General features: G+C 50.9%; 1 protein-coding gene across 1 annotated transcript; it reads left to right on the top strand.

Moving 5' to 3' along the window:
• Positions 1 to 37,264: 37,264 nt before the first annotated feature.
• On the top strand, positions 37,265 to 124,146 carry LOC134983041 (immunoglobulin superfamily member 3-like). Its single transcript, XM_063948742.1, has 11 exons — positions 37,265 to 37,351; positions 38,866 to 39,018; positions 71,703 to 72,080; positions 77,753 to 78,160; positions 79,291 to 79,680; positions 81,311 to 81,712; positions 110,296 to 110,700; positions 120,289 to 120,690; positions 121,649 to 122,065; positions 122,170 to 122,568; positions 122,792 to 124,146. Exons 2-11 carry the CDS (start codon positions 38,970 to 38,972, stop codon positions 123,040 to 123,042), a joined length of 3,501 nt encoding a protein of 1,166 aa, XP_063804812.1. The 5' UTR covers positions 37,265 to 37,351; positions 38,866 to 38,969; the 3' UTR covers positions 123,043 to 124,146.
• Positions 124,147 to 144,179: the final 20,033 nt, after the last annotated feature.

Genomic DNA, 144,179 nt, shown 5'->3' with positions numbered 1-144,179 from the left:
TTCTAAGCAGCTCAGGAGAGCCACCTAGCCTGCACCCTTCTCGTTCGGGCACAAAAATCTAACTGAGGCTTGGAGGAGTGTCATAGGGGGAGGAGCCAGTGCACACCACCTGATCCTAAAGCTTTTATTCTTGTGCCCTGTCTCCTGCGGAGCCGCTATTCCCCATGGTCCTTACGGAGTCCCAGCATCCACTAGGACGTCAGAGAAATTATTATTAGTGTACGGAGGTGTCACTGCCCGGCTGTGTGTGTAATATTATTATTAGTGTACGGAGGTGTCACTACCCGGCTGTGTGTGTAATATTATTATTAGTGTACGGAGATGTCACTGCCCGGCTGTGTGTGTAATATTATTATTAGTGTACGGAGGTGTTACTGCCCGGCTGTGTGTGTGATATTATTATTAGTGTACGGAGGTGTCACTGTCCGGCTGTGTGTGTGATATTATTATTAGTGTATGGAGGTGTCACTGCCCGGCTGTGTGTGTAATATTATTATTAGTGTATGGAGGTGTCACTGCCCGGCTGTGTGTGTAATATTATTATTAGTGTATGGAGGTGTCACTGCCCGGCTGTGTGTGTAATATTATTATTAGTGTATGGAGGTGTCACTGCCCGGCTGTGTGTGTAATATTATTATTAGTGTACGGAGGTGTCACTGCCCGGCTGTGTGTGTGATATTATTATTAGTGTATGGAACTGTCACTGCCCGGCTGTGTGTGTAATATTATTATTAGTGTACGGAGGTGTCACTGCCCGGCTGTGTGTGTAATATTATTATTAGTGTATGGAGGTGTCACTGTCCGGCTGTGTGTGTAATATTATTAGTGTACAGAGGTGTCACTGCCCGGCTGTGTGTGTAATATTATTATTAGTGTATGGAGATGTCACTGCCCGGCTGTGTGTGTAATATTATTATTAGTGTATGGAGGTGTCACTGCCCGGCTGTGTGTGTAATATTATTAGTGTACGGAGGTGTCACTGCCCGCCTGTGTGTGTAATATTATTATTAGTGTACGGAGGTGTCACTGCCCGGCTGTGTGTGTGATATTATTATTAGTGTACGGAGGTGTCACTGCCCGGCTGTGTGTGTAATATTATTATTAGTGTATGGAGGTGTCACTGCCCGGCTGTGTGTGTAATGCTATTATTAGTGTATGGAGTGTCACTGCCCGGCTGTGTGTGTAATATTATTAGTGTATGGAGGTGTCACTGCCCGGCTGTGTGTGTAATATTCCGGCTGTGTGTAATATTATTATTAGTGTACGGAGGTGTCACTGCCCGGCTGTGTGTGTAATATTATTATTAGTGTATGGAGGTGTCACTGCCCGGCTGTGTGTGTAATATTATTATTAGTGTACGGAGGTGTCACTGCCCGGCTGTGTGTGTAATATTATTATTAGTGTATGGAGGTGTCACTGCCCGGCTGTGTGTGTAATATTATTATTAGTGTACGGAGGTGTCACTGCCCGGCTGTGTGTGTAATATTATTATTAGTGTACGGAGGTGTCACTGCCCGGCTGTGTGTGTAATATTATTATTAGTGTACGGAGGTGTCACTGCCCGGCTGTGTGTGTAATATTATTATTAGTGTATGGAGGTGTCACTACCCGGCTGTGTGTGTAATATTATTATTAGTGTACGGAGGTGTCACTGCCCGGCTGTGTGTGTAATATTATTAGTGTATGGAGGTGTCACTGCCCGGCTGTGTGCGTAATATTATTATTAGTGTACGGAGGTGTCACTGCCCGGCTGTGTGTGTAATATTATTATTAGTGTACGGAGGTGTCACTGCCCGGCTGTGTGTGTAATATTATTATTAGTGTATGGAGGTGTCACTGCCCGGCTGTGTGTGTAATATTATTAGTGTATGGAGGTGTCACTGCCCGGCTGTGTGTGTAATATTATTATTAGTGTACGGAGGTGTCACTGCCCGGCTGTGTGTGTAATATTATTAGTGTATGGAGGTGTCACTACCCTGCTGTGTGTGTAATATTATTAGTGTATGGAGGTGTCACTGCCCGGCTGTGTGTGTGTAATATTATTATTAGTGTATGGAGGTGTCACTGCCCCGGCTGTGTGTGTAATATTATTATTAGTGTACGGAGGTGTCACTGCCCGGCTGTGTGTGTAATATTATTAGTGTATGGAGGTGTCACTACCCTGCTGTGTGTGTAATATTATTATTAGTGTACGGAGGTGTCACTGCCCGGCTGTGTGTGTAATATTATTATTAGTGTACGGAGGTGTCACTGCCCGGCTGTGTGTGTGATATTATTATTAGTGTACGGAGGTGTCACTGTCCGGCTGTGTGTGTGATATTATTATTAGTGTATGGAGGTGTCACTGCCCGGCTGTGTGTAATATTATTATTAGTGTACGGAGGTGTCACTGCCCGGCTGTGTGTGTAATATTATTATTAGTGTATGGAGGTGTCACTGCCCGGCTGTGTGTGTAATATTATTATTAGTGTACGGAGGTGTCACTGCCCGGCTGTGTGTGTAATATTATTATTAGTGTATGGAGGTGTCACTGTCCGGCTGTGTGTGTAATATTATTATTAGTGTATGGAGGTGTCACTGCCCGGCTGTGTGTGTGATATTATTATTAGTGTATGGAGGTGTCACTGCCCGGCTGTGTGTGTGATATTATTATTAGTGTATGGAGGTGTCACTGTCCGGCTGTGTGTGTGATATTATTATTAGTGTACGGAGGTGTCACTGCCCGGCTGTGTGTGTAATATTATTATTAGTGTATGGAGGTGTCACTGCCCGGCTGTGTGTGTAATATTATTATTAGTGTATGGAGGTGTCACTGCACGGCTGTGTGTGTAATATTATTATTAGTGTACGGAGGTGTCACTGTCCGGCTGTGTGTGTAATATTATTATTAGTGTACGGAGGTGTCACTGCCCGGCTGTGTGTGTAATATTATTATTAGTGTACGGAGGTGTCACTGCCCGGCTGTGTGTAATATTATTATTAGTGTACGGAGGTGTCACTGCCCGGCTGTGTGTGTAATATTATTATTAGTGTACGGAGGTGTCACTGCCCGGCTGTGTGTGTAATATTATTATTAGTGTACGGAGGTGTCACTGCCCGGCTGTGTGTGTAATATTATTATTAGTGTATGGAGGTGTCACTGCCCGGCTGTGTGTGTAATATTATTATTAGTGTATGGAGATGTCACTGCCCGGCTGTGTGTGTAGTATTATTATTAGTGTATGGAGGTGTCACTGCCCGGCTGTGTGTGTGATATTATTATTAGTGTACGGAGATGTCACTGCCCGGCTGTGTGTGTAATATTATTAGTGTATGGAGGTGTCACTGTCCGGCTGTGTGTGTAATATTATTAGTGTACGGAGGTGTCACTGCCCGGCTGTGTGTAATATTATTATTAGTGTACGGAGCTGTCACTGTCCGGCTGTGTGTGTAATATTATTAGTGTACGGAGGTGTCACTGCCCGGCTGTGTGTAATATTATTATTAGTGTACGGAGCTGTCACTGCCCGGCTGTGTGTGTAATATTATTATTAGTGTATGGAGGTGTCACTGCCCGGCTGTGTGTGTAATATTATTATTATTAGTGTATGGAGGTGTCACTGCCCGGCTGTGTGTGTAATATTATTATTAGTGTATGGAGGTGTCACTGCCCGGCTGTGTGTGTAATATTAATATTAGTGTATGGAGGTGTCACTGCCCGGCTGTGTGTGTAATATTATTATTAGTGTATGGAGGTGTCACTGCCCGGCTGTGTGTGTAATATTATTATTAGTGTATGGAGGTGTCACTACCCGGCTGTGTGTGTAATATTATTATTAGTGTATGGAGGTGTCACTGCCCGGCTGTGTGTGTAATATTATTAGTGTACGGAGGTGTCACTGCCCGGCTGTGTGTGTAATATTATTATTAGTGTACGGAGGTGTCACTGCCCGGCTGTGTGTGTAATATTATTATTAGTGTACGGAGATGTCACTGCCCGGCTGTGTGTGTAATATTATTAGTGTACGGAGGTGTCACTGCCCGGCTGTGTGTGTAATATAATTATTAGTGTACGGAGGTGTCACTGCCCGGCTGTGTGTGTGATATTATTATTAGTGTACGGAGGTGTCACTGCCCGGCTGTGTGTGTAATATTATTATTAGTGTACGGAGGTGTCACAGCCCGGCTGTGTGTAATATTATTATTAGTGTACAGAGGTGTCACTGCCCGGCTGTGTGTGTAATATTATTATTAGTGTATGGAGGTGTCACTGCCCGGCTGTGTGTGTAATATTATTATTAGTGTATGGAGATGTCACTGCCCGGCTGTGTGTGTAATATTATTATTAGTGTACGGAGGTGTCACTGCCCGGCTGTGTGTGTAATATTATTATTAGTGTATGGAGGTGTCACTGCCCGGCTGTGTGTGTAATATTATTATTAGTGTATGGAGGTGTCACTGCCCGGCTGTGTGTGTAATATTATTATTATTAGTGTATGGAGGTGTCACTGCCCGGCTGTTTGTGTAATATTATTATTAGTGTACGGAGGTGTCACTGCCCGGCTGTGTGTGTAATATTATTATTAGTGTATGGAGATGTCACTGCCCGGCTGTGTGTGTAATATTATTATTAGTGTATGGAGCTGTCACTGTCCGGCTGTGTGTGTAATATTATTATTAGTGTACGGAGGTGTCACTGCCCGGCTGTGTGTGTAATATTATTATTAGTGTATGGAGGTGTCACTGCCCGGCTGTGTGTGTAATATTATTATTAGTGTATGGAGGTGTCACTGCCCGGCTGTGTGTGTAATATTATTAGTGTATGGAGGTGTCACTGCCCGGCTGTGTGTGTAATATTATTATTAGTGTACGGAGATGTCACTGCCCGGCTGTGTGTGTAATATTATTAGTGTATGGAGGTGTCACTGCCCGGCTGTGTGTGTAATATTATTATTAGTGTATGGAGGTGTCACTGCACGGCTGTGTGTGTAATATTATTATTAGTGTATGGAGGTGTCGCTGCCCGGCTGTGTGTGTAATAATATTATTAGTGTACGGAGGTGTCACTGCCCGGCTGTGTGTGTAATATTATTATTAGTGTACGGAGGTGTCACTGCCCGGCTGTGTGTAATATTATTATTAGTGTATGGAGGTGTCACTGCCCGGCTGTGTGTGTAATATTATTAGTGTACGGAGGTGTCACTGCCCGGCTGTGTGTGTAATATTATTAGTGTACGGAGGTGTCACTGCCCGGCTGTGTGTGTAATATTATTATTAGTGTATGGAGGTGTCACTGCCCGGCTGTGTGTGTGTAATATTATTATTAGTGTATGGAGGTGTCACTGCCCCGGCTGTGTGTGTAATATTATTATTAGTGTATGGAGGTGTCACTGCCCGGCTGTGTGTGTAATATTATTATTAGTGTATGGAGGTGTCACTGCCCGGCTGTGTGTGTAATATTATTATTAGTGTATGGAGGTGTCACTGCCCGGCTGTGTGTGTAATATTATTATTAGTGTATGGAGGTGTCACTGCCCCGGCTGTGTGTGTAATATTATTATTAGTGTATGGAGGTGTCACTGCCCGGCTGTGTGTGTAATATTATTATTAGTGTATGGAGGTGTCACTGCCCGGCTGTGTGTGTAATATTATTATTAGTGTACGGAGGTGTCACTGCCCGGCTGTGTGTGTAATATTATTATTAGTGTACGGAGGTGTCACTGCCCGGCTGTGTGTGTAATATTATTATTAGTGTATGGAGGTGTCACTACCCGGCTGTGTGTGTAATATTATTATTAGTGTACGGAGGTGTCACTGCCCGGCTGTGTGTGTAATATTATTAGTGTATGGAGGTGTCACTGCCCGGCTGTGTGTGTAATATTATTATTAGTGTACGGAGGTGTCACTGCCCGGCTGTGTGTGTAATATTATTATTAGTGTATGGAGGTGTCACTGCCCGGCTGTGTGTGTAATATTATTATTAGTGTATGGAGGTGTCACTGCCCGGCTGTGTGTGTAATATTATTATTATTAGTGTATGGAGGTGTCACTGCCCGGCTGTTTGTGTAATATTATTATTAGTGTACGGAGGTGTCACTGCCCGGCTGTGTGTGTAATATTATTATTAGTGTATGGAGATGTCACTGCCCGGCTGTGTGTGTAATATTATTATTAGTGTATGGAGCTGTCACTGTCCGGCTGTGTGTGTAATATTATTATTAGTGTACGGAGGTGTCACTGCCCGGCTGTGTGTGTAATATTATTATTAGTGTATGGAGGTGTCACTGCCCGGCTGTGTGTGTAATATTATTATTAGTGTATGGAGGTGTCACTGCCCGGCTGTGTGTGTAATATTATTAGTGTATGGAGGTGTCACTGCCCGGCTGTGTGTGTAATATTATTATTAGTGTACGGAGATGTCACTGCCCGGCTGTGTGTGTAATATTATTAGTGTATGGAGGTGTCACTGCCCGGCTGTGTGTGTAATATTATTATTAGTGTATGGAGGTGTCACTGCACGGCTGTGTGTGTAATATTATTATTAGTGTATGGAGGTGTCGCTGCCCGGCTGTGTGTGTAATAATATTATTAGTGTACGGAGGTGTCACTGCCCGGCTGTGTGTGTAATATTATTATTAGTGTACGGAGGTGTCACTGCCCGGCTGTGTGTAATATTATTATTAGTGTATGGAGGTGTCACTGCCCGGCTGTGTGTGTAATATTATTAGTGTACGGAGGTGTCACTGCCCGGCTGTGTGTGTAATATTATTAGTGTACGGAGGTGTCACTGCCCGGCTGTGTGTGTAATATTATTATTAGTGTATGGAGGTGTCACTGCCCGGCTGTGTGTGTGTAATATTATTATTAGTGTATGGAGGTGTCACTGCCCCGGCTGTGTGTGTAATATTATTATTAGTGTATGGAGGTGTCACTGCCCGGCTGTGTGTGTAATATTATTATTAGTGTATGGAGGTGTCACTGCCCGGCTGTGTGTGTAATATTATTATTAGTGTATGGAGGTGTCACTGCCCGGCTGTGTGTGTAATATTATTATTAGTGTATGGAGGTGTCACTGCCCCGGCTGTGTGTGTAATATTATTATTAGTGTATGGAGGTGTCACTGCCCGGCTGTGTGTGTAATATTATTATTAGTGTATGGAGGTGTCACTGCCCGGCTGTGTGTGTAATATTATTATTAGTGTACGGAGGTGTCACTGCCCGGCTGTGTGTGTAATATTATTATTAGTGTACGGAGGTGTCACTGCCCGGCTGTGTGTGTAATATTATTATTAGTGTATGGAGGTGTCACTACCCGGCTGTGTGTGTAATATTATTATTAGTGTACGGAGGTGTCACTGCCCGGCTGTGTGTGTAATATTATTAGTGTATGGAGGTGTCACTGCCCGGCTGTGTGTGTAATATTATTATTAGTGTACGGAGGTGTCACTGCCCGGCTGTGTGTGTAATATTATTATTAGTGTACGGAGGTGTCACTGCCCGGCTGTGTGTGTAATATTATTAGTGTATGGAGGTGTCACTGCCCGGCTGTGTGTGTAATATTATTAGTGTATGGAGGTGTCACTGCCCGGCTGTGTGTGTAATATTATTATTAGTGTACGGAGGTGTCACTGCCCGGCTGTGTGTGTAATATTATTAGTGTATGGAGGTGTCACTACCCTGCTGTGTGTGTAATATTATTAGTGTATGGAGGTGTCACTGCCCGGCTGTGTGTGTGTAATATTATTATTAGTGTATGGAGGTGTCACTGCCCCGGCTGTGTGTGTAATATTATTATTAGTGTACGGAGGTGTCACTGCCCGGCTGTGTGTGTAATATTATTAGTGTATGGAGGTGTCACTACCCTGCTGTGTGTGTAATATTATTATTAGTGTACGGAGGTGTCACTGCCCGGCTGTGTGTGTAATATTATTATTAGTGTACGGAGGTGTCACTGCCCGGCTGTGTATGTGATATTATTATTAGTGTACGGAGGTGTCACTGTCCGGCTGTGTGTGTGATATTATTATTAGTGTACGGAGATGTCACTGCCCGGCTGTGTGTGTGTAATATTATTATTAGTGTATGGAGGTGTCACTGCCCCGGCTGTGTGTGTAATATTATTATTAGTGTACGGAGGTGTCACTGCCCGGCTGTGTGTGTAATATTATTAGTGTATGGAGGTGTCACTACCCTGCTGTGTGTGTAATATTATTATTAGTGTACGGAGGTGTCACTGCCCGGCTGTGTGTGTAATATTATTATTAGTGTACGGAGGTGTCACTGCCCGGCTGTGTGTGTGATATTATTATTAGTGTACGGAGGTGTCACTGTCCGGCTGTGTGTGTGATATTATTATTAGTGTATGGAGGTGTCACTGCCCGGCTGTGTGTGTAATATTATTATTAGTGTACGGAGGTGTCACTGCCCGGCTGTGTGTGTAATATTATTATTAGTGTATGGAGGTGTCACTGCCCGGCTGTGTGTGTAATATTATTATTAGTGTACGGAGGTGTCACTGCCCGGCTGTGTGTGTAATAATAAGATTTTACTTACCGATAAATCTATTTCTCGGAGTCCGTAGTGGATGCTGGGGTTCCTGAAAGGACCATGGGGAATAGCGGCTCCGCAGGAGACAGGGCACAAAAAGTAAAGCTTTTTCCGATCAGGTGGTGTGCACTGGCTCCTCCCCCTATGACCCTCCTCCAGACTCCAGTTAGGTACTGTGCCCGGACGAGCGTACACAATAAGGGAGGATTTTGAATCCCGGGTAAGACTCATACCAGCCACACCAATCACACCGTACAACTTGTGATCTAAACCCAGTTAACAGTATGATAACAGCGGAGCCTCTGAAAGATGGCTTCCTTCAACAATAACCCGAATTAGTTAACAATAACTATGTACAATTTATGCAGATAATCCGCACTTGGGATGGGCGCCCAGCATCCACTACGGACTCCGAGAAATAGATTTATCGGTAAGTAAAATCTTATTTTCTCTATCGTCCTAGTGGATGCTGGGGTTCCTGAAAGGACCATGGGGATTATACCAAAGCTCCCAAACGGGCGGGAGAGTGCGGATGACTCTGCAGCACCGAATGAGAGAACTCCAGGTCCTCCTTAGCCAGAGTATCAAATTTGTAAAATTTTACAAACGTGTTCTCCCCTGACCACGTAGCTGCTCGGCAAAGTTGTAATGCCGAGACCCCTCGGGCAGCCGCCCAAGATGAGCCCACCTTCCTTGTGGAGTGGGCCTTTACAGATTTAGGCTGTGGCAGGCCTGCCACAGAATGTGCAAGTTGGATTGTGCTACAGATCCAACGAGCAATCGTCTGCTTAGACGCCGGAGCACCCATCTTGTTGGGTGCATACAATATAAACAACGAGTCAGATTTATATATATATATATATTTTTAATGCTCTGACAACGTCCAGTAACTTGGAGTCCTCCAAGTCACTTGTAGCCGCAGGCACTACAATAGGCTGGTTCAGATGAAATGCTGACACCACCTTAGGGAGAAAATGCGGACGAGTCCGCAGTTCTGCCCTGTCCGAATGGAAAATCAGATATGGGCTTTTGTAAGATAAAGCTGCCAGTTCTGACACTCTCCTGGCCGAAGCCAGGGCTAGTAACATGGTCACTTTCCATGTGAGATATTTCAAATCCACCTTTTTTAGTGGTTCAAACCAATGAGATTTTAGGAAATCCAAAACCACATTGAGATCCCACGGTGCCACTGGAGGCACCACAGGAGGCTGTATATGCAGCACTCCCTTAACAAAGGTCTGGACTTCAGGGACTGAAGCCAATTCTTTTTGAAAGAAAATCGACAGGGTCGAAATTTGAACCTTAATAGATCCCAATTTGAGACCCATTGACAATCCTGATTGCAGGAAATGTAGGAATCGACCCAGTTGAAATTCCTCCGTCGGAGCCCTCCGATCTTCGTACCACGCAACATATTTTCGCCAAATTCGGTGATAATGTTGCACGGTTACTTCCTTCCTTGCTTTAATCAAAGTAGGAATGACTTCTTCCGGCATGCCTTTTTCCTTTAGGATCCGGCGTTCAACCGCCATGCCGTCAAACGCAGCCGCGGTAAGTCTTGAAACAGACAGGGACCCTGCTGAAGCAAGTCCCTCCTTAGAGGTAGAGGCCACGGATCTTCCGTGATCATCTCTTGAAGTTCCGGGTACCAAGTCCTTCTTGGCCAATCCGGAACCACTAGTATCGTTCTTACGCCTCTTTGCCGTATAATTCTCAATACTTTTGGTATGAGAGGCAGAGGAGGAAACACATACACCGACTGGTACACCCAAGGCGTTACCAGCGCGTCCACAGCTATTGCCTGCGGATCTCTTGACCTGGCGCAATACCTGTCCAGTTTTTTGTTGAGGCGAGACGCCATCATGTCCACCATTGGTCTTTCCCAACGGGTTACCAGCATGTGGAAGACTTCTGGATGAAGTCCCCACTCTCCCGGGTGAAGATCGTGTCTGCTGAGGAAGTCTGCTTCCCAGTTGTCCACTCCCGGGATGAACACTGCTGACAGTGCTATCACATGATTCTCTGCCCAGCGAAGAATCCTTGCAGCTTCTGCCATTGCACTCCCGCTTCTTGTGCCGCCCTGTCTGTTCACATGGGCGACTGCCGTGATGTTGTCCGACTGGATCAACACCGGTTTTCCCTGAAGCAGAGGTTCTGCCTGGCTTAGAGCATTGTATATTGCTCTTAGTTCCAGAATGTTTATGTGAAGAGACGTTTCCAGGCTCGTCCATACTCCCTGGAAGTTTCTTCCTTGTGTGACTGCTCCCCAGCCTCTCAGGCTGGCGTCCGTGGTCACCAGGATCCAATCCTGTATGCCGAATCTGCGGCCCTCCAATAGATGAGCACTCTGCAACCACCACAGAAGAGACACCCTTGTCCTTGGAGACAGGGTTATCCGCAGGTGCATCTGAAGATGCGACCCTGACCATTTGTTCAACAGATCCCTTTGGAAAATTCTTGCGTGGAATCTGCCGAATGGAATTGCTTCGTAAGAAGCCACCATTTTTCCCAGGACTCTTGTGCATTGATGTACAGACACCTTTCCTGGTTTTAGGAGGTTCCTGACAAGCTCGGATAACTCCTTGGCTTTTTCCTCCGGGAGAAAAACCTTTTTCTGAACCGTGTCCAGAATCATCCCTAGGAACAGCAGACGAGTTGTCGGCATTAACTGGGATTTTGGAATATTCAGAATCCACCCGTGCTGTTTTAGCACTTCTTGAGACAGTGCTAATCCCATCTCTAGCTGTTCTCTGGACCTCGCCCTTATTAGGAGATCGTCCAAGTATGGGATAATTAATACGCCTTTTCTTCGAAGAAGAATCATCATCTCGGCCATTACCTTTGTAAAGATCCGAGGTGCCGTGGACAATCCGAACGGCAGCGTCTGAAACTGATAGTGACAGTTTTGTACAACGAACCTGAGGTACCCCTGGTGTGAGGGGTAAATTGGAACGTGGAGATACGCATCCTTGATGTCCAAGGATACCATAAAGTCCCCCTCTTTTAGAATAGGCCTTACCGAGCCATCCGGCTTCGGTACCACAAAAAGAGTGGAATAATACCCCTTCCCTTGTTGCAGAAGAGGTACCTTGACTATCACCTGCTGAGAGTACAGCTTGTGAATGGCTTCCAAAACCGTCTCCCTTTCGGAGGGGGACGTTGGTAAAGCAGACTTCAGGAAACGGCGAGGTGGATCTGTCTCTAATTCCAACCTGTATCCCTGAGATATTATCTGCAGGATCCAGGGATCTACTTGCGAGTGAGCCCACTGCGCGCTGTAATTTTTGAGACGACCCCCCACCGTCCCCGAGTCCGCTTGAGAAGCCCCAGCGTCATGCTGAGGCTTTTGTAGAAGCCGGGGAGGGCTTCTGATCCTGGGAAGGAGCTGCGTGTTGCTGTCTCTTCCCTCGACCTTTGCCTCGTGGCAGATATGAATAGCCCTTTGCTCTCTTATTTTTAAAGGAACGAAAGGGCTGCGGTTGAAAAGTCGGTGCCTTTTTCTGTTGGGGAGTGACTTGAGGTAGAAAGGTGGATTTCCCGGCTGTAGCCGTGGCCACCAAATCTGATAGACCGACTCCAAATAACTCCTCCCCTTTATACGGCAAAACTTCCATATGCCGTTTTGAATCCGCATCGCCTGTCCACTGTCGCGTCCATAAAGCTCTTCTGGCCGAAATGGACATAGCACTTACCCGTGATGCCAGTGTGCATATATCCCTCTGTGCATCACGCATATAAAGAAATGCATCCTTTATTTGTTCTAACGACAGTAAAATATTGTCCCTGTCCAGGGTATCAATATTTTCAATCAGGGATTCTGACCAAACTACCCCCGCACTGCCCATCCAGGCAGTCGCTACAGCTGGTCGTAGTATAACACCTGCATGTGTGTATATACTTTTTTGGATATTTTCCATCCTCCTATCTGATGGATCTTTAAGTGCGGCCGTCTCATGAGAGGGTAACGCCACTTGTTTAGATAAGCGTGTTAGCGCCTTGTCCACCCTAGGAGGTGTTTCCCAGCGCTCCCTAACCTCTGGCGGGAAAGGGTATAATGCCAATAATTTCTTTGAAATTATCAGCTTTTTATCAGGGGCAACCCACGCTTCATTACACACGTCATTTAGTTCTTCTGATTCAGGAAAAACTATAGGTAGTTTTTTCATACCCCACATAATACCCTGTTTAGTGGTACCTGTAGTATCAGCTAAATGTAACGCCTCCTTCATTGCCAAAATCATATAACGTGTGGCCCTACTGGAAAATACGGTTAATTCGTCACCGTCACCACTGGAGTCATCGCCTGTGTCTGGGTCTGTGTCGACCGACTGAGGCAAAGGGCGTTTCACAGCCCCTGACGGTGTTTGAGTCGCCTGGACAGGCACTAATTGATTGTCCGGCCGTCTCATGTCGACAAACGACTGCTTTAGCGTGTTGACACTATCCCGTAGTTCCATAAATAAAGGCATCCATTCTGGTGTCGACTCCCTAGGGGGTGACATCCTCATATTTGGCAATTGCTCCGCCTCCACACCAATATCGTCCTCATACATGTCGACACACACGTACCGACACACAGCAGACACACAGGGAATGCTCCTAACGAAGACAGGACCCACTAGCCCTTTGGGGAGACAGAGGGAGAGTTTGCCAGCACACACCAAAAGCGCTATATATATATCAGGGATAGCCTTATAATAAGTGCTCCCTTATAGCTGCTTTGTTATATCAAAATATCGCCATAAATGTGCCCCCCCCTCTCTGTTTTACCCTGTTTCTGTAGTGCAGTGCAGGGGAGAGACCTGGGAGCCGTCCTGACCAGCGGAGCTGTGAGAGGAAATGGCGCCGTGTGCTGAGGAGATAGGCCCCGCCCCTTTTCCGGCGGGCTCGTCTCCCGCTATTTAGAAAAATTAGGCAGGGGTTAAATATCTCCATATAGCCTCTAGGGCTATATGTGAGGTATTTTTAGCCTTTATAGGTACTCATTTGCCTCCCAGGGCGCCCCCCTCCCAGCGCCCTGCACCCTCAGTGACTGCCGTGTGAAGTGTGCTGAGAGGAAAATGGCGCACAGCTGCAGTGCTGTGCGCTACCTTTAGAAGACTGCAGGAGTCTTCAGCCGCCGATTCTGGACCTCTTCTGATTTCAGCATCTGCAAGGGGGCCGGCGGCGTGGCTCCGGTGACCATCCAGGCTGTACCTGTGATCGTCCCTCTGGAGCTTGATGTCCAGTAGCCAAGAAACCAATCCATCCTGCACGCAGGTGAGTTGACTCCTTCTCCCCTCAGTCCCTCGCTGCAGTGATCCTGTTGCCAGCAGGAATCACTGTAAAATAAAAAACCTAGCTAAACTTTCTCTAAGCAGCTCTTTAGGAGAGCCACCTAGATTGCACCCTTCTCGGCCGGGCACAAAAATCTAACTGGAGTCTGGAGGAGGGTCATAGGGGGAGGAGCCAGTGCACACCACCTGATCGGAAAAAGCTTTACTTTTTGTGCCCTGTCTCCTGCGGAGCCGCTATTCCCCATGGTCCTTTCAGGAACCCCAGCATCCACTAGGACGATAGAGAAATTATTATTAGTGTATGGAGGTGTCACTGTCCGGCTGTGTGTGTAATATTATTATTAGTGTATGGAGGTGTCACTGCCCGGCTGTGTGTGTGATATTATTATTAGTGTATGGAGGTGTCACTGCCCGGCTGTGTGTGTGATATTATTATTAGTGTATGGAGGTGTCACTGTCCGGCTGTGTGTGTGATATTATTATTAGTGTACGGAGGTGTCACTGCCCGGCTGTGTGTGTAATATTATTATTAGTGTATGGAGGTGTCACTGCCCGGCTGTGTGTGTAATATTATTATTAGTGTATGGAGGTGTCACTGCACGGCTGTGTGTGTAATATTATTATTAGTGTACGGAGGTGTCACTGCCCGGCTGTGTGTGTAATATTATTATTAGTGTATGGAGGTGTCACTGCACGGCTGTGTGTGTAATATTATTATTAGTGTACGGAGGTGTCACTGCCCGGCTGTGTGTGTGATATTATTATTAGTGTATGGAGGTGTCACTGCCCGGCTGTGTGTGTAATATTATTATTAGTGTACGGAGGTGTCACTGCCCGGCTGTGTGTAATATTATTATTAGTGTACGGAGGTGTCACTGCCCGGCTGTGTGTGTAATATTATTATTAGTGTACGGAGGTGTCACTGCCCGGCTGTGTGTGTAATATTATTATTAGTGTACGGAGGTGTCACTGCCCGGCTGTGTGTGTAATATTATTATTAGTGTACGGAGGTGTCACTGCCCGGCTGTGTGTGTAATATTATTATTAGTGTACGGAGGTGTCACTGCCCGGCTGTGTGTGTAATATTATTATTATTAGTGTACGGAGGTGTCACTGCCCGGCTGTGTGTGTGATATTATTATTAGTGTACGGAGGTGTCACTACCCGGCTGTGTGTGTAATATTATTATTAGTGTACGGAGGTGTCACTGCCCGGCTGTGTGTGTAATATTATTATTAGTGTACGGAGGTGTCACTGCCCGGCTGTGTGTGTAATATTATTATTAGTGTATGGAGGTGTCACTGCCCGGCTGTGTGTGATATTATTATTAGTGTATGGAGGTGTCACTGTCCGGCTGTGTGTGTAATATTATTATTAGTGTACAGAGGTGTCACTGCCCGGCTGTGTGTGTAATATTATTATTAGTGTATGGAGGTGTCACTGCCCGGCTGTGTGTGTAATATTACTATTAGTGTACGGAGGTGTCACTGCCCGGCTGTGTGTGTAATATTACTATTAGTGTACGGAGGTGTCACTGCCCGGCTGTGTGTGTAATATTATTATTAGTGTACGGAGGTGTCACTGCACGGCTGTGTGTGATATTATTATTAGTGTATGGAGGTGTCACTGCCCGGCTGTGTGTGTAATATTATTATTAGTGTATGGAGATGTCACTGCCCGGCTGTGTGTGTAATATTATTATTAGTGTACGGAGAAGTCACTGCCCGGCTGTGTGTGTAATATTATTATTAGTGTACGGAGGTGTCACTGTCCGGCTGTGTGTGTAATATTATTATTAGTGTACGGAGGTGTCACTGCCCGGCTGTGTGTGTAATATTATTATTAGTGTATGGAGGTGTCACTGCCCGGCTGTGTGTGTAATATTATTATTAGTGTATGGAGGTGTCACTGTCCGGCTGTGTGTGTAATATTATTATTAGTGTACGGAGGTGTCACTGCCCGGCTGTGTGTGTAATATTATTATTAGTGTGCGGAGGTGTCACTGCCCGGCTGTGTGTAATATTATTATTAGTGTACGGAGGTGTCACTGTCCGGCTGTGTGTGTAATATTATTATTAGTGTATGGAGGTGTCACTGCCCGGCTGTGTGTGTAATATTATTATTATTAGTGTACGGAGGTGTCACTGCCCGGCTGTGTGTGTAATATTATTATTAGTGTATGGAGGTGTCACTGTCCGGCTGTGTGTGTAATATTATTATTAGTGTACGGAGGTGTCACTGCCCGGCTGTGTGTGTAATATTATTATTAGTGTATGGAGGTGTCACTGCCCGGCTGTGTGTGTAATATTATTATTATTAGTGTACGGAGGTGTCACTGCCCGGCTGTGTGTGTAATATTATTATTAGTGTATGGAGGTGTCACTGCCCGGCTGTGTGTGTAATATTATTATTATTAGTGTACGGAGGTGTCACTGCCCGGCTGTGTGTAATATTATTATTATTAGTGTACGGAGGTGTCACTGCCCGGCTGTGTGTGTAATATTATTATTAGTGTATGGGGTGTCACTGCCCGGCTGTGTGTGTAATATTATTATTAGTGTACGGAGGTGTCACTGCCCGGCTGTGTGTGTAATATTATTATTAGTGTATGGAGGTGTCACTGCCCGGCTGTGTGTGTAATATTATTATTAGTGTACGGAGGTGTCACTGCCCGGCTGTGTGTGTAATATTATTATTAGTGTACAGAGGTGTCACTGCCCGGCTGTGTGTGTGATATTATTATTAGTGTACAGAGGTGTCACTGCCCGGCTGTGTGTGTAATATTATTATTAGTGTACGGAGGTGTCACTGCCCGGCTGTGTGTGTGATATTATTATTAGTGTATGGAGGTGTCACTGCCCGGCTGTGTGTGTGATATTATTATTAGTGTACGGAGGTGTCACTGCCCGGCTGTGTGTGTGATATTATTATTAGTGTACGGAGGTGTCACTACCCGGCTGTGTGTGTAATATTATTATTAGTGTACGGAGGTGTCACTGCCTGGCTGTGTGTGTGATATTATTATTAGTGTACAGAGGTGTCACTGCCCGGCTGTGTGTGTAATATTATTATTAGTGTACGGAGGTGTCACTGCCCGGCTGTGTGTGTGATATTATTATTAGTGTATGGAGGTGTCACTGCCCGGCTGTGTGTGTGATATTATTATTAGTGTACGGAGGTGTCACTGCCCGGCTGTGTGTGTAATATTATTATTAGTGTATGGAGGTGTCACTGCCCGGTAGTGTGTGTAATATTATTATTAGTGTATGGAGGTGTCACTGCCCGGCTGTGTGTGTAATATTATTATTAGTGTACGGAGGTGTCACTGCCCGGCTGTGTGTGTAATATTATTATTATTAGTGTACGGAGGTGTCACTGCCCGGCTGTGTGTGTAATATTATTATTAGTGTACGGAGGTGTCACTGCCCGGCTGTGTGTGTAATATTATTATTAGTGTACAGAGGTGTCACTGCCCGGCTGTGTGTGTGATATTATTATTAGTGTACAGAGGTGTCACTGCCCGGCTGTGTGTGTAATATTATTATTAGTGTACGGAGGTGTCACTGCCCGGCTGTGTGTGTAATATTATTATTAGTGTACGGAGGTGTCACTGCCCGGCTGTGTGTGTAATATTATTATTAGTGTATGGAGGTGTCACTACCCGGCTGTGTGTGTAATATTATTATTAGTGTACGGAGGTGTCACTGCCCGGCTGTGTGTGTAATATTATTATTAGTGTACGGAGGTGTCACTGCCCTGCTGTGTGTGTAATATTATTATTAGTGTATGGAGGTGTCACTGCCCGGCTGTGTGTGTAATATTATTATTAGTGTACGGAGGTGTCACTGCCCGGCTGTGTGTGTAATATTATTATTAGTGTACGGAGGTGTCACTGCCCGGCTGTGTGTGTAATATTATTATTAGTGTATGGAGGTGTCACTGCCCGGCTGTGTGTGTAATATTATTATTAGTGTATGGAGGTGTTACTGCCCGGCTGTGTGTGTAATATTATTATTAGTGTATGGAGGTGTCACTGCCCGGCTGTGTGTGTAATATTATTATTAGTGTATGGAGGTGTCACTACCCGGCTGTGTGTGTAATATTCCGGCTGTGTGTAATATTATTATTAGTGTACGGAGGTGTCACTGCCCGGCTGTGTGTGTAATATTATTATTAGTGTACGGAGGTGTCACTGCCCGGCTGTGTGTGTAATATTATTATTAGTGTATGGGGTGTCACTGCCCGGCTGTGTGTGTAATATTCCGGCTGTGTGTAATATTATTATTAGTGTATGGAGGTGTCACTGCCCGGCTGTGTGTGTAATATTATTATTATTAGTGTATGGAGGTGTCACTGCCCGGCTGTGTGTGTAATATTATTATTAGTGTACGGAGGTGTCACTGCCCGGCTGTGTGTGTGATATTATTATTAGTGTACGGAGGTGTCACTGCCCGGCTGTGTGTGTAATATTATTATTAGTGTACGGAGGTGTCACTGCCCGGCTGTGTGTGTAATATTAATATTAGTGTATGGAGGTGTCACTACCCGGCTGTGTGTGTAATATTCCGGCTGTGTGTAATATTATTATTAGTGTATGGAGGTGTCACTGCCCGGCTGTGTGTGTAATATTATTATTATTAGTGTATGGAGGTGTCACTGCCCGGCTGTGTGTGTAATATTATTATTAGTGTATGGAGGTGTCACTGCCCGGCTGTGTGTGTAATATTATTATTATTAGTGTACGGAGGTGTCACTGCACGGCTGTGTGTGTAATATTATTAGTGTATGGAGGTGTCACTGCCCGGCTGTGTGTGTAATATTATTATTAGTGTACGGAGGTGTCACTGCCCGGCTGTGTGTGTAATATTATTATTAGTGTATGGAGGTGTCACTGCCCGGCTGTGTGTGTAATATTATTATTAGTGTACGGAGGTGTCACTGCCCGGCTGTGTGTGTAATATTACTATTAGTGTATGGAGGTGTCACTGCCCGGCTGTGTGTGTAATATTATTATTAGTGTATGGAGGTGTCACTGTCCGGCTGTGTGTGTAATATTATTATTAGTGTCTGTGTGTGTAATATTATTATTAGTGTACGGAGGTGTCACTGCCCGGCTGTGTGTGTAATATTATTATTAGTGTATGGAGGTGTCACTGCCCGGCTGTGTGTGTAATATTATTATTAGTGTACGGAGGTGTCACTGCCCGGCTGTGTGTGTAATATTATTATTAGTGTACGGAGGTGTCACTGCCCGGCTGTGTGTGTAATATTATTATTAGTGTATGGAGGTGTCACTGCCCGGCTGTGTGTAATATTATTATTAGTGTACGGAGGTGTCACTGCCCGGCTGTGTGTGTAATATTATTATTAGTGTACGGAGGTGTCACTGCCCAGCTGTGTGTGTAATATTATTATTAGTGTATGGAGGTGTCACTGCCCGGCTGTGTGTGTGATATTATTATTAGTGTACGGAGGTGTCACTGCCCGGCTGTGTGTGTAATATTATTATTAGTGTACGGAGGTGTCACTGCCCGGCTGTGTGTGTAATATTATTATTAGTGTACGGAGGTGTCACTGCCCGGCTGTGTGTGTAATATTATTATTAGTGTATGGAGGTGTCACTGCCCGGCTGTGTGTGTAATATTATTATTAGTGTACGGAGGTGTCACTGCCCGGCTGTGTGTGTAATATTATTATTAGTGTACGGAGGTGTCACTGCCCGGCTGTGTGTGTAATATTATTATTAGTGTACGGAGGTGTCACTGCCCGGCTGTGTGTGTAATATTATTAGTGTACGGAGGTGTCACTGCCCGGCTGTGTGTAATATTATTATTAGTGTATGGAGGTGTCACTGCCCGGCTGTGTGTGTAATATTATTAGTGTATGGAGGTGTCACTGCCCGGCTGTGTGTGTAATATTATTATTAGTGTACGGAGATGTCACTGCCCGGCTGTGTGTGTAATATTATTAGTGTATGGAGGTGTCACTGCCCGGCTGTGTGTGTAATATTATTATTAGTGTACGGAGATGTCACTGCCCGGCTGTGTGTGTAATATTATTAGTGTATGGAGGTGTCACTGCCCGGCTGTGTGTGTAATATTATTATTAGTGTATGGAGGTGTCACTGCACGGCTGTGTGTGTAATATTATTATTAGTGTATGGAGGTGTCGCTGCCCGGCTGTGTGTGTAATAATATTATTAGTGTACGGAGGTGTCACTGCCCGGCTGTGTGTGTAATATTATTATTAGTGTACGGAGGTGTCACTGCCCGGCTGTGTGTGTGATATTATTATTAGTGTATGGAGGTGTCGCTGCCCGGCTGTGTGTGTAATAATATTATTAGTGTACGGAGGTGTCACTGCCCGGCTGTGTGTGTAATATTATTATTAGTGTACGGAGGTGTCACTGCCCGGCTGTGTGTGTAATATTATTATTAGTGTATGGAGGTGTCACTGCCCGGCTGTGTGTGTAATATTATTAGTGTATGGAGGTGTCACTGCCCGGCTGTGTGTGTAATATTATTATTAGTGTACGGAGATGTCACTGCCCGGCTGTGTGTGTAATATTATTAGTGTATGGAGGTGTCACTGCCCGGCTGTGTGTGTAATATTATTATTAGTGTATGGAGGTGTCACTGCACGGCTGTGTGTGTAATATTATTATTAGTGTATGGAGGTGTCGCTGCCCGGCTGTGTGTGTAATAATATTATTAGTGTACGGAGGTGTCACTGCCCGGCTGTGTGTGTAATATTATTATTAGTGTACGGAGGTGTCACTGCCCGGCTGTGTGTGTGATATTATTATTAGTGTATGGAGGTGTCGCTGCCCGGCTGTGTGTGTAATAATATTATTAGTGTACGGAGGTGTCACTGCCCGGCTGTGTGTGTAATATTATTATTAGTGTATGGAGGTGTCACTGTCCGGCTGTGTGTGTAATATTATTATTAGTGTACGGAGGTGTCACTGCCCGGCTGTGTGTGTAATATTATTATTAGTGTATGGAGGTGTCACTGCCCGGCTGTGTGTGTAATATTATTATTAGTGTATGGAGGTGTCACTGCCCGGCTGTGTGTGTAATATTATTAGTGTATGGAGGTGTCACTGCCCGGCTGTGTGTGTAATATTATTATTAGTGTACGGAGATGTCACTGCCTGGCTGTGTGTGTAATATTATTAGTGTATGGAGGTGTCACTGCCCGGCTGTGTGTGTAATATTATTATTAGTGTATGGAGGTGTCACTGCACGGCTGTGTGTGTAATATTATTATTAGTGTATGGAGGTGTCGCTGCCCGGCTGTGTGTGTAATAATATTATTAGTGTACGGAGGTGTCACTGCCCGGCTGTGTGTGTAATATTATTATTAGTGTACGGAGGTGTCACTGCCCGGCTGTGTGTAATATTATTATTAGTGTATGGAGGTGTCACTGCCCGGCTGTGTGTGTAATATTATTAGTGTACGGAGGTGTCACTGCCCGGCTGTGTGTGTAATATTATTAGTGTACGGAGGTGTCACTGCCCGGCTGTGTGTGTAATATTATTATTAGTGTACGGAGGTGTCACTGCCCGGCTGTGTGTGTGTAATATTATTATTAGTGTATGGAGGTGTCACTGCCCCGGCTGTGTGTGTAATATTATTATTAGTGTATGGAGGTGTCACTGCCCGGCTGTGTGTGTAATATTATTATTAGTGTATGGAGGTGTCACTGCCCGGCTGTGTGTGTAATATTATTATTAGTGTATGGAGGTGTCACTGCCCGGCTGTGTGTGTAATATTATTATTAGTGTATGGAGGTGTCACTGCCCCGGCTGTGTGTGTAATATTATTATTAGTGTATGGAGGTGTCACTGCCCGGCTGTGTGTGTAATATTATTATTAGTGTATGGAGGTGTCACTGCCCGGCTGTGTGTGTAATATTATTATTAGTGTATGGAGGTGTCACTGCCCGGCTGTGTGTGTAATATTATTATTAGTGTATGGAGGTGTCACTGCCCGGCTGTGTGTGTAATATTATTATTAGTGTACGGAGGTGTCACTGCCCGGCTGTGTGTGTAATATTATTATTAGTGTACGGAGGTGTCACTGCCCGGCTGTGTGTGTAATATTATTATTAGTGTATGGAGGTGTCACTACCCGGCTGTGTGTGTAATATTATTATTAGTGTACGGAGGTGTCACTGCCCGGCTGTGTGTGTAATATTATTAGTGTATGGAGGTGTCACTGCCCGGCTGTGTGTGTAATATTATTATTAGTGTACGGAGGTGTCACTGCCCGGCTGTGTGTGTAATATTATTATTAGTGTACGGAGGTGTCACTGCCCGGCTGTGTGTGTAATATTATTAGTGTATGGAGGTGTCACTGCCCGGCTGTGTGTGTAATATTATTAGTGTATGGAGGTGTCACTGCCCGGCTGTGTGTGTAATATTATTATTAGTGTACGGAGGTGTCACTGCCCGGCTGTGTGTGTAATATTATTAGTGTATGGAGGTGTCACTACCCTGCTGTGTGTGTAATATTATTAGTGTATGGAGGTGTCACTGCCCGGCTGTGTGTGTGTAATATTATTATTAGTGTATGGAGGTGTCACTGCCCCGGCTGTGTGTGTAATATTATTATTAGTGTACGGAGGTGTCACTGCCCGGCTGTGTGTGTAATATTATTAGTGTATGGAGGTGTCACTACCCTGCTGTGTGTGTAATATTATTATTAGTGTACGGAGGTGTCACTGCCCGGCTGTGTGTGTAATATTATTATTAGTGTACGGAGGTGTCACTGCCCGGCTGTGTGTGTGATATTATTATTAGTGTACGGAGGTGTCACTGTCCGGCTGTGTGTGTGATATTATTATTAGTGTATGGAGGTGTCACTGCCCGGCTGTGTGTGTAATATTATTATTAGTGTACGGAGGTGTCACTGCCCGGCTGTGTGTGTAATATTATTATTAGTGTATGGAGGTGTCACTGCCCGGCTGTGTGTGTAATATTATTATTAGTGTACGGAGGTGTCACTGCCCGGCTGTGTGTGTAATATTATTATTAGTGTATGGAGGTGTCACTGTCCGGCTGTGTGTGTAATATTATTATTAGTGTATGGAGGTGTCACTGCCCGGCTGTGTGTGTGATATTATTATTAGTGTATGGAGGTGTCACTGCCCGGCTGTGTGTGTGATATTATTATTAGTGTATGGAGGTGTCACTGTCCGGCTGTGTGTGTGATATTATTATTAGTGTACGGAGGTGTCACTGCCCGGCTGTGTGTGTAATATTATTATTAGTGTATGGAGGTGTCACTGCCCGGCTGTGTGTGTAATATTATTATTAGTGTATGGAGGTGTCACTGCACGGCTGTGTGTGTAATATTATTATTAGTGTACGGAGGTGTCACTGCCCGGCTGTGTGTGTAATATTATTATTAGTGTATGGAGGTGTCACTGCACGGCTGTGTGTGTAATATTATTATTAGTGTACGGAGGTGTCACTGCCCGGCTGTGTGTGTGATATTATTATTAGTGTATGGAGGTGTCACTGCCCGGCTGTGTGTGTAATATTATTATTAGTGTACGGAGGTGTCACTGCCCGGCTGTGTGTAATATTATTATTAGTGTACGGAGGTGTCACTGCCCGGCTGTGTGTGTAATATTATTATTAGTGTACGGAGGTGTCACTGCCCGGCTGTGTGTGTAATATTATTATTAGTGTACGGAGGTGTCACTGCCCGGCTGTGTGTGTAATATTATTATTAGTGTACGGAGGTGTCACTGCCCGGCTGTGTGTGTAATATTATTATTAGTGTACGGAGGTGTCACTGCCCGGCTGTGTGTGTAATATTATTATTAGTGTACGGAGGTGTCACTGCCCGGCTGTGTGTGTAATATTATTATTATTAGTGTACGGAGGTGTCACTGCCCGGCTGTGTGTGTGATATTATTATTAGTGTACGGAGGTGTCACTACCCGGCTGTGTGTGTAATATTATTATTAGTGTACGGAGCTGTCACTGCCCGGCTGTGTGTGTAATATTATTATTAGTGTATGGAGGTGTCACTGCCCAGCTGTGTGTGTAATATTATTATTAGTGTATGGAGGTGTCACTGCCCGGCTGTGTGTGTGATATTATTATTAGTGTACAGAGGTGTCACTGCCCGGCTGTGTGTGTAATATTATTATTAGTGTACGGAGGTGTCACTGCCCGGCTGTGTGTGTAATATTATTATTAGTGTACGGAGGTGTCACTGCCCGGCTGTGTGTGTAATATTATTATTAGTGTATGGAGGTGTCACTGTCCGGCTGTGTGTGTAATATTATTATTAGTGTATGGAGGTGTCACTGCCCGGCTGTGTGTGTAATATTATTATTAGTGTATGGAGGTGTCACTGTCCGGCTGTGTGTGTGATATTATTATTAGTGTATGGAGGTGTCACTGCCCGGCTGTGTGTGTAATATTATTATTAGTGTACGGAGGTGTCACTGCCCGGCTGTGTGTGTAATATTATTATTAGTGTATGGAGGTGTCACTGCCCGGCTGTGTGTGTAATATTATTATTAGTGTACGGAGGTGTCACTGCCCGGCTGTGTGTGTAATATTATTATTAGTGTATGGAGGTGTCACTGTCCGGCTGTGTGTGTAATATTATTATTAGTGTATGGAGGTGTCACTGCCCGGCTGTGTGTGTGATATTATTATTAGTGTATGGAGGTGTCACTGCCCGGCTGTGTGTGTGATATTATTATTAGTGTATGGAGGTGTCACTGTCCGGCTGTGTGTGTGATATTATTATTAGTGTACGGAGGTGTCACTGCCCGGCTGTGTGTGTAATATTATTACTAGTGTATGGAGGTGTCACTGCCCGGCTGTGTGTGTAATATTATTATTAGTGTATGGAGGTGTCACTGCACGGCTGTGTGTGTAATATTATTATTAGTGTACGGAGGTGTCACTGCCCGGCTGTGTGTGTAATATTATTATTAGTGTATGGAGGTGTCACTGCACGGCTGTGTGTGTAATATTATTATTAGTGTACGGAGGTGTCACTGCCCGGCTGTGTGTGTGATATTATTATTAGTGTATGGAGGTGTCACTGCCCGGCTGTGTGTGTAATATTATTATTAGTGTACGGAGGTGTCACTGCCCGGCTGTGTGTAATATTATTATTAGTGTACGGAGGTGTCACTGCCCGGCTGTGTGTGTAATATTATTATTAGTGTACGGAGGTGTCACTGCCCGGCTGTGTGTGTAATATTATTATTAGTGTACGGAGGTGTCACTGCCCGGCTGTGTGTGTAATATTATTATTAGTGTACGGAGGTGTCACTGCCCGGCTGTGTGTGTAATATTATTATTAGTGTACGGAGGTGTCACTGCCCGGCTGTGTGTGTAATATTATTATTAGTGTACGGAGGTGTCACTGCCCGGCTGTGTGTGTAATATTATTATTATTAGTGTACGGAGGTGTCACTGCCCGGCTGTGTGTGTGATATTATTATTAGTGTACGGAGGTGTCACTACCCGGCTGTGTGTGTAATATTATTATTAGTGTACGGAGCTGTCACTGCCCGGCTGTGTGTGTAATATTATTATTAGTGTATGGAGGTGTCACTGCCCAGCTGTGTGTGTAATATTATTATTAGTGTATGGAGGTGTCACTGCCCGGCTGTGTGTGTGATATTATTATTAGTGTACGGAGGTGTCACTGCCCGGCTGTGTGTGTAATATTATTATTAGTGTACGGAGGTGTCACTGCCCGGCTGTGTGTGTGATATTATTATTAGTGTATGGAGGTGTCACTGCCCGGCTGTGTGTGTGATATTATTATTAGTGTACGGAGGTGTCACTGCCCGGCTGTGTGTGTGATATTATTATTAGTGTACGGAGGTGTCACTACCCGGCTGTGTGTGTAATATTATTATTAGTGTACGGAGGTGTCACTGCCCGGCTGTGTGTGTGATATTATTATTAGTGTACAGAGGTGTCACTGCCCGGCTGTGTGTGTAATATTATTATTAGTGTACGGAGGTGTCACTGCCCGGCTGTGTGTGTGATATTATTATTAGTGTATGGAGGTGTCACTGCCCGGCTGTGTGTGTGATATTATTATTAGTGTACGGAGGTGTCACTGCCCGGCTGTGTGTGTAATATTATTATTAGTGTATGGAGGTGTCACTGCCCGGCTGTGTGTGTAATATTATTATTATTAGTGTACGGAGGTGTCACTGCCCGGCTGTGTGTGTAATATTATTATTAGTGTACGGAGGTGTCACTGCCCGGCTGTGTGTGTAATATTATTATTAGTGTACAGAGGTGTCACTGCCCGGCTGTGTGTGTGATATTATTATTAGTGTACAGAGGTGTCACTGCCCGGCTGTGTGTGTAATATTATTATTAGTGTACGGAGGTGTCACTGCCCGGCTGTGTGTGTAATATTATTATTAGTGTACGGAGGTGTCACTGCCCGGCTGTGTGTGTAATATTATTATTAGTGTATGGAGGTGTCACTACCCGGCTGTGTGTGTAATATTATTATTAGTGTACGGAGGTGTCACTGCCCGGCTGTGTGTGTAATATTATTATTAGTGTACGGAGGTGTCACTACCCTGCTGTGTGTGTAATATTATTATTAGTGTATGGAGGTGTCACTGCCCGGCTGTGTGTGTAATATTATTATTAGTGTACGGAGGTGTCACTGCCCGGCTGTGTGTGTAATATTATTATTAGTGTACGGAGGTGTCACTGCCCGGCTGTGTGTGTAATATTATTATTAGTGTATGGAGGTGTCACTGCCCGGCTGTGTGTGTAATATTATTATTAGTGTATGGAGGTGTTACTGCCCGGCTGTGTGTGTAATATTATTATTAGTGTATGGAGGTGTCACTGCCCGGCTGTGTGTGTAATATTATTATTAGTGTATGGAGGTGTCACTACCCGGCTGTGTGTGTAATATTCCGGCTGTGTGTAATATTATTATTAGTGTACGGAGGTGTCACTGCCCGGCTGTGTGTGTAATATTATTATTAGTGTACGGAGGTGTCACTGCCCGGCTGTGTGTGTAATATTATTATTAGTGTATGGGGTGTCACTGCCCGGCTGTGTGTGTAATATTCCGGCTGTGTGTAATATTATTATTAGTGTATGGAGGTGTCACTGCCCGGCTGTGTGTGTAATATTATTATTATTAGTGTATGGAGGTGTCACTGCCCGGCTGTGTGTGTAATATTATTATTAGTGTACGGAGGTGTCACTGCCCGGCTGTGTGTGTGATATTATTATTAGTGTACGGAGGTGTCACTGCCCGGCTGTGTGTGTAATATTATTATTAGTGTACGGAGGTGTCACTGCCCGGCTGTGTGTGTAATATTAATATTAGTGTATGGAGGTGTCACTACCCGGCTGTGTGTGTAATATTCCGGCTGTGTGTAATATTATTATTAGTGTATGGAGGTGTCACTGCCCGGCTGTGTGTGTAATATTATTATTATTAGTGTATGGAGGTGTCACTGCCCGGCTGTGTGTGTAATATTATTATTAGTGTATGGAGGTGTCACTGCCCGGCTGTGTGTGTAATATTATTATTAGTGTACGGAGGTGTCACTGCCCGGCTGTGTGTGTAATATTATTATTAGTGTATGGAGGTGTCACTGCCCGGCTGTGTGTGTAATATTATTATTAGTGTACGGAGGTGTCACTGCCCGGCTGTGTGTGTAATATTACTATTAGTGTATGGAGGTGTCACTGCCCGGCTGTGTGTGTAATATTATTATTAGTGTATGGAGGTGTCACTGTCCGGCTGTGTGTGTAATATTATTATTAGTGTATGGAGGTGTCACTGCCCGGCTGTGTGTGTAATATTATTATTAGTGTATGGAGATGTCACTGCCCGGCTGTGTGTGTAATATTATTATTAGTGTACGGAGGTGTCACTGCCCGGCTGTGTGTGTAATATTATTATTAGTGTATGGAGCTGTCACTGCCCGGCTGTGTGTGTAATATTATTATTAGTGTATGGAGGTGTCACTGCCCGGCTGTGTGTAATATTATTATTAGTGTACGGAGGTGTCACTGCCCGGCTTTGTGTGTAATATTATTATTAGTGTACGGAGGTGTCACTGCCCGGCTGTGTGTGTAATATTATTATTAGTGTACGGAGGTGTCACTGCCCGGCTGTGTGTGTAATATTATTATTAGTGTACGGAGGTGTCACTGCCCGGCTGTGTGTGTAATATTATTATTAGTGTACGGAGGTGTCACTGCCCGGCTGTGTGTGTAATATTATTATTAGTGTACGGAGGTGTCACTGCCCGGCTGTGTGTGTAATATTATTATTAGTGTACGGAGGTGTCACTGCCCGGCTGTGTGTGTAATATTATTATTAGTGTATGGAGGTGTCACTGCCCGGCTGTGTGTGTAATATTATTATTAGTGTACGGAGGTGTCACTGCCCGGCTGTGTGTGTAATATTATTATTAGTGTACGGAGGTGTCACTGCCCGGCTGTGTGTGTAATATTATTATTAGTGTACGGAGGTGTCACTGCCCGGCTGTGTGTGTAATATTATTATTAGTGTATGGAGGTGTCACTGCCCGGCTGTGTGTGTAATATTATTATTAGTGTACGGAGGTGTCACTGCCCGGCTGTGTGTGTAATATTATTATTAGTGTACGGAGGTGTCACTGCCCGGCTGTGTGTGTAATATTATTATTAGTGTATGGAGGTGTCACTGCCCGGCTGTGCGTAATATTATTATTAGTGTACGGAGGTGTCACTGCCCGGCTGTGTGTGTAATATTATTATTAGTGTACGGAGGTGTCACTGCCCAGCTGTGTGTGTAATATTATTATTAGTGTATGGAGGTGTCACTGCCCGGCTGTGTGTGTGATATTATTATTAGTGTACGGAGGTGTCACTGCCTGGCTGTGTGTGTAATATTATTATTAGTGTACGGAGGTGTCACTGCCCGGCTGTGTGTGTAATATTATTATTAGTGTACGGAGGTGTCACTGCCCGGCTGTGTGTGTAATATTATTATTAGTGTATGGAGGTGTCACTGCCCGGCTGTGTGTGTAATATTATTATTAGTGTACGGAGGTGTCACTGCCCGGCTGTGTGTGTAATATTATTATTAGTGTACGGAGGTGTCACTGCCCGGCTGTGTGTGTAATATTATTATTAGTGTACGGAGGTGTCACTGCCCGGCTGTGTGTGTAATATTATTAGTGTACGGAGGTGTCACTGCCCGGCTGTGTGTAATATTATTATTAGTGTATGGAGGTGTCACTGCCCGGCTGTGTGTGTGATATTATTATTAGTGTACGGAGGTGTCACTGCCCGGCTGTGTGTGTAATATTATTATTAGTGTATGGAGGTGTTACTGCCCGGCTGTGTGTGTAATATTATTATTAGTGTATGGAGATGTCACTGCCCGGCTGTGTGTGTAATATTATTATTAGTGTACGGAGGTGTCACTGCCCGGCTGTGTGTGTAATATTATTAGTGTACGGAGGTGTCACTGCCCGGCTGTGTGTGTAATATTATTATTAGTGTATGGAGGTGTCACTGTCCGGCTGTGTGTGTGATATTATTATTAGTGTATGGAGGTGTCACTGCCCGGCTGTGTGTGTAATATTATTATTAGTGTATGGAGGTGTCACTGCCCGGCTGTGTGTGTAATATTATTATTAGTGTACGGAGGTGTCACTGCCCGGCTGTGTGTGTAATATTATTATTAGTGTACGGAGGTGTCACTGCCCGGCTGTGTGTGTAATATTATTATTAGTGTACGGAGGTGTCACTGCCCGGCTGTGTGTGTAATATTATTATTAGTGTACGGAGGTGTCACTGCCCGGCTGTGTGTAATATTATTATTAGTGTATGGAGGTGTCACTGCCCGGCTGTGTGTGTGATATTATTATTATTAGTGTATGGAGGTGTCACTGCCCGGCTGTGTAATATTATTATTAGTGTATGGAGGTGTCACTGCCCGGCTGTGTGTGTAATATTATTATTAGTGTATGGAGGTGTCACTGCCCGGCTGTGTGTGTAATATTATTATTAGTGTATGGAGGTGTCACTGCCCGGCTGTGTGTGTGATATTATTATTAGTGAACGGAGGTGTCACTGCCCGGCTGTGTGTGTAATATTATTATTAGTGTACGGAGGTGTCACTGCCCGGCTGTGTGTGTAATATTATTATTAGTGTACGGAGGTGTCACTGTCCGGCTGTGTGTGTAATATTATTATTAGTGTATGGAGATGTCACTGCCCGGCTGTGTGTGTAATATTATTATTAGTGTATGGAGGTGTCACTGCCCGGCTGTGTGTGTAATATTATTATTAGTGTGTGGAGGTGTCACTGTCCGGCTGTGTGTGTAATATTATTATTAGTGTACGGAGGTGTCACTGCCCGCCTGTGTGTGTAATATTATTATTAGTGTATGGAGGTGTCACTGCCCGGCTGTGTGTGTAATATTATTATTAGTGTACGGAGGTGTCACTGCCCGCCTGTGTGTGTAATATTATTATTAGTGTACGGAGGTGTCACTGCCCGGCTGTGTGTGTAATACTATTATTAGTGTATGGAGGTGTCACTGCCCGGCTGTGTGTGTAATATTATTATTAGTGTACGGAGGTGTCACTGCCCGGCTGTGTGTAATATTATTATTAGTGTACGGAGGTGTCACTGCCCGGCTGTGTGTGTAATATTATTAGTGTACGGAGGTGTCACTGCCCGGCTGTGTGTGTGTAATATTATTAGTGTACGGAGGTGTCACTGCCCGGCTGTGTGTGTAATATTATTAGTGTACGGAGGTGTCACTGCCCGGCTGTGTGTGTAATTTTATTATTAGTGTATGGAGTGTCACTGCCCGGCTGTGTGTGTAATATTATTAGTGTACGGAGGTGTCACTGCCCGGCTGTGTGTGTGATATTATTATTAGTGTACGGAGGTGTCACTGCCCGGCTGTGTGTGTAATATTATTATTAGTGTACGGAGGTGTCACTGCCCGGCTGTGTGTGTAATATTATTATTAGTGTATGGAGGTGTCACTGCCCGGCTGTGTGTGTAATATTATTATTAGTGTACGGAGGTGTCACTGCCCGGCTGTGTGTGTAATATTATTAGTGTACGGAGGTGTCACTGCCCGGCTGTGTGTGTAATATTATTATTAGTGTATGGAGGTGTCACTGCCCGGCTGTGTGTGTAATATTATTATTAGTGTACGGAGGTGTCACTGACCGGCTGTGTGTGTAATATTATTAGTGTACGGAGGTGTCACTGCCCGGCTGTGTGTGTAATATTATTATTAGTGTACGGAGGTGTCACTGCCCGGCTGTGTGTGTAATATTATTATTAGTGTACGGAGGTGTCACTGCCCGGCTGTGTGTGTAATATTATTATTAGTGTACGGAGGTGTCACTGCCCGGCTGTGTGTGTAATATTATTAGTGTACGGAGGTGTCACTGCCCGGCTGTGTGTGTAATATTATTATTAGTGTACGGAGGTGTCACTGCCCGGCTGTGTGTGTAATATTATTATTAGTGTACGGAGGTGTCACTGCCCGGCTGTGTGTGTAATATTATTAGTGTATGGAGGTGTCACTACCCGGCTGTGTGTGTAATATTATTATTAGTGTACGGAGGTGTCACTGCCCGGCTGTGTGTGTAATATTATTAGTGTACGGAGGTGTCACTGCCCGGCTGTGTGTGTAATATTATTATTAGTGTACGGAGGTGTCACTGCCCGGCTGTGTGTGTAATATTATTATTAGTGTACGGAGGTGTCACTGCACGGCTGTGTGTGTAATATTACTATTAGTGTATGGAGGTGTCACTGCCCGGCTGTGTGTGTAATATTATTAGTGTACGGAGGTGTCACTGCCCGGCTGTGTGTGTAATATTATTATTAGTGTACGGAGGTGTCACTGCCCGGCTGTGTGTGTAATATTATTATTAGTGTACGGAGGTGTCACTGCCCGGCTGTGTGTGTAATATTATTATTAGTGTACGGAGGTGTCACTGTCCGGCTGTGTGTGTGATATTATTATTAGTGTATGGAGGTGTCACTGCCCGGCTGTGTGTGTAATATTATTATTAGTGTATGGAGGTGTCACTACCCGGCTGTGTGTGTAATATTATTATTAGTGTACGGAGGTGTCACTGTCCGGCTGTGTGTGTAATATTATTATTAGTGTATGGAGGTGTCACTGCCCGGCTGTGTGTGTAATATTATTATTAGTGTATGGAGATGTCACTGCCCGGCTGTGTGTGTAATATTATTATTAGTGTACGGAGGTGTCACTGCCCGGCTGTGTGTGTAATATTATTATTAGTGTATGGAGCTGTCACTGCCCGGCTGTGTGTGTAATATTATTATTAGTGTACGGAGGTGTCACTGCCCGGCTGTGTGTGTAATATTATTATTAGTGTATGGAAGTGTCACTGTCCGGCTGTGTGTGTAATATTACTATTAGTGTATGGAGGTGTCACTGCCCGGCTGTGTGTGTAATATTACTATTAGTGTATGGAGGTGTCACTGCCCGGCTGTGTGTGTAATATTATTATTAGTGTATGGAGGTGTCACTGCCCGGCTGTGTGTGTAATATTATTATTAGTGTACGGAGCTGTCACTGCCCGGCTGTGTGTGTAATATTATTATTAGTGTATGGAGATCTCACAGCCCGGCTGTGTGTGTAATATTATTATTAGTGTATGGAGATCTCACTGCCCGGCTGTGTGTGTAATATTATTATTAGTGTACGGAGGTGTCACTGCCCGGCTGTGTGTGTAATATTATTATTAGTGTACGGAGGTGTCACTGCCCGGCTGTGTGTGTAATATTATTATTAGTGTATGGAGCTGTCACTGCCCGGCTGTGTGTGTAATATTATTATTAGTGTACGGAGGTGTCACTGTCCGGCTGTGTGTGTAATATTATTATTAGTGTATGGAGGTGTCACTGCCCGGCTGTGTGTGTAATATTATTATTAGTGTACGGAGGTGTCACTGCCCGGCTGTGTGTGTAATATTATTATTAGTGTATGGAGGTGTCACTGCCCGGCTGTGTGTGTAATATTATTATTAGTGTATGGAGATCTCACTGCCCGGCTGTGTGTGTAATATTATTATTAGTGTACGGAGGTGTCACTGCCCGGCTGTGTGTGTAATATTATTATTAGTGTACGGAGGTGTCACTGCCCGGCTGTGTGTGTAATATTATTATTAGTGTATGGAGGTGTCACTGCCCGGCTGTGTGTGTAATATTATTATTAGTGTACGGAGGTGTCACTGTCCGGCTGTGTGTGTAATATTATTATTAGTGTATGGAGGTGTCACTGCCCGGCTGTGTGTGTAATATTATTATTAGTGTACGGAGGTGTCACTGCCCGGCTGTGTGTAATATTATTATTGGTGTACGGAGGTGTCACTGCCTAGCTGTGTGTGTAATATTATTATTAGTGTACGGAGGTGTCACTGCCCGGCTGTGTGTGTAATATTATTAGTGTACGGAGGTGTCACTGCCCGGCTGTGTGTGTAATATTATTATTAGTGTATGGAGGTGCCCGGCTGTGTGTGTGATATTATTATTAGTGTACGGAGGTGTCACTGCCTAGCTGTGTGTGTGATATTATTATTAGTGTACGGAGGTGTCACTGCCTAGCTGTGTGTGTAATATTATTATTAGTGTACGGAGGTGTCACTGCCCGGCTGTGTGTAATATTATTATTAGTGTACGGAGGTGTCACTGCCCGGCTGTGTGTAATATTATTATTAGTGTATGGAGGTGTCACTGCCCGCCTGTGTGTGTAATATTATTATTAGTGTACGGAGATCTCACTGCCCGGCTGTGTGTGTAATATTATTATTAGTGTACGGAGGTGTCACTGCCCGGCTGTGTGTAATATTATTATTAGTGTATGGAGGTGTCACTGCCCGGCTGTGTGTGTAATATTATTATTAGTGTATGGAGATCTCACTGCCCGGCTGTGTGTGTAATATTATTATTAGTGTACGGAGGTGTCACTGCCCGGCTGTGTGTGTAATATTATTATTAGTGTACGGAGGTGTCACTGCCCGGCTGTGTGTGTAATATTATTATTAGTGTATGGAGGTGTCACTGCCCGGCTGTGTGTGTAATATTATTATTAGTGTACGGAGGTGTCACTGTCCGGCTGTGTGTGTAATATTATTATTAGTGTATGGAGGTGTCACTGCCCGGCTGTGTGTGTAATATTATTATTAGTGTACGGAGGTGTCACTGCCCGGCTGTGTGTAATATTATTATTAGTGTACGGAGGTGTCACTGCCTAGCTGTGTGTGTAATATTATTATTAGTGTACGGAGGTGTCACTGCCCGGCTGTGTGTGTAATATTATTAGTGTACGGAGGTGTCACTGCCCGGCTGTGTGTGTAATATTATTATTAGTGTATGGAGGTGCCCGGCTGTGTGTGTGATATTATTATTAGTGTACGGAGGTGTCACTGCCTAGCTGTGTGTGTGATATTATTATTAGTGTACGGAGGTGTCACTGCCTAGCTGTGTGTGTAATATTATTATTAGTGTACGGAGGTGTCACTGCCCGGCTGTGTGTAATATTATTATTAGTGTACGGAGGTGTCACTGCCCGGCTGTGTGTGTAATATTATTATTAGTGTACATAGGTGTCACTGCCCGGCTGTGTGTGTAATATTATTATTAGTGTACGGAGGTGTCACTGCCCGGCTGTGTGTGTAATATTATTATTAGTGTATGGAGGTGTCACTGCCCGGCTGTGTGTGTAATATTATTATTAGTGTACATAGGTGTCACTGCCCGGCTGTGTGTGTAATATTATTATTAGTGTACGGAGGTGTCACTGCCCGGCTGTGTGTGTAATATTATTATTAGTGTACGGAGGTGTCACTGCCCGGCTGTGTGTGTAATATTATTATTAGTGTATGGAGGTGTCACTGCCCGGCTGTGTGTGTAATATTATTATTAGTGTACGGAGGTGTCACTGCCCGGCTGTGTGTAATATTATTATTAGTGTACGGAGGTGTCACTGCCCGGCTGTGTGTAATATTATTATTAGTGTATGGAGGTGTCACTGCCCGCCTGTGTGTGTAATATTATTATTAGTGTACGGAGGTGTCACTGCCCGGCTGTGTGTGTGATATTATTATTAGTGTATGGAGGTGTCACTGCCCGGCTGTGTGTGTAATATTATTATTAGTGTACGGAGGTGTCACTGCCCGGCTGTGTGTGTAATATTATTATTAGTGTACGGAGGTGTCACTGCCCGGCTGTGTGTAATATTATTATTAGTGTACGGAGGTGTCACTGCCCGGCTGTGTGTAATATTATTATTAGTGTATGGAGGTGTCACTGCCCGGCTGTGTGTGTAATATTATTATTAGTGTACGGAGGTGTCACTGCCCGGCTGTGTGTGTGATATTATTATTAGTGTACGGAGGTGTCACTGCCCGGCTGTGTGTGTAATATTATTATTAGTGTACGGAGGTGTCACTGCCCGGCTGTGTGTGTAATATTATTATTAGTGTATGGAGGTGTCACTGCCCGGCTGTGTGTGTAATATTATTATTAGTGTATGGAGGTGTCACTGCCCGGCTGTGTGTGTAATATTATTATTAGTGTATGGAGGTGTCACTGCCCGGCTGTGTGTAATATTATTATTAGTGTACGGAGGTGTCACTGCCCGGCTGTGTGTAATATTATTATTAGTGTATGGAGGTGTCACTGCCCGCCTGTGTGTGTAATATTATTATTAGTGTACGGAGGTGTCACTGCCCGGCTGTGTGTGTGATATTATTATTAGTGTACGGAGGTGTCACTGCCCGGCTGTGTGTGTAATATTATTATTAGTGTACGGAGCTGTCACTGTCCGGCTGTGTGTAATATTATTATTAGTGTATGGAGGTGTCACTGCCCGGCTGTGTGTAATATTATTATTAGTGTACGGAGGTGTCACTGCCCGGCTGTGTGTAATATTATTATTAGTGTATGGAGGTGTCACTGCCCGGCTGTGTGTGTAATATTATTATTAGTGTACGGAGGTGTCACTGTCCGGCTGTGTGTGTAATATTATTATTAGTGTACGGAGGTGTCACTGCCCGGCTGTGTGTGTAATATTATTATTAGTGTACGGAGGTGTCACTGCACGGCTGTGTGTGTAATATTATTAGTGTATGGAGGTGTCACTGCCCGGCTGTGTGTGTAATATTATTATTAGTGTACGGAGGTGTCACTGCCCGGCTGTGTGTGTAATATTATTATTAGTGTATGGAGGTGTCACTGCCCGGCTGTGTGTGTAATATTATTATTAGTGTACGGAGGTGTCACTGCCCGGCTGTGTGTGTAATATTACTATTAGTGTATGGAGGTGTCACTGCCCGGCTGTGTGTGTAATATTATTATTAGTGTACGGAGATGTCACTGCCCGGCTGTGTGTGTAATATTATTATTAGTGTATGGAGGTGTCACTGCCCGGCTGTGTGTGTAATATTATTATTAGTGTACGGAGATGTCACTGCCCGGCTGTGTGTGTAATATTATTATTAGTGTATGGAGGTGTCACTGCCCGGCTGTGTGTGTAATATTATTATTAGTGTACGGAGGTGTCACTGTCCGGCTGTGTGTGTAATATTATTATTAGTGTATGGAGATGTCACTGCCCGGCTGTGTGTGTAATATTATTATTAGTGTACGGAGGTGTCACTGCCCGGCTGTGTGTGTAATATTATTATTAGTGTATGGAGGTGTCACTGCCCCGGCTGTGTGTGTAATATTATTATTAGTGTATGGAGGTGTCACTACCCGGCTGTGTGTGTAATATTATTATTAGTGTACGGAGATGTCACTGCCCGGCTGTGTGTGTAATATTATTATTAGTGTATGGAGGTGTCACTGCCCCGGCTGTGTGTGTAATATTATTATTAGTGTATGGAGGTGTCACTGCCCGGCTGTGTGTGTAATATTATTATTAGTGTACGGAGGTGTCACTGTCCGGCTGTGTGTGTAATATTATTATTAGTGTATGGAGATGTCACTGCCCGGCTGTGTGTGTAATATTATTATTAGTGTACGGAGGTGTCACTGCCCGGCTGTGTGTGTAATATTATTAGTGTATTGCCTGTGTGGGTCTCTCTCTGCTGTTCCAGATACTTCAGGTGAGACAGCTGCTGCTAGCAGTGTGCAGTCTCTGTGGCCGCTGTGCTATGGGCTGTCTCCTAGAGGTGGGGCTGTCTCTCTGGGAGTAGTAATGTTCCCAGAGCCTGGGCTGTCTCTGGTTGGAATAAGGGAGCTGCTGTGGGATGTGCCTGGTTGGGGGCTGGGGGTGTCTCTTGTTAGGAATAGGATAACGGAGCTCTGGGCTGTCTCTAGGTGGGGTGAGGGCTGTCTCTGGGTGGGGTGTGGGCTGTCTCTGGGTGGGGTGTGGGCTGTCTCTGGTTGGGGTGTGGGCTGTCTCTGGTTGGGGTGTGGGCTGTCTCCAGGAGGTGGGTCTGGGCTTGGCTGGGATTTCATTGTCAGTCCTTGCTGAGTCTCCTTGGAGTGTGTGCGAGAGCTGGGTGTGTATCATATGTTACATTGTGTATATATCTCATATTATGCTGTGTGTGATACATTTGTGACATTGTGTATATGTCTCTTTATACTGTACTCTGTGTGCTGTGTGTGCTGGGATTGTGTGCCCATGCTGGGTGTTTTGTTAGTGAGTGTTGTATCACTGTGCGGGCTGTGTGTATGGTGTGAGGTCGTGTTACTGTATATGTGTATCACTGTGCATGCTGAGGCTGTGTGTATGGTGTGATGTTGTGTTACTGTATATGTGTATCACTGTGCGGGCTGGGGCTGTGTGTATGGTGTAAGGTTGTGTTACTGTGTATGTATCACTGTGCATGCTGAGGCTGTGTGTATGGTGTGATGTTGTGTTACTGTATATGTGTATCACTGTGCATGCTGAGGCTGTGTGTATGGTGTGATGTTGTATTACTGGCTGGGGCTGTGTGTATGGTGTAAGGTTTTGTTACTGTATATGTGTATCACTGTGCGGTTTGTGTGTATGGTGTGATGTTGTGTTACTGTATATGTGTATCACTGTGCGGGCTGGGGCTGTGTGTATGGTGTGATGTTGTGTTACTGGCTGGGGCTGTGTGTATGGTGTGATGTGTTACTGTATATGTGTATCACTGTGCGGGCTGGGGCTGTGTGTATGGTGTGATGTTGTGTTACTGGCTGGGGCTGTGTGTATGGTGTGATGTTGTGTTACTGGCTGGGGCTGTGTGTATGGTGTGATGTTGTGTTACTGTATATGTGTATCACTGTGCGGGCTGGGGCTGTGTGTATGGTGTGAGGTTGTGTTACTGTATATGTGTATCACTGTGCGGGCTGGGGCTGTGTGTATGGTGTGAGGTTGTGTTACTGTATATGTGTATCACTGTGCGGGCTGGGGCTGTGTGTATGGTGTGATGTTGTGTTACTGGCTGGGGCTGTGTGTATGGTGTGATGTTGTGTTACTGTATATGTGTATCACTGTGCGGGCTGGGGCTGTGTGTATGGTGTGATGTTGTGTTACTGGCTGGGGCTGTGTGTATGGTGTGATGTTGTGTTACTGGCTGGGGCTGTGTGTATGGTGTGATGTTGTGTTACTGTATATGTGTATCACTGTGCGGGCTGGGGCTGTGTGTATGGTGTGAGGTTGTGTTACTGTATATGTGTATCACTGTGCGGGCTGGGGCTGTGTGTATGGTGTGAGGTTGTGTTACTGTATATGTGTATCACTGTGTGGGCTGGGGCTGTGTGTATGGTGTGATGTTGTGTTACTGTATATGTGTATCACTGTGCGGGCTGGGGCTGTGTGTATGGTGTGAGGTTGTGTTACTGTATATGTGTATCACTGTGCGGGCTGGGGCTGTGTGTATGGTGTGAGGTTGTGTTACTGTATATGTGTATCACTGTGTGGGCTGGGGCTGTGTGTATGGTGTGATGTTGTGTTACTGGCTGGGGCTGTGTGTATGGTGTGATGTTGTATTACTGTGTATGTGTATCCCCTCTCACTCCCCCTTCTCTTGGCGTCCCCTAGGGCTGGGTGGGCACCGCTGGCTGTCGCTGACCTCTGATCCCTGGCTTGGGATACTCTGTGGATATTCTGCTAGTAGCAGCATGGCACTGTGATAGCGACACAACATGGGCAGCGCGGGCATCTGGCTTCTCCTTACAGGGATCTATGCAGTAGGTAAGTGGCATCAAAATCCTGTGGTTGGAACGTAGCCGTGTCTCTTCCGTGGTATTTCTAGAAAGCAGCATTATCTGCAGTGTACTGGCATTACATGGGGGCAGGGGCAGCTGCTGGTGGGGCAGGGACTGTCAGGGATCTACAGTAGTGTTACTAATAAATGAAGTAGTGCTGCACACACTGCCACAATGTGCGATGCTCTGCAGGGCTGTGTATGAGCAGGGAATGTGTTGGAGAGGACGGGGTTACTTTGTATAGAAGGTGCAATGCTCTGGGACAGGAAGGGTTAATGTGGCCACAGGATGCAATGCTCTGCTTTTGTCAGGCATGGAATAGGTCACTATGGACAGCTTGGCGTGCTCTGACATGAAGGGGTTAATATGGGTACACAATGTAGTGACTGGCACTGAATGGGTTCATCTGAATGCAATGCTTGGTATATAATGAATAAGGATACAGAAATCTGTGCTCTGGTGTCTGGCACACAAGGGGTTATTATAGATACAGCATGTCAACAACAGCTGCGGCTGGCAGGGGAGGGGTTATAGGATTACATTATGCAGGTGACTGGCGCAGGAGGGGTTAATATGAATGGGGATGCCAGTGGCTGGCGCAGGAGGGGTTAATATGAATGGGGGCAGCAGGTGACTGGCACAGGAGGGGTTAATATGAATGGGGATGCCAGGTGACTGGCACAGGAGGGGTTAATATGAATGCTAGATACAGGTGACTGGCACAGGAGGGGTTAATATGAATGGGGGCAGCAGGTGACTGGCACAGGAGGGGTTTATATGAATGAGGGCAGCCGGGGACTGGCACAGGATGGGGTTAATATGAATGAGGGCAGCCGGTGACTGGCACAGGAGGGGTTAATAGGAGTGGGGCAGCTGGTGACTGGCACAGGAGGGGTTAATATGAATGCTAGATACAGGTGACTGGCACAGGAGGGGTTAATAGGAGTGGGGCAGCTGGTGACTGGCACAGGAGGGGTTAATATGAATGCTAGATGCAGGTGACTGGCACAGGAGTGGTTAATATGAATGGGGGCAGCCGGTGTCTGGTACATAAGGGGTTAATATGAATGGGATAGCAGGTGACTGGCACAGGAGAGGTTAATAGGAATGGGGCAGCCGGTGACTGGCACAGGAGGGGTTAATATGGGATAGGTGACTGGCACAGGAGGGGTTAATAGGAATGGGGGATGCCGGTGACTGGCACAGGAGTGGTTAATTTGAATGGGGGCAGCTGGTGACTGGCACAGAAGGGGTTAATATGGGATAGGTGACTGGCACACGAAGGGTTAATAGGAATGGGATAGCAGGTGACTGGCACAGGAGGGGTTAATAGGAATGGGGTTGCTGGTGACTGGCACAGGAGGGGTTAATAGGAATGGGGATGCCGGGTTTAATAGGAATGGGGCAGCATGTGACTGGCACAGGAGGGTTAATATGAATGGGGGTTGCTGGTGACTGGCACAGGAGGGGTTAATAGGAATGGGGATGCCAGTGGCTGGTGCAGGAGGGGTTAATATGAATGGGGGACAGCAGGTGACTGGCACAGGAGGGGTTAATATGAATGGGGGATGCTGGTGACTGGCACAGAAGTGGTTAATAGGAATGGGGATGCCAGTGGCTGGCGCAGGAGGGGTTAATATGAATGGGGGCAGCAGGTGACTGGCACAGGAGGGGTTAATATGAATGGGGGATGCTGGTCACTGGCACAGGAGGGGTTAATAGGAATGGGGATGTCAGTGGCTGGCGCAGGAGGGGTTAATATGAATGGGGATGCCTGTGACTGGCACAGGAGGGGTTAATATGAATGGGGGACAGCAGGCGACTGGCACATGAGGGGTTAATATGAATGGGATGCCTGTGACTGGCACAGGAGGGGTTAATATGAATGGGGGCAGCCGGTGACTGGCACAGGAGGGGTTAATATGAATGGGGATGCCGGTGACTGGCACAGGATGGGTTAATATGAATGGGGGCAGCCGGTGACTGGCATAGGAGGGGTTAATATGAATGGGGGCAGCCGGTGACTGGCATAGGAGGGGTTAATATGAATGGGGGCAGCCGGTGACTGGCACAGGAGGGGTTAATATGAATGGGGGCAGCCGGTGACTGGCACAGGAGGGGCTAATATGAATGGGGGCAGCCGGTGACTGGCACAGGAGGGGTTAATATGAATGGGGGCAGCCGGTGACTGGCACAGGAGGGGTTAATATGAATGGGGGCAGCCGGTGACTGGCACAGGAGGGGTTAATATGAATGGGGGCAGCCGGTGACTGGCACAAGAGGGGTTAATATGAATGGGGGCAGTCGGTGACTGGCACAGGAGGGGTTAATAGACCAGATGTTGGCTGTGAGTCACAGTGGCTGAGTCACTGAATCTGTCATTCCTCTGTCACCAATCCCCTCACCCCTCACACGGGGTCACAGCAGTTTCATCAACCACCCACCAAACACCTGAGGGCAGGTAAGTTGTCAGTGACAACACATTGGGTGCAGTAAGTTCCCTGTAAATCTCGCCCATTTATTTCCCACAAAACCTGTACATACTGGAGGGGTACAGCAAAGGTACACTATGGTGCCCCAAACCTCTTATGAGGTACAACTAAGCCTGCGCAGCCTCCTCCCGGGGCATCACACACCTCACACCGAGGCACAACTAACGCTATACAGCCCTCCGCCAGGGGCCCCTGACACTGAGGTACAGCTACATTGTACACCCCTCTGCCTGAGGTCGCACCACCCTGCCTGTTGTATACAGTGTCGCTGTATATGTGACTAGGATGAGACAGATTAAGCAGAATTCTAGCAGTTTAAAGAGACAGATTCCTGTTTGCGTTGTAGTTAGCAGATTATAACGGTTTCCTCCTGTCTATAATGTGTCTCTGACTCGCTATCCAGAACCTGGGCCGTGGTTTGTGGCCCTGGCTGACGGTATAGGGCCGGGTTTGTGATGTGTTGGATGGACAGTACCATGGTTTGTGGCCCTGGCTGACGGTATAGGGCCCGGCTTTGTGACGTGTTGGATGGACAGTACCATGGTTTGTGGCCCTGGCTGGCGGTATAGGGCCCGGCTTTGTGATGTGTTGGATGGACAGTACCATGGTTTGTGGCCCTGGCTGACGGTATAGGGCCCGGCTTTGTGACGTGTTGGATGGACAGTACCATGGTTTGTGGCCCTGGCTGGCGGTATAGGGCCCGGCTTTGTGATGTGTTGGATGGACAGTACCATGGTTTGTGGCCCTGGCTGGCGGTATAGGGCCCGGCTTTGTGACGTGTTGGATGGACAGTACCATGGTTTGTTTCCCTGGCTGGCGGTATAGGGCCCGGCTTTGTAATGTGGAGGATGGACAGTATCATGGTTTGTGGCCCTGGCTGGCGGTATAGGGCCCGGCTTTGTAATGTGGAGGATGGACAGTATCATGGTTTGTGGCCCTGGCTGGCGGTATAGGGCCCGGCTTTGTGATGTGTTGGATGGACAGTACCATGTTTTGTGGCCCTGGCTGACGGTATAGGGCCCGGCTTTGTGATGTGTTGGATGGACAGTACCATGGTTTGTTTCCCTGGCTGGCGGTATAGGGCCCGGCTTTGTGATGTGTTGGATGGACAGTACCATGGTTTGTGGCCCTGGCTGGCGGTATAGGGCCCGGGTTTGTGATGTGTTGGATGGACAGTACCATGGTTTGTGGCCCTGGCTGACGGTATAGGGCCCGGCTTTGTGACGTGTTGGATGGACAGTACCATGGTTTGTGGCCCTGGCTGGCGGTATAGGGCCCGGCTTTGTGATGTGTTGGATGGACAGTACCATGGTTTGTGGCCCTGGCTGGCGGTATAGGGCCCGGCTTTGTGACGTGTTGGATGGACAGTACCGTGGTTTGTGGCCCTGGCTCGCGGTATAGGGCCCGGCTTTGTGATGTGTTGGATGGACAGTACCATGGTTTGTTTCCCTGGCTGGCGGTATAGGGCCCGGCTTTGTGATGTGTTGGATGGACAGTACCATGGTTTGTGGCCCTGGCTGACGGTATAGGGCCCGGCTTTGTGACGTGTTGGATGGACAGTACCATGGTTTGTGGCCCTGGCTGGCGGTATAGGGCCCGGCTTTGTGATGTGTTGGATGGACAGTACCATGGTTTGTGGCCCTGGCTGGCGGTATAGGGCCCGGCTTTGTGATGTGTTGGATGGACAGTATCATGGTTTGTGGCCCTGGCTGATGGTATAGGGCCCGGCTTTGTGATGTGTTGAATGGACAGTACCATGGTTTGTGGCCCAGGCTGACGGTATAGGGCCCGGCTTTGTGATGTGTAGGATGGACCGTACCATGCTTTGTGGCCCTGGCTGACGGTATAGGGCCCGGCTTTGTGATGTGTTGGATGGACAGTACCATGGTTTGTGGCCCTGGCTGGCGGTATAGGGCCCGGCTTTGTGATGTGTTGGATGGACCGTACCATAGTTTGTGGCCCTGGCTGACGGTATAGGGCCCGGCTTTGTGATGTGTTGGATGGACAGTACCGTGGTTTGTGGCCCAAGCTGACGGTATAGGGCCCGGCTTTGTGATGTGTTAGATGGACAGTACCGTGGTTTGTGGCCCTGGCTGACGGTATAGGGCCCGGCTTTGTGATGTGTTGGATGGACAGTACCATGGTTTGTGGCCCTGGCTGACGGTATAGGGCCCGGCTTTGTGATGTGTTGGATGGACAGTACCATGGTTTGTGGCCCTGGCTGACGGTATAGGGCCCGGCTTTGTGATGTGTTGGATGGACAGTACCATGGTTTGTGGCCCTGGCTGACGGTATAGGGCCCGGCTTTGTGGTTTGTTGGATAGGGCCCCACTTTCTTGCACGTGCTATTAATATTGATCAGTTTGGCTTCTGATCTGTATACACGGGATGTTTATTGTGTTTCCTGTTTGTTTGCAGCCCCTCATTAAGCGTGACCGCGGTATTCCGGGGCGGCTTCCAGCACGCAGCCGGCAGATGTTGTCCGTGCGTCCTCATTTCTCTGTCTGTATAAACATCTATGCATCTGTCCCCTGGTAAATCCTGTAGTCTTCCTGACATTAATGTCCTCAAAGTGTCGGGTTTGTGAACCTCTATCTTACATTACTCATGGGCAGCGCTGAAGGCGGAGTCTGAGCGTCAAGTGTGCAGTCTTCTAGGTAACTGAATAGATGGACGTGGCCGGTGATGTAGCACCAAGGACTGACATATGCTGTGCGCGGAGGTTTTACCCACTGTGTAAGAATTGTAGGACGTACCGCATTATACTGTACGCTGTGACAACCGCAGAAGGCGGAGAGTAATGTGTTTTATCCCCAGATTTACTGCCCGGCTCCCTTACTGCCGTCACTGCGGGTGTGAGACCTCACCCTCACAGCGCGCTGACCTCTGTAGGATCCCTGCTCTTCCTCTGTGGTCCCTGAGATGTTGGTACTCCCATCGCTGCCATCTTCCCTCCATGTGCGGGGTCTGTGCTTTGTGGGGTCGCTGTGCAGGGCAGCCCCCTGTGTCCCCATCTGTCTCCTGTGCGCGGCCAGCGGGAATGGACAATGGCTGCACCGATAGACGTGTATCTGCCACATACACCGATAGGGCAGCTGTGTGTGCGCGCGGGGATGGGAAAAAGGGCAGGGGGCGCATTAGTTACATGGGGGGCAGCGCTCCCACTCTGGCGTCTCCTGGGCCACACGTAACATGAAGGGGACATGACCCCAGGGACACGGCAGAGACCCTCGTCATCCGGATCAGCAGCACATTTCCCTGTTCTCCCTTTCTATTGTGTTCCTGTATAGACTGAGCGGGGGGCTGTGTCTGTGAACCCCTCCAAAAGGAGAACCACCCGTCTCTCCCTATCCCCGGATCCGTAAGGGGAATAGGAATCTTCAGGTCCTCCTTGGCTGAGGTTGGGGGTCCGGATTCTTGATGTCTCCACCCCCTAGATCCAAAATGCCACTTGGGGGGGGTCTTCAGGCCAGACTCTGCAGCAAGGCTTGGACGGACCCCTTTCTTCCTGAGATCAGCTGAAGACCCCCCAGGAAACTGGAGCCTTTACATCAGGGATATTTACCATGTGCGCCCCCGGCTGCTCTGGGACTATACATCCCAGCATGCCTTGCCACGGCTAAAACTGTGGGAAGGCATGCTGAGATGTGTAGTTCCACTGGAGCTGGAGGGCCAAACGTTGAATACCCCTGAGAGGGTCGTCAGTGAGGGTCTTCAGGCAGCACACAGCACCTCGGGGCATCAGGCAGCGCTGGGGCACAGGGCACCTCGGGGCATCAGGCAGTAATAGGGCACAGGGCACCTCGGGGCATCAGGCAGTACTGGGGCACAGGGCACCTCGGGGCATCAGGCAGCACTGGGGCACAGGGCACCTCGGGGCATCAGGCAGTAATAGGGCACAGGGCACCTCGTGGGCATCAGGCAGCACTGGGGCACAGGGCACCTCGGGGCATCAGGCAGCACTGGGGCACAGGGCACCTCGGGGCATCAGGCAGCACTGGGGCACAGGGCACCTCGGAGCATCAGGCAGTTATAGGGCACAGGGCACCTCGGGGCATCAGGCAGCACTGGGGCACAGGGCACCTTGGGGCATCAGGCAGTAATAGGGCACAGGGCACCTCGTGGGCATCAGGCAGCGCTGGGGCACAGGGCACCTCGGGGCATCAGGCAGCACTGGGGCACAGGGCACCTCGGGGCATCAGGCAGTAATAGGGCACAGGGCACCTCGTGGGCATCAGGCAGCGCTGGGGCACAGGGCACCTCGGGGCATCAGGCAGCACTGGGGCACAGGGCACCTCGGGGCATCAGGCAGTAATAGGGCACAGGGCACCTCGTGGGCATCAGGCAGCACTGGGGCACAGGGCACCTCGGGGCATCAGGCAGCACTGGGGCACAGGGCACCTCGGGGCATCAGGCAGCACTGGGGCACAGGGCACCTCGGAGCATCAGGCAGTTATAGGGCACAGGGCACCTCGGGGCATCAGGCAGCACTGGGGCACAGGGCACCTCGGGGCATCAGGCAGTAATAGGGCACAGGGCACCTCGTGGGCATCAGGCAGCGCTGGGGCACAGGGCACCTCGGGGCATCAGGCAGCACTGGGGCACAGGGCATCAGGCAGTAATAGGGCACAGGGCACCTCGTGGGCATCAGGCAGCGCTGGGGCACAGGGCACCTCGGGGCATCAGGCAGCACTGGGGCACAGGGCACCTCGGGGCATCAGGCAGCACTGGGGCACAGGGCACCTCGGGGCATCAGGCAGTAATAGGGCACAGGGCACCTCGTGGGCATCAGGCAGCACTGGGGCACAGGGCACCTCGGGGCATCAGGCAGCACTGGGGCACAGGGCACCTCGGGGCATCAGGCAGCACTGGGGCACAGGGCACCTCGGAGCATCAGGCAGTTATAGGGCACAGGGCACCTCGGGGCATCAGGCAGCACTGGGGCACAGGGCACCTCGGGGCATCAGGCAGTAATAGGGCACAGGGCACCTCGTGGGCATCAGGCAGCGCTGGGGCACAGGGCACCTCGGGGCATCAGGCAGCACTGGGGCACAGGGCACCTCGGGGCATCAGGCAGCACTGGGGCACAGGGCACCTCGGGGCATCAGGCAGCACTGGGGCACAGGGCACCTCGGGGCATCAGGCAGTAATAGGGCACAGGGCACCTCGGGGCATCAGGCAGCACTGGGGCACAGGGCACCTCGGGGCATCAGGCAGCACTGGGGCACAGGGCACCTCGGGGCATCAGGCAGTAATAGGGCACAGGGCACCTCGGGGCATCAGGCAGTAATAGGGCACAGGGCACCTCGGGGCATCAGGCAGCACTGGGGCACAGGGCACCTCGGGGCATCAGGCAGTAATAGGGCACAGGGCACCTCGGGGCATCAGGCAGTAATAGGGCACAGGGCACCTCGGGGCATCAGGCAGCACTGGGGACACCTACGTGGGTATCTGCACCTGATCTTAGCCAGAAGCAATATATTACACCCACAGAAACATACGACACCCCGAAATTTGTATAAAACCCACCCACGCGTTTGCATGGCGCACTCATTGGCCCAGCTCCTGTGTTTCCTTAGGCCTAGCGTAAGGTAAAGCCTATGTCATTTCTGTGCCAGCCCCTGCTGCATCCAGTCTCCTGTGATGGAGTGATTGTAGTATACAGGCCAGGGTGTATGGATTACCTCAGTTACTGGGACAGTCGCACTGATAGTATGGCCTGTGGCGGTCCTCACGGCGCGTTCTGTGACTTGGCGGCGTGTCACGCAGCGATACACGTGGAGGGGGCATGTTGTATAGAGAAACACACGACGGTCTCCCTGGCTGATCGGCGTGTTTGGGTTTGTGACCTTGGCTGGGCTGCCGGCAGGTGAAATGTGGGATCTGGCGCGGAGGGAAGTTTCCTTTGTTTTGCCTTTAATGGTGCGAGAGTAACATTGATCGTCGGCTGCTGAGACATGAATATTTGATGGCGCCTAATGTATGGCAGAGCTTTTATCTCCTTGTATATGTGCCTCCCTGGCGGAGGGGCTTGTTTATGTGATTTATAGGGTCCCTGGGATATATAGCGCTGGGAAGTCTCATTTTCTGCAAATTCACATTTCTCCAACATGGGGATTCCTGGTAACGTCTTAGAAAGGGAGAAAAATATGGATCGGCTCAGAATAAAAGGCCAGAAAGTGTTTAATGGTCCTCGTCGTGCCTGTTCATGGAAACGCGCACTCGCTGTGATAATCGATTATGGAAACGTGCGCTCGATGAGATAATTGGTCATGGAAACGCGCGTTCGCTGAGGTAATCGTTCATGGAAACGCGCGCTCGTTGAGATAATCTTTCATGGAAACGAGCGCTTGCTGAGGTAATCGTTCATGGAAACGCATCGCTGAGGTTATAGTTCATGGTAACGTGCACTTGCTGAGGTAAGCGTTTAGTGTTCACTCTAGGTGTCTTTCACAGGGCGCTGCGCCCTGCCCCTTTTTTAGACACCTGAATTCCGCCCTGCCCGTTTGTGTGCGCCCTCCCGCCCCGCACTTTACTGCCCGCCGGACACATTAAGCACATTTCAGTGATCGCAAAGAGGGAATTTAAAAGTGAGCGGGTCCCGCAGGACGCGCTGTTTTTCAACTTTTTTGCTGACCACGCCTCACAGCCAATAGAAATCCCCAAGCCTTGCCTCACCAGCCAATAGCCGCCGGCAGCTTCTCAACATTCAGTCGCTGCCAGCAGTGTCTCCCAATCCAAGCGCCACCTGAGACGTCAGTCCCTCCTCCCTGCGCTGATCTCCAACTCATTGAATGTGCTGGTGGCAACCGGGCGCGAACATCACGATGAGAGGAGAATGGAAGATGCAGGAGGGAGCCGATGAGAAGGAGAGGAGCGCCTTCACTACGGGCAGCCCGGTGCGTCTGCTGCAGAGAACATGAGCTGGGGCCGAGCGGGACATGTCAGTGCGGTCAGGCACCACGACCGCAAGTACCAAGAGGTCAGAGCGCTGCGACCTGGGGGAATGGTGATAAATCTTTAGTTTCACAAACGTGCGGGCTGGCCTTCCCTATATTTATTTAATAACATGGCCAATACCTGCACATTATACCTGTGAGGGCGCTTCCTGTTATGCTGCATCTTATTCCCCCAGCGTCCCAACTACTAGTGCACACATCCTGCCCTCTGCTACCACTACTGCACCCATCCTGCCTCCTACCACTGCTGCACCTATCTTACCCCCTGCTACCACTACTGCACCTATCCTACCCCCTACCACTACTGCACCCATCCTGCCTCCTACCACTGCTGCACCTATCTTACCCCCTGCTACCACTACTGCACCTATCCTACCCCCTACCACTACTGCACCCATCCTGCCTCCTACCACTGCTGCACCTATCTTACCCCCTGCTACCACTACTGCACCTATCCTACCCCCTACCACTACTGCACCCATCCTGCCCCCTGCTAACACCACTAATGCACCTATCTTACCCCCTGCTACCACTACTGCACCTATCTTACCCCCTGCTACCACTACTGCACCTATCTTACCCCCTGCTACAACTACTGCACCCATCCTGCCCCCTGCTACCACCACTACTGCACCTATCTTACCCCCTGCTACCACTACTGCACCCATCCTGCCCCCTGCTACCACTACTGCACCTATCTTACCCCCTGCTACCACTACTGCACCCATCCTGCCCCCTGCTACCACCACTACTGCACCTATCCTACCCCCTGCTACCACTACTGCACCCATCCTGCCCCCTACCACTACTGCACCTATCCTACCCCCTACCACTACTGCACCTATCCTACCCCCTACCACTACTGCACCTATCTTACCCCCTGCTACCACTACTGCACCCATCCTGCCCCCTACCACTACTGCACCTATCCTACCCCCTACCACTACTGCACCCATCCTGCCCCCTGCTACCACCACTACTGCACCTATCTTACCCCCTGCTACCACCACTACTGCACCTATCTTACCCCCTGCTACCACTACTGCACCCATCCTGCCTCCTACCACTGCTGCACCTATCTTACCCCCTGCTACCACTACTGCACCTATCCTACCCCTGCTACCACCACTACTGCACCTATCCTACCCCCTGCTACCACTACTGCACCCATCCTGCCCCCTACCACTACTGCACCTATCCTACCCCCTACCACTACTGCACCCATCCTGCCCCCTGCTACCACCACTACTGCACCTATCTTACCCCCTGCTACCACCACTACTGCACCTATCTTACCCCCTGCTACCACTACTGCACCCATCCTGCCTCCTACCACTGCTGCACCTATCTTACCCCCTGCTACCACTACTGCACCTATCCTACCCCTGCTACCACCACTACTGCACCTATCCTACCCCCTGCTACCACTACTGCACCCATCCTGCCCCCTACCACTACTGCACCTATCCTACCCCCTACCACTACTGCACCCATCCTGCCCCCTGCTACCACCACTACTGCACCTATCTTACCCCCTGCTACAACTACTGCACCCATCCTGCCCCCTGCTACCACTACTGCACCTATCCTACCCCCTACCACTACTGCACCCATCCTGCCCCCTGCTACCACCACTACTGCACCTATCCTACCCCCTGCTACCACTACTGCACCCATCCTGCTACCACCACTACTGCACCTATCCTACCCCCTGCTACCACTACTGCACCCATCCTGCCTCCTACCACTGCTGCACCTATCTTACCCCCTGCTACCACTACTGCACCCATCCTACCCCCTGCTACCACCACTACTGCACCTATCTTACCCCCTGCTACCACTACTGCACCCATCCTGCCTCCTACCACTGCTGCACCTATCTTACCCCCTGCTACCACTACTGCGCCTATCCTACCCCCTGCTACCACTACTGCACCTATCCTACCCCTGCTACCACCACTACTGCACCTATCCTACCCCCTGCTACCACTACTGCACCCATCCTGCCCCTGCTACCACCACTACTGCACCTATCCTACCCCCTGCTACCACTACTGCACCCATCCTGCCCCTGCTACCACCACTACTGCACCTATCTTACCCCCTGCTACCACTACTGCACCTATCTTACCCCCTGCTACCACTACTGCACCTATCTTACCCCCTGCTACCACTACTGCACCTATCCTACCCCTGCTACCACCACTACTGCACCTATCCTACCCCCTGCTACCACTACTGCACCCATCCTGCCCCCTACCACTACTGCACCTATCCTACCCCCTACCACTACTGCACCCATCCTGCCCCCTGCTACCACCACTACTGCACCTATCTTACCCCCTGCTACAACTACTGCACCCATCCTGCCCCCTGCTACCACTACTGCACCTATCCTACCCCCTACCACTACTGCACCCATCCTGCCCCCTGCTACCACCACTACTGCACCTATCCTACCCCCTGCTACCACTACTGCACCCATCCTGCCCCTGCTACCACCACTACTGCACCTATCCTACCCCCTGCTACCACTACTGCACCCATCCTGCGTCCTACCACTGCTGCACCTATCTTACCCCCTGCTACCACTACTGCACCCATCCTACCCCCTGCTACCACCACTACTGCACCTATCTTACCCCCTGCTACCACTACTGCACCCATCCTGCCTCCTACCACTGCTGCACCTATCTTACCCCCTGCTACCACTACTGCACCTATCCTGCCCCTGCTACCACCACTACTGCACCTATCCTACCCCCTGCTACCACTACTGCACCCATCCTGCCCCTGCTACCACCACTACTGCACCTATCCTACCCCCTGCTACCACTACTGCACCCATCCTGCCCCTGCTACCACCACTACTGCACCTATCTTACCCCCTGCTACCACTACTGCACCTATCTTACCCCCTGCTACCACCACTACTGCACCTATCCTACCCCCTGCTACCACTACTGCACCTATCTTACCCCCTGCTACCACTACTGCGCCTATCTTACCCCCTGCTACCACTACTGCACCCATCCTGCCCCTGCTACCACCACTACTGCACCTATCTTACCCCCTGCTACAACTACTGCACCTATCTTACCCCCTGCTACCACCACTACTGCACCCATCCTGCCTCCTACCACTGCTGCACCTATCTTACCCCCTGCTACCACTACTGCACCTATCCTACCCCTTACCACTACTGCACCCATCCTGCCTCCTACCACTACTGCACCCATCCTGCCCCCTGCTACCACCACTACTGCACCCATCCTGCCTCCTACCACTGCTGCACCTATCTTACCCCCTGCTACCACTACTGCACCTATCCTACCCCTTACCACTACTGCACCCATCCTGCCTCCTACCACTACTGCACCCATCCTGCCCCCTGCTACCACCACTACTGCACCCATCCTGCCCCCTGCTACCACCACTACTGCACCTATCTTACCCCCTGCTACCACTACTGCACCCATCCTGCCCCTGCTACCACCACTACTGCACCTATCTTACCACCTGCTACCACTACTGCACCCATCCTGCCCCCTGCTACCACCACTACTGCACCCATCCTGCCTCCTACCACTGCTGCACCTATCTTACCCCCTGCTACCACCACTACTGCACCCATTATACCCCACATACCCACACAGTGCCCATTATAAACACCCCCATACCCACACAGTGCTCAGTATTCACACCCCCACAGTGCCCATCATACACACACCCCATGCCCACACAGTGCTCATTATACACCCGCCACTACCTGGTGCAATGTTTCTCGGAGCTCTCTACCTGGTGCAATGTTTCTCAGAGCTCTCTACCTGGTGCAATGTTTCTCGGTGCTCTCTACCTGGTGCAGTGTGTCTCAGTGCTCTCTACCTGGTGCAATGTGTATAACGTGCTCTGCCTGGCGCAATATGTATAACGTGCGCTACCTGTCGCAGTGTGTATAGGAGGTTCTACCTGGTGCAATGTGTATTAGCTACACTACCGTGTGGTGTAATGTGAATTGCTACTATTATGTGGCCATGCCCCTTCCCCACGAAAAACAACGCCCCTAAATTTTTGCTGCGCGCCTTTGGCGCGCACTGCCCATTCTTTGTCATGTGGGAATGGGAGGACCAAGCATTATAGTATGTACCTAATTTTGCCCTTCTAACTTAAAAATGTGCCCTCCTGAACGAAAAATGTGCCCTCCCGAATGAAAAATGTGCCCTCCCGAATGAAAAATGTGCCCTACCCGTGATCTGCACCCTGCCCTAAAAAAATCCTAGAGTGAACACTAAGCGTTCATGGAACCGCGCGCTTGCTGACGTAATCGTTCATGGAAACGCACGCTTGCTGACGTAATCGTTCATGGAAACGCGCGCTTGCTGACGTAATCGTTCATGGAAACGCACGCTTGCTGACCTAATCATTCATGAAAACGCATCGCTGATTAATAGGTCATGGAGACGTGCGCTTGCTGGCGTAATCGTTTATGGAAACGTGCACTTGATGAGGTAATCGTTCATGTAAATGTTCGTTGAGGTAATCGTTCATGGTAACCTGCATTCGCTGACGTAATTGTTCATGAAAATGCACGCTCGCTGAGGTAATCGTTCATGAAAACGCACGCTCGCTGAGGAAATCGTTCATGAAAACGCACGCTCGCTAATGTAATCGATTATGGAAATGTGCACTCGCTGGGGTAATCGGTCATGGTAACGTGCACTTGATGAGGTAATCGTTCATGGTAACGCGCATTTGCTGATGTAATTGTTCATGAAAATGCGCGCTTGCTGAGGTAATCGTTCATGGAAACGCTTGCTCGCTGAAGGAATTGTTCATGGAAATACACGCTTGTTTAGGTAATCGTTCATGGAAATGCACGCTCGTTTAGGTAATCATGGAAATGCACGCTCGTTTAGGTAATCGTTCATGGAAATGCACGCTCGTTTAGGTAATCGTTTATGGAAATGTGCGCTCGCTGAAGGAATCGTTCATGGAAATGCACGCTCGTTTAGGTAATCGTTCATGGAAATGCACGCTCGTTTAGGTAATCGTTTATGGAAATGTGCGCTCGCTGAAGGAATCGTTCATGGAAATGCACGCTCGTTTAGGTAATCGTTCATGGAAATGCACGCTCGTTTAGGTAATCGTTCATGGAAATGCACGCTCGTTTAGTTAATCGTTCGTGGAAATGCTCACTGAAGGAATCGTTTATGGAAATGCACGCTCATTTAGGCAGTCGTTCATGGAAGTGCGCGCTCGTTTAGGTAATCGTTCATGGAAATGCATGCTCGTTTAGGTAATCGTTCATGGAAATGCACGCTTGCTGAGGTAACGTTCCTTTCATCGAAACTCCTCGCTGAGGTAATTGTTCTGGGTAACACGCACTCACTGAAGTAATCGTTAATGGAAACGCTTCCTGAGGTGATCGCTCATGGAAATGCGCGCTTGCTGAGGTAATCGTTGATGGACATGAGCACTCGCTGAGGTAATCAGTCGCAGCTCCTGGGTGAGCCCCTATTAGCCACACATTATACAATACTAGGTGATTCATTGCGCGCTGCAGGCGCTCTTCACACCGTCGTAAGGGGCTACGCCCCCTTAACCCTTGCACGCCCTTGTGGCGTGCAATATTTGTATTATATGGAGTATTCCCTCCAGTCATAATTGTGTGAGTGGTTAAAAATTGCACGGATAAAGGGCCTGCGATGGTTAAGGGGTCGTAGCCCCTTGCAACGGCGTGAACAGCGCACGCAGGGCCTGATGAATCACCTGGTAGGTGCTGTCGTTGGAGGATTAGCGGGTTGGGGGAGGGGTGGTTGCGGGGGTGCCACGGGTGGGGGAGAGGCTGGCGTGGTGTGCCGCGGGTGGGGGAGTGGTGGGTGGGGGAGGTGCGGGGGTGCTACGGGTGGGGTCCGAAGCCACCATGGGTGGGGGAGGGGGGGTGTGGGGGTACTGCGGATGGGGCCCGGGGGTACTGTGAGTGGGGGAGGGGCTAAGCTGCTGTCCTCCCTTTGGCAGTGGCTCTCCCGGAGACTCGCACAGCAACCAGTCACTATTGTTAGCGCCGGTGTCCCAATGCGCCGCATTACAGGGAAGAAGATGCACTCAATAAACTACAGCTCCCAGCAGCCCTAAGGGCCGGAATGCTTCGTCGCTAAGGGCTGCTGGGAGCTGTAGTTTATTTAGTGCGTCTACCCTGTAATGTGGCGCGTTGGGACACCGGCGCTAACAATAGAGAATGGCTGGTAGAACTGAGTGACTGGCTGATCAATGTAAAAGGTGAGAGTGCTGTGCAGTGTCAGTGAGACTGCACACCCTCTGCACTGCACAGCACTGTCACCTTTTACATTGATTCAGCGTCCAGACATTACCCTCCGCGATATCACCCTCTCTATCCGTTACATTAGCCATCTCGGGGCTTCCAGGCCGGCAGCCCAGGTGCTGTGTTGTGGAGTCGGGGCCTCTGGGGATCTGGGCGCGGCTGTGGCGGGGAGGCACTTCTGTGACATCACGCGTAGAGGAGGCACCGGGGCTCAGAGTATGCGGCGCAGGGAGGGCTATGAAAGTCTTCCGCTGCGCCGCTTTCATACACATCTATGCCGGTGGCCGCAGCAGCTTTTGTTCCACCTGCGCCGCGGCTAGGGAGTGGGGATTGTTTATGGCGGAGGGGGCAGGGGGACTGGCAGCAGGACATAGGACGCTGCAGTAAAAGGATGTTTCCCCCTGTCTACAGCGCAGAGACTTGCTGCAGATGCAGTGGCATACCCTCCAGCTGCACCTTTTTGGCAGGAACAGGACCTTTTTTTATGGTCTGTACCGATTTTTGACTCGCCAAGCTTCCATTGATAGTATAGGAAAGGGGGCGTGGCCACACTGCTGTACCCGTGGCCACGCCCCTTTTTGAATGTGTGTCAATGTTTATGTGTAAAGTGTTGGAGGGTGTGATGCTGCAGATGCAGTGGGACTATTTTGGGGTGTGGGCCTGGAGCTGCAGCTCCATCAGCCCCATTGTTAATCCTGCTCTGTGAAAACACAGCAGGCAAAGGGCAGAGCCTCCCATTGGATGTAACCTGTGTGGGAGGGCGTTTCTCGCCCAGTCGGCTATGGGCTGGGTGTGATAGACCTGCTGCTAACCCAATGAGAGCTCTTAGCCACGCCCAGCGTTATCCACACAGGCACAGTCCCCCAGCGGGGGACTGCGGGCGAGATGCAGCAAATCAGATTCTAGCTGCCGTTTATCTAGCAGGGTTTCTAAATGACAGTTACAAGCGGATTGGTTGCTTTGGACAACTTCTCTGCTGCATGTCTCTCCAAGGCTTGATACATCTCCCCCTCTTTCACAACCACCTTTTGTCTCCATATTCATCACATTTCCATGTATGATATAAAACATCTCCTATATAATAGCCCGGTCTGTGACTCTCTGCCTGTGTGGCTAACGCTGGGCGTGTCCAAAGCAACCAATCCGCTTGTAACTGTCATTTAGAAACCCTGCTAGATAAACGGCAGCTAGAATCTGATTTGCTGCATCTCGCCCGCAGTCACCCACTGGGGGACTGTGGGGTAAATTTACCAAAACTTCTAAAACCGAGAATTGATGATGTTGCCCATAGTAACCCATCAGATGCTATCATTTCTCCATTGCCTTATAGGTCTGATTGGTTGTTATAGGCAACATCACCAATTCTCTGTTTTAGAAGCTTTAGTAAATTTACCCCAGTGACTCCGTGTGTGGGGGCTATCCCTTATTCTCCGGCGCAGTCTTATGTGACCGGGGCCTGGTATCGGTTCAGCCAGGCAGCAGTGCTTTAAGCATTCGCTGTGGCCGTAGCTGTAACACAGTGCGGCCATGTTGGTCTCTGGCTTCCCACCCTGAAGTAAAGCTTAGATGTACCTGAATTATACATTGTGGGAAAGACCTGGATATATAGCGGTCTGCTAACCCAGTGGTTCTCATCATCGGGCCTCAAGTACCCCCAACAGATCATGTTTTCCAGGTCTCCTCACAGGATTGCAAGTGAAATAATTTGCTGCACCTGTGGGTCTTTTATAATGTGTCAGTGAGTAATGAATACACCTGTGCACCTGCTGGGTGACCTGGAAAACATGATATGTTCGGGGTACTTGAGGACCGAGGTTGAGTACCACTGGGTGTTTGTCTATGGCCAGTTTAGTAAATGGCCATTTGTGAAGGGGAAGGACCGTTCTATCTATAAGAACGTTGTATATGGTGCCTATGAGGGGCTCATTCACACAGGCGCCGGGAAACTGGGAGCAAGGCAAAACTTTATTTCTCCATCCCCGTGACTATTGGTCCCCTGTTCCCCGCCGCCCCTGTAAGCTGATGCCCGCTCTGAGCTGTGCTGATCACATTACGTCCTCCCTGGGATTGTTGTGTTGAGCGCAGCGCTGGAAGCGGCCGTGAGACAGGACTTTGGCTGCGCTATAAGGAGCACACCCGGCGTGTGGTACCGTATATCCCTCATCCTCTCACAGCCGCCCTGTCAGTGTATCACAGGAGGCGGCACATTCAGATCAAATCTAATTATTTATCAGTTTGTAGGCTTGTATTACGTGGGCCCGAAACCTGCGCTCTGCATTCCCATGGCAACGGCTGATTATTCCCCCAGCTTTCCCGGCAGCGAGGGCTGTTCAGTGTCACAGTTATGGTAATGAGCAGTGTGTAATATGTTTAATAATAAAGAGCCGGCGTCTTTCTATTCAGGCCAATTTAGCTGCTGGGATATGTGGGGGATTGAGGGTGCTGCCAGTGGGTTTTCCATCTGTGTAATTGTATTAGGCTGTCCCCCCGCTATACTATATACAGATGTGTCCGCAGTCTCTTAGCGTTTTTGCGGCGTGAGTTGCTTGATATGACTTAGACCCTCCGCTCTGGGGAGTGCTTTTTAATTTATCCGAAATCTTGCGTCTCATTCGCATTGTTACTGCGTACAGCGTCTCACCCCGTAGGACATATGTAATAGGGTTAATGTCAGAAATCGTCTGGCATCCCGCACCCTGACCCTATTACATATGCCCCATGTACTAGACGCAGAGGAATTGGTATAATGTCGCAGATTAAGCATAGCGCTATGTGGCAGGAGTCGTGGTGCGGGTCACTCCTGTGGGAACTCTGTCACTAACCTGAGTAACAACCCCGAGTGGCACGCAGAGGTACATAAACTGCCGGCGCCTGCAGTCCGTGTACTTTCTGCACATTACTGATTCTAGTCACTGGCGGAACACTGACATGCAGAACGGGGCTGTTTGGTGCGATCTGAGAACAGGTGAGTGTGGACACATCTGCAGGTTTACCGGGAATCGTCACCAGAAATACGGAAACGGGGCAAAGTAAACCATGCGTACCTGAGATAGTGTCATACAGGCTGGTGTACCGTCACTGTGAGGAGCACTGATACCGTATCTCATACAGGCCAGTGTACCGTCACTTTGAGGAGCGCTGATACAGTATCTCATACAGGCCGGTGTACAGTCACTGTGAGGAGCGCTGATACCGTATCTCATACAGGCCAGTGTACCGTCACTTTGAGGAGCGCTGATACAGTATCTCATACAGGCCGGTGTACCGTCACTGTGAGGAGCGCTGATACCGTATCTCATACAGGCCAGTGTACCGTCACTTTGAGGAGCGCTGATACAGTATCTCATACAGGCCGGTGTACAGTCACTGTGAGGAGCGCTGATACCGTATCTCATACAGGCCGGTGTACAGTCACTGTGAGGAGCGCTGATACAGTATCTCATACAGGCCGGTGTACAGTCACTGTGAGGAGCGCTGATACCGTATCTCATACAGGCCGGTGTACAGTCACTGTGAGGAGCGCTGATACCGTATCTCATACAGGCCGGTGTACAGTCACTGTGAGGAGCGCTGATACAGTATCTCATACAGGCCGGTGTACAGTCACTGTGAGGAGCGCTGATACAGTATCTCATACAGGCCGGTGTACAGTCACTGTGAGGAGCGCTGATACCGTATCTCATACAGGCCGGTGTACAGTCACTGTGAGGAGCGCTGATACCGTATCTCATACAGGCCGGTGTACAGTCACTGTGAGGAGCGCTGATACAGTATCTCATACAGGCCGGTGTACAGTCACTGTGAGGAGCGCTGATACAGTATCTCATACAGGCCGGTGTACAGTCACTGTGAGGAGCGCTGATACCGTATCTCATACAGGCCGGTGTACAGTCACTGTGAGGAGCGCTGATACAGTATCTCATACAGGCCGGTGTACAGTCACTGTGAGGAGCGCTGATACCGTATCTCATACAGACCGGTGTACAGTCACTGTGAGGAGCGCTGATACAGTATCTCATACAGGCCGGTGTACAGTCACTGTGAGGAGCGCTGATACAGTATCTCATACAGGCCGGTGTACAGTCACTGTGAGGAGCGCTGATACAGTATCTCATACAGGCCGGTGTACAGTCACTGTGAGGAGCGCTGATACAGTATCTCATACAGGCCGGTGTACAGTCACTGTGAGGAGCGCTGATACCGTATCTCATACAGGCCGGTGTACAGTCACTGTGAGGAGCGCTGATACCGTATCTCATACAGGCCGGTGTACAGTCACTGTGAGGAGCGCTGATACCGTATCTCATACAGGCCGGTGTACAGTCACTGTGAGGAGCGCTGATACAGTATCTCATACAGGCCGGTGTACAGTCACTGTGAGGAGCGCTGATACAGTATCTCATACAGGCCGGTGTACAGTCACTGTGAGGAGCGCTGATACAGTATCTCATACAGGCCGGTGTACAGTCACTGTGAGGAGCGCTGATACAGTATCTCATACAGGCCGGTGTACAGTCACTGTGAGGAGCGCTGATACAGTATCTCATACAGACCGGTGTACAGTCACTGTGAGGAGCGCTGATACAGTATCTCATACAGGCCGGTGTACAGTCACTGTGAGGAGCGCTGATACAGTATCTCATACAGGCAGGTGTACAGTCACTGTGAGGAGCGCTGATACAGTATCTCATACAGGCCGGCGTACAGTCACTGTGAGGAGCGCTGATACAGTATCTCATACAGGCCGATGTACAGTCACTTTGAGGAGCGCTGATACAGTATCTCATACAGGCCGATGTACAGTCACTTTGAGGAGCGCTGATACAGTATCTCATACAGGCCGGTGTACAGTCACTGTGAGGAGCGCTGATACCGTATCTCATACAGGCCGGTGTACAGTCACTGTGAGGAGCGCTGATACCGTATCTCATACAGGCCGGTGTACAGTCACTGTGAGGAGCGCTGATACCGTATCTCATACAGGCCGGTGTACAGTCACTGTGAGGAGCGCTGATACAGTATCTCATACAGGCCGGTGTACAGTCACTGTGAGGAGCGCTGATACAGTATCTCATACAGGCCGGTGTACAGTCACTGTGAGGAGCGCTGATACAGTATCTCATACAGGCCGGCGTATAGTCACTGTGAGGAGCGCTGATACAGTATCTCATACAAGACGGTGTACAGTCACTGTGAGGAGCGCTGATACCGTATCTTACAGGCCGGTGTACAGTCACTGTGAGGAGCGCTGATACCGTATCTCATACAGGCCGGTATACAGTCACTGTGAGGAGCGCTGATACAGTATCTCATACAGACCGGTGTACAGTCACTGTGAGGAGCGCTGATACCGTATCTCATACAGGCCGGTGTACAGTCACTGTGAGGAGCGCTGATACCGTATCTCATACAGGCCGGTGTACAGTCACTGTGAGGAGCGCTGATACCGTATCTCATACAGGCCGGTGTACAGTCACTGTGAGGAGCGCTGATACAGTATCTCATACAGGCCGGTGTACTGTCACTGTGAGGAGCGCTGATACCGTATCTCATACAGGCCGGTGTACAGTCACTGTGAGGAGCGCTGATACAGTATCTCATACAGGCCGGTGTACAGTCACTGTGAGGAGCGCTGATACAGTATCTCATACAGGCCGGTGTACAGTCACTGTGAGGAGCGCTGATACCGTATCTCATACAGGCCGGTGTACAGTCACTGTGAGGAGCGCTGATACCGTATCTCATACAGGCCGGTGTACAGTCACTGTGAGGAGCGCTGATACAGTATCTCATACAGGCCGGTGTACAGTCACTGTGAGGAGCGCTGATACAGTATCTCATACAGGCCGGTGTACAGTCACTGTGAGGAGCGCTGATACAGTATCTCATACAGGCCGGCGTACAGTCACTGTGAGGAGCGCTGATACCGTATCTCATACAGGCCGGCGTATAGTCACTGTGAGGAGCGCTGATACAGTATCTCATACAGGCCGGTGTACAGTCACTGTGAGGAGCGCTGATACCGTATCTCATACAGGCCGGTGTACAGTCACTGTGATTAGCGCTGATACCGTATCTCATACAGGCCGGTGTACAGTCACTGTGAGGAGCGCTGATACAGTATCTCATACAGGCCGATGTACAGTCACTGTGATTAGCGCTGATACCGTATCTCATACAGGCCGGTGTACAGTCACTGTGAGGAGCGCTGATACCGTATCTCATACAGGCCGGCGTATAGTCACTGTGAGGAGCGCTGATACAGTATCTCATACAGGCCGGTGTACAGTCACTGTGAGGAGCGCTGATACAGTATCTCATACAGGCCGGTGTACAGTCGCTGTGAGGAGCGCTGATACAGTATCTCATACAGGCCGGTGTACAGTCACTGTGAGGAGCGCTGATACCGTATCTCATACAGGCCGGTGTACAGTCACTGTGAGGAGCGCTGATACAGTATCTCATACAGGCCGGTGTACAGTCACTGTGAGGAGCGCTGATACCGTATCTCATACAGGCCGGTGTACAGTCACTGTGAGGAGCGCTGATACAGTATCTCATACAGGCCGGTGTACATTCACTGTGAGGAGCGCTGATACAGTATCTCATACAGGCCGGCGTATAGTCACTGTGAGGAGCGCTGATACAGTATCTCATACAGGCCGGTGTACAGTCACTGTGAGGAGCGCTGATACCGTATCTCATACAGGCCGGTGTACAGTCACTGTGATTAGCGCTGATACCGTATCTCATACAGGCCGGTGTACAGTCACTGTGAGGAGCGCTGATACAGTATCTCATACAGGCCGATGTACAGTCACTGTGATTAGCGCTGATACCGTATCTCATACAGGCCGGTGTACAGTCACTGTGAGGAGCGCTGATACCGTATCTCATACAGGCCGGCGTATAGTCACTGTGAGGAGCGCTGATACAGTATCTCATACAGGCCGGTGTACAGTCACTGTGAGGAGCGCTGATACAGTATCTCATACAGGCCGGTGTACAGTCACTGTGAGGAGCGCTGATACAGTATCTCATACAGGCCGGTGTACAGTCACTGTGAGGAGCGCTGATACAGTATCTCATACAGGCCGATGTACAGTCACTGTGATTAGCGCTGATACCGTATCTCATACAGGCCGGTGTACAGTCACTGTGAGGAGCGCTGATACCGTATCTCATACAGGCCGGCGTATAGTCACTGTGAGGAGCGCTGATACAGTATCTCATACAGGCCGGTGTACAGTCACTGTGAGGAGCGCTGATACAGTATCTCATACAGGCCGGTGTACAGTCACTGTGAGGAGCGCTGATACAGTATCTCATACAGGCCGGTGTACAGTCACTGTGAGGAGCGCTGATACCGTATCTCATACAGGCCGGTGTACAGTCACTGTGAGGAGCGCTGATACAGTATCTCATACAGGCCGGTGTACAGTCACTGTGAGGAGCGCTGATACCGTATCTCATACAGGCCGGTGTACAGTCACTGTGAGGAGCGCTGATACAGTATCTCATACAGGCCGGTGTACATTCACTGTGAGGAGCGCTGATACAGTATCTCATACAGGCCGGCGTATAGTCACTGTGAGGAGCGCTGATACAGTATCTCATACAGGCCGGTGTACAGTCACTGTGAGGAGCGCTGATACCGTATCTCATACAGGCCGGTGTACAGTCACTGTGATTAGCGCTGATACCGTATCTCATACAGGCCGGTGTACAGTCACTGTGAGGAGCGCTGATACAGTATCTCATACAGGCCGATGTACAGTCACTGTGATTAGCGCTGATACCGTATCTCATACAGGCCGGTGTACAGTCACTGTGAGGAGCGCTGATACCGTATCTCATACAGGCCGGCGTATAGTCACTGTGAGGAGCGCTGATACAGTATCTCATACAGGCCGGTGTACAGTCACTGTGAGGAGCGCTGATACAGTATCTCATACAGGCCGGTGTACAGTCACTGTGAGGAGCGCTGATACAGTATCTCATACAGGCCGGTGTACAGTCACTGTGAGGAGCGCTGATACCGTATCTCATACAGGCCGGTGTACAGTCACTGTGAGGAGCGCTGATACAGTATCTCATACAGGCCGGTGTACAGTCACTGTGAGGAGCGCTGATACCGTATCTCATACAGGCCGGTGTACAGTCACTGTGAGGAGCGCTGATACAGTATCTCATACAGGCCGGTGTACATTCACTGTGAGGAGCGCTGATACAGTATCTCATACAGGCCGGTGTACAGTCACTGTGAGGAGCGCTGATACAGTATCTCATACAGGCCGGTGTACAGTCACTGTGAGGAGCGCTGATACAGTATCTCATACAGGCCGGTGTACAGTCACTGTGAGGAGCGCTGATACAGTATCTCATACAGGCCGGTGTACAGTCACTGTGAGGAGCGCTGATACAGTATCTCATACAGGCCGGTGTACAGTCACTGTGAGGAGCGCTGATACCGTATCTCATACAGACCGGTGTACAGTCACTGTGAGGAGCGCTGATACCGTATCTCAGACAGGCCGGTGTACAGTCACTGTGAGGAGCGCTGATACAGTATCTCATACAGGCCGGTGTACAGTCACTGTGAGGAGCGCTGATACAGTATCTCATACAGACCGGTGTACAGTCACTGTGAGGAGCGCTGATACCGTATCTCATACAGGCCGGTGTACAGTCACTGTGAGGAGCGCTGATACAGTATCTCATACAGGCCGGTGTACAGTCACTGTGAGGAGCGCTGATACAGTATCTCATACAGGCCGGTGTACAGTCACTGTGAGGAGCGCTGATACCGTATCTCATACAGGCCGGTGTACAGTCACTGTGAGGAGCGCTGATACAGTATCTCATACAGGCCGGTGTACAGTCACTGTGAGGAGCGCTGATACAGTATCTCATACAGGCCGGTGTACAGTCACTGTGAGGAGCGCTGATACAGTATCTCATACAGGCCGGTGTACAGTCACTGTGAGGAGCGCTGATACCGTATCTCATACAGGCCGGTGTACAGTCACTGTGAGGAGCGCTGATACCGTATCTCATACAGGCCGGTGTACAGTCACTGTGAGGAGCGCTGATACAGTATCTCATACAGGCCGGTGTACAGTCACTGAGAGGAGCGCTGATACAGTATCTCATACAGGCCGCTGTACAGTCACTGTGAGGAGCGCTGATACAGTATCTCATACAGGCCGGTGTACAGTCACTGTGAGGAGCGCTGATACCGTATCTCATACAGGCCGGTGTACAGTCACTGTGAGGAGCGCTGATACCGTATCTCATACAGGCCGGTGTACAGTCACTGTGAGGAGCGCTGATACAGTATCTCATACAGGCCGGTGTACAGTCACTGTGAGGAGCGCTGATACAGTATCTCATACAGGCCGGTGTACAGTCACTGTGAGGAGCGCTGATACAGTATCTCATACAGGCCGGTGTACAGTCACTGTGAGGAGCGCTGATACAGTATCTCATACAGGCCGGTGTACAGTCACTGTGAGGAGCGCTGATACAGTATCTCATACAGGCCGGTGTACAGTCACTGTGAGGAGCGCTGATACCGTATCTCATACAGGCCGGTGTACAGTCACTGTGAGGAGCGCTGATACAGTATCTCATACAGGCCGGTGTACAGTCACTGTGAGGAGCGCTGATACAGTATCTCATACAGGCCGGTGTACAGTCACTGTGAGGAGCGCTGATACCGTATCTCATACAGGCCGGTGTACAGTCACTGTGAGGAGCGCTGATACCGTATCTCATACAGGCCGGTGTACAGTCACTGTGAGGAGCGCTGATACAGTATCTCATACAGGCCGGTGTACAGTCACTGTGAGGAGCGCTGATACCGTATCTCATACAGGCCGGTGTACAGTCACTGTGAGGAGCGCTGATACCGTATCTCATACAGGCCGGTGTACAGTCACTGTGAGGAGCGCTGATACAGTATCTCATACAGGCCGGTGTACAGTCACTGTGAGGAGCGCTGATACAGTATCTCATACAGGCCGGTGTACAGTCACTGTGAGGAGCGCTGATACAGTATCTCATACAGGCCGGCGTACAGTCACTGTGAGGAGCGCTGATACCGTATCTCATACAGGCCGGCGTATAGTCACTGTGAGGAGCGCTGATACAGTATCTCATACAGGCCGGTGTACAGTCACTGTGAGGAGCGCTGATACCGTATCTCATACAGGCCGGTGTACAGTCACTGTGATTAGCGCTGATACCGTATCTCATACAGGCCGGTGTACAGTCACTGTGAGGAGCGCTGATACAGTATCTCATACAGGCCGGTGTACAGTCACTGTGAGGAGTGCTGATACCGTATCTCATACAGGCCGGTGTACAGTCACTGTGAGGAGCGCTGATACAGTATCTCATACAGGCCGGTGTACAGTCACTGTGAGGAGCGCTGATACAGTATCTCATACAGGCCGGTGTACAGTCACTGTGAGGAGCGCTGATACAGTATCTCATACAGGCCGGTGTACAGTCACTGTGAGGAGCGCTGATACAGTATCTCATACAGGCCGGTGTACAGTCACTGTGAGGAGCGCTGATACCGTATCTCATACAGGCCGGTGTACAGTCACTGTGAGGAGCGCTGATACCGTATCTCATACAGGCCGGTGTACAGTCACTGTGAGGAGCGCTGATACCGTATCTCATACAGGCCGGTGTACAGTCACTGTGAGGAGCGCTGATACCGTATCTCATACAGGCCGGTGTACAGTCACTGTGAGGAGCGCTGATACAGTATCTCATACAGGCCGGTGTACAGTCACTGTGAGGAGCGCTGATACAGTATCTCATACAGGCCGGTGTACAGTCACTGTGAGGAGCGCTGATACAGTATCTCATACAGGCCGATGTACAGTCACTGTGAGGAGCGCTGATACCGTATCTCATACAGGCCGGTGTACAGTCACTGTGAGGAGCGCTGATACAGTATCTCATACAGGCCGGTGTACAGTCACTGTGAGGAGCGCTGATACAGTATCTCATACAGGCCGGTGTACAGTCACTGTGAGGAGCGCTGATACAGTATCTCATACAGGCCGGTGTACAGTCACTGTGAGGAGCGCTGATACAGTATCTCATACAGGCCGGTGTACAGTCACTGTGAGGAGCGCTGATACCGTATCTCATACAGGCCGGTGTACGGTCACTGTGAGGAGCGCTGATACAGTATCTCATACAGGCCGGTGTACGGTCACTGTGAGGAGCGCTGATACAGTATCTCATACAGGCCGGTGTACGGTCACTGTGAGGAGCGCTGATACCGTATCTCATACAGGCCGGTGTACAGTCACTGTGAGGAGCGCTGATACAGTATCTCATACAGGCCGGTGTACAGTCACTGTGAGGAGCGCTGATACCGTATCTCATACAGGCCGGTGTACAGTCACTGTGAGGAGCGCTGATACCGTATCTCAGACAGGCCGGTGTACAGTCACTGTGAGGAGCGCTGATACAGTATCTCATACAGGCCGGTGTACAGTCACTGTGAGGAGCGCTGATACCGTATCTCATACAGGCCGGTGTACAGTCACTGTGAGGAGCGCTGATACCGTATCTCATACAGGCCGGTGTACAGTCACTGTGAGGAGCGCTGATACAGTATCTCATACAGGCCGGTGTACAGTCACTGTGAGGAGCGCTGATACAGTATCTCATACAGGCCGGTGTACAGTCACTGTGAGGAGCGCTGATACAGTATCTCATACAGGCCGGTGTACAGTCACTGTGAGGAGCGCTGATACCGTATCTCATACAGGCCGGTGTACAGTCACTGTGAGGAGCGCTGATACAGTATCTCATACAGGCCGCTGTACAGTCACTGTGAGGAGCGCTGATACAGTATCTCATACAGGCCGGTGTACAGTCACTGTGAGGAGCGCTGATACAGTATCTCATACAGGCCGGTGTACAGTCACTGTGAAGAGCGCTGATACAGTATCTCATACAGGCCGGTGTACAGTCACTGTGAGGAGCGCTGATACCGTATCTCATACAGGCCGGTGTACAGTCACTGTGAGGAGCGCTGATACCGTATCTCATACAGGCCGGTGTACAGTCACTGTGAGGAGCGCTGATACAGTATCTCATACAGGCCGGTGTACAGTCACTGTGAGGAGCGCTGATACCGTATCTCATACAGGCCGGTGTACAGTCACTGTGAGGAGCGCTGATACAGTATCTCATACAGGCCGGTGTACAGTCACTGTGAGGAGCGCTGATACAGTATCTCATACAGGCCGGTGTACAGTCACTGTGAGGAGCGCTGATACCGTATCTCATACAGGCCGGTGTACAGTCACTGTGAGGAGCGCTGATACAGTATCTCATACAGGCCGGTGTACAGTCACTGTGAGGAGCGCTGATACAGTATCTCATACAGGCCGGTGTACAGTCACTGTGAGGAGCGCTGATACCGTATATCTCATACAGGCCGGTGTACAGTCACTGTGAGGAGCGCTGATACAGTATCTCATACAGGCCGGTGTACAGTCACTGTGAGGAGCGCTGATACAGTATCTCATACAGGCCGGTGTACAGTCACTGTGAGGAGCGCTGATACCGTATCTCATACAGGCCGGTGTACAGTCACTGTGAGGAGCGCTGATACCGTATCTCATACAGGCCGGTGTACAGTCACTGTGAGGAGCGCTGATACAGTATCTCATACAGGCCGGTGTACAGTCACTGTGAGGAGCGCTGATACCGTATCTCATACAGACCGGTGTACAGTCACTGTGAGGAGCGCTGATACAGTATCTCATACAGGCCGGTGTACAGTCACTGTGAGGAGCGCTGATACCGTATCTCATACAGGCCGGTGTACAGTCACTGTGAGGAGCGCTGATACAGTATCTCATACAGGCCGGTGTACAGTCACTGTGAGGAGCGCTGATACCGTATCTCATACAGGCCGGTGTACAGTCACTGTGAGGAGCGCTGATACAGTATCTCATACAGGCCGGTGTACAGTCACTGTGAGGAGCGCTGATATCGTATCTCATACAGGCCGGTGTACAGTCACTGTGAGGAGCGCTGATACAGTATCTCATACAGGCCGGTGTACAGTCACTGTGAGGAGCGCTGATACAGTATCTCATACAGGCCGGTGTACAGTCACTGTGAGGAGCGCTGATACCATATCTCATACAGGCCGGTGTACAGTCACTGTGAGGAGCGCTGATACAGTATCTCATACAGACCGGTGTACAGTCACTGTGAGGAGCGCTGATACCGTATCTCATACAGGCCGGTGTACAGTCACTGTGAGGAGCGCTGATACAGTATCTCATACAGGCCGGTGTACAGTCACTGTGATTAGCGCTGATACAGTATCTCATACAGGCCGGTGTACAGTCACTGTGAGGAGCGCTGATACAGTATCTCATACAGGCAGGTGTACAGTCACTGTGAGGAGCGCTGATACCGTATCTCATACAGGCCGGTGTACAGTCACTGTGAGGAGCGCTGATACAGTATCTCATACAGGCCGGTGTACAGTCACTGTGAGGAGCGCTGATACCGTATCTCAGACAGGCCGGTGTACAGTCACTGTGAGGAGCGCTGATACCGTGTCTCGTACAGGCCGGTGTACAGTCACTGTGAGGAGCGCTGATACCGTATCTCATACAGGCCGGTGTACAGTCACTGTGAGGAGCGCTGATACAGTATCTCATACAGGCCGGTGTACAGTCACTGTGAGGAGCGCTGATACAGTATCTCATACAGGCCGGTGTACAGTCACTGTGAGGAGCGCTGATACCGTATCTCATACAGGCCGGTGTACAGTCACTGTGAGGAGCGCTGATACCGTATCTCATACAGGCCGGTGTACAGTCACTGTGAGGAGCGCTGATACAGTATCTCATACAGGCCGGTGTACAGTCACTGTGAGGAGCGCTGATACCGTATCTCATACAGGCCGGTGTACAGTCACTGTGAGGAGCGCTGATACAGTATCTCATACAGGCCGGTGTACAGTCACTGTGAGGAGCGCTGATACAGTATCTCATACAGGCATAGGAGGCCATGGTGAGATAGAGACCCGGCACTTGCTGCTGCAGGAGTCAGTGGTGACGTATAAGGACGCACCAGTCGGTATTGCGGCGTGCATGAGCACTGACTGTGGCTACTCAGGCGTTGCACATTCGGCTGCACGGATTTACATCTGGGAAGGGTTGTTAGAGGTGTTTGCTGCGTGCGCTTCTGTGTCTGATGCGGAATCAGCTCCTGTGTGGGCATTTGTTCATCTTAAATATTTTGCTCCTAATTACTGATTAAAACCCTGATCTGGAAAATCCCCAAATTTCTGTGACATAGAGTGTGTGTGTGTGTGTGTGTGTGTGTGTGTGTGTGTGTGTGTGTGTGTGTGTAGTATGATATGTGGTTTTCTGTGCTTGTCCTACATTGTTTGTAAGTCACTGTTTTCCTGTGTTGCTCATGTGATTATGTACTGTGTAATTGGGCGCTGCGGATCCCTTGTGGCTCCATATAAATAAAGTATAATAATAATAATAATGATAAAGCAGCTGATCTCAGCTGAGCGGCATCCTGGGCGAGCGTGCGTTCCCAGTGAGTGAGGGTCTCCTCTGAGTACTCGCCGTGCGCTGGCGGTCTCCTGCGTACATTGACAGCCATTAGATGTAATGGAGGGGAATGTGCAGGGACCATGAGGGGTCCTGTATTTGAGAGACCTTGCTTTGCCCCCTCATCCAGCTGTGTGTGGGGGCGGTGGTCAGACCGGCGTGAGAACATTTGCACACATTACTGAGGAATATGTGGCCTTGCTGTGTCAGTGTGTTGTTGTCAGACTGTCTCATGGACATCTCGTTAGTGCTGTCTCGTAGGATGTGGGAAGCGGTCTCTCTGCGATGTGTTACCGACTCTTACATACTGACCCCCGCCTGCGCTGCCCCCTGTACACTAACACGAGTGTCGTGGCGTGCCGCCGTCCTGTGTTATATTGTTCTTGTACGGTATATAGATGTATTACACAGAGCTGCACACGGAGGGGATCGTGATACAAATGCCGTACAGTGACATGCAGCAGAAGGTACTGCCTTGTCCAGAGGAGCTTACACTCTAAGGGGTGTGGAGAACACTTGTTACATAAGGTAGCAGAATGACGACTGCGCGTGTGTGCTGGGGGGCCGCCGCTTGGTGCTCTGTGCAGCTGACAAAGTGGTCAGAGGGCGCTGCTCACAAGCTTACAGTCTATAGGGAAATAGGAGTGGGATACAGAAGCCACATATTAACCCATTCACACCGCATCCCCTGCCCCGCCCTGCGCTGGGCCGCGTGACGCTTCCCTGACCCTGCGTCGCTGCACGGACTGTACATCCTGTAACTAGTGGGAGCCAGTGCCCTGGGGTGTTATGCAGGGAGGATGGCGGTGAATTGGGTGGAGGGTGAGGTTACACGGGTGGGAAGGGGCTGAGGGAAGAGTGTGAACTCTGTGGTACTGGGGCCGGAGCCCGGTCTCATTGCTGTGTCTCAGTGCAATTTCTTATATCATCTATTATTCATCGCAGGCACTTGGCGGGAGGGGATTCCTCGCTGCCTCTGCCAGGGAAGCCAGCCAGTGCCCCCCTCCCTCACTGGTAACTACCCATCTGCTGGGCACTGAGTATCTGCCCCCCGTCCTGTACCCGACTCCCTTCTCCGGTGCCAGCGTCCACACAGCAGGGAACCCCAATCAGGACACCAAAATCAGTCTCCCCTCGGAGCGGGAGAGAACCCTTGAGGGACCCTTTAAAACATTGCTATGGGGCCCCCAAGTTAGCATTCTCCATGCGCTGAGCAGATAAGAGACGAGGAGCGTTCTCTGACCATCCATCGCTGCGTCGTCTGGTTCCACGTGTACCCAACTGTTACCCAGAACCCCCTGTAAATAGTTACTCGCGCCATCCCACTCTCTATCACCCTGTGCACGCCGCCATCCCGCAGTTGTGGGTTATACGTTAAAATGTTCAATCTAAAGACTCTGAGGAGCGGCGATTAAGGGCATGTGGACGCAGTGGCGATGTCAGGCGCAAGCGGCCAGTGTTTTATGCCTGTCCATGCGTCCAGATGGTTAGCGCTCGCAGACGCAGAATGTATTCGGACGCAGGCGCTGTGGATTTCAGTGGGCATTCCTAGGAGGTAACAGGGAGGATGGCTCGCCAGACGCAGTCATGTCGCTGATGGCGGCTACATCGAAAGACGCAGGTGCGCTGCCACTGGACGCCATGTTGGGACAGACGGAGATGGAATAGCGCCACTGCGTGTGCCTCTGAACCTAAAATTGGTGTTGTCTGTCTGTATTACTTTAGACCCCAGAGATGGGACGCTGGGGCCATTCATCTGCCCCCCCAGGGGTATGACCCCGAGCCCCATCCATACATCCCTGCAATATGATGTGGCGCCTCCGGTGACGCCGTTATGTCTATATGACCTTGTTTTCCTACGGTGAGAGTTTGGCTGGTTAGTGGGTGATGTGTCATACACATTGTGAGGTCAGATTCCGCCGCGGCACGCCCTGGGGCACTGGCATGTTGGACAGACGCTGGGATCGTTATAAGGGAATCAATATCCATTTAGTAACCATTATTATCTGCCTGAAAATCAGTATGGAGACCAGGGGGAGATGTATCCAGCAGTGAGAAGAGTGCAGGCGTTACCCATAGCAACACTCAGCTTCTACCTATCATTCTATGTACTAGGTAAAAGCTATGGGCAGCCTCCACTGCTCGATACATCTCCCCCAGATATTTCACTGTTTGATACATCTCCCCCAGTTGTTGGCGCCATGCTTACACTGTATAATTGGAACAACTTGTGTGTGTCACTGTCAGTAATTGTCTGCGTGTCTTCCCCGCAGGTGTGTCCTGGGCCCAGCGTCAGGTCATCATCCAGCAGGGGCCCCTGTACCGTACCGCGGGCTCTCACATCACTCTCTGGTGCAAGGTGCGGGGCTACCAGGGCCCATCCGAGCAGAACTTCCTCTACTCCATCTACCTGCCGTCCGCCCCTGACAGAGAGGTGCAGGTGGTGGCCACCGGCGACCCCGCCTTCTCCTACGCCATCTACAGCCAGCGGGTACGTAGCGGGGACATATCTGTGGAGAGAGTGTCCGGCGACCACACGCTGCTGCACATCCGCCAGCTGGAGGAACGGGACGCCGGAGAGTACGAATGTCACACGCCCAACACTGACCCCACCTACCACGGCAGCTACAGCGCCAAGATGAACCTGAGCGGTAAGAGCGGGTGAGGGTTATTGTGTCACCGCGTGGCTCTGAGCGGATCCTTCTGCCGGCCCGGGGGTACAGCGCTGAGATCTGTCTCCCATATAGAGCGTGGATTTCCCGCACTCGCCCACGCTAATGGTCACCACACAGAGATTTGTTACAGGAGCTGGAAGCCATTTCCCTGCGCTCCGGGGTCCCAGCTTTCCACAGAACAATGGAGATGTGTGGAGAGTGACACGGACCTCTCTCATCCCTATGAAATCCCCCCATGTAATTGCCTCTCCCCCCCTTGTGTAATTGCTTCTGCCCCCAATGTAATTACGTCTGCCCTGTCCGCTGTTTGCCCTGTTTCCCGCTCTGTGTCCCCCCCTCGGATTTGCATGCCACCTCCTCTGCCCCGGGGCTACAGACAGACAGATGATAGAATCTGCCCCTCCCCCCCCCCCCCATCCGCTTTCTTCCCTGCTTCCACATAAATAGTTAATGGGACATTATCTGGAGCGCTGCCTTCCCCTGGCAGAGGCTCTTTGCGGGGCCCGGGGGACCCTGGTGTGTGATGAGAGGGGGACAGATAGCTAACAGCTGGAACGTGTCGGCATACCCTCCGGGAAGTGTACGGCTCAATGTACCGGATCTGTATTCCTGTACTCACATCCCTGTGATTTGCTGTACAAGTTACGGTGCCGGCAGCGCCGGGTAAAATCTGTGCCGCAGGGCGCTGTGTGCGTTACTGCTAAACTGGCGCACCATGCCAGATACTGGCACACGTCTGGCACTCGGGGAGGACTGCACGTCGCCTGATATCCCATCACTAATGGCAGATTATTCAGCAGATAATGTGTGGAGTCTCTGGCAGGGAAGAGGTTAAGTCCGGGATGCTCTGACTGCAGCGCTGGGGGCATTGGAAATACATTACAGCAGATTACATCCTCTCATCTGCCCGGTGCCCACCTGTCACATCGGCCGCTTAATCTGATCCCACCTGTTCCTGCGCTCATTATCTCTCCTCCTCCCCCCACCGTGGAGCTTGTCCCAGCTGTTACCCCACCCTGGCCCCCTCCTGCCTTATAACCGCTCCCCCTTCCTCCATATCTCTGCCCCCCCCCCCCCCCCCCTCCTCTCTCGTTATCATGTTACTGGGGGTATTCAGTTATTATTGGGGCTCATTATATTACTGTCTGATACTGATATTATCTGGATTTAGTGTATTCAGACCATTAGTGAGGCTCAGAATGTGTCCCCGGCACTCGGATATTAGTGGGGTGTAAGATGCTGGGGGATTGAAGGTTTAGTGTCCAAATAAAATTAGTGGGGGGGTTCATTGTATGCAGCTGATGTACTCACATATTATTGGAGGGTCAGCGTAGGGTAAATGGGGGGATCATAGCTGATCGGGGGTTCAGTGTATGTTACTGAGGGGAAGCTAACAGAATCGGGGTTCAGGGTATGTTACTGAGGGGACGCTAACAGAATCGGGGGTTCGGTGTATGTTACTGAGGGGACGCTAACAGAATCGGGGGTTCGGTGTATGTTACTGAGGGGAAGCTAACAGAATCGGGGGTCAGTGTATGCTACTGAGGGGATGCTAACAGAATCGGGGTTCAGTGTACGTTACTGAGTGGAAGCTTATAGAATCGGGGTTCAGTGTATGTTACTGAGGGGACGCTAACAGAATCGGGTTCCAGTGTATGTTACTGAGGGGACGCTAACAGAATCGGGGTTCAGGGTATGTTACTGAGGGGACGCTAACAGAATCGGGTTCCAGTGTATGTTACTGAGGGGACGCTAACAGAATCGGGGTTCAATGTATGTTACTGAGGGGAAGCTAACAGAATCTGGACTCAGTGTATGTTACTGAGGGAACGCTAACAGAATCGGGGGTTCGGTGTATGTTACTGAGGGGACACTAGCAGAATCGGGTTTCAGTGTATGTTACTGAGGGGAGGCTAACAGAATCGGGGTCCAGTGTATGTTACTGAGGGGACGCTAACCGAATCGGGGTCCAGTGTATGTTACTGTGGGGATGCTAACAGAATCGGGGTTCGGTGTATGTTACTGAGGGGACACTAACAGAATCGGGGTTCGGTGTATGCTACTGAGGGGATGCTAACAGAATTGGGGTTCAGGGTATGTTACTGAGGGGACAATAACAGAATCGGGGTTCAGGGTATGTTACTGAGGGGACGCTAAGATAATCTAGGTTCAGGGTATGTTACTGAGGGGATGATGGAATCGGGGTTCAGGGTATGTTACTGAGGGGACAATAACAGAAACGGGGTTCCATGTATGCTACTGTGGGGACGCTAACAGAATCGGGGTTCAGTGCATGTTACTGAGGGGACGCTAACAGAATCGGGGTTCAGTGTATGTTACTGAGGGGGCGCTAACAGAATCGGGGTTCAGTGTATGTTACTGAGGGGACGCTAACAGAATCGGGGGTTCGGTGTATGTTACTGAGGGGATGCTAACAGAATTGGGGTTCGGTGTATGCTACTGAGGGGATGCTAACAGAATTGGGGTTCGGTGTATGCTACTGAGGGGATGCTAACAGAATTGGGGTTCGGTGTATGCTACTGAGGGGATGCTAACAGAATCGGGGTTCAGTGTATGTTACTGAGGGGACACTAACAGAATCGGGGTTCGGTGAATGCTACTGAGGGGACGCTAACAGAATTGGGGTTCAGGGAATGCTACTGAGGGGATGCTAACAGAATCGGGGTTCAGGGTATGTTACTGAGGGGATGATAACAGAATCGGGGGTCAGTGTATGTTACTGAGGGGACGCTAACAGAATCAGGGTTCAGTGTATGTTACTTAGGGGAAGCTAACAGAATCTGGGTTCAGTGTATGTTACTGAGGGGACAATAACAGAATCGGGGTTCGTGTATGTTACTGAGGGGATGCTAACAGAATCGTGGTTCAGTCTATGTTACTGAGGGGACGCTAAGTGAATCGGGGTTCAGTGTATGTTACTGAGGGGACAATAACAGAATCGGGGTTCATGGTATGTTACTGAGGGGACGCTAAGAGAATCTGGGTTCAGGGTATGTTACTGAGGGGATGATGGAATCGGGGTTCAGGGTATGTTACCGAGGGGACAATAACAGAATCGGGGTTCCGTGTATGCTACTGTGGGGACGCTAACAGAATCGGAGTTCAGTGTATGTTACTGAGGGGGCGCTAACAGAATCGGGGTTCAGTGTATGCTACTGAGGGGACGCTAACAGAATCGGGGGTTCGGTGTATGTTACTGAGGGGATGCTAATAGAATTGGGGTTCGGTGTATGCTACTGAGGGGATGCTAACAGAATTGGGGTTCAGGGTATGCTACTGAGGGGACACTAACAGAATCGGGGTTCGGTGTATGTTACTAAGGGGACAATAACAGAATCGGGGGTTTCAGGGTTTGTTACTGAGGGGACTTAGTGTATGTTACTGAGGGGATGCTAACAGAATCGGGGTTCAGTGTATGTTACTGAGGGGACAATAACAGAATCGGGGTTCAGGGTATGTTACTGAGGGGACGCTAAGAGAATCTGGGTTCAGGGTATGTTACTGAGGGGACAATAACAGAATTGGGGTTCCGTGTATGCTACTGTGGGGACGCTAACAGAATCGGGGTTCAGTGTATGTTACTGAGGGGGCGCTAACAGAATCGGGGTTCAGTGTATGTTACTGAGGGGATGCTAACAGAATCGGGGGTTCGGTGTATGTTACTGAGGGGATGCTAACAGAATCGGGGTTCGGTGAATGCTACTGAGGGGATGCTAACAGAATTGGGGTTCAGGGAATGCTACTGAGGGGACACTAACAGAATCGGGGTTCGGTGTATGTTACTGAAGGGACGCTAACAGAATCGGGGTTCGGTGTATGCTACTGTGGGGATGCTAACAGAATCGGGGTTCAGGGTATGCTACTGAGGGGATGCTAACAGAATCGGGGTTCAGGGTATGTTACTGGAGGGGATGATAACAGAATCGGGGGTCAGTGTATGTTACTGAGGGGATGATAACAGAATCGGGGTTCAGGGTATGTTACTGAGGGGATGATAACAGAATCGGGGATCAGTGTATGTTACTGAGGGGACGCTAACAGAATCGGGGTTCGGTGTATGTTACTGAGGGGACGCTAACAGAATTGGGGTTCGGTGTATGCTACTGAGGGGATGCTAACAGAATCGGGGTTCAGTGTATGTTACTGAGGGGACGCTAACAGAATCTGGGTTCAGTGTATGCTACTGAGGGGACGCCAACAGAATCGGGGGTTCGGTGTATGTTACTGAGGGACTAACAGAATTGGGGTTCGTGTATGTTACTGAGGGGATGCTAACAGAATCGGGGGTTCAGTGTATGTTACTGAGGGGACAATAACAGAATCGGGGTTCAGGGTATGTTACTGAGGGGACGCTAAGAGAATCGGGGTTCAGGGTATGTTACTGAGGGGATGATAGAATCGGGGTTCAGGGTATGTTACTGAGGGGACAATAACAGAATTGGGGTTCCGTGTATACTACTGTGGGGATGCTAACAGAATCGGGGTTCAGGGTATGTTACTGAGGGGATGATAACAGAATCGGAGTTCAGGGTATGTTACTGAGGGGATGATAACAGAATCGGGGTCCAGGGTATGTTACTGAGGGGATGATAACAGAATAGGGGGTCAGTGTATGTTACTGAGGGGATGATAACAGAATCAGGGGTCAGTGTATGTTACTGAGGGGATGATAACAGAATAGGGGGTCAGGGTATGTTACTGAGGGGATGATAGAATTGGGGTTCAGAGTATGTTACTGAGGGGATGATAGAATTCGGGGCTCAGGGTATGTTACTGAGGGGACGCTAAGAGAATCGGGGTTCAGTGTATGTTAGTGGAAAATAACAGAATCAGGGTTCAGGGTATGTTACTGAGGGGATGATAACAGAATCGGGGTCCAGGGTATGTTACTGAGGGGATGATAACAGAATAGGGGGTCAGTGTATGTTACTGAGGGGATGATAACAGAATCAGGGGTCAGTGTATGTTACTGAGGGGATGATAACAGAATAGGGGGTCAGGGTACGTTACTGAGGGGATGATAGAATTGGGGTTCAGAGTATGTTACTGAGGGGATGATAGAATTCGGGGTTCAGGGTATGTTACTGAGGGGACGCTAAGAGAATCGGGGTTCAGTGTATGTTAGTGGAAAATAACAGAATCAGGGTTCAGGGTATGTTACTGAGGGGATGATAACAGAATCGGGGTTCAGGGTATGCTACTGAGGGGACGATAACAGAATCGGGGTTCAGGGTATGTTACTGAGGGGACAATAACAGAATCGGGGTTCAGGGTATGCTACTGAGGAGATAACAGAATCGGGGTTCAGGGTATGTAACAACGATGATTGAGCCATAATCTGTGTTCAGTGCAGGTTAGTGGGGTGCGCAAAGATATTATCGGGGGAAGGGGTTGTGATCTGTTAATTTGCTGAGTGGCCCCGTGGGATGGATTTGTGAAGCTAGTGTGAGTGGGGGCCTTGGTGCAGTTTTGCTGATGGAGGTTACACACCGCATGATGCCTAAACTTAGACGTGTGCTTTGTGCCAGTCCTGATTCTCTGTAGGAATATGTCTCTATCATAGCTGTTGTCCACACTGCAGACTCCATGACATGTTCTGTACCTAACGATCCGTCCTCTGCCCACAGTAATTCCGGATTCCCTGGTGGTCTCGTCTTCTGCTCAGACCCTACAGAAGGTGGAGGGGGGCTCCCTGCAGCTGTCCTGTGAGGTGTCCCATAGCACCCCCCAGCACACCCACCTCTCCGTCTCTTGGTACCGACGGACGGGGGAGCAGACGGAGGAGGTCATCTCTCTAACGCGGAATTTCTCTCTGGTCCCTGGACCGTCCTATGCGCCGCGCTTCTCTGTGGGGGATGTAAGGCTGGATAAAGTGGGCGACAGCACTTTCCGTCTCACCCTGTACAACCTGCAGCCTTCTGACCAGGGAGAGTACTTCTGCCAGGGGGCGGAGTGGATTGAGGATCCGGACGGGGCCTGGTTCGCCATGACAAAGAAGGAATCAGAAGCATCCGATGTCAGTGTCCAAGCGGCAGGTAAGAAATGGCTTCCGATGGACTTGTGAGACACCTTGGTGGCGCAGCTCATAGATGACATGAATACAGCCTAATGAGACGTGATATTGGATGGTAATCCCTCCGCTGTACAGTATAAGCGGACACTGGGCATAGTTAGAGGCCCGACACTCAGACTGTAAATCCCATTAAGTGCACCAACATGGGGGGATATGAATCCTGAGACAAATCACCATCGGAAACACAAGATGATCAGGGCGTGAGGCCCTGTAGGCTGTGCTGTGTATACACACATGGTGGTGATAGACTGCATTAATAATAGTGACGTGATACATACACCCCAGGCACGAGCAGTCAGATGGTAAATCCCATTAAGTGCACCAACATGGGGGGAATATGAATCCTGAGACAAATCACCATCGGAAACACGAGATGATCAGGGCGTGAGGCCCTGTAGGCTGTGCTGTGTATACACACATGGTGGTGATAGACTGCATTAATAATAGTGACGTGATACATACACCCCAGGCACGGGCGTGACAGATGAATATGACGATCTGGCGTTGTTTGGGCAGAGAGGAAATATGTGATCCCTACATCCATTATATAAATATTAATTACGTCAGCTCACCTCCCACCTCCCGGATGGAATATAGAGAGGCTGTTTTCCGATGGTTCTGTGAGGACGATATTATCGGTTCTGGGAATTGTAAACCATGCAGAAAATTATTTCCAGATAGGTTGCAGAAGTGAAATTTTATTCTAAGACAAAATGAGGGGGTCATGCAGAACCCCAGTAATCCCTCTGCCCTCTATCATCTTTAGGGTCTGACATTATGGCGTTATCTTCTCATTACACGATACAGAAACCACATGGCACCAGATAACATTAGACACTGACTGCCGTATTGTATTATAATTAAATTGAGTTTCAGCCTGGATGTGGCGGCTGTTAGTGAGATAATGGTATCCGTGTATTTGTTAAAGGTCTCGAATTGACCTTGGAACACAAGTGTAGATAAATGTATGTGTTGTGGTCCGTGACGCAGTTCCATGGTGAGGTCTGTGCTGTCCTATCACACGTTGCTGTCCATTCAGCATTGCATGTCTCTAACCGCCTCTCTCTCTCTCTCTCTCTCTCTCTCTGGTAGACAAGGAGTTCAACGTGCGCCTGGAAACGGACCGTCGTACGTACAGCGCAGGGGAGAGCGCCGAGCTGAGGTGCATCATCGATGCTCAGAACACGCCCGATCGCATGTTTGCCGTATCCTGGGCCTTCAACAGCTCTCTGATCGCCAGCCTGAGTCCCGGGGGCGTAGCCTCCCTTATCGGAGAATACAGCCAGCGAGAGAGTCGCGGGGAGCTGCGCGTGGGCAGGGACAGCGACAGCATCTTCTCGCTCAACATCTTCCGGCTGCGTCCAGAGGACAGCGGGAAATACAACTGCCGGGTGACCGAGAGGGAACGATCGGCTTCCGGAGAAATGGCCGACCGCGAGAGCAAGAGGCCGAAGAACATCCCCATTTCCGTGCTCCCCCTAAGTATGTGTGTGAGGGGGGGCCTGACACGGGGTGTTATGGTCATTAGCCAGTAGCCTGGATCCTGGTATATGGGGCACCGGCCAGTAGCCTGGATCCTGGTATATGGGGCACCGGCCAGTAGCCTGGATCCTGGTATATGGGGCACCGGCCAGTAGCCTGGATCCTGGTATATGTGGCACCGACCAGTAGCCTGGATCCTGGTATATGGGGCATCGACCAGTAGCCTGGATCCTGATATATGGGGCATCGACCAGTAGCCTGGATCCTGATATATGGGGCATCGACCAGTAGCCTGGATCCTGGTATATGGGGCATCGACCAGTAGCCTGGATCCTGGTATATGGGGCATCGACCAGTAGCCTGGATCCTGGTATATGTGGCATCGGCCAGTAGCCTGGATCCTGGTATATGGGGCACCGACCAGTAGCCTGGATCCTGGTATATGGGGCACCGGCCAGTAGCCTGGATCCTGGTATATGGGGCACCGGCCAGTAGCCTGGATCCTGGTATATGGGGCACCGGCCAGTAGCCTGGATCCTGGTATATGGGGCACCGACCAGTAGCCTGGATCCTGGTATATGTGGCACTGACCAGTAGCCTGGATCCTGGTATATGGGGCACCGACCAGTAGCCTGGATCCTGGTATATGGGGCACCGGCCAGTAGCCTGGATCCTGGTGTATGGGGCACCGACCAGTAGCCTGGATCCTGGTGTATGGGGCATCGGCCAGTAGCCTGGATCCTGGTATATGGGGCACCGGCCAGTAGCCTGGATCCTGGTGTATGGGGCACCGACCAGTAGCCTGGATCCTGGTATATGGGGCATCGGCCAGTAGCCTGGATCCTGGTATATGTGGCATCGGCCAGTAGCCTGAATCCTGGTATATGTGGCACCGGCCAGTAGCCTGGATCCTGGTATATGTGGCATCGGCCAGTAGCCTGGATCCTGGTATATGGGGCATCGGCCAGTAGCCTGGATCCTGGTATATGGGGCATCGGCCAGTAGCCTGGATCCTGGTATATGGGGCATCGGCCAGTAGCCTGGATCCTGGTATATGGGGCACCGGCCAGTAGCCTGGATCCTGGTGTATGGGGCACCGGCCAGTAGCCTGGATCCTGGTGTATGGGGCATCGGCCAGTAGCCTGGATCCTGGTGTATGGGGCATCGGCCAGTAGCCTGGATCCTGGTGTATGGGGCATCGGCCAGTAGCCTGGATCCTGGTGTATGGGGCACCGGCCAGTAGCCTGAATCCTGGTATATGTGGCATCGGCCATTAGCCTGGATCCTGGTATATGTGGTATATATTCATCGCTGGATTAGTGTTGTCTTCCATATGGATGCGATCATGATATACACAGATTACGTACAATAGCATGCAGACTGTAAAGCTGGTCCTGCCCAGAAGAGCTTACAATCTAAGTGGTGTGTGAGGGGCAATGGGGGGATTAGGGAGGAGATGACTAGATAATGGTTGGGCAGCAGAAGGCTATGGAGACCTGCGCTGATGGCGGATCACGGTTTGTCACCGGTATCATGTATTTACAGATGATATGCTCTATAACTGACTGTATCGCACTTCTGCGTCCGTCTGCTTTCTGCACATTGTAACCGCCTTTCTTCTCTCACGCAGAGACGTCTCTCACGGTCACCGTGGTGGCGAATTCCAGCTCTGTGCTCGAAGGTGCTCCTATCACCCTGACCTGCGCAGTGGCCTCGCTGTCTGGACCGCATAGCCGCATCTCCGCCTCTTGGCACCTACAAGATAAGCAAAACCTCCAGAGGGAGGTGATCCGGCAGGACCGCGATGGGGTCACATGGGCAAGTCATATGTACAGGGATCGTTCTGGTTCCGGCGGGCTACGGATGGTGAGGACCGGCTCCGACACATTCACCCTGGAGCTAGAGAGCAGCCAACGCACAGACGCTGGATCATATGAATGCCGCGTGGCGGAATGGGTGCCATCCTCTGACGGAGAGTGGCAGATGCTGGGTGAGAGGTCGGCCCAGACCAGTGTAGAGGTCACCTTACTAGGTGAGCGGTCACAGCTGTACGGAGATGTACATTCCCTGGAAGGGGTGCAGTCAGTTTGCCGGCTGTCGGGATCACGGCGGTCAGGAAACTGACGCCGGAATCTCGCCACCCAGAATCCTGGCTCAGCAGAGCTATTTCCACTTGTAGGTGTCAACGACACAGATAGAGTGGCAATAGATCCTGTGGCAAACGCAGCGAGACCGCAAGAACTTCATTCTGGCAGGCGGGATACCGATGTTGGGATATTGACAGCCGGCATCCTGTCCATCGGTAAATCATGATCCCCCCTGGAGATATGGGGCAGAGCCGGATCACTGGGAGAGGGGCTGGTGTACCCCATGTACCCATCAATACTAGATTCTGCAGGTGGCTCAGCGTCACTTCAGCATGATAATCTCTATATTCCCCCAGACCCAGCATTATTACACTCTGATAATCTCTATATTCCCCCTGACCCAGCATTATTACACTCTGATCATCTCTATATTCCCCCTGACCCAGCATTATTACACTATGATCATCTCTATATTCCCCCTGACCCAGCATTATTACACTCTGATAATCTCTATATTCCCCCTGACCCAGCATTATTACACTCTGATAATCTCTATATTCCCCCTGACCCAGCATTATTACACTATGATCATCTCTATATTCCCCCTGACCCAGCATTATTACACTATGATCATCTCTATATTCCCCCATACCCAGCATTATTACACTCTGATCATCTCTATATTCCCCCTGACCCAGCATTATTACACTATGATCATCTCTATATTCCCCCATACCCAGCATTATTACACTCTGATCATCTCTATATTCCCCCTGACCCAGCATTATTACACTCTGATAATCTCTATATTCCCCCTGACCCAGCGTTATTACACTATGATAATCTCTATATTCCCCCTGACCCAGCATTATTACACTCTGATCATCTCTATATTCCCCCTGACCCAGCATTATTACACTCTGATCATCTCTATATTCCCCCTGACCCAGCATTATTACACTATGATAATCTCTATATTCCCCCTGACCCAGCATTATTACACTCTGATAATCTCTATATTCCCCCTGACCCAGCATTATTACACTCTGATAATCTCTATATTCCCCCTGACCCAGCATTATTACACTCTGATAATCTCTATATTCCCCCTGACCCAGCATTATAACACTCTGATCATCTCTATATTCCCCCTGACCCAGCATTATTACACTCTGATAATCTCTATATTCCCCCTGACCCAGCATTATTACACTCTGATAATCTCTATATTCCCCCTGACCCAGCATTATTACACTCTGATCATCTCTATATTCCCCCTGACCCAGCATTATTACACTATGATCATCTCTATATTCCCCCTGACCCAGCATTATTACACTCTGATCATCTCTATATTCCCCCTGACCCAGCATTATTACACTCTGATAATCTCTATATTCCCCCTGACCCAGCATTATTACACTCTGATCATCTCTATATTCCCCCTGACCCAGCATTATTACACTATGATCATCTCTATATTCCCCCTGACCCAGCATTATTACACTATGATCATCTCTATATTCCCCCTGACCCAGCATTATTACACTCTGATAATCTCTATATTCCCCCTGACCCAGCGTTATTACACTATGATAATCTCTATATTCCCCCTGACCCAGCATTATTACACTCTGATCATCTCTATATTCCCCCTGACCCAGCATTATTACACTATGATCATCTCTATATTCCCCCTGACCCAGCATTATTACACTATGATAATCTCTATATTCCCCCTGACCCAGCATTATTACACTATGATCATCTCTATATTCCCCCTGACCCAGCAATATTACACTATGATAATCTCTATATTCCCCCTGATCCAGCATTATTATTACACTATGATAATCTCTATATTCCCCCTGATCCAGCATTATTACACTATGATAATCTCTATATTCCCCCTGACCCAGCATTATTACACTGTGATAATCTCTATATTCCCCCTGACCCAGCAATATTACACTATGATAATCTCTATATTCCCCCTGATCCAGCATTATTACACTATGATAATCTCTATATTCCCCCTGATCCAGCATTATTACACTATGATAATCTCTATATTCCCCCTGACCCAGCATTATAACACTATGATAATCTCTATATTCCCCCTGACCCAGCATTATTACACTATGATAATCTCTATATTCCCCCTGACCCAGCGTTATTACACTATGATAATCTCTATATTCCCCCTGACCCAGCATTATTACACTCTGATCATCTCTATATTCCCCCTGACCCAGCATTATTACACTATGATCATCTCTATATTCCCCCTGACCCAGCATTATTACACTATGATAATCTCTATATTCCCCCTGACCCAGCATTATTACACTATGATCATCTCTATATTCCCCCTGACCCAGCAATATTACACTATGATAATCTCTATATTCCCCCTGATCCAGCATTATTATTACACTATGATAATCTCTATATTCCCCCTGATCCAGCATTATTACACTATGATAATCTCTATATTCCCCCTGACCCAGCATTATTACACTGTGATAATCTCTATATTCCCCCTGACCCAGCAATATTACACTATGATAATCTCTATATTCCCCCTGATCCAGCATTATTACACTATGATAATCTCTATATTCCCCCTGATCCAGCATTATTACACTATGATAATCTCTATATTCCCCCTGACCCAGCATTATAACACTATGATAATCTCTATATTCCCCCTGACCCAGCATTATTACACTATGATAATCTCTATATTCCCCCTGACCCAGCATTATTACACTATGATAATCTCTATATTCCCCCTGACCCAGCATTATTACACTCTGATAATCTCTATATTCCCCCTGACTCAGCAATATTACACTCTGATAATCTCTATATTCCCCCTGACTCTGCTTTATTACTCTGATAATCTCTATATTCCCCCTGACCCAGCATTATTACACTATGGTAATCTCTATATTCCCCCTGACCCAGCATTATTACACTCTGATAATCTCTATATTCCCCCTGACTCTGCTTTATTATACTCTGATAATCTCTATATTCCCCCTGACCCAGCATTATTACACTATGATAATCTCTATATTCCCCCTGACCCAGCATTATTACACTCTGATAATCTCTATATTCCCCCTGACCCAGCATTATTACACTATGATAATCTCTATATTCCCCCTGACCCAGCATTATTACACTATGATCATCTCTATATTCCCCCTGACCCAGCATTATTACACTATGATAATCTCTATATTCCCCCTGACCCAGCATTATTACACTATGATCATCTCTATATTCCCCCTGACCCAGCATTATTACACTCTGATAATCTCTATATTCCCCCTGACCCAGCATTATAACACTATGATAATCTCTATATTCCCCCTGACCCAGCATTATTACACTCTGATAATCTCTATATTCCCCCGACCCAGCATTATAACACTATGATAATCTCTATATTCCCCCTGACCCAGCATTATTACACTCTGATAATCTCTATATTCCCCCTGACCCAGCATTATTACACTATGATCATCTCTATATTCCCCCTGACCCAGCATTATTACACTCTGATAATCTCTATATTCCCCCTGACCCAGCATTATTACACTATGATCATCTCTATATTCCCCCTGACCCAGCATTATTACACTCTGATAATCTCTATATTCCCCCTGACCCAGCATTATTACACTCTGATAATCTCTATATTCCCCCTGACTCTGCTTTATTATACTCTGATAATCTCTATATTCCCCCTGACCCAGCATTATTACACTCTGATAATCTGTATATTCCCCCTGACCCAGCGTTATTATACTCTGATAATCTCTATATTCCCCCTGACCCAGCATTATTACACTCTGATAATCTCTATATTCCCCCTGACCCAGCATTATTACACTATGATAATCTCTATATTCCCCCTGACCCAGCATTATTACACTCTGATCATCTCTATATTCCCCCTGACCCAGCATTATTACACTCTGATAATCTCTATATTCCCCCTGACCCAGCGTTATTACACTCTGATAATCTCTATATTCCCCCTGACCCAGCATTATTACACTCTGATCATCTCTATATTCCCCCTGACCCAGCATTATTACACTATGATAATCTCTGTTTCTTTTTCATCCACTAGGGGTCACTGGAGTACTCTTGGGATATGGACGGCGTAGCAGAACAAAGGCACTGAATATTTAAATTTAGAACTCTCCACCCCTCCATATCCCAGAGTACCTCAGTGTACGACCTCAGTGTTTTTTCTGTGCTCAAAGCACTAACATCGGCTTGTGGGATTTCCACAGAGGCGCAGCGCCCACAGGGGGAGACCCGCCGCAGCTCGCCTAGCGACAGCTACGGCGCCCCGTCCAGCCGCCCGTCAGCGCTGTATTGAAGGTGCAGCGCCCACAGGGGGAGACCCGCCGCAACTCGCCTAGCGACAGCTACGGCGCCCCGTCCAGCCGCCCTCCGCTATTTTAAAATGTAAGGAGCTTCCCGGCTACAGGGAGTACAGAGAGGGGGGGGGGGAACCTGGCTGATTACAGCGCGTCTGCAAAGGGGAAATAGCAGGCTGCCATATAGGAATGTTACTACAAAATTCACTGCAGGCAGTGTTTATATTAACTGGAAGGCTAACTGAAGGCATGTATTGTAAACTGCATGTGTTTTACTGTATACTAGACCTGTGATTATCACTGTATAATAGGCTATTAAGCCTATATTAACACTGCAGCAGGTATTGTAAATGTCCTGTGATTTTCAGTGTAAGCATGGCATGGGGGCCATTTTAATCATTCCTGTTTCTTCCAGTTTATAATTCCAGAACATTCCTGCCATACACCTCTACTCCACACGGAGGCGCAGGGGTGTTGGTGGGAATTTTTGTTCAGTTTCACAATTAGCCATGTAAACTGTATTTCGACATAAATATATAGATATATATATTACACACCTTAAGTATTGTGCAGGTGTCTGCCCTTTGCCTATTGTGTTGTCTGTATGTATAAGGAGTAAGGCTCCAACACAGACTAAAAACAAGGTTTACTACAATAAATGACCAGTGGGTCAATGTCTCAAATTTACAGAGACTAAGGAGACTCTTACATCTAATCCGTCGAATTTAATAAACGACAGATCTTCAATGAGTTTCTTATTTAGAATATCTGACTAACATTTAAGTCTATTTCCCCGTTTCCACATCTAAATGGGAGAATCCGCCATTGGTGAATTCATCTGTGCAAACATTATAAAGACCCAAGATACATTTGGGTCACTAGGCGCTCTAGGTATGGGAACAATGAATGGTAGATTTATTGTTAATAAGAAGCTGCAGAGTATCTCTGTAAAGCTTCTGCTGACGTCTGTTATCTCGATTCTCGCTTTTTATCGTCGCTAGTTTCAGCACGACAAGGCCAGAAGTTGTTTGGTACTATATTTGATATTCAGGGGAATCCTGGTCATTCCCAGACCTATGGTAAGCATTGGCAATTCAAAATGACTCCGTTCGACAGGAGCGGTAAGATCGGAGTCTCCGAAGTTACTCCGCCAGCTCTAATGGAGGAGTCTCAGACTTTCCAAAGGTCCAGCTTCCTTTTGGGTGTTAATTTAACTGGTCTTATCATTTAATACACGATGACAAATTCTATGTCAGACCTCACAGCAATAACTACTCGTGAGAAGGGTACATTAGACCAGCAGTCAGATAGGGGGGGGGGTTTGGCCAACCATAAATTGCCTCCTCCGGTATCAAAACGGAAATACTTTGGTCCGGTGTTTTAAGTCTTTAGACTTCAGTCTTTTCAAGGCTGTGGTACAAAAACAGTCACGACTTGTAACGCCAGGGCGCTAAAGTCAACAAGCCAGCGGCTTGACGGCCTCTTAGGCCTTCTCGAATTTCCAATTGTGGAAGCGCGCCTTTACACGTTACATTTGCCGGGTTACCAGACATCCACTCATGTATGTATCCACTATTTAAAGGACAAGACTGCCTCTGTCGGACGCAATTAGGCGTTTTGGCAGGTTGGAATTCAGTCTCTGCTGGTTTTTCAGCTGTTTTTATTTCCAGGCCTGGTACACCAACAGAGTCAGGGTTACTTATTCCCCTCTGTTTGGGGTACAAAAGCCGGAGGGCTCCGTCGCAGTCTCAATCAGCAAGTCACTTACTGCAGTTTGAAAATGGATTTTCTGCGGTTAGTATTTGCATATTTGGAGCCACAAAATTGCATAATTGCACTTGATCTTCACAATGCGTATTTACACATTCCGGTTTGGTCACCGCATCACAGGTTCTAGCGTTTGCAAAACGCCACAACCATTAACCATTTCAGGTTCTACCATTTGGCTTCTTGTCAACGCCTCGGGTATTTACCAAGTAATGTTGGTGAGGATAGCTCATCTCAGAGCCCTGCCAGTGACAATCGTTCCATACTTAGACGATCTGCTCATAAGAACTCTGTCTCAACAGAGTTCCTCTAACTTGCGCTACTAATGTATACTGCGGTGGCAGGTCAAGTTCAAAAACAATCGCATCTAATTCCGTCTGAACGACATCAATTCCTAGGTAAGATTATAAATACGGTAAATCAAAGACATTTACCTACTACACCAGCAAGAACAAATATACCATCTAGTAATTAGTGCAAAAGCCACGCACACTAGCGGTACATTGGTGTATTCGCCTGTTAGGAATAAGGATGTGTTTTCAAAGCGCTTTAGTTCGCCGGGCTTCACTCGCGTTTCCCACAGAGGGGCGAGGGTGTATATAATCTGGACGAGAGTCTCAGAGGTTCAGGAGTTGTAGTTAAAAAAGATCAGCGACAGGGGTTCTAAAACGGATCACGACAGATTGCTGTCGATAAATGTCCTGGAACTCCGTGCAATTTACAATGCACTACATACTTCGCTTTCAGTCTGACCAAGTGCAGTCAGACAACGCAACGGGAGTTGCATACACAACAACCAGAGAGGACCAAGAAGCCGCATTTGCCCAGAACATCATTATGTGATGTTGTCGACGGGGTTCATTCCGCAAATGGACATCTGTTAGACAGATGATCTCACCCGTCGGGATTTATATCCTGAAAACTGGGCATTAAATCCAGAGGTGTTTCATATGTGAATCCACAGGTGGGGTTACTCTCAGGTATACATGAGGGCATCTCGCCACAATTACAAACGCTCAGTATGTGTACAGAACGACAGATCACAAGGGCAGTGGCGGTGGAGGTTCTCACATTCGTGTGGTCATACAGCCTCGTGTATCTGGCTCCACCATTTTCCGCTGCTCTCTCTCTCCGTTGCTAAAACGGATCATAAGACAGTTCGTCACAGTCATACTAGTGATATCTCATGGGTTTCCGAGAGCTTGCTTCTCGAATCTCCAAGGAATACTTGCACACGATTTTGGCCCGCTCATAATACGTCCAACCTGTTACAACAGGGACCGTTCTTTTACCCTTATTTACCTATGTACCGCGGCTGCGGTTGACGGGGTGGGGGTTCAGACCGCCCTCTTAAGAAAAGAAATAGGGCATTACAGTATCGGTTATACCAACCATGTTACGAGCTAGGAAGCCGCTTACGGCAGCTCATTATTACAAAATTTGGTGTGCCTATATAGGTGGGTGTGAAGCTCGGAAGTTTCCGACATCATCTTTCAAGTTACCCGTATTCTGTTATTTTACAGACGGGGTGGGATGGAGAACTGCGTTTATCTGCACTGAGGGTGCAGGTATCTGTGTGGTCAAGTTATTTTCAAAGACGTTTGACTCTATTGCGTCGGTACACACCTTTTCTACAAGGTGTCATCAAATGCAGCCTCCATTTATCCCACCTACAGCGCCAGGCGACTTGAGGCTGGGTTCAGATTTCTTACAGTTTTCATATTTTGAACCCTTACAACAAATGGGAATTAAGTTTCTCACTTGGAAAACGTTTTCTTCTAGCCTTAGCTTCGGCAAGGGTTTTGTTTTCATATTTGGGTGCCTTGTATTCCAAGCCACCGTATTTGAGTTTTCTCATGACAAAGCAGAACTTCGGACAAATTCCGATTTCTTATTCTTCACATCAATATACCAATAGTGGTTCCTGTGTTGACAGCACATTCTAGAATTCTGAATGTGGTACACGCATTACGCGTCTATATGTCCCGAACGTCTACAGTACGTAATACGGATACGTTGTTTGTTCTCTATGATGCGGCCAACTGGGGTTAGCCAGTTTCTCAGCAGACATTATCCAGTTGGATAAAAATGACTACAAGTCAGGCTTACTTTAAGGCTAAGTTACAGTCGCCTTCGTCAGTAATAGCTCATTCCACAGGTTCTGTGGGAATGTCAGAACCAGCGGGTCGTGGAGCGTCTACGACGCGGCTACATAGCCTTCAGTGCACCACGTTTGTGCACGTTTACACGTTATGAATGGTTGCGGCATCAGCATCTAGCTTTGGCTGCCTACTGTTACAAGTGTCAAACAGCTCTCCCGCCCACGAGGGAAGCTTTGGTACGTCCCAAGAGTACTCCAGTGACCCCTAGTGGATGAAAAAGAAAATAGGATTTTGGTACTTACCAGGTAAATCCTTTTCTTTGAATCCATAGGGGGCACTGGACGCCCACCCAGAGCAGTTTTATCTGGGTTGTTTTAAGCTCGGAGGAGCTTATGGTAACACATTTTACCTGTTTGTATTAAGCTCAAAGGAGCTTATGGTAACACTTTTTCACAGATTGGTTCAAATTATAAAGGTCTATCGGTTATGCTGTCAACTGTTTAGTTGACAGTAACGTTATGGGTCAACTTTGTTGTTGTCCGTTATATTATAGGAATTCTCCATTGTCAACCTCTCTATAGTAGTTCGCTCAGTAAAAACACTGAGGTCGTACACTGAGGTACTCTGGGATATGGAGGGGTGGAGAGTTCTAAATTTAAATATTCAGTGCCTTTGTTCTGCTACGCCGTCCATATCCCAAGAGTACTCCAGTGCCCCCTATGGATTCAAAGAAAAGGATTTACCTGGTAAGTACCAAAATCCTATTATTCCCCCTGACCCAGCGTTATTACACTATGATAATCTCTATATTCCCCCTGACCCAGCGTTATTACACTATGATAATCTCTATATTCCCCCTGACCCAGCATTATTACACTATGATCATCTCTATATTCCCCCTGACCCAGCATTATTACACTATGATCATCTCTATATTCCCCCTGACCCAGCATTATTACACTATGATCATCTCTATATTCCCCCTGACCCAGCATTATTACACTATGATCATCTCTATATTCCCCCTGACCCAGCGTTATTACACTATGATCATCTCTATATTCCCCCTGACCCAGCATTATTACACTCTGATAATCTCTATATTCCCCCTGACCCAGCGTTATTACACTATGATAATCTCTATATTCCCCCTGACCCAGCATTATTACACTATGATCATCTCTATATTCCCCCTGACCCAGCATTATTACACTCTGATAATCTCTATATTCCCCCTGACCCAGCATTATTACACTCTGATAATCTCTATATTCCCCCTGACCCAGCGTTATTACACTATGATAATCTCTATATTCCCCCTGACCCAGCATTATTACACTATGATAATCTCTATATTCCCCCTGACCCAGCATTATTACACTCTGATAATCTCTATATTCCCCCTGACCCAGCATTATTACACTATGATCATCTCTATATTCCCCCTGACCCAGCATTATTACACTCTGATAATCTCTATATTCCCCCTGACCCAGCGTTATTACACTATGATAATCTCTATATTCCCCCTGACCCAGCGTTATTACACTATGATCATCTCTATATTCCCCCTGACCCAGCATTATTACACTATGATCATCTCTATATTCCCCCTGACCCAGCATTATTACACTATGATCATCTCTATATTCCCCCTGACCCAGCATTATTACACTCTGATAATCTCTATATTCCCCCTGACCCAGCATTATTACACTCTGATAATCTCTATATTCCCCCTGACCCAGCATTATTACACTATGATCATCTCTATATTCCCCCTGACCCAGCATTATTACACTATGATCATCTCTATATTCCCCCTGACCCAGCATTATTACACTCTGATAATCTCTATATTCCCCCTGACCCAGCGTTATTACACTATGATAATCTCTATATTCCCCCTGACCCAGCATTATTACACTATGATCATCTCTATATTCCCCCTGACCCAGCATTATTACACTATGATCATCTCTATATTCCCCCTGACCCAGCATTATTACACTATGATCATCTCTATATTCCCCCTGACCCAGCATTATTACACTCTGATAATCTCTATATTCCCCCTGACCCAGCATTATTACACTCTGATAATCTCTATATTCCCCCTGACCCAGCATTATTACACTATGATCATCTCTATATTCCCCCTGACCCAGCATTATTACACTCTGATAATCTCTATATTCCCCCTGACCCAGCGTTATTACACTATGATAATCTCTATATTCCCCCTGACCCAGCGTTATTACACTATGATCATCTCTATATTCCCCCTGACCCAGCATTATTACACTATGATCATCTCTATATTCCCCCTGACCCAGCATTATTACACTCTGATAATCTCTATATTCCCCCTGACCCAGCATTATTACACTCTGATAATCTCTATATTCCCCCTGACCCAGCATTATTACACTATGATCATCTCTATATTCCCCCTGACCCAGCATTATTACACTATGATCATCTCTATATTCCCCCTGACCCAGCATTATTACACTCTGATAATCTCTATATTCCCCCTGACCCAGCGTTATTACACTATGATAATCTCTATATTCCCCCTGACCCAGCATTATTACACTATGATCATCTCTATATTCCCCCTGACCCAGCATTATTACACTATGATCATCTCTATATTCCCCCTGACCCAGCATTATTACACTATGATCATCTCTATATTCCCCCTGACCCAGCATTATTACACTCTGATAATCTCTATATTCCCCCTGACCCAGCATTATTACACTCTGATAATCTCTATATTCCCCCTGACCCAGCATTATAACACTATGATAATCTCTATATTCCCCCTGACCCAGCATTATTACACTATGATAATCTCTATATTCCCCCTGACCCAGCATTATTACACTATGATCATCTCTATATTCCCCCTGACCCAGCATTATTACACTATGATCATCTCTATATTCCCCCTGACCCAGCATTATTACACTATGATCATCTCTATATTCCCCCTGACCCAGCATTATTACACTCTGATAATCTCTATATTCCCCCTGACCCAGCATTATTACACTCTGATAATCTCTATATTCCCCCTGACCCAGCATTATTACACTATGATCATCTCTATATTCCCCCTGACCCAGCATTATTACACTCTGATAATCTCTATATTCCCCCTGACCCAGCGTTATTACACTATGATAATCTCTATATTCCCCCTGACCCAGCGTTATTACACTATGATCATCTCTATATTCCCCCTGACCCAGCATTATTACACTATGATCATCTCTATATTCCCCCTGACCCAGCATTATTACACTATGATCATCTCTATATTCCCCCTGACCCAGCATTATTACACTCTGATAATCTCTATATTCCCCCTGACCCAGCATTATTACACTCTGATAATCTCTATATTCCCCCTGACCCAGCATTATTACACTATGATCATCTCTATATTCCCCCTGACCCAGCATTATTACACTATGATCATCTCTATATTCCCCCTGACCCAGCATTATTACACTCTGATAATCTCTATATTCCCCCTGACCCAGCGTTATTACACTATGATAATCTCTATATTCCCCCTGACCCAGCATTATTACACTATGATCATCTCTATATTCCCCCTGACCCAGCATTATTACACTATGATCATCTCTATATTCCCCCTGACCCAGCATTATTACACTATGATCATCTCTATATTCCCCCTGACCCAGCATTATTACACTCTGATAATCTCTATATTCCCCCTGACCCAGCATTATTACACTCTGATAATCTCTATATTCCCCCTGACCCAGCATTATAACACTATGATAATCTCTATATTCCCCCTGACCCAGCATTATTACACTATGATAATCTCTATATTCCCCCTGACCCAGCATTATTACACTCTGATAATCTCTATATTCCCCCTGACCCAGCATTATTACACTATGATCATTTCTATATTCCCCCTGACCCAGCATTATTACACTATGATAATCTCTATATTCCCCCTGACCCAGCATTATTACACTATGATAATCTCTATATTCCCCCTGACCCAGCATTATTACACTATGATAATCTCTATATTCCCCCTGACCCAGCATTATTATACTCTGATAAACTCTTTAATTCCCCCTGACCCAGCATTATTCCACTCTGATAATCTCTATATTCCCTCTGACCCAGCATTATTACACTCTGATAATCTCTATATTCCCTCTGACCCAGCATTATTACACTCGGATAATCTCTATTTCTCTTACGTCCTAGAGGATGCTGGGGACTCCGTAAGGACCATGGGGATAGACGGGCTCCGCAGGAGACATGGGCACTTAGAAAGAACTTTAGGTATGGGTATGCACTGGCTCCTCCCTCTATGCCCCTCCTCCAGACCTCAGTTTATTACTGTGCCCAGAGGAGACTGGGTGCATTACAGGGAGCTCTCCTGAGTTTTCCTGAAAAGAAAGTATTTTGTTTTATTTTCAGGGAGCTCTGCTGGCAACAGACTCCCTGCAGCGTGGGACTGAGGGGAGAGAAACAGACCTACTTTAATATCAGGCTCTGTTTCTTAGGCTACTGGACACCATTAGCTCCAGAGGGAACGGAACGCAGGTCTCACCCCGCCGTTCGTCCCAGAGCTGCGCCGCCGTCCTCTTTGCAGAGCCGGAAGATAGAAGCCGGGTGAGTATGTGAAAAAAGAAGACTACAAAGGCGGCAGAAGACTTCAGATCTTCATTGAGGTAACGCACAGCAGTAACGCTGTGCGCCATTGCTCCCACACAGCACACACACGGCAGTCACTGTAAGGGTGCAGGGCGCAGGGGGGGCGCCCTGGGCAGCAATAAGGACCTCCAAATCTGGCAAAAAACATATATACAGGCTGGGCACTGTATATAAAAGAGATCCCCTGCCAGTTTTTTGTATATTTCAGCGGGACCGAAGCCCGCCGCTGAGGGGGCGGAGCTTGTTCCTCAGCACTCACCAGCGCCATTTTCTCCACAGCACACCGCTGAGAGGAAGCTCCCCAACTCTCCCTTGCTTACCACAGTGAAAGAGGGTTTGAAAGAAGGGGGGGAGCACATAATTTGGCGCAAATAGATGAATACAGCGCTATCTGGGTAAACATACTGTGTTTTTTCCTGGGTCATTGGCGCTGGGTGTGTGCTGGCATACTCTCTCTCTGTCTCTCCAAAGGGCCTTGTGGGGGAACTGTCTTCAGATAAGAGGATTCCCTGAGTGTGTGGTGTGTCGGCATGTCTGAGGTTGAAGGCTCTCCTAGGGAGGAGGTGGAGCAAATGAGTGTGGTGTCTCCGTCGACAACGCCGACACCTGACTGGTTGGATATGTGGAATGTTTAAAGTGCTAATGTGATTTTATTGCACAAGCTGAATCAAGGGAACATGCAGGGAGTCAAGCCCTGCCTGCCCCTATGTCGCAGGGACCTTCGGGGTCTCAAAAGCGCCCACTATCCCAAATAATAGACACTAATGCCGACACGGATTCTGACTCCAGTGTCGACTACGATGATGCAAAGTTACAGCCAAAGTTGGCTAAAAGTATTCAATATATGATTATTGCAATAAAAGATGTTTTGCATATCACAGAGGAACCCCCTGTCCCTGACACGAGGGTACACATGTATAAGGGAAAGAAAGCTGAGGTAACCTTTCCCCCTTCTCATGAGCTTAATGAGTTATTGAAAAGGCTTGGTAATCTTCAGACAAGAAACTGCATATTCCCAAAAGGGTTCTTATGGCGCATCCTTTCCCGGCTAAGGACAGGACACGGTGGGAATCCTCCCCAAGGGTGGACAAAGCATTGACACGCTTATCCAAAAAGGTAGCGCTGCCATCCCACAAGCAGGAGGCTACCTTGAAGTCCATTTACACATATTCTGGTACCTTACTCAGACCGGCGATAGCGTCGGCTGGGGTTTGTAGCGCTGTAGCAGCATGGACAGATACCTTATCGGCGGAAATTAATACCCTGGATAAGGATACCAGTTTATTGACCCTGGGTCATATTAAAGATATGGAGGTTTTACCTTACAAAGGTGAGCAATTGTTTTGGGGAAGGTCTCTCAGACCTGGTCTCCACTGCTTCGGCAGGTAAATAAATTTTTTTGCCTTATATTCCCTCACAGACTAAGAAAGCGCCACATTATCAAATGCAGTCCTTTCGGTCAAATAGAAACAAGAGAGTACGAGGATCGTCCTTTCTTGCCAGAGGTAAGGGCAGAGGGAAAAGATGCCAACCACACCTAGTTCCCAGGAGCAGAAGTCCTCCCCGGCCATTACAAGATCCACCGCATGACGCTGGGGCTCCCCTGAGGGAGTCCGCCCCAGTGGGTGCGCGTCTTCGATTTTTCAGCCACATCTGGGTTCACTCACAGGTGGATCCCTGAGCAACTAGAAATTGTTTCCCAGGGTTACAAGCTGGAATTCGAAGAGGTGCCTCCTCTCCGGTTTTTCAAATCGGCCCTACCAGCTTCTCCCCCAGAAAGGGAGATAGTTTTAAATGCAATTCAAAAATTGTGTCTTCAACAGGTGGTGGTCAAGATTCCCCTGCTTCAACAAGGGAGGGGGTATTACTCAACCCTGTTTGTAGTCCCGAAACCGGACTGTTCGGTCAGACCCATTTTAAATTTAAAATCCTTGAACCTATACTTGAAAAGGTTCAAGTTCAAGATGGAATCGCTCAGAGCGGTCATCGCCAGCCTAGAAGGGGGGGATTTTAGGGTATCCCTGGATATAAAGGATGTATACCTTCATGTTCCCATATATCCACCTCATCAGGCATACCTGAGATTTGCGGTACAGGATTGTAATTACCAATTTCAGATGTTGCCGTTTCGGCTTTCCACGGCCCGAGGATTTTCACCAAGGTAATGGCGGAAATGATGGTGCTCTTGCGCAAGCAGGGTGTCACAATTATCCCATACTTGGACGATCTCCTGATAAAAGCGAGATCACGAGAGCAGTTGTTGAACAGCGTGTCACTTTCACTGAAGGTGTTACAGCAACACGGTTGGATTCTCAATATCCCGAAGTCACAGTTAGTTCCTATGACTCGTTTGACCTTCTTAGGCATGATTCTGGATACGGACCAGAAAAGGGTTTATCTTCCGATAGAAAAGGCCCCGGAACTCATGACTCTAGTCAGGGACCTATTGAAGCCAAAACAGGTGTCGGTGCATCACTGCACTCGAGTGCTGGGAAAGATGGTGGCATCTTACGAGGCCATTCCTTTCGGCAGGTTCCATGCGAGGACTTTCCAATGGGACCTACTGGACAAGTGGTCCGGGTCACATCTACAGATTCATCAGCTGATCACTCTGTCCCCCAGCGCCAGGGTATCTCTCCTGTGGTGGCTGCAGAGTGCTCACCTTCTGGAAGGTCGCAGATTCGGCATTCAGGACTGGGTTCTGGTGACCACGGACGCGAGCCTCCGAGGTTGGGGAGCAGTCACACAAGGAAGAAGCTTCCAAGGGCTTTGGTCACGTCAAGAAACTTGTCTTCACATCAACGTCCTGGAACTGAGGGCCATATACAACGCCCTTCGTCAAGCGGAGACTTTGTTTCGCGACCTACCGGTTCTGATCCAGTCAGACAACATCACAGCAGTAGCTCATGTAAACCACCAAGGCGGCACAAGGAGCAGAATGGCAATGGCGGAAGCCACCAGGATTCTTCGCTGGGCGGAAAATCATGTGGGCGCACTGTCAGCAGTGTTCATTCCGGGAGTGGACAACTGGGAAGCAGACTTCTTCAGCAGACACGATCTACATCCAGGAGAGTGGGGACTTCATCAGGAAGTCTTCGCACAGATTCTGGGGCCTGCCCCAGATAGACATGATGGCGTCCCACCTAAACAAAAACCTACAGAGGTATTGCGCCAGGTCAAGAGACCCTCAGGCGGTGGCAGTGGACGCCCTAGTGACACCGTGGGTGTTCCAGTCGGTCTATGTGTTTCCTCCTCTTCCTCTCATCCCCAAGGTGCTGAGAATAATAAGGAAAAGATGAGTACAGACAATTCTCAGTGTTCCAGATTGGCTGCAAAGGGCCTGGTATCCGGATTTGCAGAAAATGCTCACAGAAGATCTGTGGCCTCTTCCTCTAAGCCAGGACCTGTTACAACAGGGGCCCTGTCTGTTCCAAGACTTACCGCGGCTACGTTTGACGGCATGGCGGTTGAACGCCGGACCCTAGAGGAAAAGGGCATTCCGGATGAGGTCATTCCTACTCTGATAAAGGCTAGGAAGGACGTGACAGCTAAACATTATCACCGTATATGGCAGAAGTATGTTTCTTGGTGTGAGGCCAGGAATGCTCCTACGGAAGAATTCCATCTGGGCCGTTTCCTTCACTTCCTACAAACTGGAGTGAATTTGGGCCTAAAATTAGGCTCCATTAAGGTTCAGATTTCGGCCCTATCCATTTTCTTTCAGAAGGAATTAGCTTCTCTCCCAGAAGTACAGACTTTTGTGAAGGGAGTGCTGCATACTCAGCCTCCTTTTGTACCTCCGGTGGCGCCTTGGGACCTTAACGTGGTGTTGAATTTCCTTAAGTCGCACTGGTTTGAACCACTTAAAACAGTGGAATTAAAATATCTTGCTTGGAAAGTGGTCATGTTGTTAGCCTTGGCTTCGGCTAGGCGAGTGTCGTAATTGGCGGCTTTGTCTCATAAAAGCCCCTATCTGGTTTTCCATATGGATAGAGCGGAATTGCGGACCCGTCCTCAATTCTTGCCTAAGGTGGTTTCATCTTTTCATATGAACCAACCTATTGTGGTGCCTGTGGCTACACGTGACTTGGAGGATTCCGAGTCCCTTGATGTGGTCAGGGCTTTGAAAATTTACGTAGCCAGAATGGCTAGAGTTAGAAAAACAGAAGTACTGTTTGTCTTGTATGCAACCAACAAGGTTGGCGCTCCTGCTTCAAAGCAGACTATTGCTCGCTGGATCTGTAACACGATTCAGCAGGCTCATTCAACGGCTGGATTGCCGTTACCAAAATCAGTTAAGGCCCATTCCACTAGGAAGGTGGGCTCTTCTTGGGCGGCTGCCCGAGTGGTCTCTGCATTACAATTGTGCCGAGCTGCTACTTGGTCGGGTTCAAACACCTTTGCAAAGTTTTACAAGTTTGATACTGTGACAGGACGGTCCCGTACGAAAGCACTCGCCGCTTTCGGGTCCCGTCTCCTGCGCACAGAATGGAGGGTCAGGTCACACGAGACCTGACCACATAGGGGATTCCCGCTTACCGTCAGTAACCGCCTGTTACTGACTCCACCCACTGCGCTGTGGGCGGGTTTATGCTGCCACCACCAAACTCCTAACCTGCCGTGGCGTTTGGAACCACGGTTCTGCTCTGTATGTGCCGACGCACTGCCTTACCACACCTGTGTGATGTTGACGAATCCCCACTAGCCACTTGCTAGGCCTCTACCGGTAGCTGGCGAAAGGCGGAACTTGGAGACGTTAGGTGCTTCCCTGGACAGCCGGAGGACGGGGCTATGTTTGGCATAACCCTGTAGGTCACAAGATGAAGCAATCTTCTTGAGGCAGATGAGATGTTTATTTGCTCAATAATAGCCTTAAAAAAGACTCTTCCCTGTTGCTAGGGGCAACAGCATACAGCAAGATCTTCCAGCAGAATAAAGATGGTACAATACAATCTGGAGGCACGCAGGCCTCCTTTTTATGTCAATTTTCCACAAAGTACCACAGGGGGGGTAAGCCCTCCCTGTCTTCTCCAACCAATCAGGTTATCGCACAAAATATAAATAAATTACATTTTACAAGGATGTCAGTAAGTGCAAAAAATAATATCCTCCTTCCTGTCACCCAGACAACGTTTGGTATCAGATTAACATTCACTATTGATAAATTTATCACATAGCTTCAAAATACAAATGTTTCTGGTCATTCACATCTTCAGGCAAACCCAGTGTTTGGGATTACAACAGGAAAGGCTATACAACACATCAAACAGTCTTCCTTCCTGCATCTGCCATTCAGGGTTCGTATATCAATTAAATCATTATATGAAACAGGTTCCAAGCCCAGAACTACTTTACATATGGGATAAGGAGATTCCCCGTCAGTAACATCCCTCTCTAAGGAACTTACACATCAAAAGGTTTTGTCATTCACACCTCTCTGCTATGCCACTTCCTACTGACAGGAGATGATTATTCAGACATCTATAGTAAGTGCATTTTTCCTTTAAAATACAGGTGACCACATCTTAAATATAAATACATTTAAACATGCATTCCTGCAATTGTGCACAAAGCACTATATATGACATGTTAAGACACATCATTAAACATATTTTTAAACAGTCTGCACCCAGCGCCGTAAGTACATTTAACAGTGACGCCAAGCGCCTATTGTCCTTATAATGGCGCCGGGCACTAGGGGTAAACCCCTTCAGTGCCGCGGCGGCCATTGCCCACATGGGCTGGGGGTCTCTCCAGCCACAGATACCCTGGCTGAGGAGGACTTCATGTTTGCTCAATCGGTGCTGCAGAGTCATCCGCACTCTCCCGCCCGTTTGGGAGCTTTGGTATAATCCCCATGGTCCTTACAGAGTCCCCAGCATCCTCTAGGACGTAAGAGAAAATAAGATTTTAAACCTACCGGTAAATCTTTTTCTCCTAGTCCGTAGAGGATGCTGGGCGCCCGTCCCAAGTGCGGACTACTTCTGCAAGACTTGTATATAGTTTTGCTTACATAAGGGTTATGTTACAGTTTTTCATCAGTCTGGGACTGATGCTGTGTTGTTTCATACTGTTAACTGGTTCGTATATCCCTAGTTATACGGTGTGGATGGTGTGGGCTGGTATGAATCTTGCCCTTGGATTAACAAAAATCCTTTCCTCGTACTGTTCATCTCCTCTGGGCACAGTTTCTCTAACTGAGGTCTGGAGGAGGGGCATAGAGGGAGGAGCCAGTGCACACCCATACCTAAAGTTCTTTCTTAGTGCCCATGTCTCCTGCGGAGCCCGTCTATCCCCATGGTCCTTACGGAGTCCCCAGCATCCTCTACGGACTAGGAGAAAAAGATTTACCGGTAGGTTTAAAATCTTATTATTCCCACTGATTCAGCATTATTACACTATGATGATCTCTATATTTCCCCTGACCCAGCATTATTACACTGATAATCTGTATATTCCCCCTGACCCAGCATTATTACACTGATAATCTGTATATTCCCCCTGACCCAGCATTATTACACTCTGACAATCTCTATAATTCCCCCTGATCCAGCATTATTACACTCTGATAATCTCTGTTTCCTTCTGACCCAGCATTACTACACACGGATAATCTTTAATTCCCCCTGACCCAGCATTATTACACTCTGATAATCTCTATATTCCCCCTGGCCCAGCATTATTACACTCTGGTAATGTCTGTTTCCTCCTGACCCAGCATTATTACACTCTGATAATCTCTAATTCCCCCTGACCCAGCATTATTACACTCTGATAATCTCTATATTCCCCCTGACCCAGCATTATTACACTCTGAAAATCTCTATATTTCCCCTGACCCAGCATTATTACACTCTGATAATCTCTATATTCCCCCTGACCCAGCATTATTACACTCTGATAATCTCTATATTTCCCCTGACCCAGCATTATTACACTCTGATAATCTCTATATTCCCCCTGACCCAGCATTATTACACTCTGATATTCTCTATATTTCCCCTGGCTCCGCTTTATTTTACTCTGATAATCTCTATATTCCCTCTGACCCAGCATTATTACACTCTGATAATCTCTATATTCCCCCTGATCCAGCATTATTACACTTTGATCATCTCTATATTCCCCCTGACCCAGCATTATTACACTATGATCATCTCTATATTCCCCCTGACCCAGCATTATTACACTATGATCATCTCTATATTCCCCCTGACTCAGCAATATTACACTATGATCATCTCTATATTCCCCCTGACTCAGCATTATTACACTATGATCATCTCTATATTCCCCCTGACCCAGCATTATTACACTATGATAATCTCTATATTCCCCCTGACCCAGCATTATTACACTCTGATAATCTCTATATTTCCCCTGACCCCTGACCCAGCATTATTACACTCTGATAATCTCTATATTCCCCCTGACCCAGCATTATTACACTCTGATAATCTCTATATTTCCCCTGACCCAGCATTATTACACTCTGATAATCTCTATATTCCCCCTGACCCAGCATTATTACACTCTGATATTCTCTATATTTCCCCTGGCTCCGCTTTATTTTACTCTGATAATCTCTATATTCTCCCTGACCCAGCATTATTACACTCTGATAATCTCTATATTCCCCCTGACCCAGCATTATTACACTCTGATAATCTGTATATTCCCTCTGACTCAGCATTATTACACTCTGATATTCTCTATATTCACGCTGACCCAGCATTATTACACTATGATAATCTCTATATTCCCCCTGACTCAGCATTATTACACTACGATAATCTTTTTCCCCCCCCTGACCCAGCATTATTACACTCCGATAATCTCTATATTCCCCCTGACCCAGCATTATTACACTATGATAATCTCTATTTTCCACCTGACCCAGCATTATTACACTATGATAATCTCTATATTCCCCCTGACCCAGCATTATTACACTCTGATAATCTCTATATTCCCCCTGACTCAGCATTATTACACACTGATAATCTTAATTTCCCCCCTGACCCAGCATTATTACACTCTGATAATCTCTTTATTCCCCCTGACCCAGCATTATTACACTATGATAATCTCTATATTCCCCCTGACCCAGCATTATTACACTATGATAATCTCTATATTCCCCCTGACTCAGCATTATTGCACTATGATAATCTTAATTTCCCCCCTGACCCAGCATTATTACACTCTGATGATCTCTATATTCCCCCTGACTCAGCATTATTACACTCCGATAATCTCTATATTCCCTCTGACTCAGCATTTAGCTGCCATTAGGTTACTGGGTCCGGATATCAGCTGTATAATGATTGGGATCAGTCGGGGCTATTTGCGCTGCATGTGGCTGGTGGAATGTGGTTATTTCTTACAATACAGCAGTGATAATAGCTGTAAGTGGCGTTGTATGGCTGAGCGACTCTCAGCAATGTCAGGCTTTGTGGTGAGAAATGAGCTTCCTAAGAAAACCAATTTTCATAAAACAACACTTCTCCCCTGTCACCTTACCTCCAGTCCTCACCTCTTCCCCATCACCACCAGTACCGCCAGTCGTTATATGGCTTCTCGGTTATTGGACCAGTCTGAATTTGCATAATTATTTGGGGACTGTTGCCCAGCTGCCTAGGCGCTCAGTGGGGACTGTTGCCCAGCTGCCTAGGCGCTCAGGGGGGACTGTTGCCCAGCTGCCTAGGCGCTCAGGGGGGACTGTTGCCCGGCTGCCTAGGCGCTCATGGGGGACTGTTGCCCGGCTGCCTAGGCACTCATGGGGGACTGTTGCATAGCTGCCTAAGCGCTCATGGGGGACTGTTGCACAGCTGCCTAGGCGCTCAGGGGGGACTGTTGCACAGCTGCCTAGGCGCTCAGGGCGGACTTTTGCATAGCTGCCTAGGCGCTCAGGGGGGACTGTTGCACAGCTGCCTAGGTGCTCAAGGGGGACTGTTGCATAGCTGCCTAGGCGCTCAAGGGGGACTGTTGCACAGCTGCCTAGGCGCTCAGGGGGGACTGTTGCACATCTGCCTAGGTGCTCAAGGAGGACTGTTGCACATCTGCCTAGGTGCTCAAGGAGGACTGTTGCATAGCTGCCTAGGTGCTCAAGGGGGACTGTTGCATAGCTGCCTAGGCGCTGAAGGGGGACTGTTGCACAGCTGCCTAGGTGCTCTCTCAGCTGCCTGGGCGCTCAGGGGGGACTGTTGCATAGCTGCCTAGGTGCTCAGGGGGGACTGTTGCACAGCTGCCTAGGTGCTCTCTCAGCTGCCTGGGCGCTCAGGGGGGACTGTTGCATAGCTGCCTAGGTGCTCAGGGGGGACTGTTGCACAGCTGCCTAGGCGCTCAGGAGGGACTGTTGCACAGCTGCCTAGTCGCTCAAAGGGACTGTTGCACAGCTGCCTAGGCGCTCAGGGGGGACTGTTGCATTGCTGCCTAGACGCTCAGGGGCCACTGTTGCATAGCTGCCTAGGTGCTCAGGGGGGACTGTTGCACAGCTGCCTAGGCGCTCAGGGGGGACTGTTGCATTGCTGCCTAGACACTCAGGGGCCACTGTTGCATAGCTGCCTAGGTGCTCAGGGGGGACTGTTGCACAGCTGCCTAGGCGCTCAGGGGGGACTGTTGCATTGCTGCCTAGACACTCGGGGGCCACTGTTGCATAGCTGCCTAGGTGCTCAGGGAGGACTGTTGCACAGCTGCCTACATGCTGGGGGGGACTGTTGCACAGCTGCCTAGACACGGGGGGGGGGGGGGGGTTGGCCTGTTGCACAGCTGCCTAGGTGCTCTCTCAGCTGCCTAGGTGCTCAGGAGGGACTGTTGCATAGCTGCCTAGGTGCTCAGGGGGGACTGTTGCACATCTGCCTAGGTGCTCAAGGGGGACTGTTGCACATCTGCCTAGGCGCTCAGGGGGGACTGTTGCACATCTGCCTAGGTGCTCAAGGGGAACTGTTGCATAGCTGCCTAGGTGCTCAAGGGGGACTGTTGCATAGCTGCCTAGGCGCTCAAGGGGGACTGTTGCACAGCTGCCTAGGCGCTCAGGGGGGACTGTTGCACATCTGCCTAGGTGCTCAAGGAGGACTGTTGCATAGCTGCCTAGGTGCTCAAGGGGGACTGTTGCATAGCTGCCTAGGCGCTGAAGGGGGACTGTTGCACAGCTGCCTAGGTGCTCTCTCAGCTGCCTGGGCGCTCAGGGGGGACTGTTGCATAGCTGCCTAGGTGCTCAGGGGGGACTGTTGCACAGCTGCCTAGGTGCTCTCTCAGCTGCCTGGGCGCTCAGGGGGGACTGTTGCATAGCTGCCTAGGTGCTCAGGGGGGACTGTTGCACAGCTGCCTAGGCGCTCAGGAGGGACTGTTGCACAGCTGCCTAGTCGCTCAAAGGGACTGTTGCACAGCTGCCTAGGCGCTCAGGGGGGACTGTTGCATTGCTGCCTAGACGCTCAGGGGCCACTGTTGCATAGCTGCCTAGGTGCTCAGGGGGGACTGTTGCACAGCTGCCTAGGCGCTCAGGGGGGACTGTTGCATTGCTGCCTAGACACTCAGGGGCCACTGTTGCATAGCTGCCTAGGTGCTCAGGGAGGACTGTTGCACAGCTGCCTAGGCGCTCTCACAGCTGCCTAGGTGCTCAGGGGGGACTGTTGCATAGCTGCCTAGGCGCTCAGGGGGGACTGTTGCACAGCTGCCTAGGTGCTCAAGGGGGACTGTTACATAGCTGCCTAGGCGCTCAAGGGGGACTGTTGCATAGCTGCCTAGGCGCTCAGGGGGGACTGTTGCACAGCTGCCTAGGTGCTCAGGTGGACTGTTGAATAGCTGCCTAGACGCTTGGGGTAGACTGTTGCACAGCTGCCTAGGCGCTCAGGGGGACTGTTGCATAGCTGCCTAGGCACTCAAGGGGACTGTTGCACAGCTGCCTAGGCGCTCAGGGGGACTGTTGCACAGCTGCATAGAAGCTCAGGGGGACTCTTGCACAGCTGCCTAGGTGCTCAGGGGGACTGTTGCACAGCTGCCTAGGCGCTCGTGGGGACTGTTGCACAGCTGCCTAGGCGCTCGTGGGGACTGTTGCACAGCTGCCTAGGCGCTCGTGGGGACTGTTGCACAGCTGCCTAGGCACTCGTGGGGACTGTTGCACAGCTGCCTAGGCGCTCAGGGGGGACTGTTGCACATCTGCCTAGGTGCTCAAGGGGGACTGTTGCATAGCTGCCTAGGTGCTCAAGGGGGACTGTTGCATAGCTGCCTAGGCGCTCAAGGGGGACTGTTGCACAGCTGCCTAGGTGCTCTCTCAGCTGCCTGGGCGCTCAGGGGGGACTGTTGCATAGCTGCCTAGGTGCTCAGGGGGGACTGTTGCACAGCTGCCTAGGCGCTCAGGAGGGACTGTTGCACAGCTGCCTAGTCGCTCAAAGGGACTGTTGCACAGCTGCCTAGGCGCTCAGGGGGGACTGTTGCATTGCTGCCTAGACGCTCAGGGGCCACTGTTGCATAGCTGCCTAGGTGCTCAGGGGGGACTGTTGCACAGCTGCCTAGGCGCTCAGGGGGGACTGTTGCATTGCTGCCTAGACACTCAGGGGCCACTGTTGCATAGCTGCCTAGGTGCTCAGGGAGGACTGTTGCACAGCTGCCTAGGCGCTCTCACAGCTGCCTAGGTGCTCAGGGGGGACTGTTGCATAGCTGCCTAGGCGCTCAGGGGGGACTGTTGCACAGCTGCCTAGGTGCTCAAGGGGGACTGTTACATAGCTGCCTAGGCGCTCAAGGGGGACTGTTGCATAGCTGCCTAGGCGCTCAGGGGGGACTGTTGCACAGCTGCCTAGGTGCTCAGGTGGACTGTTGAATAGCTGCCTAGACGCTGGGGGTAGACTGTTGCACAGCTGCCTAGGCGCTCAGGGGGACTGTTGCATAGCTGCCTAGGCACTCAAGGGGACTGTTGCACAGCTGCCTAGGCGCTCAGGGGGACTGTTGCACAGCTGCCTAGGCGCTCAGGGGGACTGTTGCACAGCTGCATAGAAGCTCAGGGGGACTCTTGCACAGCTGCCTAGGTGCTCAGAGGGACTGTTGCACAGCTGCCTAGGCGCTCGTGGGGACTGTTGCACAGCTGCCTAGGCGCTCGTGGGGACTGTTGCACAGCTGTCTAGGCGCTCGTGGGGACTGTTGCACAGCTGCCTAGGCGCTCGTGGGGACTGTTGCACAGCTGCCTAGGCGCTCGTGGGGACTGTTTCACAGCTGCCTAGGCGCTCGTGGGGACTGTTGCACAACTGCCTAGGCGCTCGTGGGGACTGTTGCACAGCTGCCTAGGCGCTCGTGGGGACTGTTTCACAGCTGCCTAGGCGCTCGTGGGGACTGTTTCACAGCTGCCTAGGCGCTCGTGGGGACTGTTGAACAACTGCCTAGGCGCTCGTGGGGACTGTTGCACAGCTGCCTAGGCGCTCGTGGGGACTGTTGCACAGCTGCCTAGGCGCTCGTGGGGACTGTTGCACAGCTGCCTAGGTGCTCGTGGGGACTGTTGCACAGCTGCCTAGGTGCTCGTGGGGACTGTTGCACAGCTGCCTAGGTGCTCGTGGGGACTGTTGCACAGCTGCCTAGGTGCTCGTGGGGACTGTTGCACAGCTGCCTAGGTGCTCGTGGGGACTGTTGCACAGCTGCCTAGGTGCTCGTGGGGACTGTTGCACAGCTGCCTAGGTGCTCGTGGGGACTGTTGCACAGCTGCCTAGGTGCTCGTGGGGACTGTTGCACAGCTGCCTAGGTGCTCGTGGGGACTGTTGCACAGCTGCCTAGGTGCTCGTGGGGACTGTTGCACAGCTGCCTAGGTGCTCGTGGGGACTGTTGCACAGCTGCCTAGGTGCTCATGGGGACTGTTGCACAGCTGCCTAGGTGTTAACGGGGACTGTTGCAAAGCTGCCTTAGCGCTGGGGAGTGGACTGTTGCCCAGCTGCCTAGGCGCTCGTGGGGACTGTTGCCCAGCTGCCTAGGCGCTCGCAGGGGCTGTTGCCCAGCTGCCTAGGCGCTTGTGGGGACTGTTGCCCAGCTGCCTTGACGCTCAGGGGGACTGTTGCACAGCTGCCTTGACACTCAGGGGGACTTGCACATCTGCCTAGGCACTCAGGGGGACTTGCACATCTGCCTAGGCACTCAGGGGGACTGTTGCACAGCTGCCTAGGCGCTCAGGGGGACTGTTGCATAGCTGCCTAGGCACTCAAGGGGACTGTTGCACAGCTGCCTAGGCGCTCAGGGGGACTGTTGCACAGCTGCATAGAAGCTCAGGGGGACTCTTGCACAGCTGCCTAGGTGCTCAGAGGGACTGTTGCACAGCTGCCTAGGCGCTCAGGGGGACTGTTGCACAGCTGCCTAGGTGCTCAGGGGGACTGTTGCACAGCTGCCTAGGCGCTCGTGGGGACTGTTGCACAGCTGCCTAGGCGCTCGTGGGGACTGTTGCACAGCTGCCTAGGCGCTCGTGGGGACTGTTGCACAGCTGCCTAGGCGCTCGTGGGGACTGTTTCACAGCTGCCTAGGCGCTCGTGGGGACTGTTGCACAGCTGCCTAGGCGCTCGTGGGGACTGTTGCACAGCTGCCTAGGCGCTCGTGGGGACTGTTGCACAGCTGCCTAGGTGCTCGTGGGAACTGTTGCACAGCTGCCTAGGTGCTCGTGGGGACTGTTGCACAGCTGCCTAGGTGCTCATGGGGACTGTTGCACAGCTGCCTAGGTGTTAACGGGGACTGTTGCAAAGCTGCCTTAGCGCTGGGGAGTGGACTGTTGCCCAGCTGCCTAGGCGCTCGTGGGGACTGTTGCCCAGCTGCCTAGGCGCTCGCAGGGGCTGTTGCCCAGCTGCCTAGGCGCTTGTGGGGACTGTTGCCCAGCTGCCTTGACGCTCAGGGGGACTTGCACATCTGCCTAGGCACTCAGGGGGACTTGCACATCTGCCTAGGCACTCAGGGGGACTGTTGCACAGCTGCCTAGGCGCTCAGGGGGACTGTTGCACAGCTGCCTAGGCGCTCAGGGGGACTGTTGCACATCTGCCTAGGCACTCAGGGGGACTTGCACATCTGCCTAGGCACTCAGGGGGACTTGCACATCTGCCTAGGCGCTCAGGGGGACTGTTGCACAGCTGCCTAGGCGCTCAGGGGGACTGTTGCACAGCTGCCTAGGCACTCAGGTGGACTGTTGAATAGCTGCCTAGATGCTGGGGGGGGACTGTTGCACAGCTGCCTCGACGCTGGCAGGTGAACTGTTGCACAGCTGCCTTGACGCTGGCGGGTGGACTGTTGCACAGCTGCCTAGACGCTCAGGGGGACTGTTGCACAGGTGCCTAGGCGCTCGTGGGGACTGTTGCACAGCTGCCTAGGCGCTCGTGGGGACTGTTGCACAGCTGCCTAGTCGCTCGTGGGGACTGTTGCCCAGCTGCCTATGTGCTAACAGGGACTGTTGCAAAGCTGCCTAGGTGCTAAGGGGGACCGTTGCACAACTGCCTAGATGCTGGGGGGACGGACTGTTGCACAGCTGCCTAGGCGCACAGGGGGACTGTTGCACAGCTGCCTAGATGCTGGGGCGTGGACTGTTGCACAGCTGCCTAGGTACATAGGGGGACTGTTGCACAGCTGCCTAGGCGCACAGGGGGGACTGTTGCACAGCTGCCTAGACGCTGGGGGGTGGACTGTTGCACAGCTGTCTAGGCGCACAGGGGGACTGTTGCACAGCTTCCTTGGTGCTGGGTGGACTGTTTGCTAGCTGCTATGGGGTGTTCTGTTGCATATGTGAATTATTGCATCTGGTTGTATTGCAGCTGCCTAGACGCTGGGGGGTGGACTGTTGCACAGCTGCCTAGGCGCATAGGGGGGACTGTTGCACAGCTGCCTAGACGCTGGGGGGTGGACTGTTGCACAGCTGCCTTGGCGCTCGTGGGGACTGTTGCCCAGCTGCCTAGGTGCTAACAGGGACTGTTGCGAAGCTGCCTAGGCGCACAGGGGAACTGTTGCACAACTGCCTAGATGCACAGGGGGACTGTTGCACAGCTGCTTAGATGCTGGGAGGTGGACTGTTGCACAGCTGCCTAGGTGCACAGGGGGACTGTTGCACAGCTGCTTAGATGCTGGGGGGTGGACTGTTGCACAGCTGCCTAGGTGCACAGGGGGACTGTTGCACAGCTGCCTAGATGCACAGGGGGACTTTTGCACAGCTGCCTAGATGCTGGGGGGTGGACTGTTGCACAGCTGCCTAGATGCACAGGGGGACTTTTGCACAGCTGCCTAGATGCTGGGGGGTGGACTGTTGCACAGCTGCCTAGGCGCACATGGGGACTGTTGCACAGCTGCCTAGGCGCACAGGGGGGACTGTTGCACAGCTGTCTAGACGCTGGGGGTTGGACTGTTGCACAGCTGCCTAGGCGCACAGGGGGACTATTGCACAGCTTCCTTGGTGCTGGACGGACTGTTTCATAGCTGCTATGGGGTGTTCTGTTGCATATGTGAATTATTGCCTCTGGTTGTATTGCAGTGTCTGTTACTCTGAATGCTGCAATGTCTAATTCCTCCCTAACCTTCCTCTTGTTCCAGAATCTGGATTTGCTGTGACCGCCATTTCCCGTACGCCTGGGGTCACCTACTATGACTCCTTTGACCTCCAGTGTATTCTGAAGCCTCACTACCCGCCCTGGGTGGGCATATCTGTCACATGGAGATTCCAGTCGGCTGGGGGAGGTGATGCCCATGACTTGGTGACGTTCAGCCGCTCTGGTGGGGTCCAGTGGGGAGAGCGCGCTGGTAATTTCCGCGGTCGCAGCATAGTGGAGAAAGCAGATTCCAGCCACAATGTGCGCTTGAGCGTCAGCCGGGCGAGCGAGTCTGAGGCTGGGAAATACCAGTGTGTGGCCGAGCTGTGGAGGAGAGAATACAATGCCAGCTGGACCCGCCTGGCGGAGAGGACGTCCAACCTACTGGAGATCAGAGTGCAGCGCCCAGGTGAGGACACCGTCCGCTGTGTGTCGTGTGCTGGGCGGGGAGCCAGCGTCAGACTGGTAAATCCAGATTCACATCCCCTCCAGGCACAGGAGAGACGTTACACACGCCCTGACTGGAAGCCGACACCACTGTACAGAGCACACGCAGCTTCACCACTACCCTAGCCATCCCCGACACCTCTACTCCGCGCTACTACACCCTGACACTGCTACTCTGCACTACTACACCCAGCATCCCCTGACACCACTGTACAGAACACACGCAGCTTCACCACTACCCTAGCCATCCCCGACACCTCTACTCCGCGCTACTACACCCTGACACTGCTACTCTGCACTACTACACCCAGCATCCCCTGACACCACTGTATAGAACACACGCAGCTTCACCACTACCCTAGCCATCCCCGACACCTCTACTCCGCGCTACTACACCCTGACACCGCTACTCCGCACTACTACACCCAGCATCCCCGACACCGCTACTCCGCACTACTACACCCTGACACTGCTACTCCGCACTACTACACCCAGCACCCCGACACCGCTACTCCGCGCTACTACACCCTGACACCGCTACTCTGCACTACTACACCCTGACACCGCTACTCCGCACTACTACACCCCGACACGCTACTCCGCGCTACTACACCCTGACACTGCTACTCTGCACTACTACGCCCAGCATCCCCTGACACCACTGTACAGAACACACGCAGCTTCACCACTACCCTAGCCATCCCCGACACCTCTACTCCGCGCTACTACACCCTGACACTGCTACTCTGCACTACTACACCCAGCATCCCCTGACACCACTGTACAGAACACACGCAGCTTCACCACTACCCTAGCCATCCCCGACACCTCTACTCCGCGCTACTACACCCTGACACTGCTACTCTGCACTACTACACCCAGCATCCCCTGACACCACTGTACAGAACACACGCAGCTTCACCACTACCCTAGCCATCCCCGACACCTCTACTCCGCGCTACTACACCCTGACATTGCTACTCTGCACTACTACACCCAGCATCCCCTGACACCACTGTACAGAACACACGCAGCTTCACCACTACCCTAGCCATCCCCGACACCTCTACTCCGCGCTACTACACCCTGACACTGCTACTCTGCACTACTACACCCAGCATCCCCTGACACCACTGTACAGAACACACGCAGCTTCACCACTACCCTAGCCATCCCCGACACCTCTACTCCGCGCTACTACACCCTGACACTGCTACTCTGCACTACTACACCCAGCATCCCCTGACACCACTGTACAGAACACACGCAGCTTCACCACTACCCTAGCCATCCCCGACACCTCTACTCCGCACTACTACACCCTGACACTGCTACTCTGCACTACTACACCCAGCATCCCCTGACACCACTGTACAGAACACACGCAGCTTCACCACTACCCTAGCCATCCCCGACACCTCTACTCCGTGCTACTACACCCTGACACCACTACTCCGCACTACTACACCCAGCATCCCCGACACCGCTACTCCGCACTACTACACCCTGACACTGCTACTCCGCACTACTACACCCAGCACCCCGACACCGCTACTCCGCGCTACTACACCCTGACACCGCTACTCCGCACTACTACACCCCGACACGCTACTCCGCGCTACTACACCCTGACACCGCTACTCCGCACTACTACACCCTGACACTGCTACTCCGCACTACTACACCCAGCACCCCGACACCGCTACTCCGCGCTACTACACCCTGACACCGCTACTCCGCGCTACTACACCCTGACACCGATACTCCGCGCTACTACACCCTGACACCGCTACTCCGCGCTACTACACCCTGACACCGCTACTCCGCGCTACTACACCCAGCACCACCTGACACTGCTACTCCGCACTACTACACCCAGGACCCCCTGACAGCACTGTACAGAACACACGCAGCATCACCACTTCCCTAGCCATCCCCGACACCTCTACTCCGCGCTACTACACCCTGACACTGCTACTCTGCACTACTACACCCAGCATCCCCTGACACCACTGTACAGAACACACGCAGCTTCACCACTACCCTAGCCATCCCCGACACCTCTACTCCGCACTACTACACCCTGACACTGCTACTCTGCACTACTACACCCAGCATCCCCTGACACCACTGTACAGAACACACGCAGCTTCACCACTACCCTAGCCATCCCCGACACCTCTACTCCGCGCTACTACACCCTGACACTGCTACTCTGCACTACTACACCCAGCATCCCCTGACACCACTGTACAGAACACACGCAGCTTCACCACTACCCTAGCCATCCCCGACACCTCTACTCCGCACTACTACACCCTGACACTGCTACTCTGCACTACTACACCCAGCATCCCCTGACACCACTGTACAGAACTCACGCAGCTTCACCACTACCCTAGCCATCCCCGACACCTCTACTCCGTGCTACTACACCCTGACACCGCTACTCCGCACTACTACACCCAGCATCCCCGACACCGCTACTCCGCACTACTACACCCTGACACTGCTACTCCGCACTACTACACCCAGCACCCCGACACCGCTACTCCGCGCTACTACACCCTGACACCGCTACTCCGCACTACTACACCCCGACACGCTACTCCGCGCTACTACACCCTGACACCGCTACTCCGCACTACTACACCCTGACACTGCTACTCCGCACTACTACACCCAGCACCCCGACACCGCTACTCCGCGCTACTACACCCTGACACCGCTACTCCGCGCTACTACACCCTGACACCGCTACTCCGCGCTACTACACCCTGACACCGCTACTCCGCGCTACTACACCCTGACACCGCTACTCCGCGCTACTACACCCTGACACCGCTACTCCGCGCTACTACACCCAGCACCACCTGACACTGCTACTCCGCACTACTACACCCAGGACCCCCTGACAGCACTGTACAGAACACACGCAGCATCACCACTACCCTAGCCATCCCCGACACTCCTACTCTGCTCTACTACACCCTGACACCGCTACTCCGCACTACTACACCCCGACACCGCTACTCCGCGCTACTACACCCCGACACCGCTACTCCGCGCTACTACACCCTGACACCGCTACTCCGCGCTACTACACCCTGACACCGCTACTCCGCGCTACTACACCCAGCACCACCTGACAGCACTGTACAGAACACACGCAGCATCACCACTACCCTAGCCATCCCCGACACCTCTACTCCGCGCTACTACACCCTGACACTGCTACTCCGCACTACTACACCCAGCACCCCGACACCACTACTCTGCACTACTACACCCAGCACCCCGACACCGCTACTCTGCACTACTACACCCAGCACCCCCTGACACTGCTACTCTGCACTACTACACCCAGCATCCCCTGACACCGCTACTCCGCACTACTACACCCAGCATCCCCTGACACCGCTACTCCGCACTACTACACCCAGCATCCCCTGACACCGCTACTCCGCACTACTACACCCAGCATCCCCTGACACCGCTACTCCGCACTACTAAACCCAGCATCCCCTGACACCGCTACTCTGCACTACTACACCCAGCACCCCCTGACACCACTACTCCGCACTACTACACCCAGCACCCCCTGACACCGCTACTCTGCACTACTACACCCAGCACCCCCTGACACTGCTACTCCGCACTACTACACCCAGCATCCCCTGACAGCACTACTCTGCACTACTACACCCAGCATCCCCTGACACCGCTACTCTGCACTACTACACCCAGCACCCCCTGACACCGCCACTCCGCACTACTACACCCAGCATCCCCTGACACCGTTACTCCGCACTACTACACCCAGCATCCCCTGACACCGCCACTCCGCACTACTACACCCAGCATCCCCTGACAGCACTGTACAGAACACACGCAGCTTCACCACTACCCTAGGAATCCCCGACACCGCTACTCCGCACTACTACACCCAGCACCCCGACACCGCTACTCTGCACTACTACACCCAGCACCCCCTGACACTGCTACTCCGCACTACTACACCCAGCACCCCCTGAGACTGCTACTCCGCACTACTACACCCAGCACCCCGACACCGCTACTCTGCACTACTACACCCAGCACCCCCTGACACTGCTACTCTGCACTACTACACCCAGCACCCCCTGACACCACTACTCCGCACTACTACACCCAGCAACCCCTGCACCACTACTCCGCACTACTACACCCAGCACCCCCTGACACTGCTACTCCGCACTATTACACCTAGCACCCCGACACCGCTACTCTGCACTACTACACCCAGCATCCCCTGACACCGCTACTCTGCACTACTACACCAAGCACCCCCTGACACTGCTACTCTGTACTACTACACCCAGCACCCCCTGACACCACTACTCCGCACTACTACACCCAGCACCCCCTGACACCACTACTCCGCACTACTACACCCAGCATCCCCTGACACCGCTACTCTGCACTACTACACCCAGCACCCCCTGACACCACTACTCCGCCCTACTACACCCAGCCTCCCCTTACACCGCTACTCTGCACTACTACACCCAGCACCCCCTGACACTGCTACTCTGCACTACTACACCCAGCACCCCCTGACACTGCTACTCTGCACTACTACACCCAGAATCCCCTGACACTGCTACTCTGCACTACTACACCCAGCATCCCCTGACACCGCTACTACGCACTACTACACCCAGCATCCCCTGACACCGCTACTCCGCACTACTACAGCCAGCATCCCCCGACACCGCTACTCTGCACTACTACACCCAGCATCCCCTGACACAGATACTCTGCACTACTACACCCAGCACCCCCTGACACTGCTACTCTGCACTACTACACCCAGCATCCCCTGACATTGCTACTCTGCACTACTACACCCAGCATCCCCTGACACCGCTACTACGCACTACTACACCCAGCATCCCCTGACACCGCTACTACACACTACTACACCCAGCATCCCGACACCGCTACTCCGCACTACTACACCCAGCACCCCGACACCGCTACTCTGCACTACTACACCCAGCACCCCCTGACACCGCTACTCCGCACTACTACACCCAGCACCCCCTGACACCGCTACTCCGCACTACTACACCCAGCACCCCCTGACACTGCTACTCTGCACTACTACACCCAGCATCCCCTGACAGCACTACTCTGCACTACTACATCCAGCATCCTCTGACAGCACTGTACAGAACACACGCAGCTTCACCACTACCCTAGGAATTCCCAACACCGCTCCTCCGCACTACTACACCCAGCATCCCCTGACACCGCTACTCCGCACTACTACACCCAGCATTCCCTGACACCGCTACTCCGCACTACTACACCCAGCATCCCCTGACACCGCTACTCCGCACTACTACACCCAGCATCCCCTGACTCGCTACTCTGCACTACTACACCCAGCATCCCATGACACTGCTACTCTGCACTACTACACCCAGCACCCCTTGACACTGCTACTCTGCACTACTACACCCAGCATCCCCTGACACAGCTACTCTGCACTACTACACCCAGCACCCCCTGACACTGCTACTCCGCACTACTACACCCAGCACCCCCTGACACCGCTACTCCGCACTACTACACCCAGCATCCCCTGACACTGCTACTCTGCACTACTACACCCAGCACCCCCTGACACCGCTACTCCGCACTACTACACCCAGCACCCCATGACACCGCTACTCTGCACTACTACACCCAGCATCCCCTGACACCGCTACTCTGCACTACTACACCCAGCATCCCCTGACACTACTACTCTGCACTACTACACCCAGCATCCCCTGACACCGCTACTCTGCACTACTACACCCAGCACCCCCTGACACCACTACTCCGCACTACTACACCCAGCATCCCCTGACACTACTACTCTGCACTACTACACCCAGCATCCCCTGACACCACTACTCTGCACTACTACACCCAGCACCCCCTGACACCGCTACTCCGCACTACTACACCCTGACACCGCTACTCTGCACTACTACACCCAGCATCCCCTGACACCACTACTCTGCACTACTACACCCAGCATCCCCTGACACCGCTACTCTGCACTACTACACCCAGCACCCCCTGACACCACTACTCCGCACTACTACACCCAGCATCCCCTGACACTACTACTCTGCACTACTACACCCAGCACCCCCTGACACCACTACTCTGTACTACTACACCCAGCATCCCCTGACACCGCTACTCCGCACTACTACATCCTGACACCGCTACTCTGCACTACTACACCCAGCATCCCCTGACACCACTACTCTGCACTACTACACCCAGCACCCCCTGACACCGATACTCTGCACTACTACATCCAGCATCCCCTGACACCGTTACTCCGCACTACTACACCCAGCATCCCCTGACACCGCTACTCTTCACTACTACACCCAGCATCCCCTGACACTCTACTCCGCACTACTACACCCAGCACCCCCTGACACTGCTACTCCGCACTACTACACCCAGCATCCCCTGACTCCGCTACTCCATACTACTACACCCAGCATCTTCTGACACTGCTACTCTGCACTACTACACCCAGCACCCCCTGACACCGCTACTCTGCACTACTACACCCAGCACCCCCTGACACCACTACTCTGCACTACTACACCCAGCACCCCCTGACACCACTACTCCGCACTACTACACCCAGCATCCCCTGACACTGCTACTCTGCACTACTACACCCAGCATCCCCTGACACCGCTACTCCGCACTACTACACCCAGCATCCACTGACACAGCTACTCCGCACTACTACACCCAGCATCCCCTGACACCGCTACTCTGCACTACTACACCCAGCACCCCCTGACACTGCTACTCCGCACTACTACACCCAGCATCCCCTGACACCGCTACTCTGCACTACTACACCCAGTATCCCCTGACACTGCTTCTCCGCACTACTACACCCAGCATCCCCTGACACCGCTACTCTGCACTACTACACCCAGCACCCCCTGACACTGCTACTCCGCACTACTACACCCAGCATCCCCTGACACCGCTACTCTGCACTACTACACCCAGTATCCCCTGACACCGCTACTCCGCACTACTACACCCAGCATCCCCTGACACTGCTACTCTGCACTACTACACCCAGCACCCCCTGACACTGCTACTCTGCACTACTACACCCAGCATCCCCTGACACCGCTACTCTGCACTACTACACCCAGCATCCCCTGACACTGCTACTCCGCACTACTACACCCAGCATCCCCTGACACCGCTACTCCGCACTACTACACCCAGCACCCCGACACTGCTACTCTGCACTACTACACCCAGCATCCCCTGACACCGCTACTCCGCACTACTACACCCAGCACCCCCTGACACTGCTACTCTGCACTACTACACCCAGCACCCCCTGACACTGCTACTCTGCACTACTACACCCAGCATCCCCTGACACCGCTACTCTGCACTACTACACCCTGTCTCTCACCTCCTTTCCCAGAGCCACCTCCGTCCTCATCATTACAACCTGTCTGCTGCAGTGTTATTAGTATAGGTCTCTTACAACATGTCTCTCTGCGCTCTCTTTTTTAGGGTTGTTCTCTCTGTCTTATAGTGTTGTCCCTCAGATTGTGTATACAGTGCCCTGTCTCTTGGTGTGTCTTTCTCTCCAGATCTCGCTAAATCTATGCGTAGATCTCTCTCTGTCTGGCACTCTCATATGTCTCTATCTCCCTGTATTTCTACCACTATCTGTCTCTGACCCTCTCTTCCATCTGTTCCTATTGTCTGCCTGTCTCTCTCTCTGTCTCTATCCTTTTCTGTTAGCAGGTCCGCACTCTCTCTGCTAGTGTAGCAGTCTCATACACGGTGTGTCTCCCCCCTCCTTACAGCTCATAAACTGGAAGCCATTAGTTGCTCCCTCCGGATATCTCGGTGCAGCTCTTGCACAGTAATGAATGTCCCTCTATGCCCAGAAGGGCCGTTTGTGTTTATTAGAAATGAGCAGCATCCCCCCTCCACCCCCCTGCGAAGATCCTGGGGAACCGCAGCTACCTCACACAGTATCCCTGCTCCTGTACCTGGAACATCTGCACATTCTATCAAATTCCTATAGGGAGGCCATTCCACCCTGGTACCATGCATGGTGGCCCATTCCACCCTGGTACCATGCATGGTGGCCCATTCCACCCTGGTACCATGCATGGTGGCCCATTCCACCCTGGTACCATGCATGGTGGCCCATTCCACCCTGGTACCATGCATGGTGGCCCATTCCACCCTGGTACCATGCATGGTGGCCCATTCCACCCTGGTACCATGCATGGTGGCCCATTCCACCCTGGTACCATGCATGATGGCCCATTCCACCTTGGTACCATGCATGGTGGCCCATTCCACCCTGGTAAAATGCATGGTGGCCCATTCCACCCTGGTAAAATGCATGGTGGCCCATTCCACCCTGGTACTATGCATGGTGGCCCATTCCACCCTGATACCATGCATGGTGGCCCATTCCACCCTAGTACCATGCATGGTGGCCCATTCCACCCTGGTACCATGCATGGTGGCCCATTCCACCCTGGTACCATGCATAATGGCCCATTCCACCCTGGTACCATGCATAGTGGGCCCATTCCACCCTGGTACCATGGACAGTGGGCCCATTCCACCCTGGTACCATGGACAGTGGGCCCATTCCACCCTGGTACCATGTATAATGGCCCATTCCACCCTGGTACCATGCAGAGTGGGCCCATGCCACCCTGGTACCATACATAGTGGGCCCATGCCACCCTGGTACCATACATAGTGGGCCCATTCCACCCTGGCACCATGCCATAGATGCATCATGGCCCATTGCATTCTGGTGCCACCACAACTAATTTACAAATGAGTGCATGGTGGCATTCCTATTTCTGCCACTGTCCTCCGACGCCCACTCCTTGCTGCAGCGTGCGTATGGTTCCCCTGGAAACCTGGGTCTCCTTAGTAACGGTTTCCTAGGCAGGAGGTGATAACAGTCTGTGGGTACCAGCATCAGTTGGAAGCTGTAGAATTGGGGCACGGGGGAGCCGCGTGTGGGAGCGCTATGAATAGCTCAGTGCCAGGTCTGAGCGGATGCCCGCTGCTCCCGCTGCTAATTGTGGCGCCAGTCTATAGATTAATATATGGGGCGGGCGCCAGGAACTAATTCCCATTATTACATATACACGTGTCATGTCCGCCTTCTCCTCTGCTGATGTTCTGTTATCCATGGCTGGGAGGAGACGCATGGAGCAGCCATTCCAGTGGTGTAAAAACAAAGATGGCTCCCGGCGCTGTTGGCAGATAGGTCGCTATCATTTCATGTCCTGTTTCTAGATCACTCGCCCCGTTGTAACACGTGTGCACATAGAATAGATAATATCTAGGGTTTAGCAGCTAGCGGGAGCTATCCAGCTGTCCTGGAACTACGGGGCCCATAGGTTAGGCATGCTGGGGTTTGTAGTTCCCTTGTTGTAGTAATGACTGTATCTCCTTCTCTCAGTGTCTCGCCTGCAGATCAGTAAGGTGAAGCGCTCTCTCAGCGTGTTGGAGGGTTCGGCGGTCTCTCTGACCTGCTCTGTGCGCTCTCAGACCAGCCCGGACTCCCGCTTCTCGGTGCTGTGGTTCGCTCACCGCCCCTCGGGTGCTGACGGAAAGCTGATCGTGCGCAGCGGAGCTGGGATGGAGTACGGCACCTATGCCGATGAGGCATCTCTGAAGGACAGGCTGCAGCTGGAAGTGCTCTCCCCGGGGCAGTACACACTCACCTTGCTGGGGGCTCGACGTGAGGACAGCGGCAGCTACTACTGCCATGTGGAGGAGTGGGTGCTCGACCCCAACCAGGCCTGGTACCAGCTGGCTAAGGACGCCTCGGGGCTCACGGAGCTCGTTGTGAAAATGCCCGGTAAGGAAGATGTAGGGGAAGTGCTATACGGCGGGTGGGAGCAGATGCAGCTTCTAGGAGAGAGCGGGCAGCAGTGTGAGTGTAGTATGCAGGGCTATTGTGTGAGGGGAGGTTACCTGGGTCAGGTCTGGGGGCTAGAGTGGGAGTAGAGACTGCTGGTAGTGGTGGGAGAGAGCAGGCAAGAGTAGTGGAGTCTGCTGGGCAGTAGAAAGGGCGGGCAGGATGAGTGGAGGCTGCTGGGCAGTGGAAGGATAGGCAGGAGGAGTGGAGGCTTCTGGGCAGTGGAAAGATAGGCAGGATGAGTGGAGGCTGCTGGGCAGTGGAAGGAGCAGCCAGGAGGAGTGGAGGCTGCTGGGCAGTGGAAAGATAGGCAGGATGAGTGGAGGCTGCTGGGCAGTGAAAGGGGAGGACTAGAGGAGTGGAGGCTGCTGGGCAGTGGAAGGTGCGGGCAGGATGAGTGGAGTCTGCTGGGCAGTGGAAGGGGAGGAGTGGAGTCTGCTGGGCAGTGGAAGGAGTGGGCAGGATGAGTAGGGGCTGCTGGGGAGTAGAGGGGAGGACTGGAGGCTGCCTGGCAGTGGAAGGGGAGGACGGGAGGAGTGGAGGCTGTTGGGCAGTTGATATATGACATGGCTTGAGTGAGTCTGGGTTGGGGTGTGTGGATTGGTGGGGTGAGACAATGTGGTTGGGGGTATAATACTGGGCTAGTGACCTGGGGGAGGGGAGAGGGGTCAAGGAATGGTGGGGTTGGACAGTATGGTTGGGGGATATGAAACAGGGCGAGTAACGGTGGGGTGGATCGGTGGGGTGAGACAGGTTGACGGGGGGATTGCAGTGGAGTGGTGATAGTGTGAGGACAGTGTTAGGGCGTATGGTATAACGAGCTGTAGGGGTGTTCTGTAGGTCTCACACAGCCCTATTGTCCCATCTCCAGGTGACCTGTTCCTTCTCTTCTCCCCAGATAACAACTTACAGTTGGACCAGCTCCCTCGGAACGTGTCCGTCTTAGAGGGCGAGAGCCTGACCGTGAGCTGCCAGGTGATGAACCGCACTCTGCCGGAGTCTCGTCTGTCCCTAGAGTGGCTCGTCTGGCCGGCGTCTGAGTCTGAGAGAAGAGCCTTGGCCAGGTTGTCCACTGATGGGATCACTCTGCCGCCATCTGAGGAGGAATACAGGGGGAACTCTGACCTGGCCGGTCGCCTGCAGCTCTCCCAGCCGGCCCCCGGCCTCTACACCCTTACTCTGCATACAGCGGTGGAACAGGACAGCGGAGCCTATAGCTGCCGAGTGCAGGAATGGCTGCAGGATCCAGGACGTCAGTGGTACAAGCGGGCAGACGACCGATCAGCGGCCACCTATGTGAGCGTGCGGCGTCCGGGTAAGTATCTGCATTTACCTGTGTGAGGTTCATAGGGAACCCCAGTATGTACAGAGAGGATAGATGCCTCGGCGATTGTAACCCCCCTTCTTGTTCTCGCGCAGATGCCACGTTGCAGCTGGACGTCAACCCTCAGAACATCTCTGTGATGGATGGCGGCCATTTTATTCTGGACTGCACCGTCTTGTCTCGGTCTCGCATGGACTCCCAGATAGCCGTGTCCTGGTCTTTTCATAGAGGGGGCCGGGGGGCAGATCCAGAGACCATCCTAAGCACAGACCGATCCGGGGTGTGGAGCCCCCTCGCCCCACGATGGGAGGGCCGCCTTCAGCAGCTGCAGCTCTCTCCCACAGTCTTTAAGCTGAGGGTTCCTCAGGCGGCTGCGGCGGACTCTGGGAACTACACGTGTGCTGTACAGGAGTGGCTGCTGGGGCCGCGGGGGGACTGGTACCTCCTGGCCCAGGATGAAGCCCTGATTGGTTGGGTCGCCGTGCAGAGCAAAGGTAGGTGGGGCCGGAGGGGGGGGGCAAATGATAGAGAGAATCTGATTGGTTGCTCAGAGCAACATCACCTCTTTTCAGTTTTAGAAGCTTTAGTAAATTTACCCTTTAGTCAGTAGATGGATGCACATCAAGGTTGTGTATACCCCGGTCACAGTCGGTCTGAGGGTAAGATTGGGGCAAGTGCTGATGGCGTGGGGTCTCATTTGTACATTGTCTCTTGCAGAATCCAACCTGCAGTCCGTCATCTGCTCCAACGACGCCCTCTTCTACCTGGTCTTCTTCTACCCTTTCCCAATATTTGGCATCCTCATCATCACCATCCTGCTGGTGAGGTTTCGCAGCCGGCCCTCGGGAAAGACGGGTGAGGGAAAAAACGGGGTGCCCCTTCTATGGATCAAGGAACCACACCTGAATTATTCTCCCACCTGCCTGGAGCCGCCCGTCCTCAGCATCCACCCTGGCACCATAGACTAGAGATAGACTGATGCTTTGTGTTGTGCCAGCTCCAGGGAGGGGAACCGTATAGACTGCTGACGGATCTGGGGAGATTTGTGCTGGAAACGTTTTCTGTGGCCCCGGCCAAAGCCTTGTACAGAGGGAGAGTCCCGCGGGTGCTCTAGGGCTCATTCCCAGGCTTCCGCATTGTGCGTAGGCCTCTCATTGGCTTGCTGCGGCCCCTGCTCTGGAAGTAGGATAGTCAGCGAGAGATTGTATTATTTCTGACAAGTGCATTTCATTCACATGAAGGACATAAGTGCGGCCTGTTGGGGCCTCGCTGGGACAGTCGCCACCGCGCTGGTGTAACATGGATCTCGGCACAGACTGTAGCGCACTTATGTCTGTATAATAGTTCCGGTGGCACCTTTTGTACCCGCCCAGCTGTATCTGCCTGTGGATCATTTCTGTACACCCTGTTTTTAACCCTTAATATTTACTGTATGTTTTATTTGTTGCACTGTGGGATTATGGGTAACTGCTGCATTCCAGCGGGGACGCCTCCCCGGTTTTGTGGTTGATGGTCCAGCCTGTAAATACACTCCAGGAGTGAAAGTGTTAATGGGAACGTTTTAGGAGCTCCCGGTGACCCTACCGCCTCGCTGAGAACAGCCCTGGTCTTCCTACGGCTTTGCCCAGAGGGCGGCCATCTTGTAACTGCCTCAGCCTGCAGAATGGCTCCGGCGCCGGACTCTGGGTGAGCATGAGCTCTGAGGGATGAAAGCGGTGTCGCTGTGTACACAATGTGCGCCCTGCTGCAAATCTGTCTTCCTTCTCTTACGATTCCAGTTCGGCCTCCTCTCCTCATACGCTTACAATGAGCACTGTAAATATGGCCGACTTCCCTTCCATTACCAGGCTGCAGCGCCACTCAGCTGAGCACTCTCGCTATTCTGTGATAAATGGGTGCCGCAGCCACTGGTTTCGTTTCTGGACGCGAAATGGTTAATGTGATGTTACCGTTGACCCACGCAGGTAGCGTTACACCTGTTACCCCCTCCCCCAAATCCATTTTGTGATATGTTGCACTGAGCTTGTTTTTATATGACCTTTGTTTGACAATAGTAAACGCTGTGTTCTGTTCTTATGTGTGGGGGACGTGTTGTGCTGTGGGGTCTTGTGGAGGCTTTCTGTTCCTCATGGATTGAGGCCGATCGGATTGGCTGCTGGGGAAATTTAGCTGCAGCTGATAATATGCTACAAGCGTCCCGCCCCCAGTGACATCGCGCCCTCAGAGAACTGGAACTGTGATGTCACTGGAAGGGGGCGGAGGCCTCTTTGAATGAATTCAATTATATCAAGGGATTTAACAGGCGGGAAACATTCTTCAAATAAAGAGAAGTAATAGGACACGACGACATGAGACTGAGGGGGAATCTGAGGTAAATTACCTCACAGAGGGGGTAGTGGATAAGTGAAATAGCCTCCCATCAGAGGTGGTAGAGGGTAAGACAGTAGAGCTATGTAACATGCAGGGGATAGACATAAGGATATTATTACAGAGAAATAAGGATCTGATGGGGTAAGAGGGGCAGAGTGGATGGGCCAACTGCTTCTTATCTGCCGTCACATCCTGTGTTTCTATGTTATTCACACCTGACAGAGATAAGAGACGTATTGTCTGATATCCCCCCCTTAGTGCCTGCGAGGGCAGAGAGAAGCCGCCATATGATCTCCTCAGAGGCAAATACAGCAGCAGCAGCGGGGGTTTCTGGTGGAACGGCGCTCAGTAATACAGCTATAATGTAACATACATCCAGCGCGGTGTAATAACTGCAGGCCTGAGGGTAACAGGAGATAACGAGCCGGTTCCTCTGATGCCACTAGAATGTGGTATTATTATTACTATACTATGAGTGATATAATCCCCCGGGCGCAGGGGAATTCATACTGACGTCTCTATATACAGGATACTCGGGACATAGAGATATGTTCCCCTCCTCCGGCCTGCTGACCGCAGAGACACTGGAATATAGTTACTGGGCGGATATAAGTGAGGTAAATACGTTAGAAGGAATGGCTGTATACATACAGGGGGGGGGGGGGGGGGGAGAGAATCTGTATCTTACTGCAATGGTGACGGAGCCCGGGGGAGGGGTGGGGTTGGCACTGGGAGCAGTCAGCGGGGGATGGGTTTGTTGCATAGGTGTGATGGGGGTGTAGTCAGGAGGTGGATGGTTTGATATTAAGCATAGGCGGGAAGGGCAAGGAGAGGAGTGTAGGTGTAGGCAGGAGGGGGAGGAGGGCAGTGAGTGCAGGAAGAGAGAGGCATCGGGTGGTGGCCGGAGGGGGGGCGGTGGGTGCACGCAGGAAGAGGGAGGCATCGGGTGGAGGCCGGAGGGGGGCGGTGGGTGCATGCAGGAAGAGGGAGGCATCGGGTGGAGGCCGGAGGGGGGCGGTGGGTGCACGCAGGAAGAGGGAGGCATCGGGTGGAGGCCGGAGGGGGGGCGGTGGGTGCACGCAGGAAGAGGGAGGCATCGGGTGGAGGCCGGAGGGGGGGCGGTGGGTGCACGCAGGAAGAGGGAGGCATCGGGTGGAGGCCGGAGGGGGGGTGGTGGGTGCACGCAGGAAGAGAGAGGCATCGGGTGGAGGCCGGAGGGGGGGGGTGGGTGCACGCAGGAAGAGGGAGACATCGGGTGGAGGCCGGAGGAGTGCGGTGGGTGCACGCAGGAAGAGGGAGGCATCGGGTGTAGGCCGGAGGGGGGCCACTGCGTGCAGATAGGAGTGGGGGCACTGGGTGTAGGAAGGAGGGGGTTGGGCACCGGGTGCAGGCAGGAGTGGGCACTGGGTGCAGGCAGGAGGGGGGGGGGGGGCACCGGGTGCAGGCAGGGTCAGCAGTAATATCATGTACCGGCAGCGCTGTACACCGGGTCCATCTCCCAGGTTACGTAGTTAGAGGATTATTGAGCACAATTTGGGTAATTACCCGCGAGGGATATCTGCTGTATACAGAATGCAGATGATTCCAGAACTTTCTTTATATAACCTTGAAGAAGAAGTAATTAGACGGGGAGCTGTAATAGGAGCTAGTACTGCGCCCTGGGGGCCGCCATCCGCTCACTGACAATGAAATATTAAAATGCATAAACAAAAAGCAGAGGACGGGGATTTATCTGCATCCGGAGCCGCCGAGAGCGAACGCTTAATGACTTTATGCAGCTCTATTTGTATCAATTATGCAGAGACTCGGATGTCTGCACACATGCACACGCGTGTATGGATACCGGGCTGCTCATACCTTCATACATGTTGCACTGCTGAAACAATCTTCTAGAAATAACTAAATAGACAATTGTTATCGCTCAGTAGAAGCGGCTTTAGGTGCAGTCCCAGCCGAGGCTACCGGCCTCCACCCGCTTACTACATGTGAGCGCTGCAACCTCTCACATCCTCTGTTATTCTCCAACTGCTGCTTCTGCATGTAGCCCACACACTCTGCACATGTTACTCTGCCCCCTGCAGTGCAGCATGGTGTTACCCAGGTACTCAGTTACTGGCTGCATCTGCATGTAGCCCACACATGCTGGGCAGCTTTATTCTCACACTGCCATGTAGCTCTGAGCTAGGACACAGCCTCCCACACTTAACGCTCTGCACCTGTTACATCTGCACCATGCAGTGCAGCATGGTGTTACCCAGGTACTCAGTTACTGGCTGCATCTGCATGTAGCCCACACATGCTGGGCAGCTTTATTCTCACACTGCAATGTAGCTCTGAGCTAGGACACAGCCTCCCACACCTAACTCTCTGCACATGTTACATCTGCTCCCCCTGCAGTGCAGCGTGGTGTTACCCAGGTGCTCAGTTACTGGCTGCTTCTGCATGTAGCCCACACATGCTGGGCAGTTTTATTCTCACACTGCACTTAGAGTTTAGCCTGGATATGTGCCCATAGCAACCAATCAGATTCCAGGTATTATCTTCTAGAACAGGGGTGGCCAACCTGTCAGAGACAAAGAGCCAAGAAATCTTGTTAGGTACATCAAAGAGCCGACATAGAGCCGAAGGCGCACTTGCAAAAAAGGGGTGTGACCTTGTACCTCCTAGGCCACACCCATGGTATAAAATTCATTGAAAAAGCCAGATTCACATAATACACTTCAGTTCCCCCATGTGTCACTCCAGCCAGCACCCTTCTGTGTCACTCCAGCCAGCACCCTCCTGTGTCACTCCAGCCAGCACCCGCCTGTGTCACTCCAGCCAGCACCCGCCTGTGTCACTCCAGCCAGCACCCTCCTGTGTCACTCCAGCCAGCACCCGCCTGTGTCACTCCAGCCAGCACCCGCCTGTGTCACTCCAGCCAGCTCCCCCGTGTGTATTTGGCTCCCTCAGTTCTCAGTCTACGTAGTGCTGCTGCATGTCTGGCTGGAATGCAGCAGTTTATGGATCTGTTATGGTCACGTGACTTCGAGTGTCTGAGCCACATTTGAATAAAGAAAGAGCCACAGGTTGGCCACGGCTGTTCTAGAAGGTGCTAGATAAATGATAAGTAGAATATGATTGGTTGCTATGGGCAACACCCCATATTCGGCGTGTCGGGAGTCTGAGATAATTCCTCCCCATCTATAGACTATTCCCGGAGTGTTGGGAGTCTGAGGCTATTCCTCCCCATCTATAGACTATTCCCGGCGTGTCGGAGTCTGAGGCTATTCTTCCCCATCTATAGACTATTCCCGGCGTGTCAGGAATCTGAGGCTATTCCTCCCCGTCTATAGACTATTCCCGGCGTGTCGGGAGTCTGAGGCTATTCCTCCCCGTCTATAGACTATTCCCGGCGTGTCGGGAGTCTGAGGCTATTCCTCCCCGTCTATAGACTATTCCCGGTGTGTCGGAAATCTGAGGCTATTCCTCCCCGTCTTTAGACTATTCCCGGCGTGTCGGGAGTCTGAGGCTATTCCTCCCCGTCTATAGACTATTGCCGGCGTGTCGGAGTCTGAGGCTATTCCTCCCCGTCTATAGACTATTCCCGGCGTGATGGAGTCTGAGGCTATTCTTCCCCGTCTATAGACTATTCCCGGCGTGTCAGGAGTCTGAGGCTATTCTTCCCCGTCTATAGACTATTCCCGGCGTGTCGGGTGTCTGAGGTTATTCCTCTTTATGATGCTAAATATTTTAAAACGAATTATGTGGTTCACTGTCACTGTCACTGTCCTTTCACTTCGCCATATGGCCAGTCACCACGCGGAAAAGAAATGAAAGACTTCAGCTTGTGGTACATCACCACCCGACGCGTTTCACCGGGAACGCAGTTTGTCAGACTGAGTAATTCTTGGTTTAGGCATTTTCCTGGTGTGTGTAGTGCTGTACCCAGGACGTGTGGTCATACAACATATTAACGTTACACGTGATCACTCCACTCACACTTCCCAGCCATGAGGTGACTATGACGTCAGACCGTGGGATGATACCTGGATGATGACCTGACCAGAGGGGACTCTGGGAGCTGGGTGCGCTGGTAACACCTTCCCGGCTTGTCGTATCAGACCAGTGCTCATGACTTCCATCTACCCTTGGCCCTAATTACAGCTCTTATTCAGCGTTCATCCAATACAAGCAGCCGGCAGCCGGTTCCCATCCAGGTGCTGGGCTGCAGCCAGAGACTCTAAGCAAGGTGCAGCAGAACAGAAGTCAGACGTCGCCGTTTATCATAACAACGCAGCACATCTGCCCGTCTCTCACTGCTGTGCCCCGGCCAAGACGTGACCGCAGGTCTCATCCATGCGCGCAGCATTACCTTCATTTATTCCAGGAATAGGGGGAGATGTATCAATCAATGAGAAGACTCGAGACGCTTCCCACAGCAACCAGTCCAAAGAAGCCATGCGTAACTCTCCACTTCTCTTCTTCACTGCATGATACATCTCCCCTATCTCTGTCACCAACCCTTTTCTCCTATAGGTGGAGAAGTATCAAGACTTGGAGAGAGATAAAGTATCAACCAACTACCTAATTGCCATGTTTCAGGCTGTGGGCGGGATGTACTAACCTCTCCCGCAGCGTTAACTTCCTTTCTCTGCGCTCCCCTGACATCTCCTCAGTAACCTGGCTCCTCCCCGTCCCGGCGCTACTATTTGCTCCTGTTGTTTCCGCGTCACGTGTTTTCTCCGCCACGGCTACCTCTCCCATAGGCTGTCCATCGCTCATTCGCCAGCCCCGTATGCACCAACCAGATGCTGTGGCATGAGCGCATATGCCAGTGAATACCAAGGCTCAGCGCAGCATCCGCAACGCTGAGTCCGGAGTGGCCAGGGCGGTGAGGAGGCGGCGCATGTGTTAGATCATACCAGAGAGGAGATGGGAGAAAATAAGAAGCGAATAGCAGCGCCAGGACGGGGAAGAGTCAAGTTACCGAGGAGACGTCAGGGAGCGCGGAGAAAAGCCGGTAACGCTGCGGGAGAGGTTAGTACATCCGCCCTGTGTGTCATAAATGACAGTTGGGAGCTGGTTGGCTGGTATTTTATCACTCTCCAAGACTTGATACACCTCCCCCACAGCTGTATTACTATCCATCCCTGGAACACTGCATAGTGAGGAATGATCACGGGGAGTGATGGCTGATGTATACACAGGATACAGGGGAGGCTCAGGCAGTGTATACACAGCTGGACATGCTGTCTGTGTTATCACTATCCCGGAGTGACTGGAGCCTCCACAGCTGTTATATCCCTCATTATCACATGTGTACAACGAGGTCCGGATGTGATCCCTGAGATGTCCTCTCTCCCACCGGCTCTTCCAGGGCCTATGTCACATGTGTACAGCGGGGTCCGGATGTGATCCCTGAGATGTCCTCTCCCCCACCGGCTCTTCCAGGGCCTATGTCACATGTGTACAGCGGGGTCCGGAGGTGATCCCTGAGATGTCCTCTCTCCCACCGGCTCTTCCAGGGCCTATGTCACATGTATACAGTGGGGTCCGGATGTGATCCCTGAGATGTCCTCTCCCCCACCGGCTCTTCCAGGGCCTATGTCACATGTGTACAGCGGGGTCCGGATGTGATCCCTGAGATGTCCTCTCCCCCACCGGCTCTTCCAGGGCCTATGTCACATGTGTACAGCGGGGTCCGGATGTGATCCCTGAGATGTCCTCTCTCCCACCGGCTCTTCCAGGGCCTATGTCACATGTGTACAGCGGGGTCCGGATGTGATCACTGAGATGTCCTCTCTCCCACCGGCTCTTCCAGGGCCTATGTCACATGTGTACAGCGAGGTCCGGATGTGATCCCTGAGATGTCCTCTCCCCCACCGACTCTTCCAGGGCCTATGTCACATGTGTACAGCGAGGTCCGGATGTGATCCCTGAGATGTCCTCTCTCCCACCGGCTCTTCCAGGGCCTATGTCACATGTGTACAGCGGGGTCCGGATGTGATCCCTGATATGTCCTCTCTCCCACCGGCTCTTCCAGGGCCTATGTCACATGTGTACAGCGGGGTCCGGATGTGATCACTGAGATGTCCTCTCTCCCACCGGCTCTTCCAGGGCCTATGTCACATGTATACAGTGGGGTCCGGATGTGATCTCTGAGATGTCCTCTCTCCCACCGGCTCTTCCAGGGCCTATGTCACATGTGTACAGCGGGGTCCGGATGTGATCTCTGAGATGTCCTCTCTCCCACCGGCTCTTCCAGGGCCTATGTCACATGTGTACAACGAGGTCCGGATGTGATCCCTGAGATGTCCTCTCTCCCACCGGCTCTTCCAGGGCCTATGTCACATGTGTACAGCGGGGTCCGGATGTGATCTCTGAGATGTCCTCTCTCCCACCGGCTCTTCCAGGGCCTATGTCACATGTGTACAGCGGGGTCCGGATGTGATCCCTGATATGTCCTCTCTCCCACCGGCTCTTCCAGGGCCTATGTCACATGTGTACAGCGGGGTCCGGATGTGATCCCTGAGATGTCCTCTCTCCCACCGGCTCTTCCAGGGCCTATGTCACATGTGTACAGCGGGGTCCGGATGTGATCCCTGAGATGTCCTCTCTCCCACCGGCTCTTCCAGGGTCTATGTCACATGTGTACAGCGGGGTCCGGATGTGATCCCTGAGATGTCCTCTCTCCCACCGGCTTTTCCAGGGCCTATGTCACATGTATACAGTGGGGTCCGGATGTGATCCCTGAGATGTCCTCTCCCCCACCGGCTCTTCCAGGGCCTATGTCACATGTGTACAGCGGGGTCCGGATGTGATCCCTGAGATGTCCTCTCTCCCACCGGCTCTTCCAGGGCCTATGTCACATGTATACAGTGGGGTCTGGATGTGATCCCTGAGATGTCCTCTCTCCCACCGGCTCTAGCAGGGCCTATGTCACATGTGTACAGCGAGGTCCGGATGTGATCCCTGGGATGTTCTCTCTCCCACCAGCTCTTCCAGGGCCTATGTCACATGTATACAGTGGGGTCCGGATGTGATCCCTGAGATGTCCTCTCCCCCACCGGCTCTTCCAGGGTCTATGTCACATGTGTACAGCGGGGTGTGTGATCCCTGAGATGTCCTCTCTCCCACCGGCTCTTCCAGGGTCTATGTCACATGTGTACAGCGGGGTCCGGATGTGATCCCTGAGATGTCCTCTCTCCCACCGGCTCTTCCAGGGCCTATGTCACATGTGTACAGCGGGGTCCGGATGTGATCCCTGAGATGTCCTCTCCCCCACCGGCTCTTCCAGGGCCTATGTCACATGTGTACAGCGAGGTCCGGATGTGATCCCTGAGATGTCCTCTCTCCCACCGGCTCTTCCAGGGCCTATGTCATATGTATACAGTGGGGTCCGGATGTGATCCCTGAGATGTCCTCTCTCCCACCGGCTCTAGCAGGGCCTATGTCACATGTGTACAGCGAGGTCCGGATGTGATCCCTGAGATGTCCTCTCTCCCACCGGCTCTTCCAGGGCCTATGTCACATGTGTACAGCGGGGTCCGGATGTGATCCCTGATATGTCCTCTCTCCCACCGGCTCTTCCAGGGCCTATGTCACATGTGTACAGCGGGGTCCGGATGTGATCACTGAGATGTCCTCTCTCCCACCGGCTCTTCCAGGGTCTATGTCACATGTGTACAGCGGGGTCCGGATGTGATCCCTGAGATGTCCTCTCCCCCACCGGCTCTTCCAGGGCCTATGTCACATGTGTACAGCGAGGTCCGGATGTGATCCCTGAGATGTCCTCTCCCCCACCGGCTCTTCCAGGGCCTATGTCACATGTGTACAGCGAGGTCCGGATGTGATCCCTGAGATGTCCTCTCTCCCACCGGCTCTTCCAGGGACTATGTCACATGTATACAGTGGGGTCCGGATGTGATCCCTGAGATGTCCTCTCTCCCACCGACTCTTCCAGGGCCTATGTCACATGTGTACAGCGAGGTCCGGATGTGATCCCTGGGATGTTCTCTCTCCCACCAGCTCTTCCAGGGCCTATGTCACATGTATACAGTGGGGTCCGGATGTGATCCCTGAGATGTCCTCTCCCCCACCGGCTCTTCCAGGGTCTATGTCACATGTGTACAGCGGGGTGTGTGATCCCTGAGATGTCCTCTCTCCCACCGGCTCTTCCAGGGTCTATGTCACATGTGTACAGCGGGGTCCGGATGTGATCCCTGAGATGTCCTCTCTCCCACCGGCTCTTCCAGGGCCTATGTCACATGTGTACAGCGGGGTCCGGATGTGATCCCTGAGATGTCCTCTCCCCCCACCGGCTCTTCCAGGGCCTATGTCACATGTGTACAGCGAGGTCCGGATGTGATCCCTGAGATGTCCTCTCTCCCACCGGCTCTAGCAGGGCCTATGTCACATGTATACAGTGGGGTCCGGATGTGATCCCTGAGATGTCCTCTCTCCCACCGGCTCTAGCAGGGCCTATGTCACATGTGTACAGCGGGGTCCGGATGTGATCCCTGAGATGTCCTCTCTCCCACCGGCTCTTCCAGGGCCTATGTCACATGTATACAGTGGGGTCCGGATGTGATCCCTGAGATGTCCTCTCTCCCACCGACTCTTCCAGGGCCTATGTCACATGTGTACAGCGGGGTCCGGATGTGATCCCTGAGATGTCCTCTCTCCCACCGGCTCTTCCAGGGCCTATGTCACATGTGTACAGCGAGGTCCGGATGTGATCCCTGAGATGTCCTCTCTCCCACCGGCTCTTCCAGGGCCTATGTCACATGTGTACAGCGAGGTCCGGATGTGATCCCTGAGATGTCCTCTCTCCCACCGGCTCTTCCAGGGCCTATGTCACATGTGTACAGCGAGGTCCGGATGTGATTCTGGGTGGTAAGATCCCGCCCAGGCGATCCTTTATAAATGCTTCCCCCTCCCCCTAAATCACTCTGTACTGTCCGCGCTGCAGTACAGAGTCTCTCGTTCATGATGAGAGCGTACCCATGTCTCTGAGTGAGAGCCAGTCAGCCAGGAAGCCCCTCGGCCGCCATGTGCTGGTACAGGGGGACTGTGCTGTGTATTACACCATCACATTATACATTATGGGCCTAATTGAGATTCTGCCAATTCCTTCTCCCTGTGCGATCTCTGCAGTCAGTCACATATGACTCCGCCCACACATGAAGCTCCTGAGTGACAGGAGACTGGATTGCGGGTGGGGCCTGGTTTCGGCATCCAGTAATAGTACAATGGGGGTCATTCTGACCTGATCGTACGCCGCCGTTCATCACAGCGACGTTGCCTAGCGATCCCCTCTTCCTGATTGATAGAAAGAGGCGTTCACTGGGCGGGAGGGGGCAGCACAGCAGTATTTGGCCAACTATTTGTGGGCGCGGTCTTGTTAATGCAGGCATGGCCGGACCGTGCGCGGGGGGGGGGGGGGGGATGGCGGCTGGCCGGGAGTTACTCCACAAATAGAAAAGCATCACCGCTGTGCGATGCTTTTGTACTTGTGCAGGGGGGGAACTGACATGTGGGGTAGGCTAGCCCTGTGCTGGACGCCCTCCCCCCCCCCCATGTCTGAGTGCCTGATCGTAGCTGTGCTCAATTTATCTCATATACGATCAGGTCTGAATCCCCCCCATAGTGCAATCACATTACAGATCACTGGGATGGGCAGAGAATTATATTGCGGCATGTTCTAGCTCATATTAGGGATGGCCATTGGTGTGGTTATCATCGATGGTGATATGATAAGTGGCCATCGATAGTTGTCAACTATGCAATGGATGACCATAGATGGTCTCATCAACCGATGCTCCTCCCTGCTCATTCACTGGCTGGCCCGTGGGCCAATCGGAACCTGGGGGCAGGGCTATGCGCCGTCTCATGGCAACTTGTAAATAAAAATAACAAAAAAAGACAACAACAACATTTGGTTATGTCATGCCATCGATGATGCAGTGTGAGAATAAAGCTGCCCAGCGTGTGTGGACTACATGCAGAAGCAGCCAGTAACTGAGCACCTGGGTAACACCATGCTGCACTGCAGGGGGGCAGATGTAACATGTGCAGAGAGTTAGGTGTGGGAGGGGTGTCCTAGCTCAGAGCTACATTGCAGTGTGAGAATAAAGCTGCCCAGCATGTGTGGGCTACATGCAGAAGCAGCCAGTAACTGAGCACCAGGGTAACACCATGCTGCACTGCAGGGGGACAGATGTAACATGTGCAGAGAGTTAGGTGTGGGAGGCTGTGTCCTAGCTCAGATCTACATTGCAGAGTGAGAATAAAGCTGCCCAGCGTGTGTGGACTACATGCAGAAGCAGCCAGTAACTGTAACCTGGGTAACATCATGCTGCACTGCAGGGGGGCAGATGTAACATGTGCAGAGAGTTAGGTGTGGGAGGGCTGTGTCCTAGCTCAGAGCTACATTGCAGTGTGAGAATAAAGCTGCCCAGCATGTGTGGGCTACATGCAGAAGCAGCCAGTAACTGAGCACCAGGGTAACACCATGCTGCACTGCAGGGGGGCAGGTGTAACATGTGCAGAGAGTTAGGTGTGGGAGGGGTGTCCTAGCTCAGAGCTACATTGCAGTGTGAGAATAAAGCTGCCCAGCATGTGTGGGCTACATGCAGAAGCAGCCATTAACTGAGCACCTGGGTAACACCATGCTGCACTGCAGGGGGGCAGATGTAACATGTGCAGAGAGTTAGGTGTGGGAGGGGTGTCCTAGCTCAGAGCTACATTGTAGTGTGAGAATAAAGCTGCCCAGCATGTGTGGGCTACATGCAGAAGCAGCCAGTAACTGAGCACCTGGGTAACACCATGCTGCACTGCAAGAGGGGGCAGATGTAACATGTGCAGAGAGTTAGGTGTGGGAGGCTGTGTCCTAGCTCAGATCTACATTGCAGTGTGAGAATAAAGCTGCCCAGCGTGTGTGGACTACATGCAGAAGCAGCCAGTAACTGTAACCTGGGTAACATCATGCTGCACTGCAGGGGGGCAGATGTAACATGTGCAGAGAGTTAGGTGTGGGAGGGCTGTGTCCTAGCTCAGAGCTACATTGCAGTGTGAGAATAAAGCTGCCCAGCATGTGTGGGCTACATGCAGAAGCAGCCAGTAACTGAGCACCAGGGTAACACCATGCTGCACTGCAGGGGGGCAGATGTAACATGTGCAGAGAGTTAGGTGTGGGAGGGGTGTCCTAGCTCAGAGCTACATTGCAGTGTGAGAATAAAGCTGCCCAGTGTGTGTGGACTACATGCAGAAGCAGCCAGTAACTGAGCACCTGGGTAACACCATGCTGCACTGCAGGGGGGCAGATGTAACATGTGCAGAGAGTTAGGTGTGGGAGGGGTGTCCTAGCTCAGAGCTACATTGTAGTGTGAGAATAAAGCTGCCCAGCATGTGTGGGCTACATGCAGAAGCAGCCAGTAACTGAGCACCTGGGTAACACCATGCTGCACTGCAGGGGGGCAGATGTAACATGTGCAGAGAGTTAGGTGTGGGAGGACTGTGTCCTAGCTCAGAGCTACATTGCAGTGTGAGAATAAAGCTGCCCAGCATGTGTGGGCTACATGCAGAAGCAGCCAGTAACTGAGCACCAGGGTAACACCATCCTGCACTGCAGGGGGCAGATGTAACATGTGCAGAGAGTTAGGTGTGGGAGGGCGTGTCCTAGCTGAGATCTACATTGCAGTGTGAGAATAAAGCTGCCCAGCATGTGTGAACTACATGCAGAAGCAGCCAGTAACGGTCACCTGGGTAACACCATGCTGCACTGCAGGGGGGCAGGTGTAACATGTGCAGAGAGTTAGGTATGGGAGGGGCATGTCCTAGCTCAGAGCTACATTGCAGTGTGAGAATAAAGCTGCCCAGCATGTGTGGGCTACATGCAGTAGCAGCCAGTAACTGAGCCCCTGGGTAACACCATGCTGTGCTGCAGGGGGGCAGATGTAACATGTGCAGAGAGTTAGGTGTGGGAGGGGTGTGTCCTAGGTGAGATCTACATTGCAGTGTGAGAATAAAGCTGGCCAGTATGTGTGAGCTACATGCAGAAGCAGCCAGTAACTGAGCACCTGGGTAACACCATGCTGCACTGCAGGGGGCAGATGTAACATGTGCAGAGAGTTAGGTGTGGGAGGGGTGTCCTAGCTCAGAGCTACATTGTAGTGTGAGAATAAAGCTGCCCAGCATGTGTGGGCTACATGCAGAAGCAGCCAGTAACTGAGCACCTGGGTAACACCATGCTGCACTGCAAGAGGGGGCAGATGTAACATGTGCAGAGAGTTAGGTGTGGGAGGCTGTGTCCTAGCTCAGATCTACATTGCAGTGTGAGAATAAAGCTGCCCAGCGTGTGTGGACTACATGCAGAAGCAGCCAGTAACTGTAACCTGGGTAACATCATGCTGCACTGCAGGGGGGCAGATGTAACATGTGCAGAGAGTTAGGTGTGGGAGGGCTGTGTCCTAGCTCAGAGCTACATTGCAGTGTGAGAATAAAGCTGCCCAGCATGTGTGGGCTACATGCAGAAGCAGCCAGTAACTGAGCACCAGGGTAACACCATGCTGCACTGCAGGGGGGCAGATGTAACATGTGCAGAGAGTTAGGTGAGGGAGGGGTGTCCTAGCTCAGAGCTACATTGCAGTGTGAGAATAAAGCTGCCCAGTGTGTGTGGACTACATGCAGAAGCAGCCAGTAACTGAGCACCTGGGTAACACCATGCTGCACTGCAGGGGGGCAGATGTAACATGTGCAGAGAGTTAGGTGTGGGAGGGGTGTCCTAGCTCAGAGCTACATTGTAGTGTGAGAATAAAGCTGCCCAGCATGTGTGGGCTACATGCAGAAGCAGCCAGTAACTGAGCACCTGGGTAACACCATGCTGCACTGCAGGGGGGCAGATGTAACATGTGCAGAGAGTTAGGTGTGGGAGGGCTGTGTCCTAGCTCAGAGCTACATTGCAGTGTGAGAATAAAGCTGCCCAGCATGTGTGGGCTACATGCAGAAGCAGCCAGTAACTGAGCACCAGGGTAACACCATCCTGCACTGCAGGGGGCAGATGTAACATGTGCAGAGAGTTAGGTGTGGGAGGGCGTGTCCTAGCTGAGATCTACATTGCAGTGTGAGAATAAAGCTGCCCAGCATGTGTGAACTACATGCAGAAGCAGCCAGTAACGGTCACCTGGGTAACACCATGCTGCACTGCAGGGGGGCAGGTGTAACATGTGCAGAGAGTTAGGTATGGGAGGGGCATGTCCTAGCTCAGAGCTACATTGCAGTGTGAGAATAAAGCTGCCCAGCATGTGTGGGCTACATGCAGTAGCAGCCAGTAACTGAGCCCCTGGGTAACACCATGCTGTGCTGCAGGGGGGCAGATGTAACATGTGCAGAGAGTTAGGTATGGGAGGGGCATGTCCTAGCTCAGAGCTACATTGCAGTGTGAGAATAAAGCTGCCCAGCATGTGTGGGCTACATGCAGAAGCAGCCAGTAACTGAGCACCTGGGTAACACCATGCTGCACTGCAGGGGGCAGATGTAACATGTGCAGAGAGTTAGGTGTGGGAGGGCGTGTGCTAGCTGAGATCTACACTGCAGTGTGAGAAGAATGAAGCTGCCAGCATGTGTGTGCAGACGCAGCCAGTATTTACCCTGCATGTAACCACAGTACAGGTACAGTATTTGCTGACTTCCTTTGAGTTGCTACATAGTTTTTGACTGGAATAAATTGCTTCTTGTTTGCTCCTCTGTTTGATTTGCTGCTAACTCTGAGTCAGGCCTTAGAGCCTGATTCATATCTCATCGCTGTTGCGCGTTTTTGCACAGCGCGCGATTATTAAACTACTGCGCATGCGTATGCACCGCAATGCGCAGGCACGTCTCCAAACAGCGACAGGATGGTGCGAAAATTTCGATTGCACGGCACGGCTTTTCGCAAGGTGATTGACAGGAAGAGGGCATTTGGGGGTAGTAACTGACCGTTTCCTGAGAGTGTCAGGAAAAACGCAGGCGTGTCCAAGCGTTTTCAGGGCGGGTGTGTGACATCAGCTCCGGCTCCGATCAGCCTGTTCTCATCGCACTGGAGGAGTAAAGGCGATGTAACCGGACGATTTTGACTATATAGTGTACCCGTCTGATGTAGGGTGGACGGGTGTGTGGTGTGTACCCGTCTGATGTAGGGTGGACGGGTGTGTGGTGTGTACCCGGCTGATGTAGGGTGGACGGGTGTGTGGTGTGTAGCCAGATGATGTAGGGTGGACGGGTGTGTGGTGTGTACCCGGCTGATGTAGGGTGGACGGGTGTGTGGTGTGTAGCCAGATGATGTAGGGTGGACGGGTGTGTGGTGTGTACCCGGCTGATGTAGGGTGGACGGGTGTGTGGTGTGTAGCCAGATGATGTAGGGTGGACGGGTGTATGGTGTGTACCCGGCTGATGTAGGGTGGACGGGTGTGTGCTGTGTACCCGGCTGATGTAGGGTGGACGGGTGTGTGGTGTGTACCCGGCTGATGTAGGGTGGACGGGTGTGTGGTGTGTACCCGGCTGATGTAGGGTGGACGGGTGTGTGGTGTGTACCCGGCTGATGTAGGGTGGACGGGTGTGTGGTGTGTAGCCAGATGATGTAGGGTGGACGGGTGTGTGGTGTCTGTGTAGCCAGATGATGTAGGGTGGACGGGTGTGTGGTGTGTACCCGTCTGATGTAGGGTGGGCGGATGTGTGTTATGTACCCGGCTGATGTAGGGTGGATGGGTGTATGGTGTGTACCCGTCTGATGTAGGGTGGGCGGGTGTGTGGTGTGTACCCGGCTGATGTAGGGTGGGTGGGTGTGGTGTGTACCCGGCTGATGTAGGGTGGACAGGTGTGTGGTGTGTACCCATCTGATGTAGGGTGGACGGGTGTGTGGTGTGTACCCGGCTGATGTAGGGTGGGCGGGTGTGTGGTGTGTACCCGGCTGATGTAGGGTGGACGGGTGTGTGGTGTGTACCCGGCTGATGTAGGGTGGATGGGTGTGTGGTGTGTACCCGGCTGATGTAGGGTGGGCGGGTGTGTGGTGTGTACCCGTCTGATGTAGGGTGGACGGGTGTGTGGTGTGTATCCGGCTGATGTAGGGTGGACGGGTGTATGGTGTGTACCCGGCTGATGTAGGGTGGACGGGTGTGTGCTGTGTACCCGGCTGATGTAGGGTGGACGGGTGTGTGGTGTGTACCCGGCTGATGTAGGGTGGACGGGTGTGTGGTGTGTACCCGGCTGATGTAGGGTGGACGGGTGTGTGGTGTGTACCCGGCTGATGTAGGGTGGACGGGTGTGTGGTGTGTAGCCAGATGATGTAGGGTGGACGGGTGTGTGGTGTCTGTGTAGCCAGATGATGTAGGGTGGACGGGTGTGTGGTGTGTACCCGTCTGATGTAGGGTGGGCGGATGTGTGTTATGTACCCGGCTGATGTAGGGTGGATGGGTGTATGGTGTGTACCCGTCTGATGTAGGGTGGGCGGGTGTGTGGTGTGTACCCGGCTGATGTAGGGTGGGTGGGTGTGGTGTGTACCCGGCTGATGTAGGGTGGACAGGTGTGTGGTGTGTACCCATCTGATGTAGGGTGGACGGGTGTGTGGTGTGTACCCGGCTGATGTAGGGTGGGCGGGTGTGTGGTGTGTACCCGGCTGATGTAGGGTGGACGGGTGTGTGGTGTGTACCCGGCTGATGTAGGGTGGATGGGTGTGTGGTGTGTACCCGGCTGATGTAGGGTGGGCGGGTGTGTGGTGTGTACCCGTCTGATGTAGGGTGGACGGGTGTGTGGTGTGTATCCGGCTGATGTAGGGTGGACGGGTGTATGGTGTGTACCCGGCTGATGTAGGGTGGACGGGTGTGTGCTGTGTACCCGGCTGATGTAGGGTGGACGGGTGTGTGGTGTGTACCCGGCTGATGTAGGGTGGACGGGTGTGTGGTGTGTACCCGGCTGATGTAGGGTGGACGGGTGTGTGGTGTGTACCCGGCTGATGTAGGGTGGACGGGTGTGTGGTGTGTAGCCAGATGATGTAGGGTGGACGGGTGTGTGGTGTCTGTGTAGCCAGATGATGTAGGGTGGACGGGTGTGTGGTGTGTACCCGTCTGATGTAGGGTGGGCGGATGTGTGTTATGTACCCGGCTGATGTAGGGTGGATGGGTGTATGGTGTGTACCCGTCTGATGTAGGGTGGGCGGGTGTGTGGTGTGTACCCGGCTGATGTAGGGTGGGTGGGTGTGGTGTGTACCCGGCTGATGTAGGGTGGACAGGTGTGTGGTGTGTACCCATCTGATGTAGGGTGGACGGGTGTGTGGTGTGTACCCGGCTGATGTAGGGTGGGCGGGTGTGTGGTGTGTACCCGGCTGATGTAGGGTGGACGGGTGTGTGGTGTGTACCCGGCTGATGTAGGGTGGATGGGTGTGTGGTGTGTACCCGGCTGATGTAGGGTGGGCGGGTGTGTGGTGTGTACCCGTCTGATGTAGGGTGGACGGGTGTGTGGTGTGTATCCGGCTGATGTAGGGTGGACGGGTGTATGGTGTGTACCCGGCTGATGTAGGGTGGACGGGTGTGTGCTGTGTACCCGGCTGATGTAGGGTGGACGGGTGTGTGGTGTGTACCCGGCTGATGTAGGGTGGACGGGTGTGTGGTGTGTACCCGGCTGATGTAGGGTGGACGGGTGTGTGGTGTGTACCCGGCTGATGTAGGGTGGACGGGTGTGTGGTGTGTAGCCAGATGATGTAGGGTGGACGGGTGTGTGGTGTGTACCCGGCTGATGTAGGGTGGACGGGTGTGTGGTGTATAGCCAGATGATGTAGGGTGGATGGGTGTGGGGTGTGTGGTGTGTAGCCAGATGATGTAGGGTGGACGGGTGTGTGGTGTGTACCCGGCTGATGTAGGGTGTGTGGTGTGTACCCGGCTGATGTAGGGTGGACGGGTGTGTGGTGTATAGCCAGATGATGTAGGGTGGATGGGTGTGGGGTGTGTGGTGTGTAGCCAGATGATGTAGGGTGGACGGGTGTGTGGTGTGTACCCGGCTGATGTAGGGTGTGTGGTGTGTACCCGGCTGATGTAGGGTGGACGGGTGTATGGTGTGTACCCGGCTGATGTAGGGTGGATGGGTGTGTGGTGTGTGTGTACCCGGCTGATGTAGGGTGGACGGGTGTGTGGTGTGTACCCGGCTGATGTAGGGTGGACAGGTGTGTGGTGTGTACCCGGCTGATGTAGGGTGGACGGGTGTGTGGTGTGTACCCAGATGATGTAGGGTGGACGGGTGTGTGGTGTGTAGCCAGATGATGTAGGGTGGACGGGTGTGTGGTGTGTAGCCAGATGATGTAGGGTGTACGGGTGTGTGGTGTGTACCCGGCTAATGTAGGGTGGACGGGTGTGTGGTGTGTACCCGGCTGATGTAGGGTGGACGGGTGTGTGGTGTGTACCCGGCTGATGTAGGGTGGATGGGTGTGTGGTGTGTACCCGGCTGATGTAGGGTGGACGGGTGTGTGGTGTGTAGCCAGATGATGTAGGGTGGACGGGTGTGTGGTGTGTACCCGGCTGATGTAGGGTGGACGGGTGTGTGGTGTCTGTGTAGCCAGATGATGTAGGGTGGACGGGTGTGTGGTGTGTACCCGTCTGATGTAGGGTGGACGGGTGTGTGGTGTGTACCTGTCTGATGTAGGGTGGGCGGATGTGTGTTATGTACCCGGCTGATGTAGGGTGGATGGGTGTATGGTGTGTACCCGTCTGATGTAGGGTGGGCGGGTGTGTGGTGTGTACCCGGCTGATGTAGGGTGGGTGGGTGTGGTGTGTACCCGGCTGATGTAGGGTGGACGGGTGTGTGGTGTGTACCCGGCTGATGTAGGGTGGACGGGTGTGTGGTGTGTACCCGGCTGATGTAGGGTGGACGGGTGTGTGGTGTGTACCCGGCTGATGTAGGGTGGACGGGTGTGTGGTGTGTACCCGGCTGATGTAGGGTGGACGGGTGTGTGGTGTGTAGCCAGATGATGTAGGGTGGACGGGTGTGTGGTGTGTACCCGGCTGATGTAGGGTGGACGGGTGTGTGGTGTATAGCCAGATGATGTAGGGTGGATGGGTGTGGGGTGTGTGGTGTGTAGCCAGATGATGTAGGGTGGACGGGTGTGTGGTGTGTACCCGGCTGATGTAGGGTGTGTGGTGTGTACCCGGCTGATGTAGGGTGGACGGGTGTGTGGTGTATAGCCAGATGATGTAGGGTGGATGGGTGTGGGGTGTGTGGTGTGTAGCCAGATGATGTAGGGTGGACGGGTGTGTGGTGTGTACCCGGCTGATGTAGGGTGTGTGGTGTGTACCCGGCTGATGTAGGGTGGACGGGTGTGTGGTGTATAGCCAGATGATGTAGGGTGGATGGGTGTGGGGTGTGTGGTGTGTAGCCAGATGATGTAGGGTGGACGGGTGTGTGGTGTGTACCCGGCTGATGTAGGGTGTGTGGTGTGTACCCGGCTGATGTAGGGTGGACGGGTGTATGGTGTGTACCCGGCTGATGTATGGTGGATGGGTGTGTGGTGTGTGTGTACCCGGCTGATGTAGGGTGGACGGGTGTGTGGTGTGTACCCGGCTGATGTAGGGTGGACAGGTGTGTGGTGTGTACCCGGCTGATGTAGGGTGGACGGGTGTGTGGTGTGTACCCAGATGATGTAGGGTGGACGGGTGTGTGGTGTGTAGCCAGATGATGTAGGGTGGACGGGTGTGTGGTGTGTAGCCAGATGATGTAGGGTGTACGGGTGTGTGGTGTGTACCCGGCTAATGTAGGGTGGACGGGTGTGTGGTGTGTACCCGGCTGATGTAGGGTGGACGGGTGTGTGGTGTGTACCCGGCTGATGTAGGGTGGACGGGTGTGTGGTGTGTACCCGGCTGATGTAGGGTGGACGGGTGTGTGGTGTGTAGCCAGATGATGTAGGGTGGACGGGTGTGTGGTGTGTAGCCAGATGATGTAGGGTGTACGGGTGTGTGGTGTGTACCCGGCTAATGTAGGGTGGACAGGTGTGTGGTGTGTACCCGGCTGATGTAGGGTGGACGGGTGTGTGGTGTGTACCCGGCTGATGTAGGGTGGACGGGTGTGTGGTGTGTACCCGGCTGATGTAGGGTGGACGGGTGTGTGGTGTGTAGCCAGATGATGTAGGGTGGACGGGTGTGTGGTGTGTAGCCAGATGATGTAGGGTGTACGGGTGTGTGGTGTGTACCCGGCTGATGTAGGGTGGACGGGTGTGTGGTGTGTACCTGGCTGATGTAGGGTGGACAGGTGTGTGGTGTGTACCCGGCTGATGTAGGGTGGACGGGTGTGTGGTGTGTACCCAGATGATGTAGGGTGGACGGGTGTGTGGTGTGTAGCCAGATGATGTAGGGTGGACGGGTGTGTGGTGTGTAGCCAGATGATGTAGGGTGTACGGGTGTGTGGTGTGTACCCGGCTAATGTAGGGTGGACGGGTGTGTGGTGTGTACCCGGCTGATGTAGGGTGGACGGGTGTGTGGTGTGTACCCGGCTGATGTAGGGTGGATGGGTGTGTGGTGTGTACCCGGCTGATGTAGGGTGGACGGGTGTGTGGTGTGTAGCCAGATGATGTAGGGTGGACGGGTGTGTGGTGTGTAGCCAGATGATGTAGGGTGTACGGGTGTGTGGTGTGTACCCGGCTAATGTAGGGTGGACGGGTGTGTGGTGTGTACCCGGCTGATGTAGGGTGGACGGGTGTGTGGTGTGTACCCGGCTGATGTAGGGTGGACGGGTGTGT

The sequence above is a fragment of the Pseudophryne corroboree genome (assembly GCF_028390025.1).
Source record: "Pseudophryne corroboree isolate aPseCor3 chromosome 2 unlocalized genomic scaffold, aPseCor3.hap2 SUPER_2_unloc_1, whole genome shotgun sequence".
Lineage (NCBI taxonomy): Eukaryota > Metazoa > Chordata > Amphibia > Anura > Myobatrachidae > Pseudophryne > Pseudophryne corroboree.
This window is presented reverse-complemented; position numbering and strand designations above follow the sequence as displayed.

Coding starts and splice junctions, on each gene's coding strand:
- LOC134983041 (XM_063948742.1), top strand. CDS start 38,970: ATGGGCAGCGCGGGCATCTGGCTTCTCCTTACAGGGATCTATGCAGTA. Junction 39,019..71,702: donor TACAGGGATCTATGCAGTAG/GTAAGTGGCATC, acceptor TCTTCCCCGCAG/GTGTGTCCTGGGCCCAGCGT. Junction 120,691..121,648: donor GCTCGTTGTGAAAATGCCCG/GTAAGGAAGATG, acceptor TCTTCTCCCCAG/ATAACAACTTACAGTTGGAC.